This window comes from Osmerus mordax, chromosome 20 (genome assembly GCF_038355195.1).
Source record: "Osmerus mordax isolate fOsmMor3 chromosome 20, fOsmMor3.pri, whole genome shotgun sequence".
NCBI lineage: Eukaryota > Metazoa > Chordata > Actinopteri > Osmeriformes > Osmeridae > Osmerus > Osmerus mordax.
The window spans coordinates 5009124-5153302 of NC_090069.1; the positions used below are offsets into that span (position 1 = coordinate 5009124).

Here is a 144179-nt window from a genome sequence, read left to right on the forward strand (position 1 = left end):
AACCATTGCAGCGGGCAAAGCATTTAGACGCGCGTTGGCTCTCTGAATGAAATGATACAAATGCAAGTAAATCCATATCATACTGCTGATCTCTTGACAAATCTTACGGCGCCGTTTTATTTCTGATGAAGTACATGCATGACAACAGTCCGAGCCTGATCATGTTGCATTCATGCATGCATATTCCCCTGTCGGGTTTCAAGAAAATCGTCTTGTTTACGAAAGCAAACCCATTGACCCAGGTGACCTGCATGCTCAGTCTCCACATGTTAACTTTTAACTGCTTGAGTAGAGGAGCTTGAGTCTAAATAGTTGAGGGAGGTTTTTCTGCTTTATTAGGACATTTCTTCGTGGCCAGTAAGCCTGCGGAGGCCACCAACCATGCCAAAGCATGCTTGAGCTACACGGAGCAAGAAAGAGAGAGTGAGCGAGAAGGAGGGGAGACAGAGAGGGTTAGACATAGGGAGGGAGACAGAGACCTGGAGCTATGCTGACACATAGCTCATCCAGCAGTGAGGCAGCATGTCTTCACTGGCTCTAAAGCCTTGGGGTGAGGCCTCCACTAAGCCAGGCAAGTTGAAGGGTTAGGCCTCAGAATTGTTGGCCTCTCCCTCCCCCTTCACTCCTCCAGCTCCAGGCACAACTTGAGGGAGTCAAGAGAAGAACTGCCATGAAAATGCCCAAATCATGCCTGTTTGGTGGAAGTAACCTCTCTATCTTGGGGGGCTCAAGAGGCCTTTTTTTTGGTTTTCATTGGAAATGTGTTGAGCTAATCATCCTCTCCTTATGAGCTAGTTAAAACCATATGTCTTTGATCTGTCTTCACTCTGTTTGTTTGGGAAAGGATCTTGGTGGACAAAAGGGTTTCTACGGAGATGAGGTCAGACTTGACTGTAATCAATTAAAACACATCGCTAAGAGTGTGTTACAAGATTATATCTGGTGACATACAGGGTTGGTCAAGTCGCCCTTTTCATTTGTTCTCAGTCTGAATTCTATAGAAAGGAGCTTATTGTTTTACATTGAAAAGTACGATTTATTTTGGGGTGGAGAGTGTGGCCACGTAAAATCTAGGTGATAATCAAATTAAAATGTGTTATTCCATCTGTATGGTAATGTTAGACCTTTAGAGGGCAAAATACTACAAATATTAGAACCTCCCTATAGTAAAGGACTCAAGACAATTATGGAGGAATAAAGAGGTTTTCTAGAATGGAATGTGTGTGTTTCCTCGGGAGGAAAATGACTTCATTGAATGTTAATTCAATTTACAAAACTGTATATTTAGAACATTCCTTATAGCGTATGACATTAATAAAAGAGGGGTGAGCTTGAAGATGAGTAAGGCGGAGGATAAATGTTTTTGTCATCTGTCAGAAGAACAAGTTCGGGGAATGAGTGGGATTAGTGAGGAAGGGCCTTGCATGTCAGTTCGACATTAAAGAGAAAAAGTTGAAAACAGTAAGAATGAAACAGGAAATGCAGACTGAAGGAAATATCATAGTTCCAGATCTGGTTTACTTTGTGTCCAATGGGGCTGAAGGGGCCCTGAGTCTTAACTTCCTCATCTTGATCAGTCCATGAAATGTACCTGTCGCTGCATTCACGGTCAAAAGCAATTCCAATTCAATATCACATGTTAATATGTTGTGCAATCCCTCTCTTAATCAAATACGAGACCGCGATGTCCTCTCTTTGTGCACTTGTGTGCACGTTCAGCACAGAGGAGCAGCGCACAAAAAGGTATTGTACCCCCGGCACCTCGTCCCTGACTCTGACGCTGGAAAAACACTGGGGACCGACCCCGGTGCCAGAGTGTTCCAGAGTGTTCCACAGTGTGGGCAGTCGTGGTCGGGTGAATTAACCACCTTTGGCTCTCGAAGAGAAAGCTGAGGGAGCCTTCTGGATGCTTTGCTCTCACGCCGTAGGTTGGATCCAGACCCACGCCCTGGCCCAGATGGACGGCGGGGCGTGAGAACAGCCTGTCCAAAGAAAGCCAACCCCCTCTTTTTGGGTGTACCCTTTTTTTTTATTCACAGAGTGCCAACCGTGTCTGGAGAGTGTGATTCCATCCCTTCGAATGACAACATGGATTTACAGTCGATCCCACAGGTCGTTGATCTCCGTGCGACTCTGGACGGAGAGGTGGGCGACAGTCGATTTGATTTGACCTTTAAAGTATATCACCATAGCAGGTTAGAGGGGGCTGGTGTTTGCCTCAGATATGCCTCACTGTCTGTCTCCTCCTACACACCATCCAACCAGAGCCGAGGTTGAATGCGATGTAGATGTATGCTACTGAGCCGGGAGTCCGGATCGTGGAGAACTGTGGGTTGCCAGGCAGGCTTGCCGTATCGTGAACTCACTGGTACAATGGGAGAAAGCACAGACATCGGCGGAGCTCTGATGGAAGCAGTCTGACCTCACTAAATCTGCCTCTCTCTCCCTCCCTCTCTCTCCCTTTCTCTCTCTCCCTTTCTCTCTCTCCCTTTCTCTCTCTCTCTCTCTCTCTCTCTCTCTCTCCCTTTCTCTCTCTCTCCCTCTCTCTCTCCCTCTCTCTCTCATCTGAAGTCTCCAGTCAGAGTTCATCTGTTAACCACTTGTCCCAGGGCATCCATAGAGCCCAGTAAAAAGGGCTGGTCTGACAGGCCCCAACTGAAAGACAACGTCTGTGCTTGTTTGTGTGTGTGTCTTCCCCCAGTCCGGCTGAGGCAAACAGTGACATACTCTACTCCCTCACACACCAGTATCTACCCCACAGTACGGATCTTTTCTGTTTATCGCAAAACGCCAAGATGAACAAGTCACTTTGCATTTAGAATAAACATGTTGGCAAGGGCCCATAACCTTGAGGGGAAGTGAGAGATCTGAAACAACATGAGGGGCTCGGATTTGACCGTACACTCCGAACATGTATGTCAAGGCCTTGCAGCCGAGACCACTGACATTTAAGCTTGTAAACGCCACTTATCCGATTGAGTTGATATGATTGAAATAGACTTCACGTGATTAGGGGACTAGCAGGAACATGACGGACAAGGCAGGACAGGACAAATGCGGCGCAGGCAAGTGTGACGACACGCAAACAATATCAAAAGCTCTCAAGATTGAATGTACTAAGGAACGAGACACCTGATTGGAGATTTTTTCACAATGCATGTATGAGTACGGCTATGACTGATCCATCTCGTGAGGGCCTCACGTAGGAAGATGCCAATTACTGCTCTCTTTGACGTCGTAAGGCACGTTTGGACCGGAGTCGTTTTCACTGACATGCTGTTGCCGGGTGACTAATTCCCCTTGCCTTCTGATGCAGGGCAAAGCTATGCAAGTTATGTGTCACATACTCATCACTGTAACACACAATATTGTTATTTTTTTACGTTGATGTGCCTTGTGTTTTCTGCTTGTAGCAAAACCGGTATATACAAAATACACATACTCATTTAATACTTCTCGTGAGATCATAGACTGATGCCACTTGTAATATTTCTGTTAGGGGAAAGGGTCACAGGGAAAATAAAGAGGTAGACAAACTGGCAGTACATACCACAAAACCTGATGTGTAAAACTTATCTTACTCATCATTACCCAAGACACATATGGCAAGTATTGGTCTGTAGTGCCACCTGGTGGTCATGGTATGGGAAGTGTTGCAGTACGGCATTCACGAGAGTCATTGTACTTATATTCACAGACACAAAACAAGAAAATAAAATGTATCTAAAACGTAGCAATTATTAAGAAGCTTTACTGGACACTTTCTGAGTTTACCCAGATGGGAAAAAACGTTCTCGGGATTTCAATGGAATTTGGATATCAGAAGGAACTGCAATAGAATAAGTGAAAATACTGTTTAGGCTGCTTAAATCTTAATGGTTTCATTCACAAGAAATACCTACCATCCTAAAGCAACACTACTGCTTCAACCCTTGTGTTATCTTCGGGTCATTCTGACCCATCAGTCATTGTGACCCACCGTCGTATTGCGACAACTTTACCGCATACAAAAACAAAGTGAAGCATTTTCTTTTAACCGTTGGGCTGTCTCAGACCCCCCACATTGCGAAGGTTAAAATACAATTATTTTCATTTTGGTTTTGTATTAGGTAAACACAACGATGGTTCGTTATGAACCTTTGGGTCATGTGACCCGAAGGCAGCACAAGGGTTAATGACATAAGACGATAGGAGCTAATCTGACCTGCCCTTGAAAAGCTAGACAGGTGTGTAGGGTTGAGCCATGATATACAACACTCCCTTCAGATGGGATCATGTCGCTGTGTGGGACTGCGTGGAGCCTACACTAGCATGATCCTTATAGAATCCTCTCCTTATCACGTCACATTCCATAACAATGCTGTAGGAAAAGAAAAAGAACCAATACCGAATTGTATGTAATATCTTCACCTTTACTGTACTTACAATATTCCAGTGATTATTCACAGATTGCATGTTATTACATGTCTTTATATTTTAGAGACAAGGACATCTTTCCTGGAATTTGTCTTCTTTTTTTGTCAGAAGCCCATGTCTGTGCCACATTCTTAATAGGCGAGAGAGAAAAAAACGATTTGGCCCTGTTCCCAAATCACTCAATGTGAATGTAGAACTGTGAGTTGTGGGAAATGGTGAAACCAAAATGGTTGCAATACAAGCCTGCTCACCAGACAACATATTCAACTCAATGCCACATTGCTTGCAGCTTTTAAATGGCTCCTCTGACGGAAGTTCATAGAGGGTTAGGGTGCTGGGCTTGATTTACGATGGACAAGAAGTCTGATCACCTCTGCCATGACATTAACACAAACCGTATGCCTGAGGTTTGGACGTTGAATCTGAAAGAATATCAAGCAGAGAGAAAGCTAAAGAGGGAAGAAGTAAGAACGGGAAGCAAAAGTTAAGGCATCTAAGTAGTTTGGGTCTCACAGAGGCCCAAAACAAGGGTCATAACTAGCAATTTCATTGAGGATTTTTTACCACATTTTGAGGAAATTGTTGTATGGGTGCACAGTTTTGTAAGATCATGAGATATTTGTTATTTGACAAATGTCTTCCTTTTCCTTGTTTAACTACTCAGTAATCAATCCCACAATCGTCAAGAACACATATCAAATGAGATCCTTTAGAACTGACTGGTATTCCTATGAGAGGGATTGTGGTAAGTGCCCTGCTTACAGACTGGTATGTGCAGTCCATTCAGTCCAGTGGTATTGAAGGTACATTTCAGACAAAACAAAGACAATCCGATAACTTACTTCCCTTCTGTACAGACTCCAGTTTCTTCACTTATTACAGGCTATAACTTGACACACTTTAATTAGTATTCTGAACCCATATGAGATCACTCCAGCCAGTGCCATGATAGTAGGCAGCAGGGTAGGATTGAGGCCTAGGTAGTCCTAAAGTCACAGTGTTTTTGCCCATATTCTGAGACTTGGAGCCTTGGTAGTCCTTGATGATCCTTGACCTGATATGAGTTGAGGGGGGAGGGGGGCGTCTGCTCTGGTGTCAGCCGACGAGTCTCTGAGTCACCACCTCCCGGTACATGATCGAGATGTAGATAAAGAGCAGGAGAATGACAAAGAAGTCGTCCATGAAGCCCAGCAGACCAAACAGAGCCTCGGGGATGAAATCCAGCGGAGAGACGAGGTACGTCAGCGCGCCGACCAGACACAGCAGGATACGGATGCGGAACATCCAGAAGAGGCCGCCCATGGAGAACATCTCCCGGAAGGCGTGGCGAAGCAGTGTGGGCACGTCCCTTAGACGCTCCATAATCTGAGGGCAAAAACGATACGAGTATCACGACACCCAGGTCTTGGAGGTCAATTAAAACACAACACAAGCTGTTATGTCTCATGGTGAACAAGATGAAGTAGAAGCCCCGTAATCCTTGTGTGTTAAAAAAAAGAATAAATAAAAAGGAAACAAAAAGGAAAAAAACGAACTGCAGCAGAGATCAAGACTGAGCGTGTAGCCTTGAACATTGGCACTTATTTGCTTTTCCCAATGTATGCTTCATGTTTTGGCTACTCGCCATGTTTTGGGGCTATCCCGTCGTTATGATCGGTGACCTATTTGCTTTTTTAAAGCTCTCTATCTCGGAGGTCGCTTTGGATAAAAGCGTCTGCTAAACGAATACAAGTAAATGTCATGTAAACATGGAGCCTGGAGACTCACGGATCTGGGCTGTCCGGAGAACCTGCGGTTATAGTCGTTGACGTCCTGCATGATAAGGGTGGGCTCTGCCTCCCCATCCTGGACCTGCTGTGGGGAGGCTTGCTCATTGAAGAGAGGGAAAACCAACGTCACCTGTGGAAAGGAGTGTGACCTTAAGTGAAATGAAACCCACGGTGGCTAAGCGGGAACCAAGCCAATTACGTCAGACCAATATAGCAAAATTGATCCAAGTATGTAGGGGACAGTCGTATATATATATAGCGTATTTGGAGCCTTACTATTTGTCTGCAGATGGGACAATGAATTGCCCCCAGCCAAGTCCCATACCTCCAGTATGCAATTATACATGCACCTAAATAAACAACACAACATTGAAATTGAACACAAGGGCTTTCAGTACGTATTTCAATGCCACGCACAGTCAATTTGTGCACGTGTTTTTGCATTTAGTCTTCAATAAGAACTTACCACAGAAGAGGTGACCACAGTTGGTTTCTACAGGCAACACGGCCTGTTGTAAACACACTGGACAGGACATATCAGTGTAGTACTGAGGCCTGGGTTCTGGGGGTGATTCCTGTTGGAGGAAGAAACTATTCAGACCACAATACCAGGCAGAAGCTAGTCTAGCCCTGTAAGACCCCTCCTTGTAAAATGTCAACGTCACTTTTAGCTCTCGAATTGCTTTGTTTTTTTTTTTTAAGACCACATTTATCCAATGGCATTGCAATGAATGACAATAAGACCCATAGGCTATGTAAATGTGGTCTTAAAAAATATTATTTGCAAATGTCTTTTTTGGAGAGCTAAAAGTGATGTTGTAATTTTAAACTGGGTCCTACAGAGCACAGAGTACATTGGGAGCTACTAACACACAACTGTTGAGGTTAAACTCTGGTTAAACTGGTTACAAATAATGTACAACTGACAAACTCATTCATTGGCAAAAGCAATGGACTCATGAGTTGGCTTTGAATCAGTCATTCAATCAAATGGTACATCTGGCACATACACTACCTGCTCGGATTGGAGCTGCTGGCGAACGGCGCGCACATGCTCCTGGTTCTCTGGGTGGATGTTCTGTTGCTCATTTCTATTAAGACAGACGGCCAATGAGATATGTATTCTATCACACTATTGAGATATAACTTTTTGCCTATGCTCAGATGTGACCAGTGTAACAGACAGTTAAGGTTACATGAATATGAAGTGAAACTTGTGTATTACCTGCAAAGCAGTGTCAGAAGACCACACAAAAACGTAACACTTAGAACGACCACAAAGAGCACAGGGTTGCTGACGCCTTCGATGAGTGAACCTTCATCTTGTAAAAGGTAGTTCCCGTCCCCGCACTCGTTTTCATCCATAACACTTACTCATATCCTACAACACTGCATACATTAAAGAATTGGGATAACATAGGGTCATACGTGTCCAATAGAATCTTTAGGAGGTTGCCTCTGCGTCATTCTTAATGTGAGAGCTACAATTAGATTAGATGCAAGAACCTTTTCAATCGGGACATTGTCAAGCCATAGCCAGTGTTGGTTAGGCTGACTTGCTAATTAGCGTTGCCTATGATTGCATTGCACCTTGGATTACAACGCATGGGTTTAAAGCTGTGTTAGTTATATAGTACTAAAAACCCATTCTGATTCTACTGACAAATCAGTCAGTTAACTGGCTAGGGGAAAGTCCCCCAAATACTGCCAGCTAGCTAGCTAGCTAGCACAACTAACGTCGCTGTACTATGATCTATCGCTTTACAAACTAACAAGTAGATTGCGAGTACAAACACCGAAGACAAGTCTAACAAGCTAGCTATGTACATTTCAAGCTGAAAGTCTCACCCTCACGACTGCGAAATTGAAATTAGTGCCACACTTCCGCATTCTCAAAGTGGTCCTACTTCAGACTTTTGTTACGTCATCCTATTGAGTCCACTTTATTGCTTGTAGCAATGTTACTATGCAAATACTGTATAACTAATACATTTGATCACTTATCTGCTGGTGATTATAACGGTTAATGATTATAAAATTGTTCTCTATTAATTTGGAATTATATAGATCCCTCAGGCTCGAGCTGCCTTTCTGGTCCTGCGGGATGGCAACCAAGAGTGTTGCCAGGTTTGATAAAACTTTAAGAGGGATGAATGTTTTGGACAACCTGTTTTAGTCCATGAAAGTCATTGGACTAAATACATGTAATGGACTTAATACAATAGAAGGTCTTGAATGTATTATTGGTCTCAAGCCAAGTCTAAATAAAAAATATACTATACCAGGGGGAAACTAAATAAACTAAAATATGTCCTCATAGAATTAGCTCTTATAGGACATTTCAATTGGTCCTGGTTGATCCCAGTATAAAAGTATGAGTGGTTAATATCTCCCCTAACCTACCCCCGAAACTCCATACACACACTATAACCACGCCCCCGGCTATTCCTGTCGAGAAATTCGAGTGTGAAATTCGGTCTCGGGGTGTAGATACCTTTATAGGGGGATTGTATACACGAAACCTGGCAACCCTTCTGGAAAAACTGGGGTTAGAAGGGAGACAGACCGGTGGCTTTTTGTGTCTCCACGTCTCCGTTTTGTGGAAACAGCTATACGACGCTGTCATTGATTTAGATATATTTATATGTTTAAAACCGTGATTGGACCGCATCTGTCCAGTCAGACACTGATTAGCCGGCGTAATTCTTCATTTTGGTGCCTGGCAAACGCGTTGATCAGACATCGAGGCAGACGTCTTGTTGTTGGATTCTGAACCATTTCTACCGTATTGGGCTAGCTAGCTAGCTGTCCATCTTCGGATAAAGAGCTAGGTATCAGCGTTGATTTGTAACATTACGATGACTACTTTGGAGTCAGTGGACCGAGTTGAATTGTGCGACAGCCTCCTGACATGGGTATGTATGGCATATTCGCTGATACGTTTTTCCTTAAGGCGTTTAGCTTGGTTGCTAACGCGAACAGACTAGACGTTAGCAGCAGTTCATGTACATCGAACATGATTAGCGCAGCCTTACTGTGTAGCATCAATATGACTCATAATCCTTTTGTCTGTGTTTGCTATCCAACCAGTCATACTCACAACTAACGTCACATCTAACGAATGTTCAAGTCATTATTACTAGTCATGTCTGAGTTGGGAATGGGGCACCCATGTTGACCTTTCAGGTTCTCTTTCTCCTTAAATCCGTCTTAAATGTGTTCTGTGCAGGACATTGTCCATTCACAGTTGTCCACAGAGCTGTCACAGGTTCAGTGACTAACCTGAGATTTCATCAACTTTTTATGTTTTTGATGAGATTGTGGAAACGGAATGAGGTTTGGAATTAGCTCCTCTCCAACACATTTATCACATGTACCTGACAGCTATTGCTACCTGGGATTGGGTGCTTGAAAGTTAATAGGATGACAGTGCTTCTTCCTGTGTGTCAGTTGTGTTGACTCTACAGATATAGACGGTTTGCTTACGCAATCTAACTCTACACAGGACCTAAAACAGGACCTAGGTCCTACTCTCTAACTGCACTTATTTCATAAAATCTCAAATGTGTATATTTTAATATAACATCAAGTACAGTAATCTCACTCCATGAGCCAGCGATGCAGTCTCTTCTATCAACACAGCCTTGGTCATGTTTAGCTGGAAGGTTGATTGTTCCCTTTCCCATCTGTTTCCTCACATTCTGACGAGTAGGCAGGCCTATGTGGGTGTGGATTTCCTTTTTCTCCGTCACGATGAACAATGTTGGAAAACTGGAAAACTCTTGTGTGTGTCTCATCGGGGCAGAGAAGTTAGGGAATTAGATTCAACCAATTTCTCATTGAGCCAAGGCTATTTGTTGATGAAGAAACCAAGCTTGAATTGATTATATTTACAACATTCCATACACATTGTGAAATGTTATTGCTACTAATGCATTTCATTCTTCAGCATAAGAGTCCTAGGCAAGGGTCACAAGAGCTTGCCGAATTAAAACCGCCTCAGAATGATTACGGGATTAATTAGGATTTTGATCAGAGTAGCTTGTATTATTACAGAGTGCTGTTGGACCTTGAACCATAGCATATTTATCATTGTACTGCGTCCCAGATCCCCACACTGTTTCCCAAAATAAGCACTTGTTAACATCCTTGCCAGGACACAATGGGCGTTGAGTTGGTGGAATTCAGCACAGCACACCGTTTGGGATCAAGCATGTGATTCGACATCCAGGCAAGCTGAAACGGCTGAAGAATTGTGACGCTGGAATCAAGCAGCTTCCGGCGTTCCAGCTTTTGTTTTCGACGCCGAGGCGAGTTTGCTGAGTGGCCGGGTGTTTGGTCTGCTCAGGTGTCCCTGGCTTCTCTCTGCCAGGACACAGATCACAGTGTCACGGGGTAGGGTTTCCCAACCAGCTGGTCAGCGCTAAACTTAAAGCCCCATCAGAGCAACAAGTCTAGGTGAACAGGGCACGCTGCCCTTCCCTCTGATGTCGACAGTGTCAACATTGTCGTTTTGTGCTGAAACACAATAGGCTAGTCAGATTGAGCTTCGGTCATGAAGCCTAATGATGTATCATGTCATACCTTAAACAAGAATAGAGGCATTGAGGTGCTGAAGTTTAGCAAGTTCTGTGGATTTCTGTCTTTATTATGTTACAGAGACAGAAACTGTTCAGCTTTGTTGCTTAATAAGCTGAAGACGATTCCTTCATTTATGGCCAACAACACACATGTGCATGCGTGCCGCACACGCACACACACCCCCACACACACACACACTCTTGCCCCATCAAAAAGGAACTACATGTTTAATTGGTGTACTGCTGCCCTGTATGGGAGGTTGTGGAAAGAATGGGCCTGTATCTCACACTACCGGCCTTGACGATTATCTGTTCACGATTAGGCCTGGGCTTAGCACAACTCATAAGTAGATCTTCATACTGATGATTCATGCATTAATCGATTTAGTTTTCTTCCAGGAATCACAAAAGCCAACTGGTTTTCTTCCTGTGAAACTTTAGTCAAACCAACAGTGTGAGGGCAGTTTGGAAGAAAACGCATACTTTTTTATCTAACCCACAGAGAGATTGGTTTCCGCTGTATCATACTGTGGGTTAGACTGAACCTGTTCTCTGCAATGTTTCAGCATGCTAAGCATAGCTGACCAAATCCCCCCCCAAAAAACAAATTTCCCTCAGTGTTGTGTTGTCAATGCGCGTCATATCACGAAACGACATCGATCGCAGACAACGCAGGAACAAAACGACAACAGTGCGTCGATTGTTTCCGCATCTTGCGAAGGAAGAAAATGCCTGTGCTCAACTGAGGCAAACAGGAGGCGACTTGGCCTATATTTACTAGATGCCTTCCCACCATCTTGTAACCGCCGTGAAATGGAGCGGACGAAAAAATCACCAAAGGGGTGGATGAAGGGCAGGGAGGACAGATCGTCCCCGCAACGTCAGAGTCTCAGGGGATGACTGCCCGCTTCTGGGGGCGTACGAGCGGCATCGTGCCTTAAAAGCAAGCCCCCCCGGTCAGTCACGGATGCCCGCAGCTTCAATAGCGTTGTCCATGGGCCCCTGTCTGTGGGAAACTGCACATCTGGGGAAGTAGTCTGGGATAATGTAATAACCCCCTGTCGGTAATAACAATGTATTTGATTAGCAGATACTTTACTCGAAAGCGATGCACAGGAGGGGGGGGGGGATTCGAACCGACGACCTCTTGATCTGCAGCGAAAGGCTCGGACCTGCCACTGAGCTCTACCTATCTCTCTCTGTCAATGTAGTGGCTGTTTTGGACAGTCTTATTAGGTCTACTTAAGTGAAGACTGTTATGGTCTTGGGTTCTACCTCTTAAGACAAACACGTGAGTTGGCAGACTAGCTATGGCGACAGCATGATGGACCGCGTGCTGCCTGACATGCCAGTAAAGGTCTGCGTGTTGTAATATGAGCCAACCGGGTCTGGAACCCAACCGGGTTCCAGACCATCCGGAACATTCTGACATTGTCCCTTCGGCCATGTCAGGAGCTGTAAACTGGGTACATCTGCGAGTGTGTGCGCGCGTGCTGTTGTTTTGAGTTGTCTTGTTACCCACTCAGCAGCACTGTATCCGACAAAGCTTTCTCTCACTTCACTCTGTTCTGAACACTTGGCTGGAAGTAAGCCCAAGTGTGTGTGTGTGTGTGTGTGTATTTGAATGTACAGCATACCCCACACCCTCTCCCTTCTAACCGTGGTTACGTAACGGTCTGTATTGTTTTGGTCCAACCTCTTTTGGCTCCGGCCCATGCTGGGGGCTGAATGGCTGGCTTGCCAGTTATGTGGCATAGCTGTCAGATCGGGGACGGAATATTTCTGGCTGTGCAGCAGTTGAACAGCTGTGGGGGGAATGGAATGGCCCGGCGCGTCTGAGGTAGACCGTTCAGACTGAAAGAAGCAGATCTGTTAGGCTACCATTCTCTGTCACCCGTGGTCTTCGCTGTCTGTTTTGGGTACGCCGCCGGCATTATCCTTCACCAATATGTGTTTCATGCCACTTCGACATGTTTATTTTTATTTTGATGTACTCTAAACAACCTTTTAGAATTGCCCTTTAGTCCTTGACAAAGTGCTGGTTAAAGAGGCCCATGGTCTGTGTGTTGTCGACACGCACGGAACTCTCATGTGACCTGGACTGAAGGTGCCTCACAGGCATTTGGTTTTCACAGCGCTGTTCTTCTAAAAACAAAGCCCATTTGGTTGGCCCAATGCTCCATATGGTCCTGGTCTATGCTGGAAGATGTGCAGCTGGTTCCAGAGAGCGCCGTTCTACAGGAAAGCCGTAGAAGGCTAGAGTCCCATCCTGATTGGTCTGCACGGCTGTACACCTGACAGACATGCATCTAATGAGGCCCTAGATAGGATAATAAACGACATCACGCAGTTTACCGGATTATCCCGACCCGAGGAAATGGAGTTATCTGACCTGAGATTGGCCTGAATAAGCCTACTATAGGTCTAGGGTTCTGAACATGGCCGTCGCAGAACAACACCCTGCAGTGGGGAACCCGAATTTGGTTGTGTGTATGTCTTGTCATTATGGAAAGCCTCACTTTTGGCCTTTCGGTAAAGTTGTTATTGTGTGTGTGTCTGTAAGATCCTCCTCATGCAGGCCATATCAGCTCCCCCTATTTACAGTGTTCACTCAAGGGCGGGGGAGGTTTCTGAGGCCTACAAACACACCTGCAGCCAGACTTGACTGAAGTCACGCACTGCACCTCTGTCACACGCCAAGCATTCCTCGGGGTCCTTCAGTTCACACATGCCACTGAAATGTTTTGCGTCAGAACTCGTCAGACCAGCCTACTGCTTCAGGGAGCGGACGGGGTGCTACCCAAACACAGAGAACGGATAGAGAGAGAGGTAGATGGACAGATATAGGTGGAGGAAGGGAGAGGAGAAGAAGGAGCATTGTTAGGGCCTATACATGGGCAGCTGTGGTTTTCATAGCCCAGAACAGGTTGGAAGCTGCAACCATGGTGTGATGCCTTTTCCAGGGACAATATGGGGGGGGAGGTTAAACGGAGGGCATGGTGACATCTAGTTGGACAGCAGAAGCCGCTGGACTTCTGCCAAACACTGTCTTTCACTGAGCATAGCTTGCAAACTATTTGGGTTAAAGTACCAGTGGAAGAAGCTTCCAGACTCCTCAGCTGAAAAAAAATGTCATTGCAACTTTGGCTATGTTCACTGTTCGAAGGTCCTTTGGCAAAAGGACATTGTGGGAATGGATGTTGCGATCCTAAGTCCCGCTTTCATCGCCTTCTCCTCTCCAGGTCCAGACGTTTGGCGTGGAGGCACCATGCAAGACAGTGGACGACCTCACCAGTGGCGTCGTCATGGCCCAAGCCCTACAGAAAATGTGAGTCTCCAACCACAAGTCCCTACGGGCAGAGTTCAGTCCGATGCCTTTTTCAAAATATCCCGCAAGCCTCTTTCAGTAGCAATTCCTCTTTTATTGCCTTTCATATGCTGTATGAAAAACTGGACCACGAAGTAAGGCCTTCCTGTCCAATGTGTGGTGTTGTGTTGTCATTCCTCACCCCCCCCCCCAACCCTAACTCTCGTTTCAGAGACCTGGTGTACTTCAGTGACAGCTGGATCGGTAGGATCAAGCCTGATGTCGGGGATAACTGGAGGTTGAAGGTTTGGGACCCTGTTCTTCACTGTTAACGCTCAAGGTTTTCTAGCGGGATGTTTGGGGAAAACCTTGACTAGGTCTAACCCTCAAATTTCCCCCTTTTTTTTTTCCACACCATTCAGATCAGCAATTTGAAGAAGATACTGAAAGGCATCTTAGACTACAACCAAGAGGTAAAAGAGGATTATTTACAATCTCAGAATCTCAATGGGGCTCCTGGTTTCCCCTCATCTTTTGAGAGTTTGAGCTAACGGCAGCCTTCCTCACGCAGATCCTGGGCCAGCAGATCAATGACTTCACCCTGCCCGACGTCAATCTGATTGGCGAGCACAGCGACGCCGCCGAGCTGGGCCGGATGCTGCAGCTCATCCTCGGCTGTGCCGTCAATTGCGAACAGAAACAAGGTAACGTAGTCCACGTTGTCCGTTTCTAGCAGTCTATAAAATAGGCTGCAGCCACCAGACAAATGCTGGTCAAATATGCAAAAGGCTGGGCGATTTGGCTTCACTTGTTTCTACTGAGGGGCTCTTGTGAATTGATTTGAGAATGAAGTGAATTGAATTCATGGAATGCCATAATGACCTCTCTGCCCTTGCAGAATACATCCAGACCATAATGATGATGGAGGAATCGGTGCAGCACGTCGTCATGACAGCCATTCAAGAGGTAGACTTGCGAACCCCCGAATCCCAAAGTGTTTATATTTTTCTATAGTTCAAATTGGAAGTGCGGAACGTGTTCTGGAAGAGGGTAACCGCGAAACGTTTGTCTGTCTAATGCTAACCATCCCAATTTCTTTTCCCTTAGCTGATGAGCAAAGAGACTCCAGTTATAGGAGGGAACGACTCCTACGTTGAACTGGACAGACAGGTAAGACGTCCCCGGCCCCCCCTCCTCCCCTCCCTTCACAGAGAGCCGTCTCTCTCGGATACATCCCAGATCCCCACCTCTCAGAGTTACCACGGCTGTTCGTGTCTGGCTCTGCCTTTTTTTCCCCATCTTGTTTCATCTTGTGTTCCCAGCTCAAAAAGACCGCGGAGGAGCTCAGCGACGCTCTCTCCACCAAGGAGGAGATAGCCCAGCGATGCCACGAGCTGGACATGCAGGTAGGTGTCGTGTGGTCCTCCTTCGTCTCAGTCCCCCCCGAACCGAACCCAGGCCGAAGACGTCACCGTTATTTCCTGACAATATATTAATATTTAGTTTCGTATCGTATTTTGAGTTGTCTTGTAGTACTCAGCCCACGTGGCTCTCACAGAAGTTAACAAGCTACAAACCGTAGTCCGCATTTGTTTGTTTTCCTGTCCATTTTGATCATTGACCTCTTTTTCCCCCTCCCCGGGACGAGACTGAAACCTCACACTCTTTGCCTTGCTTTGAAGGCGTGCCATGTTCAAGAGGAGCGAGATAGGCTGAGGTTAGAGTATGTTGAACTAGAGGAAAGGGTAAATGGACCTTTTAATTTTCTTTTTCTCTCAGTCCATTGGTGTTTGCTGTGTGAAAGCCCTGGGTTGTTTCTTTTGAGTCTGCTTAACAGCATCTTCTGTCCAATCCAGGCCTCCTTTCACTTTGGCGTGCGTGTGTGTGTGCGTGTGCGCATAAGCTACCCTGTCTACCTTAGTGCTGCGTGTCACAACCACACCCCAGACTAATGCCAACCCCCTACCCGCCCCCATGTTAACCATCCAGTGTGTGTCCCCATGGCGTCCCATGGCAACAGCAGGCAGGCAGTGCTTGACTCTGGGCCCCTGGGCTGCAGCAAGCGAGGCAATCGCCTCTAAGGAGAAGAGCTGTGTAGAAACATCATGGAGCCAGACTCATGACTCGGCACAATAATCCTGTAGTCTGCTTTGGAGTGGAAGACTATAGGGGATGTTTGTGTTTCATGGGTTCATGACACAGAAGGCCTCCCTGGGTCTTCCATTCTAGAAAGGACCACAGGAAAGCTGGTCTTATCTTCTAAACCTCCCTGGGGGTGCTGAGGCTCTGTCGACTCTTTATCCCCAAAAAACAGAGCCTGTTTAAGTATGAGAAACACTCATTTAAGTGTGGGGAGAAACACCATTTAAATGTGGGGAGAAACACTCATTTAAGTGTGGGGAGAAACACCATTTAAGTGTGGGGAGAAACACCATTTAAGTGTAGGGAGAAACACTCATTTAAGTTTGGGGAGAAACACCATTTAAGTGTGGGGAGAAACACCATTTAAGTGTGGGGAGAAACACTCATTTAAGTGTGGGGAGAAACACTCATTTAAGTGTGGGGAGAAACACTCATTTAAGTGTGGGGAGAAACACTCAAGTGTGGGGATAAACACTCATTTAAGTATGGGGGGAAAAAACGCCTTGCGGTTTTGCTGCGAATCGCACGCCGCTCCGCCTTTTCACCACGATAAAAGCCCCACACCTCAGTCAGATATTTGCCAACATGACTGTTTCTCAACTCAAAACACAGTTTCCGCTTCGCTTTTGTGTGGAGTTTGGTCTTACCCCTTCTTGTTGAAAAGGCCACATAAACCGCATGTAGCCCTGTTGGCAATGTAAGGGTTTGTTGGTTTGCCTTTTTCCGTGTGCTTGCCATTTTCCCCGAATGAAATAAATTCAAACCTTTTGTATAAGATGTCTTGGGAGCAAAGTGATGTGTGCTGTGAAGGAAATCATCCTGTTTGGCCCAGTTAAATATTGAAACTGTGTTCAACTAGCCTAAAGTCAATGTCATAATAACAACAAAGAAGGCATTCTTGTCATCAACAGTAAGCTCCAAAACGATATGGATAGTAGAATTTTCGGAAAGTAACTTTGGCCCCATTTCTTATCTCCTCTCCTTGGGGAGTTGCATGACCACATTCACATCCGAGGGCCCCGTAGCAGTACCCGGGGCCCCCCAAGATTCCAGTGTCTCCTAGTTCGTTCCTCATTCTCCCTCCTCTCCCCCACGCCCCAGGTGGCAGCCCTGCAGGAGGAGAAAGGCAGCCTGCTGGCGGAGAACCAGATCCTCATGGAGCGGCTCAACCAGTCCGACTCCATCGAGGACCTGAACAGCCCCGCCGGCCGCCGGCACCTGCAGCTGCAGACCCAGCTGGAGCAACTCCAGGAGGAGACCTTCAGGTGAGCGTGGAGGGGCGTGGGGGGGGGGGACGCCCGTGACGGACCCTTACCCAGCCAGGGTGGACCCTGGATGGGCAAGGGACAAGGGGAGGAGAGGGGTATGGAGCAGGAAGGGGAGGCGAAGCGAGGATTTGTGTGTGTGTGTGTGTGTTTGTTTGTTGGGACCCCGGGGAGGTGATAATGGGATGGACAGTGAGAAACTAACAAGGATTCCCCCCATTAGGCCACAGAGGGCTTGGACCTGCAACTCACTACGCCGTGAACAACAACAGGCTTTCTGTACAGGGGCCAAAAACCAGTCGCCCCCCCCGCTCCCACAGATTGATTACCTCGCTGTGTTGTCCACGCTTGGCCTCTTCTGCTTAGGGACCTGTCTTCAGGTCACATGCGGTCCCAGAGTGTTTAGATACAGATACAGCCATCTCTGGGAGGCTGCCACGGGCACTCGAGTCGCGGCAAAAGAGCGAGCGCCACAACTCACGGTGGAGGGTCGAATCGTTAGAAAGCTATCGATTTCCTCTCCCTGCCGCCGGGCTCACTAAAGGCCTGAATGCTCCACAGATTAAAGGGCTATAAAAACAACCCCGACAGGCCTTTTAATCGCGGCTTGGATGGAGGCCAGGCCAGCTACTGACCAGGCCCCTCCCAGCTGGTACTCCCAGCCCCTCCCAGGCTGGTACTCCCAGCCCCTCTGTCGGGCTGGGAGTACCAGCCTCTGCACTCCACCCTGGCCCTCACCCCCACAGCCTTGCTCCCCCACTCCAGGTAAAGCATGGGGCCTGCTGGTAGGGTCTAGGGCCCCCCTCCCCTCTCGGGATCACCCACTGGTTCTCCTCTGACCCTTCGGGACACAGTCGTATGATCACGGTCGCCAGGCACCGGTATTGGTCACTCACCAGGGGCAAGGTTGTGTGTGTGTGTTCCCTGAGTAGCCAATCCCTGCACCACTTCCTGGAATCCCCCTCCCCTCCACAGATCCCCTTTGGAAGGACTCTGTCTCTGGGGCAGTTTAGTGTCTCAGTCGTTGCCGTGGCGGCGTGGCGCAAGGGGGCTAACGTGTGCGTCTCTTGGCTAACATGTGCGTCTCTTGGATAACGTGTGCGTCTCTTGGCTAACGTGTGCGTCTCTTGGCTAACGTGTGCGTCTCTTGGCTAACGTGTGCGTCTCTTGGCTAACGTGTGCGTCTCTTGGCTAACGTGTGCGTCTCTGGTGCCGGGGGGCAGGTTGGAGGCGGCGAAGGACGACTTCCGCATCCGCTGCGAGGAGCTGGAGAAGGAGCTGACGGAGCTGAGGGGTCAGAACGAGGAGCTGACCGCCCTGGCCGACGAAGCCCAGGCCCTCAAGGACGAGATGGACGTCCTCAGGTCAGACTCGCTTCCCTACACTCTCTCGCTCTCTCTCTCTCACATATTTCTCTCTCTCACATATTTATCTCTCTCTCACATATTTATCTCTCTCACATATGTATCTCTTTCTCTCTCTCTCACTCTCTCATATCTCTCTCTCTCATCCCTCTCTCTCTCTGTTTGTTTATCTAATTTTCCGGCTCCCCCTGATGAATCGAACTACAGTTGCCCTACCTAAGGTGCGTGTGTGTGTGTGTGCGTGTTCCACAGACACTCGTCCGACAAGGTGTCCAAGCTGGAGGGCATGGTGGACTCGTACAAGAAGAAGCTGGAGGACCTGGGCGACCTGAGGCGGCAGGTGAAGCTGCTGGAGGAGAAGAACACGGTGTACATGCAGAACACGGTCAGCCTGGAGGAAGAGGTGCGCAAGGCCGGCGCGGTGCGCAGCCAGCTGGAGACCTACAAGAGACAGGTACGCGCGCGCCAACGCGCACCCACCTGTTATACAGGCTAATGTGGCATCGTTTTTTTTTTTTTTTACGTACCCGGGCTTTTTTCTCCAAAAGGTGGTCGAGCTCCAGAACAAACTGTCTGAGGAATCCAAAAAAGCGGACAAGATGGAGTTTGAGTACAAACGGCTCAAGGAGAAGGTGGACTCGCTCCAGAAAGAAAAAGACGTACGTGCCAAAAGGGGTTCTTTTGTGATTTGATATACCCTTTAGGGTTAGAAACAGAAATAAAAAAGGGAGCATTTCTCCTCTGCTCTGCTACTTCCTGGTGTTGGGTAGTAGAAGTTGTACAAAAGCAGTAATCGGTCTTGAAGAGTCCTGCGCTGAGGAGGATTGAGGCAAATTGTTGTTTACGTGGAAGCGACTGTGTTTGGAGAGCTCAGTTTTTTAGGCCTCTGTCACAACAGAACTTGTTTTTCCACAGAATTACCCACAAATTGGAAACATTCTACTTGGCTGTGACCACATGAAAAAGTGTGTTAGTCCTCTATCTCACCCCCTTCCATCCTTCCTCTCTCCCTCTCTCCTGTAGCGTATGAGGACGGAGAGAGACTCCCTGAAGGAGACTATCGAGGAACTTCGTTGTGTCCAGGCTCAGGAAGGACAGCTTACCTCAGGTGAGACTCATCTCTTGTCTACCCTTGAAGGCAATTTTTTTCCCTCATTTTGGGCGGCTAGGCTACACCACAAGAACACATAACCACTCATACCCTCCTGTGAACCAGTTCATCAAGGTTGCTGGTTATTTAAGGCACAAAAAAACAAAACGACCTCAGGTTGTTTTTGTTCTCGCTGCCTCCTGCTGGCCTAGCGTCTCCGGGGGAGTTGTTTGAACGCGTGCCTCCGGCCTGTGTCGGTAACCAGTGTTTACCTCTAACTGCAACCTCCTGTTTTTTCCCTCAAGGCCTGGTTCCACTTGGAAGTAACGAGGGCTCTGATTCGCTGGCGTCAGAGATCGTCACTCCGGAGATTAGGTAGGACCTCTTAACCCCCCCGTCCAGTTCCCCCAGACATTCCACAGCCGCCAGAGAGCTCCTGCTTTCGCGCCGGTGAAAGTCATGCCTATTTGTGGATAAAGACGAGCACAGCTCAGTGGAGGAGCGTTCGACTGCAGATAAAAACATTGCGGGGTCAAATCCCAAACACATTTTCACATTGTGATTGTTCTTCCCTTCCCACAATTCCCCACAGCGCGTTCACTTTGTGTTCCACCCGGAGCGGCCCACGTTTGACGGCTGGTTGTCGTGTTCTCGCCTGCTGGCGTTCCCGTGGTTCATTCAAGCTCCCTTCTCATGCGTGTTATCACCGTGGCTGGATGTTTGCAAGAGATGAGCTTTGTTTCCTCTTTAAAGACTGATAAGACATCTTAGCCTCCTCAGCCCTCAATCCACCCCCTCCCCGACACACACACACACACTCCGGAGAAGGGCTTTTGTGATGTGTTTATGAAGTGTTCTTCTCAGGGGGACGACGATTGCATCAGCAGCGAGACCAGTTCAAAGCCGCTCTCCCCCGTACGCTGGGCCAATTAGGCTCCTTCTCCCCGGCTCCCTTCTTGCCTCAGCCTGAGGTTTTTTTTTGGGCTTCTCTCCCGGTCGCATACCTCGCAGGCTCTTTCCTGCTGTGGGCCGAGCGGTGCTCCGGCAGTGGAGTCGTAACGTTACGTAACGCCCAGACTCCAGATGCTGGAGTTGCATCAGCCGGCCCGCCGCTCCAGTGGCTTTCCAAGATCGAGTTTGGTGGCTAGCGTAGCTTAGCTTAGCCTTGTCTGGAAACACTTAGAAGAGCCTCGGGCTCGCCTACAGCTGGTGAGCCTCACCCTGTACTGACTGTACTAAACACCTCCTTATAACTGCTCCTCTTAGAGAAGCTGCCAAACAACTTCCTCTCCTGTGAACTGGGCGCTGTAGTTTGCTCCTAAAATGGCTTTATGTGGTGCCGTTTTCGAGCTACCTGGTGGGAGAATGCCTTTCAATACAATGTTACAGAGAAACATGTTTTTACCATGGGGCTTAACCAGTTCAAAACTTGATGTGAACCCGTGACTTTGAACTTCTGACCTCGGGGCATAGCTGTCACGGTAGAGCGCTTATCACCAAGGCGGCTACAAGCTAGCAGGGTCGGACAGGATTAGTCAAGGTCCCGACCAGCCCAGATGGAAGCTAACAGAGACTTAACATCCGCCAACGAGCAAGCTTTGAAGCTAGCATGCTAACGGCCCTCCTCTGTGTTGTCCCAAGGGAGAGACTCATCCGCCTGCAGCATGAAAACAAGATGCTGAAGCTGGCCCAGGAGGGCTCGGACAACGAGAAGATCGCCCTGCTGCAGAGCCTTCTGGAGGACGCCAACAGCAGGAAGAACGAGCTGGAGACGGAGAACAGGTGTGTGCTGGACGCGAGCGCCGGACACTTGCACGCCACACACCGGACGCCGGAGCCGAGCTACATAGGCTGCACACGTCACACGACATCCTAGATCCACGCGCTTCCATCAACACGCTCGAAAAACGAGCGCTACACGCCGTATACATGCGGCCGTACTAGGCCGCCCACGTCACACTCCCGGGCGCCGGGGTTCGACCATCCCCCACACTCCGCACACATCACGCTAGGCTAGTGGGCTAGGGCTTAACATACCTCGCCGAGCTGTGCGACCATGTGACCGAGCCCCCGCGTGTGTTTCAGGCTGGTGAACCAGAGGCTGATGGAGGGCCAGAGCCAGGTGGAGGAGCTGCAGAAGTCCCTCCAGGAACAAGGCTCCAAAGCGGACGACGTGAGTACCGGACCTGGGGGGGGGTAACCACCAGGCTCCCTGTCTGTAGTACCACCGTGTGGAGTGTCTCCTTTCTATAGACTGGGTTGTAGGGTAGTTTTATCTCGAAAACCTCCTCCGGATGAGTGTTTTGACCTCTTCCGGATGAGTGTTTTGACCTCTTCCGGATGAGTGTTTTGACCTCTTCCGGATGAGCATTCGAGCCAGAAATCCTGTAGTTTGTGTTTGGCCCTCCCATCTCCCTCCCATCATACATTGACGACCACCGAACGAATGGCTTCTTGTTGTGTCGTACTAACCCATTCTAACGCTGTCATGTTGTGGCGGTGTGTGTTTTTGTCTTTTTTTTTTTCTTCGTGTTGTTGTTCTTGTGTGTGGTGTCATTTCTGTTTTTAGCTCTGGAGAGGCTGTGCTAGTTCTGCCTGGCCTGTATGGTGGTTACAGGCCATGTGCATAGACATCTCCTGATTGGACAGGGCCTCTCGCGACGACGACCTCAGCAGGAGGGGTGTGTCTGCGCGTGTGTGTCCAAGAGGAAGTGTGTGTGTGTGTGCGATCATGCTACAGGAGTGCCTCTCATCTCCTGCCCCATGTCTCTTGTCCTAATGCATGACACAACTCTCCGATTCTACGCTGCTTGTCTCTGTGTTGGCTGTGGGTTCCTGGTTGTGTTCGTTCATTAAACCCCCTCTTGTTTTCTTTTTAAATTCTGCCTCCCCTCTCAGACTATCGTAAGTATGGCTTGGTGATCCACTCATGGCTTACTTCATTACTGTTCCCCCCCCCCCCCCCCCCCCCCCCCAAGTACCTCTTAAAATGAAATCGTACCTTTTGGGACCCGTTTCCAGCTGATGGTTGTCCTCTTAATAAGTGGCGAATCATTGCTACGAATCGAACATAACGTTTGGTATTGGTGGTGTGGATTCTTGGTGTGTGAAATCTTTCCGGTCGCAGATTATTCTTTCAAAGATTATTCTTCCATTCTAATAAAAAGTGAAATGATCTGGAAATTCGATGAACGAGTAGATTTTTTCATTTTTTGTTCATGTACAGCACGCGACTGAATCGTTACAGAATTATAAATTGGAAAAAACCTCTGGAATGTTTTCCCATGACATTCCGTTATTCAACTGTATATATTTATTCAGAATCACATGGGCTGTATTTGAAACATTCTTTGCTCAGCGATGCCCCCTATTGGATTGTTGAGGAAAGCATGAATATTACAGTTGAAATACTGCTAGTCTAAATTATGTAAGGTGTGTAAGGTGTGGTGATGATGTCTATTCTCCAGCCAACAGAACTGTAGCAAACCTATACTAACAACTGTCACAGCAATCTCTTTTCTAAAAACATTGCTTTTTGCTCTCTTTTTCCCCAGTCGATCATTCTGAAGAAGAACTATGAAGAGCACATGTAAGTCACCTATTCAGATAAGACTCCCAACGTCGCTTCAGCGACATGTTTCCGTTTCGAAGTTCGCACCCGAACCGATAAATAAAATCGCCTTTGGTTTTTGTTTTTTCCGCCAAGGGGGAAACTGAGGGAGGCGAAAGACGAACTGCAGAAGAAGACGGCTTACATCGACGACCTGGAGCCCAAGTACACCTCCAGCTGTGAGTTGCCCGTCGCCCCCGCGTCTCCCGTCGGTCCTCCCTGTCCTCGCTCGCCCACACTGACCTCTGGCTCTTCCCCCCCCCCCCCAGCTCAACGGGTGTACGAATTGGAAGAGGCGCTAAAAAAGAAAGACGAGGACATGAAGCTGATGGAGGAGCGCTACAAGAAGTATCTGGAGAAGGCCAAGAGCGTACGTGTCGAACATGCCCGGGGCTAGTCTTTCGTCGAACCACCTGTGTTCTTCGACGCACCACGTGATTTCTTTTTAGTGTGGGCTCTGTGGGCTAACGTGACGTGGTTCTTGCAGGTCATCCGGACCCTGGATCCCAAACAGAACCAGGGCTCGGCCCCTGAGGTCCAGGCCTTGAAGAACCAGCTGCAGGAGAGGGAGAGGATGCTGCACTCTCTGGAGGTACTGTGCGGAGAAAACCCCGCCTTCCACGACAGGCGGACATGGGAGTTTAACCCCTCGGATGTCTGTCGAGTCCGTTTTTGTGAATGTGAAAGTCTCCCTGCCCGCATGTCTGACGGCTGCTCGTCTCCGTGGCGACATGTGAAGGTTAAGGGTCCCGATGGCGGTGATCGTCATATTCAAGGGCTATTCTGCTGTCTTCTCACAGAAAGAGTTTGACAAGACCAAGACCCAGCGAGACCAGGAGGAGAAGCTGATCGTCTCCGCCTGGTACAACATGGTAAGTGGCCCCCGCTCACTCCGGTTGGGTTCAAGGGTTTCATTGGGTCTGCCCACCAGAGGGTGCTGTACACAAACCGTGGCTCTCAACAGCATCAGAAAACCAGACTCAAAGAAGTTATTGAGAAGACTACAAAGAAGAAAGCCTTTTTATAAGATGAGATATGCATATTCGGTATTAAGATACCACATTTGTTTGAGAACGCTGTCTCTTTATTTTCGCTTGGGTTTAACACCTTTTTAGTTTTTTTAATGACAACATACCATAGGGTACAACTTGTCACACGCTGACTGCTGTGCGTGTGTGTGCGTGTGCAGGGTATGGCCATCCAGAAGAAGGCAGCAGAGGACCGGCTGGCCAGCACAGGCTCCGGACAGTCCTTCCTGGCCCGTCAGAGGCAGGCCACCAGCACCCGGCGCACCTACCCAGGACACGTCCAGCCTGCCACAGCCAGGTAGACGCGGCAGGGCCCACCCCCCTGCCCCCGACCCTTAACCTCCATCCCCCGTCGCCCCTCCGACCTTCCGGCCAGGCACGGCGTCGACGACCTCGCGGTAACGCAGTTCCGACACGAGGGCGTCCGAGGCAGCCAGCTGCTGCTGCTCCTCTCCTGCCTGCCGCTCAAACTTTGCTACCTTGACTTTCCACGCACATTTGTCCGTTTTATTTATATCGGTAAATTATTTTTAATTCACCACTTTTATTCGATTTTTATCAAGCAGCCCCTGCAATTGCCTTTTTGTCTTTTCTTTTCTTTTTTTTTTCTTTTTTTTTTTATAGGATTTTCCTCAAGGATGTAGCCCACTGAGATATGCAGTTCCCCAAAAAGTAGATGGCTGAGTTTTGCTTTTGTTAGTTTATTCTTGTCTTTTTTTTCTTTCCATCCATTGTTTATACAAACTGAGGTTATTTTCATATCTTGATCTGCCCGAGTTTTCCGGAGTGATTTCGAGTTACAGAGTGCTCTGTGTGGTCGGTGCTGTGTGGATCCAGTTTGTCAAGTGTTGAGACAGGTTTGGCCTTGTAGGGGATCTTTAAGTGAAGGGGACTTTTTACCAGTGTAAGATTAAAAAAAAAATATTGATCTACTATATATATTTCTAACCTTCTCCTCTGCCTCCTAACATCAGCGAGTGGTCCTGAGAACTCCTAGTATTTCAGTGTGCTGTCTGTCTGTTCTAGAACGTGTATTATTTAGACTAGTCTAAACATATCTATGCAGTTGCTTTGGGCCAGACTGTGGTATATAATGGCCACAATACCGTTTTATAAAATCACCAACTGTTTTGAGTATAGCTTGGTCATCGTATGGTTAACAGTGAGGATCGAGTCACTTGATTAGCATCGGGGTGGGTTTGTCATAACGATGTTGATCAGGAAGGCTTGAATGAACCACTGGTGCTTTTGGTGGGTGGGCAATAGATGAGTCCTCTGATTGGACGGGCCTCCTCAGAGTAGCAATCAAGAAGTACAGATGGAGGGTTCACCTGTGGCCTAGTGCATGGGTCGTAATGCTGACGACATAATTGTCAAACTATCTGAACACGTACAGGCATGGTCTATCAGGGTATGTTGAAAGTAGGTATAAGTGACTTTACATACAAATAATCTTAAACGGTTTTCCTTCTTGTGTCCTAGTGAGTGTACATATGCACTTTGTGCAATTTTTTTATAATTACACAAACCCGTCGACCAAACCTGCTTCATTTCGACAACATTCTCAACATTCTCCCGTGTTTGTCATTTGAAATGGTTCCATAAGACCTGTGGTGGAGTCACAGTGTGAATCCTACCGGACCCCGCTCAGCTGTAACCAGAGCCAGGCCAACCGGGCCACCGACAGAGGAGGGTCACTCCTGTCATTCTAGAACAATGATTCCCCCCCCCCCCGCTCCTCTGTTCTCATGTCTCTCTCTCTTCCTCTCTCCGCTCGTTTCCACAGCGACCTGATTGCATGACCGCCGCTGACCGGGTAGACCGCTGCATGATCCGCCATTTGCATGACTTTGCGTTGAGCTCAGCCCTGCAGATAACCCACCATCGACATCAACACTAACCTGTAGCAAGGCCCAGGCTGAGCTTACCCCTAACGTGCCCCGTCCCCCGTCCCCTCCCCCACCCCAGGAGGAGGTGAGCCCCCTTCCCACGACGCCTGACAGCCCTCCCTTACACCCCCCTCCCCTCCACCCTTGCTCCTCTCACGGACTTGCTTGCTTGTGCTTCTAAACCTCCGCAAACGCCTCAATTGCTTGGTTCCAGACACGGCGTCAACCGGTGAGTGGAGGGGGGATAATATGGAGCCAGTGTTACTCCATGTCTTGGAAGACTTTGGCAACGATCAAATGACGAGCAATACAGGCCGATATGTACACCCAGTCAGAGTGTTGAGTCCAAAGTTTAAATTGTCTCAATGCTCTGCTGGGCATGACATGAGAACCTTCTGTGTCCTGTGCTTACAGAGGGAAAACAGGAACTAAAGTAGCAGTTTTTTTTTATATTTTTTTTTTTTTTTTTTTTTATTCCTAATCACATTGTATAGAGTTCACCTGTTCACTTTATTTTATTTGATGAAATTGTGTCTCTGAAGACTGTTTTATGCTTCTTGTGTGTCCTTATTTTATAAACCCTGGTGAACAAATTTGGTCTAACAAAATGTGGTCTCATAATGACAAGGTCAGCAGGGGAAGAGGAGGATGGCTGCCTTGTAGCCCGGCTTTCAAATACTAGCTTTATATTCACTTTTTATTTACATATGCAGTATTGATTTTATTAAATGTATTATTAATTTAACTTTCATGGTACTGAACCAGACTGGATAGCCTGTCTCTTACGTGTCTAAAATATGTTGCTTGATTGATAAATTCCTCCAGAACCTTCTTTTTTTTTTTTTTTTTTTTTTCAAAAGAGCTCAGAGCTTACAGGGTAAGATGATGTTCACATATTTGGCTGGTGTCACCAACAGCATGTTGACATGGACTCCTCCCCCCTCCATGTTAATGATGAACATGTTCAAAGTGCTTTTACCTCAAGTGTTAGTCTAAAGGAAATGCAGAGATAGGAGGGTGTCAGGGGACAAGTGGTGTGAAATCACTGCGCCCCCATGCTGCTTCTTGTTCATTTCCGCACCATAACAAGATATGTGTCCATATTATGCAACTGATGAACTTGTGTGTGACTCTTACTTGTGTGTGTGTGTGAAAGACTGGTCATCTTCAGCCATGTGGTGATGCATAGGACACGACATAGGACGAGATGGGGAAATCTGTTCAGATACCCTGGCCTGTCTAGGTCATTTGTAACGTCTCGAAAACAAAAGAGCTTGCTTCGAAAACCACTCGCCATTAAACCTGAGGATGGAGCCGTCGATAGAGATGGAGGCAACCTGGTCTTTTCATTACCGTCCATACAAGGGGGTCGGCTCTCAACTGTCTGTCGCCACAGAAGACAAACGTGCGTTTGAGTGACACGACGAGCAACGGAGGCTGTTAGTTTTGGTTTCATCAGCAGGTTTCATGGTTGCTGTATTTTTTATTCATAGGAATACTTATTTTACATTAACGGAGTAGCAAATAACCTTTCCATTTGCCAAGTTTTATATTGCTTGTATACAATATGTACATACTGTATGTGAGAAACAGTTTAGGAAGTTTGTTCATTTGAAAGACAAAAAATAAGAATAATTTGACCTTCATGGATTTCATAGTATCTGTCCATTTGAAACTTGTTGATAAAATGTGCTTCCTACACTGCAAAAATGTACAGTTGGTAATCAAGTTGTAAATAAAGCTTGTATAAAACTGTTGGTTTCTTAGTGCGTGTGTCCTGTCAGATATTCACAAAAGCCCAGGTAATAGAATATCAAATAAACTGCTGTAAATAAGATCAATAAACATCTGTTAACCTTTTTTTAAGTATATTTTACATTTGACCATTCCATCACTCTGGTTGTCGGGTCAGCCATTCTCTATAAAACATTTCATCTGCAGTACATTTTCTTTGCCGTACTCGATGAGTATTCATGGGAGGAAATGTTCCTCGTTTTGAGATTCAAATTCTTCAATGGATCTTCATCGGGCTCCCATCTTGACAACGGCCTGACCTTGCAGTCCCACACCACGGACGGAGGTTTCTCATTACAACCATAACACGGTGTCCCCCTGTCCTGACTCCGCGCTCTGGGAGGCTCCCAGGCATGGTTGGCCTGGGAGTGGAGAGGAATGCCTTGGCCCTGCTTGCTCTCCGCGGGCTCCTGCCTGCCTGGGAAATGGAACTGGGGACTGGCTGGCTGGAGCCTAGAGGTAGTCAACACAAGCATCCCTCTGTAACATTGTCCTGGGAGTAGAAATGCTCTCTAACCTCCACCCCTGGGAACCGACATTCTCTTATATTACATGACAAGAGCTAGGATCCCACCCTAAAAGGATACTACATCAAAATATAAACATGCCCCTCTTGCTTCACTGTGGACGTTGCTGATCTGTGGGGAATTTGGGTTGTTAAAACAAGCAGGATGATGAAGAAATACTGTCAGTGCAATGTAGTTCTACTCAAATGGCCCTAGATATTGAAAATATATATATGTTGTAAGATTTGAAAGGAACTGTCACCCTAACTGAAATGAGGGATGTAATTGTCAGATGAAAAAATCTGAAGAAAAAATACAGTAGGTCTACAACAGTACAACATACATTATGACATTATCAATTTACATTTCAAACAGGCCTGGGCTGAAAGCAACCATTGATCCCAACATCTGTGGTAGTTTTCTGGCAGAGTTGTGTTGCGTGGTCTAGAAGAGAGCAGTGCAGTTCTCTGACCCAGGAATTTACACTTTTCCTTAAATGAGCCTTGATTCGCCATTTTTACAATATCATTTTTGGCAAGGGTTTAATAAAACACAGGTGAGAGGTGCAACACGTAAACTCAAACCTCATGCTTCTACTGTTTACACAGTAAGACTACGGGGCTCTAGATTGTGTTGACCCCGTGAACAGAGGTTTTGACAGCCAACTCTATAAGGGGTCACAAGCTAAAAACGCTAACGTTTTTACACGGGGCCCCTCATTCCTGTGTAGGACCACAGTCAAAACTCAGCATCGTGTTCGTTTAGGTGAAACAACCAGAGCTTTAGAGTATGTGAAGACATCGCTGACAGCCTGAAATTCCCCTACTGAAAAGCCCGGGGTTATTATGTATCCATTTCAACATGTAGAAATCTATAGCTACTTGTTACTTGTGAGCTAGCCTACTTGTCACTTAGCAAACATTCTTTTAACTCCAAAATGTGAACTATATTTATCTAGCCTAACTACTGCATGCATGTGTTTCCACCATTATCCCAATCTGTGTATTTTGTTCTTTTTTTTTCTTACGCCACGGGTCTGAGTTTCTCGTTATGTCTATGAACAGTATTTGAGATCTCATTAGTTCCAAGTCAAACCACAAGACAGAGACAGACGCAAAAAACAAAACTACTCCAAGTGAGAAGATGCTTTTGAATTATTCGGACAGTGCAAGTCAAAGTGATGCAGTGCACTGTTTGAACAGCTGCGTTGTTTCTCATAGGCTACAACCCGCCTCGGTGGAAAGGATTTCGTGAATAATGTTCTTGTACAAAATAAATTAAGTCACCAAGGCCAGAGAGGAGGACAGGTCATGCCCCCGGCGGCCTTGGAGAGTGGGAGGTAGACAGACCTCGGAAAAGCCGCAACGCAGCATCAACGGATTACTGTCTATTTATTTGTTTAGTAGCCTATATAGGCTACTTCCTAGGACTGGCCCAAAATTAAATTAAACTAAATTGGTCCGGAGCCTAACACTGCCGCTGTCATGCCAAAAATGTCTGACACATCACCTGGCATGTAATTTACGAGATGTTTTTATCACAATTGCCAAACTCTTTAGGCAGATAACGTGTTTCTGCTGGTCAGGTGTACCAATACTGATATTTTACAGGCTACAAAGCTGTAAGGAAAACAATATTTGTACAGTGCTCTGTCCTATTTTTTCCATTACTAGAGTTCATGACTATATAATGAAGCCATATCTTTCCTCCAGGGAATTCCGGAGATCTATTTTGGACTAGACAGGAAATATATTCTGGTTAGAACGGAGCCATAGAATCTCTTGGGCTGATGAACATGTATGGAAACAAGAGTCAAGATCAACATCAGAATGATCAACTTCATCTCAAACGTCCCTTGGTGTGGAACACATCAGAGGAGGTTGCTGGGCTGTAGATGTTAGAGTTAATATATTTGCTTGCTCTGTTAAGACAAAGGGCGACTGTTTTTATTTGATGATATTAAGCGATTTGATGTGAGCGAGTGTAAGTCTTCAAACAATTTAATCATATATGATTAGTTTGGAGTTTTCTTCGACAATTTGACATTGTCATTTAGCGGACGCTCTTATCTTCATCTTAGTTCATCCGGTTACCCTTAATTCTTGCCAAACTTACACATCTCAAATGAGTCGGATAATTAGCAGTAGTACGCTTTTGCTCAAGAACCAGTGGTCCACACCAATCTCCTCATTTTGGCTCTACGCTGTGGAAATCTCACTTAGTTTGGACATCGCACTTACCATTACCAGGGCAAAAAGACACCATTAAAATGCAGACCATACCTAATTTCAGTGCCAGGAACAGTTCTTTTTAATCTGAATGAAATGGTGGGTAAAAGAATCCATTGTTCAGTATGACTGACCATCAGCAAGTTGACTGATTCATGTCCCTGGCAAACTCTTTCCTGGAAGTCTTGTTTCATGTGGTTGTTTTTTGGGATGACACAGCCATGAGGAATTTCTGTGAACAGTCCTCTAGTGAAACACACTCCCACACACAAGCAAACTATTCACCTCTGAACATCACTGTGGTCTTGTATTGCACCATATTATACCCATTTTCTATCTACCCATATCATGTCTCATCTTTGCAGCCTGATTCACAGTTCCTGTTTGGCGATAAGAGAACAGAATTTTTTTTCCAAACAGCCATGTCGTGTCAAAAAATCAGTCAAGTTTAAGAAAACAAACACAACCAAGGTTTACATCGTGTTGAGAGTAACCCAGTCACTTGACATCCCCCACTGCTGTGCCGGCCTCCCGCTCTCCAGCAGAGCCTCTCAACCCCTTCCATCCGAGCCTCCTTTGAAGAGAAAGGCTCCACTTCAGCCATCTCCCTTGGCTCCTCTGGTCCCAAGTCCACGGAGGTTGACTTTGGCTCCGCACAGCTTCATCAGCAGTTGGAATGCCTGACTTGGCTGCCCACATCAAGAGGCTCTCACGGAGCACAAGGTTAAGTGGGAGCATCCTTTCCTTCTCAGAGGAGGACAGGGAGAAACGATGGAATGCTTCTTGGGAGCCACGTTTTGAAATCCCTCTCCTCTCCTCCCTTCTCCTCTTACTCACATCATGAGTTGATGTTTGTTGATGTGGGGATCGAGGTGTTGTTCCAGCAAATTATTCGAAACATGCAGATTTGTTCTTTGACCTATGCATCAATGGGATGGGTACTGATGATCGAACAACACATCTAAATGCAACTGAAGGATGAAGGGAGATGGCTTTGAGGGTCATGCTATAGAAGTATGCTGTGAAACTGTGTTTTACTCTTTTGAACTAATTTGGTAATTAGCATTTTGAATACCTTTTGAAAAACTACGATAGAGGGAACATTCAATGTTTGTTCTATCTAAAGATCAGATGCTCTTTGATAACCTACTTTTATGTGGAAATGATCACATTCAATGTCAACCTTCAAAAAATGTCATACTACTATCACGTTTTAGTTCCAAAACACCTTAAACGCTTGACACATTTTGACGCATGCAATGCACAAGAGCAGACCAACCAACAACAATCGAAAACAAATGAACTGTCCTAATGAACGGTAAAGGTAAACTACACTTCCATGTAGCCCCTTTGACCCACTGCCCCCTCTACAAATCATGCGGAACCCTTCTGGACATTAAAGACGGGTCAGTCGCAGGTGTGTAATACCACCCCCCCCCCCCCCCCCCCCCCGACTCAACCCAGCCCCCAGCACCCCCCCACCCCCTTCCTGTAGAGCGTTGGCCCTGCTTCATCCTGCCTTTGAAGCCACAGCAGCGTTGGTGGCAGCTGCTGCACGGGAGAGAAAACATGACCCGTCCTTCTGGTGGAGGAACATCTAGGCTGAGGCTATGGGGGAGGGGGATGGAGGGAGGTGGGGGAGGGGGGGAGAGTTAGGGCTAGAACATGGACCAAGAAGCAGCAGATCCATAAACAAAGCTGTTCTTCCAGTTCAGGGCAGGCTATTGACATATTGACCTTCAAATAGGTTAGGGACCCTCAGGAAGACACATGGTTTTACCATAGAAATGCTAGTAGTAGAGTAAAAGTACTCCTAGTCAGAGTTTTAGCATATGGTAACATTTGTTCCACGGAGAGACTAGGGCCACACACAAAAACAACACTGCTGTTTTATTGCATTGAACTAAGTAACGGTGAGAACAAACAGGCCGTAAATGTATCAGCACACAATAATCTAGTATTGTCAAGGGCATGTGTTTTGACTGCTGGTAAACGGGTCATAAATCGGAGTTTCCTGGTGTCACTGCTTGTAGTCCTGCGTGATAAATCATTATCGGCCTTTGTATATTTTCACAGCTTCCACTGCAGGCCATCAGATGAACAAAACCAACTAGCAGTGGCTTTACAGATTTCACCCAATACACACTGAATACGCTCCAACCCGACGGCTACTAGGGTGTGCGAACATATCAGCGTCTTCAAACCTGACCCTAGCACCAAGGTATTAACTAGATAAATATATATTTTTTTTCAACAATATAAGCAAAATATTACAATCTCATGCCACAAAAGAGGAGAGAGCTACACAATGATGAAACTAATGTGACTACGTTGTATGACCAGGGTTTAAAGGAGGTACAGGGGAGACAGCCGCGTGGATGAACAGTTACAAGAGAGACATTTATTTAGATGATCTACAACTATATTGTAAAATAAATTAAACACATAATTTCTATGTAAAACATAAAACAATTTTCTCACAGCACAAACAACCCCAAAAAGCCATAGTTAACAATGGTACAATCATGTTTCTACCCCCACACAAATACAATTCCAATCTAGGGGAAACCATTATGGGTTATGGTAGTTAGTATCTGACAGTTTCAAAAATATACTGTAATACTATTTATAAACAACAAACAATTGACATTCAACCATTAATTTTCATATTTCTAAAATGCATCTATAATATGTAGATACAGTATATACAATTTTCCCACAGTATTATGCGATACAAAACCGATTCTTCTAAAAGTGAAGAATAAATAAAGGGTGGACGAGATTTTTTCGTTTTGTAAAGGTAAGAGCTGATTGGGTTCCTAACATAAAAAAAAATACAAAAAAGGATAAACAAACAAAAAACTATCGAACGTAGAGGTTAGACCGAAGGATTTTGCTGGTGTTACAATCGGATCAGGTGACCGTTCCATCCAGTTTCCGAGCAGCGTTTGTGCTCCCGCTCTACTCCAGCAGAGTCCACGCGTGAAGGAACAGCGCTAGCAGCAGGTTGAGGGATGACCACGACGAGGTGGGAGACGAGCCTGATGACGGCCTCCCGTGATTGGCTCTCCCGTGATGGACTCTCTCCGGGGGCTTAACGGTGATGTAGCCATTGATGATGCGCACCAGCAGGGGAGGTGGTGATTGGACCGTGGTGCTGGAACACAGGGAAGGATGCTACGGGTTAGAATTATTCCCAGCAGGAGCTCTGATCGTAACACGCACGACTCTGTGATCGATTAGCATGTCTAGTCCCTTGCCTTACAGAAAAGGTCCGGTCCTATGATGAGACATGAATCAGTTTTGTTGGACTTTCCACAGTTCCAGTAAAAGCAGCCAATTGAATTCTCTAAATGGTGCCAAGAAACTCCAGATCATGTTAGTGTCCACTTCTGAAAATCCTGATTGATCGCACAAAAGTGCTTCAGCATGTTAATTCAACGTTGATAGATTGTAAAGTGAAACATCTTGGAACCAACATTCAGGTCATCCCCCTGTGAAATCCTTCAGTGCCGCCCAAACCACAAGTCACGACGGCCATGATTAAAGACAAAAGAACACAATGGAAATCAGAACGCATCAGAGGAAACAGGGACGACTCCAAGAAAGCCACAACCAATTCACTCGAGTTTTACAAGAGATGCAAGCGATCCGTGGGGAGGCTTGCTCAGGTGCCGACGTGGGGGCCAGCTGGCTGCAGTGTGCCAGACCTAGGACTGGGATGGCAGTGCTCCTGGAGGGCAGTGGGCCATAGCCTATCCAGCTAGAGCCTGGCTATTAAATCGTTTCTGCCGGCCTGTTTGAAGCCAGGCTGCAGGGTTGCTGCCGTTGTGACTGGGTCCCAGCCAGTCAAAACAAACACTGGGTCCTATATAGGACCATTGCCTGAGAGAGAGAGACCTTACCCCTGCTACTTCTCCCAGAAGCAAATAAAATGAAATAAGGACCAGACACTTGAATGTTCTTAATAAGACCATGTTTGGTTGAAGTGGTTGTTTAACAGGTGGGATTAGTGGTAAGCTGAGGAATAATCATGGTGGTGAACATTTTGGGCACATGTGCCCAGAGTTGAAACATACTATTGCGTTTTTAATAAGACTTAAATGCAAATCTTTTCATCCTATGGCATATGCTTGTGGTTAATAATATTTACATTTCATTGATTGGCCTTGGCTACAGTACTTGGATTTAGCCCTGGATTTGTGCTTATTTTAGAAATGTTACGTTCATTTTTTATTGCCTTGAGTTCTGGAACTTTAAGCGGGTTTATTTTAGTTTAACCTGCGTTACAAAGACCTGCCATTGAAATCTGGAGCGTGGAGCGTAATCAAGTCTGACGCTTCAGCATGAGGCCACGCATCAAAAAGACCAGAGAAATGCTGCTTTGTTCTTCAACCGCTCAAAAAAAAAAAGATGACTTGAAAAAATCATTGCTCAAATGTTCCTCAGTGAAAATCTGGAGTATGAATAATAACGTGACCCCGTTTTCAGACATAACATCCACATTTGGAAAGTTTTTCATTTTTTTTCTTGAAGGGAAAACGTGCCCTTCAATCATGTTTCTCTCATTTGGCTCTTGCGAGCTGAGGAACCGCTGAAATCTCCCGTGTATATTGGGACCAGCCACAGTAAACAGGCTTTTTTCTCTCCATAAAGAACAAATAAATAAAATCTGGAGTAGCAGACTCTGACAGACCCTGGACTGACACGCAGGAGGCCAAAACGGAGTCCAAATAAATTCTTCCAGTGTTTGAAATCGTAAATGACATTCACATCCTACATCTGTGTCAACAGTTTCGGAAACAAACAGGGATTGACGCTGCAAGTCAGTTTCCACCACCTCGCAACAACTTGACTAGACGCAACAATCACAAAATACACGTTTCTTGTTCCAATTCAAACAAGTACATGTGTTATTTTGACAACTGGTTTAATCTCCCCCTCAATATTGTTCAAACGTGTCAACAGGAGGTACAGGTACATCAAAAGAAGGACACAGACTCAAACAGTTAAGCAAGATGTATACGGTTACTCTTTACGGTTATACTTAGAACCGATACAAAAACATTTTGGGGCCACAAAGGGCCAAAAGCCTAAGGCTTGGACCGATCGGATGCATGTTTTCCAAGTGAGCGGATACTGCAGACCCGGATCCACCAGCCCAGCGGCAGGACCAGTCTAGACAGATTCCTACCCTGACACGCAGAGCAGGTAGGAGGGCTAGGCGTCGCATAAGGAGCTGGTGATCTGATACGATGGCTGGTTTAGCCTGCAGGCCTGAGAGGGGGAAGTGTCAGTTAGATCCTGTAGACGGGTGTGTGTGTTTGTGTGTGTGTGTAGGGAAGGGGGGGGCGGCTACTGGCCAGACCTGAGCTGGCAACTGATACCCGAGAGATTTGCCACTTCAACAACCAGGACCAACATTTGCCGCAATGCCGGCAGGTTCTGCGCCGACCTAGAAGGCCGGCGGTCCTCCGGCAGCCGGTCTCACCTCTCCTCGATGCGGACCCAGAGGTCGTTAAACGGCAGCCGGTCTCACCTCTCCTCGATGCGGACCCAGAGATCGTTAAACGGCAGCCGGTCTCACCTCTCCTCGATGCGGACCCAGAGGTCGTTGAACTGCCGGTGCCTCTGCTTCTTCTGCTTGTTCCGTCGCTTCTTCTTCAGCTTGCGCTCCACTTTCTCCAGCAGGTCCAGGCTGTCTGGCAGCAGCATGTGGGGCAGCGAGCCGTCCTCCAGGGGGCGCTCCTGGTCCTCGTGGAGCTCGTGGAGGAAGGGCTCCAGGTGTGGGGGCTCGTCCAGGTCCTGACCCAGGGAAAGGCCCGTCTGCTCCGGGTAAAACTTGGACGCTCTCCCGCTGAGAGGAAACGAAGAAAGGGCACGAGATCAGCGTAAAACAAGGAAAAGGACAGGCTAAGCTTATTCCCAAACCTTATGATGAGTGTGATGGCTATGGCAGGTGAGTTTTGCATCTGTTCAATTGCGACATAGGATTAGGAATAATCCAGTTGAGATTAGGAATAATCCAGTTGAGATATCTAAACTGTGTTGATTTGAATACCCCTTCCCTCCTACTCCTAAGATTTAAGAGACATCTGCTTTTGATGAATCATTGGCCATCCCTGATGAGTTCATTCACACACACATACGTGTGGCTTCCAATGATGTTTAAAACATTACAGGAATCCATTACAGCTGGACTGGTGCACATAAAGTGGGAAGCCAAACCCCTTTATCCACTCGGTTGTGCATATTTACGACGGAATGTTCCGATCACCAGGCTTCCTGTGTCTCCTCCAATCTCGGCTCCAATTTATTGAAGAAATATGTGTGTGTGTGTGTGTGCTGTTTGCGGAATATGAAGAGGGAAAAATAGGCCGATCAGACGGAATCAAACAGAGTGCATGGTTCCGTTCAGTGCATGCATGTGCGTGCCTATGTGTGAGAAAGAGACCAGCTGACTTCAGGCCTGGGTTCAGGAGGACATATCTGAGATTCTCCCAGATAACACAGGGATTATTTTTCCTGGGTGAAACCTATCTTCACCATCTTGCTCTCTTCTCCCGGGACTAGCCTCTGGGCTCCTGTCTGTCTGCCTGCCTGCCTGCCTGCCTGCCTGTCTCTGTCTGCCTGTCTGCCTGCCTGTCTGTCTGCCTGTCTGTCTGCCTGCCTGTCTGTCTGTCTGCCTGTCTGTCTGTCTGTCTGTCTGTCTGTCTGTCTGTCTTCCTGTCTGTAGTGGGGGGGGGGGGAATGCAGTGTTAGACAGCAGCAGCCATGACATGGGTCTGATCATGCAGGTGGAGAGAGACAAGGCCAACCAGATTACACACTGATTGGCACACCGAGATAGCCACCCACAGTCACAAAAGGGCTGAGGCTTGCACTATCTAGCACCGCTGCTATGGATAGACATCTCCGTCAGATGGAAGGGAGCTGACAGGTTGATAACCTACAGGGCCAACGAAAAGATGCGACAACCTGATTCCTGACGGGGAAAGGCCTTTTTTCCCCCTACACAACAAGACAAAACATCTTTTTGTTTTTTTTACACACACACATTCGAGTGTCTTCCAAGTCCATGCCTCTGAACAACCGCGTTCGCCCCCCAAAAGTTTGTCGCTACGTTTCACACCCTTAACGATGGCAGCCCCACAATGACATGCAAGTAGCCGCCTTTCAGGCAAACATCTAACACGCCATTGTTCCAGGAGCCCGTCCCCTTCCCCCGGAAACACTTAAGCCGATACACCGGCCCCGTTCCCATGTGCCACCGGCAGACCCTGGGACCCGCGAGAGCCTTTTTCAATTACGGCAGCTTAAGAGCCGTGCAAATCAAAATTCATACTGGCCGTCAGGTCCTGCGAAGCCGAGAGCGCGGCCAACAGAAAGGCCCCATTTGAGTCGGGAGTGAATGTGGATCCCAAGGGGGGGGGGGGGTCGGGGGGGGCTGATGAAGTGGACGGGGGTTATTCAGACCGCTCGGGGGAGCAGCGAGGGGACTCTGGAGGACGGCTCCGGCCGCGAGGAGGCGTTTGGACGCGGCGACGTGAAGAGAGGCCGCTCGCCGCGATGAATTGTTTTCGGGTGAGGGAACGTGGGGGGGGGGGGGGGGCGGGGGCGGGGGCGGGAGAGCTGTGGCCTTCGTTGGGGTGTCCAGGAGGCGACGCTCGCGAGAGGGCGACGCCCTGCCTGACGACGTCAGCACGGTTGCTGCAGCCCTGACCTCGCCATAGCAACACCACCACCCTGACAAGGGGGGCTATTTATGTTCCTTTTCAAATGGCCCAACAGCCACATCAAAAATGCGACTCATTACCTGATTAGCGGATTACGAGCCAGTCCCAGCGAGAAATGTGCAATGGCTGCCTAATGTCCCTCAAGTCAACATCGAGGGGGGGATGTGTAAAGCTAATACTGATTTAACAAAGAGGTGAAGACGCACGCATCTTCAGGAGGAAGCAGCGGATCTTCCTGCAGAGGAGCACGAAAAGGTTTCTCGCTGGTGAGTTCTGCAATTGTTCGAAGATAACACATTTTTCACAACAGCCCGAGCGGAACTCGACATCTGTTTTAGGTCTCTGGGTGAAATTACACCAAGCAGGAGTGTGCTTACTTGGAAAATGATTTCCATTTGAAATTCGGTCAAAAACAAATAAATACCACAAAGGCCTGGGGCAACGGGTACATGGCGAAAAGGCAGACGGCCGTGTAACCATACACCAATTTAAGTGATAAAATATGGTGTGCCAATTTTACAGAGCCCGGTTTTTCGAAGAAATCATAATAAGAAACAAATCTGAGACAGAACAAGATACCCTCTTCTTTTTTGGGACCAAAGGTAGGCCGGTATTCACCACAGGAACGTTGTAAAGGTGGGGTGAGACCTTATGCGGAGCAAACCCGTTTCAAACCCCAGTAGTATACATGTTTATGGTCTAGATGTTCTCAAGCGGTTAAGTTATACAATTTCCCTTCAAACCATGGTAACCTTTAAGTGGTCCACACTGGATTCCAGTAAAGACCAGATCGTTACTGCTAACCGGTGACAAAAAGAGGGATACTACTTAACTGGCTTTGTGGTCTCGACTTGTTTATCGCTTCAACGTTGTGTTCCGAAGCGCAGGCCAAGGGTCTGTGGAGCAGTGCTTCAGTTCCTACACCCCTAACAAGCTTGAGGCTGACGGAAGCCAAGGTCTTCCTCCCTGTCGTTCAGAAGCCAAGGTCTTCCTCCCTGTCGTTCAGAAGCCAAGGTCTTCCTCCCTGTCGTTCAGAAGCCACGTCCTCTGGCCTTAAGGCCATTACAGGTACATGTACATTTTCCTCAAATCAATTAGTTTATACTTTTCTTTTTTCCAATCAATCCACCGTCCATAGGATCCACCATTCTTGAAGCTTACCTGTGTGTGTGTGTGTGTGCGTGCGTGCATGCTTACAACAACTCATTGTCCAAAGTGATCACTTTCAGGTGTCGGCAGACGCTAAGTTCGGGAGAAGTTGAGATAAGGAGCGGTGGGTGGGTGGGTGAGGGGGGTGGGGGGACGGGGGTTAAGGGAGGAGAGGAGGTGTTTTCAGGGGGAGGGGGGGGCGGGACAGCTCTGGGTGTATTATTACCTGTTAATGGTCTGCCCAGCGGGAGTGTGCTCCACTTCGTATCCTTGACTCCTCAGCACATCAATCACCGTGTTGTTGCCCAGGAAGTGACCTGCAATAGAAACAGTTCTCCTTTCAGCCACGGGATCCCGGCGACGACGACCGCTCGTCGCACACTGGAGGGACCGAGCGCTTTGCGGCACGCTGTTACGCCGGCCCTCCCTCCCTCCCTCACTCCCTCCCCACCTGGACCCCACTGAGCGGCGTATGTGACGGACAGACACCAGGACCCTGGGTCCTAGTCCACAAGAAGCTCTGGCTGCATGCATATCATGCCTGTAAAACACACACACACACACAGTGGCCTCCATCCACTTAACAATTGGAGGACAGGATGAATACCAGTGCAAGAATAGTTTGGCGTATTTTATTTGTTATATATATATTGAATTTTTTTGCATTCTCACTCTATATCGACCGTTCAGTATGACAGGCAAGGCAGGGGAGAGAGGGAAGGGAAGCAGGACATGCTGCAGGGCTGGATTCGAACCCAGGACACTGCACGAGGACCAGCCACGAGGGCTGGGTCCCTACAGTGCAGAATGCAGAAGGCACCCCCTTCTGCATTCTCTTCCCTTGTTAATAATTGGTGTGGGACCGACGCCGTGTTTACAGGAGTGTTTAATGAAGACCATCGGCTGAACAGGAGGGGAGGGAGGGGGGGGAGGGAAGGGGGGGTTGCCCTCTGACCTGGACGGAAAGACCTCCACCTCCTCTCCTTTCTCCTCCACCCCTCCTAACAACCCCTCTCTCATCTCCATCCCTTCCCTTTCTCCCTTCCACTCTCTGTCTCTGTCTCCTCCTCCTCCTCTACTCTCGGGCTCCTCCACTCCAAAACCCAACTAGGTGTAGTGAGGCATTGAGGCTTCAGGTTGCCTGCATGTCAAGAGGTCTCCATTCTCCTCTTCACACTCACAATGGGAGTTGGGGGGTGGGGGTGGAGGTGGAGGGTGTGTGTGTGTGTGTGTGGGGGGGGGTTCATTGTGTTCAACTGCTCAGCCATGCACCATAGAAATGGGTAAACAAAGGCCCCGGGTCCTAATCTAGCCCTAATGGAGGGCCGTAACCATCAAGGCACCTTTCTGTAGGGCCGGCCAAGCTACGCTGCCCCTCACACAGGCAGGGGGAGCCCCAGGGAGCCCCAGGGAGCCCCAGGGAGCCCCAGGGAGCCCCAGGAAGCCCCAGGGAGCCCCAGGGATGAGGACTACAGGTGGGCCTCAACTGAAGAGTGCGGTCTTGTTATTAGTTGAAACAAAGAGAAAACCATGCTTTATTTTTTATATAAGGACAGAAGAAGAAGAAAATGGCTGCAACAAGGCTGTGGTGAAAGAAAGATTTCATGCTGGGTGTGTCTGGAATTATTATTATTTATTATTTTCGGAAGATTGACTGGGAGAATGTTTAAGTTGATGGTATTTGCTGTGTTTGTGTGTTCCTTGGAAACGATGCTAAAAAGTACACAACGAAGAGCACTTTGGCGTTTCCATGGGGACCCATCATTACTGAACTCCTTAACTACCACCGGTCACTAATAAGCTACAAATTAGGCAATGAATAACTACCGATGACTCAACAGTGACTTGTACAGAAATGACAGTACCTTGACTTCAGGTCAGAAAATCAGTATTTGCACTTGAACAATCCGTACCATATTTCTGATACAACAATGTTGGAGGGCAATACAATGTGCTTCTTCAGCAAACGCAAAGCGTAGACACAAGTGGAAAAACAACACAGCGAAACACACTAAACCCCACGGAATGTGCCACCCTAGAAACAGATGTACCCTTCTGCTCTAACCCTCTGTGTTGCATCGCTGGTTGGTGGTGGGGTGGTATTGGGTGGGTGGGGCGAGGTTGGGAGGGGGGGGGGGGGGGTTGGGGGGGCCAAAGAGTGGGAGGGAGACGGCAAGAGGGAGAAGGGGGGGGAAGAAGTGGTGGGCCTGCCCGTGCTTGGAAACACAGCTCAACGTGATTTATGAGGGGGGAGGGGGGGGGGTCACTTCACGGGGGGATTACGGTGGGACAAATGGAGAGGCCACCGCGACACAGGGACACTGAGGGGGAGACTTCAAAGGGAAGCCCTCCCGTGCGAACGGACTGAGTGCCACCAATAGTCCCTCAGGCTGGACCTCGCGCGTTAAGCCGTCGATCGGGAGCTGCGCTCCGGGACTGGGGCTACGCGCTGACGGGACTTATACGGGGAGTAGGCGAGGCTGGCTGCGACGGCCAGAAGACATGGAACGTAATCAAATCACAGTACTAACATTCCGATAGAGTGAGTGTGTGTGTGTGTGTGTGTGTGTGTGTGAAGGAATAAACAGTGCTGGGACTTTGGACCCGGCAGACATATCACAGACCGTGCGGTGTGACAAAGCCAGAAGAGCGGCCGAAGGCTGGTTCAGAAGATGGATAATTGCAAACTTATATGAAAACATGAAACTCGAGTCGTTAAAAGGTGATTAACCACTGAAATAACAGTTTACTTAGAGGGCTGGCTACATTGACTCAAATGAGCCCGTTCGCGTATTGATGTTAATGTGGGACTCGGTGCCCGAGCACTTCACATGTACATAAGGGTTTCCCCATTTGAGGCATAACCAAAACCCCTGAGATGGCAGCACAGGTCGGAAACAAATTGGATCCCACAGAGGTGATCCAAGCACTCTCTCAGCAGCATCCCTTCCAATAATAGCTTAGGCCTAATCACGCTCAAATGTTTCTAATCGATTCCTGTCCCATCACGAGGGAATGAAATGCTCAAACAAAAACAGGCATTTCTGATTACAGATGATTGACGTCTTGGCCCGAGAAAGAAAGTGAGAGAGAGAGGGGGATGGAAAGTGAGAGAGAGAGAGAGAGAGAGAGAGAGAAAGTAAGAGAGAAAGTAAAAGAGAGATAGAGATGGAGGGAGAGAGAGAGAAAGTAAAAGAGAGATAGAGATAGAGATAGAGAGAGAGAGAGAGAGAGAGAGAGAGAGAGAGAGAGAGAGAGAGAGAGAGAGAGAGAGAGAGAGAGAGAGAGAGAGAGAGAAGAAACCGAAAATTATGCTTCAACTGTAACACTTTTCCTGCAATTACTCTGTCTTTGCATTGTAGCCTTTGGCAGCCAAAAGGACCTCCAGCTCCAGATCCATCAGGTGATTCCTGACAACCTCTCCCTGCTCACAGTGGGCCTTTGAACCCCACCTGGCATGCGAGCAGAAAGAAAACCCTTCTTCCAAATCAACTGACCACGGGACTAGACCTGGTTTAGAAATGCCAAGCTAGGCCTTTAGAACGTCTGACAAGTCGTCTCTCTGAAAACAAATAGCGACGGGCGAAAGCTCATATCGCAAGACGACACGATACTTCCCTGGGTGTGCCATTTACTCCGAGGCCGGCTAATCTACAGCTACTGTGATACGTTTTGTTTTGTTTTTTTGCGCTGGCTCGCAACGGTTTGTCCCAGAGCGCTACTGGCTTCTGCGAGGGTTCAGATAAAGCAGGCAGCAGGCAACTTGTTAGAACACGAGTCTGTCTGTGACGTTCGGTCTGTCAGCCGGTGGCCTTAGCTCTCAGTCTGACAGAGGGGTGCCTCGAAGGCTTCCTGCGGTTGAGAGTGCACACACAGAGCCATCCTCATCATTACTCATACTGGTCATCCTTTGACCGCCAAGTCAGTCAAAAGGGGAGGGAGGGGTGGAGTTATGGAGAGGGGGGGGGGGGTGGGGGGGCGGTGGGAAGGCAAAGTGCGATCAAACGCTCGTGCTCGAAAAACAAAAGGATCAGAAAGACCAGCGTGAGGACGCAGTTGCAGGAGTCCATCTGAGGTCTCTCTCGCAAACTCACGGAGAGGCATGCGTCGAGGCCAGGAGAGACTGACTTGACACCACGGGGAATATCGACTGTGCTGAATAGTCTTATTGACACCGAGCATGCTTCCTGAGAGGCCTGTTGATGGGCCAAAGTCAACCCCCAACATTCATCGTGGTCACTTCAGGTGGCATACCAAGGCTGCAAAACTCCGCCCCGAGCAAACCTGATGGTGTAGATAAGACCAGTGGCTGGGCTGAAAGCTTCCTTTCAACACTTCCACTACAAGATTAGTTTTTTTTTCCCGTTTTTTTTTCAACTTTAAAGTTACGCGGAATGTACCCATTTCTGTCAGTCTAATGGCCCAATGTCCATTGTCAGTAGTTAAATACTAACAAACCGATCTCTCTCAGTGAAACATTTTGGCTATAAAAGCAGACAGTGCTTCCAATCTTTCTCCGGTAATTAGAACATATGGCAAGCCTTTAAATATAGTTTCTTTCCATACATTGCAATATTTACATTACAACTTGTAACCGGGGCTGAGCGGCAGTTACCAAAACATTACGCATGCTAAGTAAATAAACGTCCAGAACACCATTCAGTGCCATGGAGGCCCATTCTGCTGTTTATGTCCACATCTCTCTCGTAGGCTGCATTCCTGACAGCCAGAAAGCACTGCAGTCTGCTAGAGGCAGAGAGCACTGCAGTCTGTTGGGGGCAGAGAGCACTGCAGTCTGCTAGAGGCAGAGAGCACTGCAGTCTGCTGGGGGCAGAGGCAGAGAGCACTGCAGTCTGTTGGGGGCAGAGAGCACTGCAGTCTGTTGGGGGCAGAGAGCACTGCAGTCTGTTGGGGGCAGAGGCAGAGAGCACTGCAGTCTGTTGGGGGCAGAGGCAGAGAGCACTGCAGTCTGTTGGGGGCAGAGAGCACTGCAGTCTGTTGGGGGCAGAGAGCACTGCAGTCTGTTGGGGGCAGAGAGCACTGCAGTCTGTTGGGGGCAGAGAGCACTGCAGTCTGTTGGGGGCAGAGGCAGAGAGCACTGCAGTCTGCTGCGGGCAGAGGCAGAGAGCATTGCAGTCTGCTGGGGGCAGAGGCAGAAAGCACTGCAGTCTGCTAGAGGCAGAGGCAGAGAGCTCTGCAGTCTGTTGGAGGCAGAGGCGAGAGGGGAAGGAGAAGCGCTGACATGTACAGTAGAGTACATTCGTATCCCTCACAGCAGCCAGGATGACTAGAGCTGTTAAATAACTAGGACCTACTAAAACAGACTGCCAACACGCCCTCCTCTTGTACATGATTACCAAGTGTTACAGTTCTAGAGACCGTAACAACTTCTATTTGACAGGACTTGATGCAATGGTGAAATGTTCTAAAAACCGGCATGCTCTTTTAAGGTAGCTGTAAGGTCGCCTTAATGAGAACCACGCAGGGCTAGTCCACTGAGATATGTCCTGTTTGTGGGGGGAGGGGAAGGGAGGGGGCTAACACTAGGTAAACATGTCAACAAGGACCTGGAGTCCCCCCCTTCCCCCCTCTCCTTCTCCAGCCAAAACAACTGAGTAAACAGCTTTAATAGGGCTTCCAGAGACGCCTGCCATGCCCTGCCCTGGACAGCCTGTTCAGACCTGGAGCCTGAAACCTGGAGCAGGGAACTGGGAGCAGAACGGACCGAGCCTGCGCGTGTCATCTCCCAGTCCAGCGAGGCAGAACGTCCATTCACGCCCCTTTTTAAACACCAGCTACTTAGCACAGGCGAAACATGGGCGAGCGGTTTGTCTGAACGGGCCGGGCCCGTGTCCTCTGACCCGTCTGGGTGGATGAGGAAGTGGTAAATTCCGACGTGTGCTCCGTTTCTGATCATTAAACGTGACTTTGCGCTAATGGATTGAGAAAAAGGCGAGTGGAATGGAAACAAGACAATCCGTAAGGCTGCTACGAAAAGTACATTACGCAAAACAGGACCCGCATGAAGAAGAAGAAGTAAAAACGGTTTAATTGGAAAATAACGGCTTTGCACCGTTCCAGCACAAGCGAAGCCAGTGAGTACTGAACTATGTAACTACTGCCTTCAACAGTCACAAGCCAGTTGCTATGACACAGAAATACAGAAAATAACATTCATTCATTTACTGCCATAATTGCCCCCCCCCCTGACCTTTCAAAACGCCCAATATTCTAATAATGCACACTGTCATTCTAAACATGACAGTCACTGAAATAGTCCAGTTTCTCTGCTGCTGCGGATTGGCTGCAAAGTCAATGTACTAAATCAGAATTTATACAGGCACCAAATCTTCGGCCTTGGGTACCTTGGCTTATTGTATTAATGTAGATCCTATATTAAACCTCGTATATAAGTAAAAGTAGCGATTCGAGCCAAACGAAACCTTGACATGTTGTTTCAGTATTCTACCATGCACTCATTAATAACTTTGCTCCTTTCTGAAGATGAAGTCATCCAATTTCCTTAAAAACGATACATTTCTTGAGTCAATGAGCATTTAAGCAGCTGTACTTTTCCGACAAGCCCCTGGCATCGCAGGACCTGCCGGTTCAGGATTTCAAGACTAGAACACAGTTGGAAAATCTGCGGTCGAAGTGGCTTGGTGTTTAGTATCCTCCATTATGATCTCCAACCTCAGGTACGTATTCAGCAGCTGTGGACACACTCTTTACTGGACCAGAAAGGAACAGCTGAGATACCAGGTAAGATACCAGGTGAGATGCCAGAGACCAAACATGGCTCTATGGAAGTGAAAGACACAGCGACGTACGTAGAACTGAAGCACCACTGAGGCAACAAGCCCGGGGGACAGCTTTCTTTCACCCAGGAGAGAGATGCTATCTCAGCCTTACTTGAACACTTTTGGGGTTCTCTCGGGCATAGAGAGGAGGTGGGCACTCAGGTATGTTCCAGTTCCTCAAAGTGAACTAATCGCCTCTGCTAGTGGAAGAGCGAGAGGGAGAGCCGGGCACAGTAGATAATGGAGGGAGAAGGCGAGGGCGAGATTGAAATCAAGGTGGATGAGGAGAGACTTGACAAACAAACAATGGAGGAATTTTGATTCCAGAGATGCCAGTGTGATAACCAGAGACCGGGAAGGGAAGCCGCGTATGGGATCGGGTTAGAACTTAAACACTTCACTATGACCACATAGACTTTAGCTTGACATGCTGCCCATGTAAAGTCTGCATTTTTGGTGGATACTGACATGAAATCCTACATAATTAGCTTCACTGGGCCAGCATACAATCAGAGGATGATAGACAGGATAACCACACAACTGTCACAGTCAAAATAAGATCAACAATGTCCACCCAGTGAAAAATAAAGGCCTGGCAGCCAAGTCATTTTGCGTCGAGCAGATTTCCAACCTAAATAGGACGTATGGGGTTTGTGTAATGTGATGTGGAAACACATTTATTTTCAACATTTTCTCAATAGCTTCTTGCACCTACAAGAACATTTCAAAGCCCTCACATAAAATAGCCGACATGAATACAGTCATAAGATAGACGGGTCTCTTTTGGCAAAAAAGGATCAAGACTGAACAGGAATGGCTACATCCGGCTTGGATGTAACTTAGACATCAGAAGGAGTTTGAAGGTGGGCATGTGCAGCTGTGCTCGACAGCTACACATATTCTTCTTTGGATTCCCGCTATGAACCATAAAACCCAGGACGTACAGATGAGAAGGGTGTGAAGCCGTTTCTTAAATAAACCAGCTCGAAAAGTGTGTGGTGGCACAGGCTCTTTGGAGCCAGCAAAGGGATTACATATCTCTGGCTCGTTTGTTCATGCCTGAGCCTTGCCAACGAAAGCAAGGGAAATTATGAGAGTTGAACGCCAACAAGCCCCTTTACTATGGGCAATGAAAGACAGATCAAAGTTAGAAATTCCATAAAAGTGAGACGTATCGAAAAATAAACGGCATCTCCAAGTCCAAATCTTTTGCCATGGATTGTCTTTTTATTTATTTTTTATAAATTTCTTATCATCACTGGGACTAAACACATTCTAGATCAAGAAAGAGCAAACCAGGCAGTAATAGGGATTTCAGATGATTTGCGAGAAATCCATGTTTGTAGAGCCTTGCGGATTGTCTTCTAGAAGTGGGGTGTGAGTCAATCTGAAGACCCAACACAGCCTGCAGGCCTGTTCCATCTCAGCTGTTCAACTCATCTACCGTTTCCATCTTTCCCATTCCTTCCAGCTAACCCTCTCCGGAAGGACACAACGGCATGTTTCCCAGAAACCCTGTAAACAATGCAGTAATATAACAAAACAAGACCAGCAGTCCATCTTGGCTCACTAAATACCTATCTGATGTTGTTTTCCATGACCAGAAATCATGTTTTTCTGATTAGAGTTTTTCTGTGGACTTGCATTTCTAGAAATGAAAGACATGTTAAAGCTCGTGATTTCTTTTGTAAGCATTCAATCATGTCCCCATATCCAACGCCAGTAGCACACAAACAGTGCTCAGACCATAATTTGACAGTAGTATAATATGACGTGTAGTCTGACATACAAAATAAGGGTTGAGTGTCACTTAACATTTAAACAAAAGAGAGAGGCTATCCAGGCCTTTGTCGGGACTGAACAGCCAGGCCTCACAAGCACCTATACTAGACGATGGCCTGGATGCAACATTTATATAGCTATATTTGCATTGGTCATGTACTTCCTCAGTGACAACTGTATGCACTACATGCATAGTTGCAACATCATTCCAGTTCAGGAGGACACTCCTCCTCCTCCTCCCCCCGGCACCACCACCACCACCCCAATCCCAACCCCCCCCAAAAAGTAGCTTTTTCAATAACGTGGAAGTCACAAATCATTGGAGTTGTGTTTTCTTATGGCTCTCCCCTCCAGGCACAATTTTGTATGTTTGTAGTCGAAAATGAAAAGGACAGGCTCTCATAACAAGACCTGCCTGGACCACCAATTGCAGAACAAGACCCACAGATATGTAATTTTCTTTCCTTTCATAGTAGGGAGGGCATTTGTGTGCCAAGTAGAAAGTTTGGCCGAGGGCAAAAACATCAAGCTTTCTTCCAGGTGCATCAGCTAACCAGGCAGTGGGTTGCAGGGTCAGGGAGCAGAGTTCAGGGAAGTTCAACTCTTTCAATAAATCAGAGGGGCTGTTGTGACAAGTTCTGAGTGATACTCGAACATCTGAACCACGCAGCAGCCAGAAGCTGCCCTATCAGCCGGAGGAACACAGCAGGAAACGTGACACAAATGGAATCTAACTTTTGCTCAGAACACTAAACCCTTGATAAGTTTGCCTTGACTGAGTTGTCTTCGTGCAGCTTTGGAATGTAACATTTGGCATTTATCCTTCATCTTCAACAATGGATCTTGTATTAAATAAACAATGGAAATGTGATTACATGAGTAAAGACAAATGTGCATTTACAGTATGTACTCAATTTACTCCTAACTGTTCCAATAAAAGGAAATACCAGTTTTCCTTTCTATCTTAATTTAAAAAATATCCTTATTGTGCTTTTCATATTACATCTATAAATCCCAATAAACATAGATAATTGTATTGGATCACAATCTGTGCAATTTTTATATACGTAATTTAGGTTAATATACTAGTCATTTTCTGATTCTTCACATTGGGACATCCCTACTTTAAATATTGGAGACAGACTAGACTAAATGTTATACGTCAGCGGTGGGGTGTGGGGTAGCATTACTCTAGCAAAGAGCCGTGTCTGCAAAGTGTCAACTGTGTGAAGTCTCCTTTTTACTGCTATGTTTGACATCCGTATACTCATGTCAACACCAATAGCTGTAAAACACCAGTTTATGAGACAGAGGAAACAAGAAAATGTTGAACAGATATGAAAGGAGACAACTGGCCCATAGAAGAGAGAGACTTGGTAATGGAGTGAGTATTTCACTGCTAAGGTATGAAGCAAGCCGCACACTGACAAGCATAGATGATTTGTAAATAACGGCTTAAACCCTCCAACAGCTAAGATAACCCAGACATTCACTTAGCCTGTCTTACCCTGCTGAGGTACCAAAGACAAATCTAATTGTCTGTGTAAAGAGTAAAACATTTCAAAGTACGGTAAACACTGAGGCGGTCAACCACGGTTGTAATTACTTACCCGCAAATATTTAAATTTGTGGTTGAACTAAAGAGCATGTGATATGCTGAGCAGCTGTAGAATGAATAGGCTGCCTAACAGCTCACAGGAACTGTACTCGCCTGCAGATATTGAGAGCTCGGCCCTCAACAATATATAAACATATCATTTTATCAAAGACGGAGGGCCAGGGTATGGCAGAAATTATAAGCAACATGGGTACAGATTGTATAGCTGGATTGGGTTACAGTGCTCAAACCCAAAGCAATAATCGTTTCCATATGCTTCTTCAAAATGTACAGTGCTCCGACCGTTATCAGTTACCGTGAGTGATGGCATGAGTATTCCAGTCAAAGGGATGAAAACGGGACGAATTTGAGGATGTAATTAGCTCACAGTTATACGGTCATTACCATTCCTCTAATGAAAAACAACATACAGTGGCAAGTGTACAGAAAGAACATGGATATTCTGGACTTCTAATTACATTGGGCTATAATGCAAACCGTTTGTGTTTTTCTTTGGTGTCCAAATCATTAGTCACGTGATCCTGATTAAACAAATAAAACATCTTTACATTCACAGAGGGCGCCGTGAATTTGTACCAGAGTGTACAAGAACATTTAACAAACCGAGAGCAGAATGGATGCAGAAGAAAACATGTCCTTACATCCATCCAGTTGAAATGCTATGGCAAGGCCTCAAAAGAGCTGTCCATGCAGGTCTGCCAGTAAACTGTTCGGTATACGGGACTGAGACAAAACAGCTCCAGTCCGATGCACAGGACTGACCAACAGTTTCAAATCATTGAGTTCAAGTCAATGCTGCCAAAGCGATTGTCGCCAGTTCCTTTTTCTTCTTCTTTTTTTTTACAGATACAGTAATTAATTAATTAGTATTCATTTTGATTTCACTAAATATATATTTAAAATGTTTTGTTGTTGTTGTGTTTAACCAAATCAGATTCATAGTATATAATACCATGTACCATTTATCTAGGAGCATGTTAAAGAGTTTTGGCCACTGGGCCTTCAAAGGTTTTGCTTCCAAACAAAGTTCCAAGCTCCTCCGTCCCACAAAAGTCAGTGTTTCACATGGAGCACTTGGAACAACATCGATACGGCAAATCCATAACCAGCAAGGCAGCTAAGTAAGACACGGACAGATCTCAGACAGATATCCTGTGATTAAAGCAGTTTGTGTTACAGTCACAACGAGTATCAATCTTTTGACCTCATTACTTCTCCATCTGCCAGCCAGCGTGGAGCCAGTGGCTGGTGATGGACTCTGGCGGCCCGCCACGTGTTAGCAGTGTGTCTGGACTAGGGGTGGGTCAGTCGACTGGTGGCCCCCACAGAGTCCTCAACAGTCCCACACCCCCCCCCCACCCACCCCGGAAATAACATTCTTCAAATACCGATTGCATGCGGGGGAGACCGAGTTATGAGAGGAAAGGACTGGAAGCAAGAGTGTGAGAATTTGGGAGTTTGTATGATGTATGAATGTGTGTGCGCGGGGGGAGGAGGGGGGGGGGGGGGGTGTTGGAGGGACACACAGAAAAAGAAAAATCTGAAAAGGGGGTCAAAATTATAGTTTGGGTTTGGCTCAGTCCATCTGACAACCAGCAGGCTTTGTAACACTGAACGACTTCCAAGATGCAAAGCTCCAAACTCAAGCAACATTGCAGCACATTTCTCACACCACTGGCAGAGATAAACCTAAGCCAGTTTCCATATTATTCACTCTGGCATCAGCACCCCAGCCCGCCTCGTCTGCTCAGCTTTAATGGCTCTTTACTGTGAACACCACAGTATAAACAAGAGAGCTTCAGATTCCATTACACCAAATCACTGACAAGGTCATTTGAATGATTTCCTCATTCTACAAAGAACCGAATAAAAAAGAAAAAGGCTATTTCACCGACACCGACTTTCACTGTCTATTCACCCACCAACTCAAACATAAAAGTGCCTCCAATGTCATGTCACTGTTTTCTACATCTCGTTATTGGACGAAAGTCACCTTAAAGATCTAAAGAAATACCAACATGCCTCTCTGAGCTATTACAATGTAATTTCCCTACACATCTAGTTTCAGATGTTGGTGAACTTCTGTCCCGACCCTGACACACATGCTCCAACCTGCCTTTCCGTCACTCCCGAGTTCAGGACACGACCGGTGGGACAGTGCGAGGACATGAGATGGGGGCCCCCTGATAAGGCCGGCTTCACAGCTGATGTTACAGAGCAGCCAGGGGGGGCCCTCGGATGAAGGGCTCCATTGTGGACGGGGGCCCCGTCTCTCACCTTTCACCCCTCTGGGGAATAATTAAGGACACGTTCCTCCCTCCCCCCCCCCCCCCCCCCCTGTCGCTGCGGTCTGCAGCCAAGCCCTCTTGATAGGGAGCAACCTGGCCTTCCACGTCTGAGGGTGATGCTCCTGGGCGAACGGCCGGATCGGTTTCACTCACCTTATTGGACGAGGCCCCCTTGTTAAATACCCACAGGGACGAGTCATGAAATGTAGGCCCTGTTAGACTTGCAAAAGCCAGGAGTCCGGCAGACCTATTAGGCGGTCTCTGCTTTCACTCCCAGACTTCCTGAAGCCTGGGAGCTCACCAGACTGTGAAGACCCTCTGCTAGCATTTAGAGCTGCCACTGTCCACAGAGGAGCGGACCACTCTCTCAACCCTGGGGTTGGACTGATGAAGAGGATAAACAGCTCAAATGTTCCCGGTCAACATCAGTGTTTAAATCATAGCGTTACTGCTAACAGGCAAGTCAGTACAGGCTTTAGTCCAGCAACCACAGCTTTATCTCTGACGGAGGCCAATATTTGTCTCAACTCCAATCTACACTATTCAGACTATTCAGATTGCATCAACCGTTGCATCAGTGTAGTAATCCGTAAGGTGTCAGCCGTCCAGGTGATAAAGAACCCTCATTCCATCACCAAAGAAGTGCAAATAACCCACGAGCCGTCATGACTTCACGGCTTAAAAAAAAAAAAAAAAAAAGACAAAAGTGTGTTTGCTTTGCTTAGATACACAGCTGCCCAAATCTCGGTGGTTCTTATCAACTACTCCCACTGTTTTGCTTGAAATCCCTTATCAGACGCCCAAGAAACGAGGCAGTGCCGAGTGACCGAAAGAATGCCAACATCTAATCCCACATAAACACTCCTGGTTAATATTATCCACGAATCAAACATGCCCTGTTGCCGACTATGAATGTTTCCTATCGCAGTCTTGAATCAAGACCACTTTTTACAGGGAGGCTCCTGCTCCGATATTTAAAACCACACAAATAGGCAGTTAAAAAAGGTGAATACATTTAATCAGACTCCCCTTCATTTGAACCATCTGTCTGCAGAAACAGCCTATGGGAGGTGAACGATGGCCTGGTCCGACAGCGGCTAGCCCAAGGACTGGGTACCATCTCTCTTCAAGGCTGAACGACTTCATACTTCTCACAGGGGGCACAAAGGCCCGGCGTACTCTTGTAAACCTGCGTTTGGCTGTGAAACGAGGCCAGCACTTTGGCCGTCATTAACTGGAAAGGTGACGTAGTCGCCTCAGAGGGCTTCGATTTCACACCGAAGGGAAGCACAACTTTAAAGTCCAACGCGCTTTTATACGCAGCTGTAACATACGTGATTACAGATGGGGCTGGCGGGAGGAGGGAGGGAGGCCTGGGTAGTAGCATGGCAAAGGGTTCTTGCTCTAGAAAGAGACTTGGCAGGAGAAGTGGGCCTGACTCAGTCGGCCATAGAGCTCCATCTCCATGAACTCTCTAAAAGTTCACGGAGATGTACTCCAACTCCTTCAACATTCTCCGCTTCCAATTTGGGGGTAAATGAAGCAGACGTGGCAACCCTCCTCCTCGCCAATAAAATCGGATAGCACCGCCATACAGACTGCAGAAAAGCCCAGTCAGAGAGGACGACAACGCTGATTAGCGGCCTTCCCATTTGCAAGAGTTGAACTCCCATCTACTTCACTCTAAATGGCCTGAGCTAAGCCCTTTCCATCCCGGACGAGTGGCGTTTCTCACAAAGAAAAGAATTGAAGTCATTTGTTCTAAGTAGCTATAATCAGATTTTCGACTTATTTCATCGAATGCATGACCTAGGTCTCGTCGGCATCCAGATGACCTCTGACTGAACTGAACCGGCTTCATGACTTAATCCGTTCGTGTAAGAACCAAGGAGTAAACGACAGAAGGGAGACCGACCTGCGCCGAAGGCAAAGAAGAAGCTCTTGTCTGGGTGCTCCTCCAGGAGGGCGCGCACTCTCTTGCCCATCCTCTCGTTACGCTTGTAGATGAGCTCCTGCCTGAAGTAGCTGTCGATCTCCTGGGCGGTGATCTGCTCGCTGGGGGGCAAGGTGACGTTGTTGAAGTTGGGCACCTGGAAAGGATCGAGAAAACAAGTTCTGTCAGTCCAGGAAGGCAGCCATTGCTTCAACTCGGGAGTCCTCAAAATTCGGTTTGTTGAAAAGGCCATTCCAAATGATCTGCAATCAGTGGTACTTAACATATGATCTGAAATTGGTCTTGAATGTATTTACAGTCGTAGCTCCAAAAGCTGAAACCCACCTGGGAGCTGTCGTGGTTGAAGATGATGGAGTTCAGGTCTCCACAGTTGTAGTGCTTGATGAGGTCTTCTGTGGTGTAGGGGACCTGCAGGCTGCCTGCCCGAAGAGACTCTTGCTGCAGAAGGGTCTGGTTCAGGGCAAATATCACCTAGTAGAGAACACAACCATTTGAAATGTTAGCCATACTGTCTTCAGTCTTGGCTACTAATGTTCGGTGAGCCACTGGAGTTGGTTAAATGTAACCGGTTTAGTGACCATCCCTTTTACATAACATAATGACGGAAGAGAATCATGACTCCACTAACAGGAACGGACACTCTTCCCAGTATGGGATCATATAAGGAAAGCAGACTACTTTTCTTGGCGTTATAAGTTTGCTGGCTCAATACGCCAGCTCATTCATCAACCAAATGGACTTAATTGGTGAGTAGTTAGTCTTCAGGCCTTGGACCTGTCTAAGCTCCACGATACAAATTTGTGTTCAAGAAATGCATTCGTCAAAGACATGAATGTCTCCCCGACGCACTAGAACAAATATGGTCATTTGTTGCAGTACGGCCTTGTGGATTTGGGATATGCATCACTTTCCACTGCAGGCTGTTCCAGGGTCTAACTAGCTGTATCTGAAGTCTCACGGCATTATGTTTCTTTGTCATACCGTACAATTCAAATAAAAACACATGTACACAAATCATCATATTCTGCACTGCATGAAAAATGTTTCTCTGTTCCTCTCACTCTACATTTATATATAAACACACACATTCACACTTTTTTTTTTTGTCCTCCAAAGAGTAAAGTAAATGCTAAACATCAGGTGAACGGCACAGTAAACATGCATGAACCGTAGTTTTTAATGAGGCTCGCGTTGGGAATCCTTAACATAATGAAGGTTTGCAGCGTTTCTCCAGCAGATTATCTTTCGTTTCCCCTGCTGAACAGCCTACTATTGTCCCACCATGAAATTCTCCAGTGTTTCCTGAGCGGCCAGGGCTATGCCTGCTGCCTCAGATCACCAGCGCACATGAGCACCCCCGAAGCTCTTCATCGACCCTCAATTGATCCTTTAGATGGCTCTCCCCTCACCAAAATAACAAGTTGATTTGTTTCTCGACAGGCAAGGGTCCATCAAGGAGCCCCCCTGTGCTGAGGCTCAGCTATGTGCGAGCGTGGATAAGCCCGGATCCACGTGAAATTTATATTTATATGCACACCCGGACACCGACCGGGTCTCCTTTTTATGTGTTGTTTTCTACAGTGCTCAGATGACACTTTTTCCTTTGGCGGTCATTGTTGAAGCGGTGGTATAGGAGAAGAGGGCAGAGCTCAGCAGATGCCTTCTTGTCATGAACAAAGGCCCCCCCGCCATCCTCTCCACTCCCCATACTTTCATCAGCCTCCGATCAAAGCGCCACTCTGCATATGAAAAGGGGCCGGCTTTATGCTGCTCAAATTAGCCTATCGCCACCCCGCCAGCCTCGGAACTCCTCAACAAAAACTCTCACATCTGTTTTCTCCGAACCTCATCTTCAGGGGCTTTTCTCAGCCCTTAGCTCAGAGCGCCTTTCAGCCCCTTAAATTATGGTTGCGAGGCAGGGAGGGGGGTGGGAGTGAGGGGGGGGGGGGGGGGGGTACGGATCACTCATACAGAAAAAAAAAAAGGAAAAGGAGGAGGGTTTGAGAGAGAAGAAGAGAGAGAAGAAGGAGAGCTGAACGAATTACATTTCTTCCTGTGATCCCCTCTCTGTTGTGGTATTGCTGTGGGTCAGTGGGTGCGTTTTCCCACTCAGTCCTTTCCATTCATGGCCGGCAAACTGTTTCATTTTCAATCGCGGTGTGCACACCTCAAACCACAGCTGGCTCATCACAAAGCCTTGCGACCAATACAAGTCAATAACTGAACTTTGTTATGGACAAGCTACAAGTTGGGATGAAGTGGACATTTTCAGAGAAGAATTGCTTTGCAAAAATTAGCAGCACCTGAACAATTTTCAGTCATCTAAAAGCAAGACAATATAGAACTAGGATAAAGGTAAAAACAGTAGATCTCAAAAAACTATTGTTAACCCTTTCTTTACGGATTTTCAGCTTTAGCCTATGTCTATGCTCTCTAATGACTGCAAAGATCAGGTAGAATCAGCCAATCAACTTGTGTCTAACAGGCATAATAGCCAAATAGACTAACCACCTGATGGCATGGCACTTAATTACAATTACGCCAGCTATGCTGAAGCTTTTTCAGACTCATTTACACACTCCAGTCTAAGGGGTGGTCTCAGTATTTTAGGGCTGACAAGCCTCTAACAATTTTTCCAGCAGCCAAACAGCTGAATAGTCTTGGCAGAATTCCAAGGATGAATGATGTTTTTCTCTGCTTCTTTTTTGTGACTGTCGGGCCTTAATGACGTTATCAAAGAAACCCAAGACTTTGTGGCTAGGCTGTACACGGTTGCCTTTTTCTATCAACAGTGCAAATAAGAGAGACTAGTTGCTGTTATTCAATAAAAACGGAATTGAATTATTTTCGAAAGCGACATTTTGTGGTTGATTAAGTCAGGTTGCAGGTTAGCTCTTACACTGGAATCAAAGAGGCCCTGGAATCGGAGGATTCCTGCTTGTGGTTGCCGACAACATCGCTCTCACTCAAGTCAGTGCAAGGTAGAAGAGGTTGACCACATCGTGTAGTGGTTGGCCCTCCTCAACCTCTAATGACTGCAGCCTTTTCCTCTGGAATCCCAAACATGGTTTTTCACCTCATTTACATCACTTCTCTTTACTTTCTTCAAAATCAATTAAGAACAAAAATAAATGACATTTTAGGCTACACCTTCTCCACGAAAACTTTTGGCTTTGACCTCAAATATATTAAAAGGCCATGACACCATTTCACAACTGTCACAGGTAGCGTAAGGGGTGGTGGAATAGCTTCCAGCAAGTCCACAATTCAGGACCACATTGCAAAGCTAAAACAGCCCCATAGCCCTGCCAGTCAAAGCGAACAAACTTGCGAGTGAGCTTTCTCCCTGTCAGTTAGCTCAACAAGCCCCCCCAATCTCCCTCAAATAAATCCCTCGGCACACACACACACACACACACGGAGAGCTTTCCCTTTCAGGCTGAGAACGCTTGTCACCGTGTCTGTTAGTGAGCGTCTGTTCCGGGGCTCCTCGAGGCTCGTCGGGCAGGAGAGGAGTCCTCGGCAGTGTCGAGGTAAAGCAGAACGAGGTGTGTGCAGTAGAATTCCTGCCAGTTCACGTTATCTCAGCCCGTCGTCTGCACTGCCTCTCCATCCTTCCTTTGATCCTCGAGACCCCTCCACTAGACGGGTCTTGAGATTTGACCCCTGCATTCCTATGGGGTCTAATGACTGCAGAGAGCTAGGGCTCGTCATTATGGATTACTGGAGACGTTTGAGCTCCCACCTAAGCATGCCTTTGAAGATTCTTTATACATTTTTCCATTTATGAAAAAAAATAAGTCTTAAAGGGAACTTCATTCTGGACCCAATCGGTGATGCAGATACAACAGACCGTTCCACCAACCAACTCATTCGATACACCCTCCGATGTTTGGGCCAACTCAGCGGCTGTAGAACTGGGTCTCCTCTCAGAAGTGGCTTTGTCAATTGAGTCCTGAAATCCAAGTTCTATAAATACATCCGAGTATGCACCCGTGAAGAAAACGCAAAAGATGGAGGATTGACCAATGTAAACAACTTCAGAGCGGGAGACTGACCTGTTTATGTGTACGGGAGTGTGGTGGTCTGGCTTTCTGTCATGGTAATGTGGGAGTGAAAATAAACCTGCCCTAGACTATTGCCTGGGGATGGGCACAGCTCACACCGTACATCCACACAGGCTGTATGTACTGGAACTGTGGGGCTGTATGGATGGCGATCGGGGGAAGCTGGGGGTCCAGTAATATTGAGAATGCGTGGAGGGTAAGGTTAGGTAATGTGTGGTGGTGCGGTTACGGGTGGGGCCAAAATGTAAGATGGGACGGGAGGTTGGGGGTGGGGCTAAGGTAACCTAGAGTGAGACAGCAAGATTCCCCAGATCACGACCACACGAGAATCTCGTCAAGCTCAAAGTTATTTGTTTGGGCCCGAACCGCAGTTGTTCAGACCAATCAGCGTCCTATGAGGAACTACTGTTAGAGTACCAGCGTGACAGAAGGTAGCCCGTGATAGACAGGATGCTTCATCCAATCCAATCACCTGCCAAAGTATTTTTTCGAAAGTGCCAGCTCTCCTCCAGTTTCCAAGGACGACTTCCCAGATGGTCATGTGTAACAAACCATATGACGAGTCAGGTTAGGACTGAGGTGGCGGTGAGGAGGGGGGGACACTGAGGTGGAAGTGGTGTTCCCGGGACCCTTCCAATAAGCTGGGGAGCAGCTCAGACAAGGCCGCCCGCGGGGCCAGGTGTGATCCGCGGTCCTCCGCTCCCCGATATCCCAGCCGCCACTTTCAAACAGAGCGAAGCTCCGGCTTCCTCTGAGCCTTCGAGGGGCATGGCTGATATTACATCAAGCCCACCACCCCCTGGTGCACACGCTAAGCAAAAACATTCTTGAGGAGGAGGGGGGGGGGGGGTTGGGGGGCAAGTTTACCTTGGTGCACGGCCGCAGCCAAATATTTGGGCTGTCAAAGTGAATCACCCTCAAAACAAGAGAAGGCGGGGTCCTGCAGTGGCGAGAATGACAGCTTCACTGAGCAACCCCCCGGTCCCCCCTTCCCCGTCGCCCCCCCCCCTTCCAATCACAAGTACAGGGCAGTGGGCCACCTCCCCCGCAGCGACGCCTATCAACACCCCCCCCCCCCCCCCCCCCCCCCGACAGAGAAGGGACAGCAGGAGAGAGGCAGAGGGGTGTGGGTCACAGGGCTCCTCTGTTCACATGCCCCGCACACGCCTTTCAAAACACTCGAAAAGTGGAGCTCCTCAATTCAACAGTCCATTGAGGGGAAAAAAACATGAGAGGCACAGAAAGTAGGAAAAAAAAAAAAAAAGAAAAACCTCCACAGCGGAACCAAAATACGCATCAATCTTATGCTGGATGTTGACGGAACTTGCGTTCGTCTTAGGGACAGCGTGTGTTGAGGCCAACACCAGCAGGGCCACTCTCGTCTCTGGTGTCCGTGTGGACGAGTTGTCAGGATGGCCACGCAAAAAAAGGGAGGTCCTTATTGAAGAAATATCTTTTCCGTTCCGAGATCTTCGTGTTTTAGATCAATTCATCAATGAACCAAAACTCACTTAAGTGCTCTCTTTTAGAGAAGACCATCTGTAGATGGCAATGTTTTTTGGGGTGATGGTTTGACCTTTGCAAAGTCTAAAAGTCACTAATGCACTTCCTAGCTGAACCGCATGTGTATAGAAGGTCAGATAAACATGTTCTTGCTTTATTAATGCTGTCACATCTTACAGAGTTCTGCAATACTGGGTTTTAACTTTTGGCCATGTCCAGTTCCTAGGATCAAACTAGTGATGGGAGAACAGCTTCACGGGGGATGAAAACCAGCTTGAAACGTACTGGCAAAGGGTTCCTTAATGAACCTAAACTGCGGACGGGCCCAACTGGAAAAATGTGTCCATCTCACGGAAAATAGCAGCATGCAGATCCTGTACGTCCAAAACCTCAGAGAGATGAATTTGCCAAAGGGATCGAGTCTGTGGTTTCTGAGAAAACTGCAAAGAGTGGCTAACAGAGACACTGTTAGCATGGCCTTCCTCGCCAACCCACAACCACAGGCTTCTGAACATAATTCAAAATATGAAAAATATTCATCTCCTTATGTTCTGGAGTTCGCTTTGCATTCATTTTCATGGAATAGTGAGATGGACTACTTGACTTGAATACAATATAAGGCAGGACTGGGTATAAAAACCCTGAATTGTTCAAAAACATAATAAGTAAAATTGACTTTTATTCAGTGCTTTATTCCCCTGACAAGGAGAAGGTTTTAATTAATACAAGTGGTCAGGGGCACAGCTGCAGCTGTAGGTCTGCTCACAGAATGAGAGTGAGGGGCTTTTAGAGAGTGAGATAGAGTGAGTGAGTGAGAGAGAGAGAGAGAGAGAGAGAGAGAGAGAGAGAGAGAGTGGGAGAGAGAGAGAGAGAGTGGGAGAGAGAGAGAGAGTGGGAGAGAGAGAGAGAGAGTGGGAGAGAGAGAGAGAGAGTGGGAGAGAGAGAGAGAGAGAGAGAGAGAGAGAGAGAGAGAGAGAGAGAGAGAGAGAGAGAGAGAGAGAGATGCAATTAACTTTGGTCAGACAGGAACAGTGGGCTTCTTGTCAGGCATCCGCAGCTTTTATGATGTCAGCTACCAAATCCAGACAAAGACACGCCATCCCCAAAGACAAACACTCTTTGGGTTTAAATGACCCTGAAAACGCAGGGCCGTTTCATCTGAAGAGTGTGGAATTCTCTCAGAGCAGGGACAAAAAGTAAACAATACATGGGGCTTTGGGGGCTGGTTGGGGGTTGGGGCGTGCCCTTTCACTCTCCCCTGCCCCAATGTGGATCTGAATGCGGGAGACAGATGTAGAAGTTGGGCCATACTCCATTCCAACACTGTAAACATGATTCCCGGGTTGCTACAAAGAACAAAGTCCTGGATTATCTCTATTTTTTAAACGGAGCGCTACTTTGGACGAACATTGCAGGGTTTGGAAACGTCGCCGCCTCCGTTTAGAATTCACAGCTGCGTCGGACTTCATCTGTCAAGTAGTGAGCACAGCTCCCTGTGTGTTCGTATACAGTCATAAACGGATGGTGGCACAGTTTATTCATGTCGTAAACCCGGGAGATTATTCTCAAATGAGCATGGTTCGCATCACCACAGAACGTTTCCACAGAGGAAATGTTCAACTATTGTTGTCACTCAGAAGACAGGCCAGCAAGAAAAGCCTCTAATGAAAGGGTTCATCTTTCTCAATACCGACTACGATTACAGTTCCCGCACAATCCCACTGAAGTCAAGTATCTACCTGAAATAATGTTCAGAAACGCACTGGAAGTATGTCCGTCCACAGCTGCAAGTGCGACTGTTGACATAACCCCTCATATCACTGATGTGTTCCATGTTTGGCAAACACCAGCCTTTGGAAGTCAATCAATTTAACAGGGATTATCTGTTAGCGCAATAAAATGGCAACACACATATCGAGTGTGCCAGCACACATAACACACATACGCATGTGTTCAAAGATGAACGGTGATTTTGTTCTTTTGAGTCAAAGCAACAGACCATCACATTTCCAATTATCCAAAACCATAGCTCTCTGTCAAAATGGTACGCTATCATCTGTTCATTTGTCAAACGGAAGAATGTTCCATTCAGATCCAAATCCTTAGCGCAAGCATGAAAATCTATCCTTCATACCTTTTTAACTGTCATTTTAACACAAGGAGTCCCAAGGTACGACATGCTTCTACGCCAGACTGTCGGATAGTGAGTGCTTTTCTGTATTTACAAACGTCGCCTGGGTGGAAGAGGAGAAGATGAATTCCGTCTGCGTTTTCCACAGCTCCTCTCACCGTGGATATAGGTGTGTTCAACATGGGGAGTCAGGTGGCTGAGCGGTTAGGGAATCGGCCTAGTAATCAGAAGGTTTCCGGATCGATTCCCGGCCATGCAAAATGACGTTGTGTCCTTGGGCAGGACACTTCACCCTACTTGCTTCGGGGGGAATGTCCCTGTACTTACTGTAAGTCGCTCTGGATAAGAGCATCTGCTAAATGACGAAATGAATAAATGAATGTAAATGAACATGCATTAGACAGTCCAGATATTTGCCTGCCAGGTGGCAAGGGCTATAATTGGTCCTGAATGTCTCGGATACATCTGGCCACACTCTCAGGTGGAATTAGTTCCTGAGAAAAGTCGACAAACACGGAAACTGACATGTAGATTCTCGGGGGTTGACGTCTCTAGTTACGGATTTAACATTCGGTATCATTTCCTTTCAGATTCTTTGAGTAGGTTTAACGGATGGTTTAGGCACGATCTAATTCATATAGCAAACGGCTTAACAGTATACGAGTCAGAGCGATGGTCCTCCGATTCAAACAATAGAAATGGAACGTTTTCTACTGGTCTTGATTGTTTTAATTGTCACGGTTACTTATGTGTTAATCCATTCACAATTTATGTGTATCTGCCAATGACGACTCAATACTCCTGTACTTGCTGCTAACTATTACATATGCTAATGGTGATTGACTGTAGGTTGGTGCTAATGAAGGCCTGGGGCAACTGTTCTATTCTCCCAGCAACACAGCCCCGGGACAATACCTTGAATGACAGGGCTTAAAGAAATTGAAATTGAGTGTTAATTACTTACATGTTCCTACACTAGGAGGGCTTAGGATGACAGCAATAGCCCTCAGTATGAGAGTAGGGTTTCGACTTTCACTAAATTATGAAACCTTGGAATACTACACGGAAAACGATTTGATGTGTATTAGACTGTTGAAACGAACTGAGATAGCAATAGGCCTATCTGTAATTACATCTGGACTTGTATTTGGTGCTGGCTTTTTTATTATGCTTCTTTGAGTTACTGCACTTTATTCTGGCAGTAATCATACTCGTGATCATGAACTAACAATATTTAGGTGAACTTCTGTCACACATTGCAGCACCCAAAAAAATGCTACTCTTGATGTGAGGGATGGCGGATTTTATCAAAGTGAAACTTTATTCTCGTGTCAAATTCATTCTAGCTACTACTCACATGACATAACGTCACCGCTTTTGGTGATTTAATGATTACATTTTAAAAACGAATTTGTCTAAACCTTTAGAGATGTCCAAAAGTAGCTAAATTCAGACCTTCTGGAGCTTGTGGCAGGCTCAGGGAAAGATCTAAAACATCACTGGTGCCCTGACATGTAGTGCATTTCCGCTAACTACAAACAGCCAAGCTTGTTCAATCCCCTATCCTTGTGTTTACTACGTCTGACTCTAAGCACTGGTCTCTCAAGTAGGCCCTCCGCCAGGTTCCCTGGCCTCCGCACGTTTTCATGACCTGGTGTTAAAACAGAGACAAGCTATTAAATCCCCATTTGAGCTACACAAGCTTGTGTTACACAACCCAGAAAAGCCTACGGCACTATTCGAGAGCAGCCCATATAACACACATTTTCAAGGTTCAGCCTTGTACCCAGTGACGGAAAAAAACGGCTTTGGCAACTGGGGAACTATTATCAGCTTCCATGTATGCTCCTATTCCAAGTTACGGAGGTAGAAATCAACCCAGAATGCAATGCAACCCACTGCTGTAAATGGGAGAACATTTGAGATGTAAATAGGCCGCAGCTTCATCCTTGGTGTACCCTGACATCCATCTGGACAGAAAACACCTGCGGAATGTGTGACATATAATATCTGGCTGTTTGGTCAACACAACTAAGGAAACCAGGCACCTCCATGTGAAATGTATTCAATTCTGAAGGGGAGCTGTGAAGACATGCTCTTCAGTCCGTAAGGCAATACTGCAGATGTGAATATCAGTACGGTACGATGGGACCGTGTCACTCATCACTCTCCTCTAAGAGTGATACACGGTTCGGTTTTTTTAAATGTACAATCATGAACTAGTTTTAAAATGCACACTGCCTGTGACCATCAGTTCAATTTCTTTCTAAAGCACATCAAACTTCATCCCAAAAAGTACAACCTATATTACAAACAGAAGAAGAGCGCAAACTACCAAGAAAAAAAGAATCCTTTCACCATTTAGGAAAATATTCTGGAATCTTCCTAATCAGGAGGGGGATGGCATGTTCGTCTTTGTTCCATTCTGAGTTGAAACATCGCTCATTAAGATCTAATCTGATTACCAAGTGGTTCAGACAGATTTTCCGCTGTGGGCAAACTCAACAAATCAATGGCAGCTTGCCCAAATAGTGCCCAGCAGGGAAAATAAGGAAATCTATTGTATTCACAAAGCAGTGGAACTTGCATAACTATTACACTTAATTTAACAACAAGTATGCATATAAATAGGTAATACAGAGGTCCTTTCTGAATGACATAGGAAAGAACATTGGTAAGGAGGAGATAATCTGTTTTTTCATGTGGGTTCCCTGTATCAGGTATTACTTTATTCTTCTGATGCTGTAAAATTATCAAAAATTCGCTTGATTAATTCCAAAAGTGCAGCATGTTGAAATTGTTTTTGTGCTACTGCGATCAAATTATTCTACAATCGACAATGGTCGATTGTAGAGTGCCCTTGCTGTGGATAGCGAATATCACAATGAAGCTAAAATCACTGGTGCTATAAAAAGTTGCACACTTGGTTCCATGTAGGCTAATGCAAAGGTATGGTTGGTTTTTGGTCTTTAATAAATAACTTTTCGCAGAACTTAACTCCCTACAGGTAGAGAGAGGCCACCAAATTCTAATTTTCCAAGCACATTTAGACATACTTTTTCATCAAATCAAAATGTATTTGTATAGCCCTTTTTACAAGCAATGTCACCGAGGGCTTCACATATGCCCATAGAACTGCCCCTGTCATCACAAAGGTCTGTTTTGATCATGTGTGGCAGGGCATTCATTTCAAAATGCTATACAATTCATTCAAGAAAAGATCATTAGAAATATAGGTCAGTAAGTTTCCCCCTTCATCTAATATTATTATGTAAAATATGGAGAGGAGTGTGTCAAAAACAGCAAAGTAATAAGTGACGAAGGAGAGGACAAGTCTATGAAACCCATGTCCAGTTTGTTCTTGAACGGCACTGTCTTACCTCGCCTGCCTTCGACTCCCTCACAGATGTACACTGAGACGAGCACTCATCATTTCTCCATGGACCATTACTCCCAGTGACGGGGAAAGAGAAACCATCACTTTCAATAGCAGGCTATTTTGCTGAAGTGTGGAATGTCTATTCAGTTCCAGAGTAGACAGACCGAAAGGACAGTTCTTCATAAGTCCATTGTTGTCTAAAACCAGATCACTTAGCGTAATGTGCCAGCAGGGCTTACTCTTCAGAAGTTCTGAACACGGTGTTAAAGACCAGTCATGCTTACTTAAAAGGCAAGAGCAAACGTGGAAATTAAATGACCTTCGTTGTCAGAAAAAGAGTTGGTTTTGCACTGAGAGGAGATCTCTCACCTCATCATGGTCTACAAAGTAGGCCAGCTGCCACTGAAAATGTCCTATTTCTACTGGCTCTATTAATCCTTTAAAAGTGAAAAACAAATGGCCGTAACATTGTGCATTGGAGTTTATGGACTTCAACTGCGAAGACATGATTTAAAATAACATTGCTTTGGCTTCTGGGTGTTAAGTAAAATTGCCATGTGTAATCCCCTTAGTTCCGAATGAGTATTAGCAGAAATTCCACAATACTCAACATGATTTCATAGCAACTGTGTGCTTTGAAGGACACACATAATTGCAGGGGTCAAATTGGCTGACACACACCCTTGGTTAAACAAGTTTTTTTCATTTTTTTCTGTTGAATTCAGACGAAAACCATTAAGTTGAACTTTTTTCTTAATAACGGAAGACACTCGCACAGCAGACTATTTGTTCAGCTGATCTTAGACCACACCTACCTGAGTGTGGTGAAAGAACCATGGAGCCCTTTCTTTACAGTCAACCATTCTTGGTCTCGAAAAAAAAACTTCAGATTTCCCCCCCTAAGAAGCTTTTTTAAAGGCTAAACTCGAAACGCTTGTAAAGAATAAATAAATAAAAATCGAACTTCACAACTCACCTGAGAGAAGTTAAGTCCGTTCAGAGGATGGCATTGTTCCTCCACCTTCTCCACGGCGCCCGTCCTCTTCCTCATCCGCTCCGCCTCTTGCGCCAGGTACAGGTCTAGAACGGGCACGCCACGCGTCTTGATGTCTGCCTCAGTGAGCGAGTTCACCATCAGCATCACCCACACCGGCCTCTTTCTCTCCCAGTTCCCAGCAATGGCGTTGAACAGGTAGTCTGCGTAAAGGCCCTTCCCTCGCTGGTCAGGGGTCATCCATGACGGCATCATGAGCTTCACATACTCCAGGTGCCTCTTGAGCCGCCGGTAGATGTCCCTGGGCAGCACATCCTGCAGGTTCTCCCCTTGAGGAAGTAGCTGACAGCTGGTTAATGCTGAGATTGTGTATGGGTCTGTCAGGTCCAACTCAAAGTACACAATGCTGCTCTGCTGGAAGGCTTGTTTGGAGTTCTCCGGGATGAAGTCCCAGACTCTTGTGTAGGGAACGTGAATGGTGCCATAGAAGTAGGATGGAGGGTCCCTTTTTATAGTCCATAGGAAGGAGTTTAAATCACTTTGCTGCAAATGAAACAATATAAGTGCAATTGTTTTCAAGTCTGTAGACAAGGTGGGTGATATAATTCCATGCATATTTGTGAGAAATAAAAAGCAGGGTATTATATAATATGCATTGCGTAATTCATCTTATTGATCTTATTGATTCATCTCAAGTCTATGAATATTATACAAGGTAAAGGTAGTCTGTCTTTGACCAAAACACCACACTTCTATTCAGGCAGCTGTTGAGCCGATTAATTCCAGCGCTTAAAGATAATTTAAGATCGCTTAAGATCATTTCTTATTAATAGGGCACTTAAAGATAGGAGACATTGGAGGCAATACACATCTAAATTGCGCGATCTACAGTTTGTGACCAAATTAAAACTTGTTTAGGGAAAAAAAACTCATATTTGTATGATTGATGGGTGAAAGTAACCTAATAATTATTACGCACAATAAAATACATGTTTAAATGTAGGCGAGATAACAGTGGTTCCTTTACATATTCAATTTTAAATGTATGCAGTAGCCTGTCTGTCAAGTATGGATGGTATTTTTATTTTATTTTGGGGGGGTATCTAATACCTTATTAAGTGAATAATGCATACTTACTACAAATACTTACTTTTCTATTTAGCTCACAGATAGAGGATTCCTTGAGGCTCCATTGGTCAGCTTTCACCAGCAATAATAGGAACGCTTGAATTAATGCGCCCCAAGTGACCAGCATCGTAGCAAAAACGTTCACGGTATTTTCACAACGTGTTGCAGGGTACTCAAATCCAAATCCACGGGGACTACGTTATTTGCCTAATTTCCATTCAATGAAATTACTTAAAACACAGCGGCATGTACCCGCCATACTAGTGTACAAAGTCATGTTGGTGCGACGCTGCGTTTAACTTGAAAATGCTGTTTCGCTTGGGTGAATGTGCTGAAAGTTTACTTCGGTAAGAATACAGCAATGTCACATACTCGTCCTTCTGGTGACACTGGACATTTCCCCCTTACAACGTGCTTTCATGACACGTGAGAAGGCACTACATCAACATAAATCCGAATGTTTGAAACTTGTAGAAGATTCTAGATCTTTCAAAAGTTGTAGATGCCCGTGCGGGCAACAGGTTATTCGTGCGTCCACAGAAATGCAGCGGAGAGGTGATCGTGTTTGACTATATTCCCTCTCTTGTCCGCAAATGGAAATATTACCATCGCTGATCGAAATGTAAAATAGGATGCATTATCATCATAAAAAGTAGACCTTGCTCCAAAGATGTCCAAAAACATGTACCAACAATTCCAGATGACGTTTTCTCATCAAGTCCTTTCCGTTTTAACAACTCCGGTAGTAGTTCAGAACTCTCTCACGATGTTGTTTGAGTGCGTGAGCATCTCTGTCAGACAAGCATGGCCACAACCTACATTGGCCCCCTCCACCCCCTCCCCCTGCGCACTCTCACACTGTGCAATAATCTGATTAAGGATCTGCATATCGTCCCCCGTGGATCATAGCGGGTGGAGAACACATTTAGGCTACTTCAACGGGTAGATTTTCCAGAATGAAGTGTTTTTGAGAATATGCGAAATTGAACAGAATCATCAAGCTTGATCGCGTGTATTACGGAGCCATTGGCACTTAGAGGACTACCCAGTGGAAGCATTTGTAATGTTTGTCTGATTTTAGAGAAAATATAAAAAGGTCATTGTTTCAAGCATGTTAATTTAAGGAACAACTATATGGTTAAAGTAAACTAACTCGTTGTTAACATTTTCCGAGGGAAGGTTGAAATTGGATTGTGCCATGGTGGTACAAACTAGCCTATAGTCTACTCAAAATTACCAAGACAATCGAGGCCTATTGTAGTAGATACGTTTCTACCTTAGAGGGTAACGTTCACAGGAGACACCTAAAACAAGTTAATGCATACTCAGACGTCTGTGCAAATAAATTGAGTTGTTTAAATAGTCTGACGGTAAATAAATCGTACACGTCTAAATCAATGGCCCTGATACCCCTTATCAATAGATACGAGGAATTAGAATGGTCAGAAGGAATTATGTTAAGATTGTAGTATATTTTTAAACAATCCTGATAAACGTGTAATTTGAATAGATTACTTGAGGTTGATCTAAATGAACCCATCCACATGAAAATTGCCATGAGCTCGCATTCATACACATAACCTCAGCAGTTTTTTTTGTTGCTACAACACTCCACCACAGCCTACAATTTAAAAGGATCTTTAAAGGATTTAGTTTGGTACAGTAAACTGCAAAAATCCTAAGTGTTTATCTCCCAATTTTCTATAGGAGCACCATCTAGTGGTCGCAAACCCGCCATTAATGTCAATGCATAGTTTGAACAATGTACCTACTTTACTAAATATAAGTATCTCCCACTACGTGATAGTTGGGATCCATTTTTGAATAGTAAACTAGTTTGCTGGCGGAATTATTGTACCATTGAAACTGTGAATGTAAAACGTATCATGTAATCACTTTTTGTTCTGTTGTAATGTGAGAAATATCTTAGTTTTTTGTCATTGTTCCTTGGACAAACGCTGGAGAGATTTGTCTAATTATGTGAACATGAAACTGTCATTCCGATATTAGACATCAGGAAAAGTAGAGTGATTTTTCCATATGTTCCACAGAATACAGTGAAAAAACAAACTTGTTACCAAACTAATAATACAGAAAATACTATACTACAACCTGGTGTAATCCCACATATTTTACATAGAACAAAAAATCCCCAAAGTTTAAGTGCACCTACTTCTCATGCTGTCATGTGTTTATCCAACATTAATGTTCTGTGATAAGAGGCTCTTATAAGTGGATGTGTGGTCTGGCATGCCAGCAACAAGGCTGTTTTTCCATCTGGGTACACTGATCTTAGTAGAAACAAACAGAAAACCAGAGTGAATTCATTTGTTTGTTAGACAGATGCAGTGATGTAGGATAATTTCCAAACAACATAACAAGGTAATAGTAAAAATGTAAGACAGACTTGGAAAGAAAGGGAGGTACATTGTTGTAATGTCTGTCAAGCAGAATTATTTATATTTGATTTGAACATGTTTACACTAGAATGGGAAGAACGATGTTAAAAAGTAAAGCTGAAATGTAATTTAGAAACGTGTTTTGGTTTTTCAATGTAGTTTGTAGAACAAATCAGATAGTAAAATGGGGATGGATCACTCGAGTCTGTGTGTGTGTGTGTGTGTGTTTGTTTGCGTCAATTGCATGATCAATAAAGGTTTCTTCTTTTTTTTCAAGTACAGTAAATACATTTTCTGCTAATTATCTGGAGGATAGTGTGTTGATCAAGGTAACCATGGAATCCATAAACTACAAATCCCCCCCAGAGACATTTGATATTGTATTAATCAAAGTCTTTTCAATCTTTTGACAAAACTGTCTGCAACTAGCATAACTTTAAAGATTGAAGACATTGGGAGGAACTGTGAGAAATGTCAGTGAACAAGATGCAATTGAGATATAGCAGTTCAAGTTTCCTGCTGACAGATTTTAAAGGTATTAAAAGAGACAGAGTGAGAAAAAAAAATGGGTGAGTCTGGGTTTAAACAGAAATAGAGCACTTGTGTATTTTGAGCTGGTGTCAGTGCATGACCTCCTGGGGTGTTCTCAGTCTGGGCATGTGAGATGACCAATCACAGCTTCTCAGCACATGAAGGGTCCTAATTACTTTTCCCTGGCTCCGTGTGTAAAAGAGAACCAGTGTTTGCTAAGGATACCGCACTGTCCCCGACTGCTCTGTTTCTGATTAAAACATCTTATTTAGGATCCCAAGCTGAGTTATAGAATTGAGGATGTTAGGGTTCTTTTTAGGAGGACTGTTTTATGAGTTATGCGTCACTGCTGCGTTTGTAGATGCAAACTGAGACAAAAAAACACAGACACACACACACATACACTCCAATACTGTTTGCTCAAACTGGCAATGAGGTTGCCTGATTGGTCATCTGTCAAACCTAAAATATCTTATGACATGACCATAAGGAAAGCATTGCATTTTTAGTGTCTTATAGTCTAGTTTTTACCTCCTAGACTTATGTCTTGAAATGGTACGATGAAAGTTGAACCAGTATTGTAATTCCTTCATTCCTTTATTCCCAGGACTGACAGAAATCCCAGGTAAAAAATAGACCTAAAACTCTATAAAACATAAGCAAATAGAGAAATCTAAGTCGCATAAAAACATTTAAATTGGGGTAAGATTTCAAATTGTCATGAGCCAGATGGGGCAAACTAAATCTGTTGGAATTGGAAACAGATGTCTTGCATATATAGCTGTTTCCTTAAAGTATAAATATATGTATATAAAAGCATATAAATGGCATTTAACATCAAAAGAGATTGTTCTAATTTTTATGTCTTTAATGCAAACATTCAAGTAGGGCATCATTTCACATACATTCTACTAATACATACTGAAGTCATTATTTAATCTTGTTTATTCCTCCTCTTTCAACAATGACAGTATCATACACATGCTAATAAAGCAAATACTGGGATCGCTGTACAAAATTGTATTAAATCTTATCATCAGATTATCTTATCATCATAAAACCTCTTTTTGTTTTTGTCGAACAGCAATTGCTTGTCTTTTTTGTGGTCATTTCCATGGCGGATTTATTTGAACTGGACGGTTGTGTCATTGAGCATATTATGAGACTAGTCTTTCACCTGCTAGTTAATCTCTTTGTTTGTATTAACATGTTGACCCTGACCAGAGAGCAGGGCCGCTGAGAGGGTTTGATGAAAATACACACAGCCATTACTTACGGCAGAACCAACAAACAAAATGAATAATGTCATGATAATGACTATGATGAAAACCTGCTATATGAGTATATTTGCTTAAGGGCAGGAGTCATGTGATAATGTTAGGTCACATGCTGAATTTCTTGTTTTGGGAAGCTAATTGTACCATCCAATTAGTGTAATAACTAATATCCTTTAGCTGTAGAAATATTGCATAAGTTATGACTTAACAATAAGGGGATGTGAGAAGTCTGGGTGTCATTGTGTCTTGGTTAAGTGCAGTTTGCCCTTCATCCAACAGAGGGAGACACTTTCCCTCAGAAACAAGATCTCTCTGAGCTCAGTATCAGGATTTCTTTTGATAGTGCTTCGTAAAACCCAGATGTAGGTATGCACCTGTTGGAGGAAGACATTCGACAGTAATGTTTCATACTAGGCAGGAATTGTATTCCAATCATGCTATTCTCATATGACTTATTTTCCTTTGTGACGCACAACTCTTATCCAGCACAACTCATATCCAGCCATGTAGGCTTTTTTTTTTATGAGGTTGAACAGAACCTGCTGAATTCCAATGCGATATTCCCCATTCGCCCCTCGTACCATTCCTTGTATTCAGCAGGAGTCCACTCGACCTGACCGTGCTGTCTGAGCATGAAAGCCGTCCAGTGGGAGATGACATGCATTAGCGAGACCACCATTAGCGAGACCACCCAACGCACCCAATGGTTTTCTTTGAGAACCACCCCCCCCCCACCTCCCCCCCCCCCCATGCATCCACAGCAGTTCCCTGAGAGCTCTGACAAGCCTGCCGCGGCCGCTCTTAAACAAACACCTGTGGTCGTACCTCTACATCCCCCCCTTTATCATTTCCCTCCCTCGGCCCCCCGATATTCTCCCAAACGTCTCCTTTCCTTACCCCCTCTATACTAACCCCATGGCATGTCCCACTGAGGGGCCCTGGCTGCCCGCCACAGGCCCCCAGCCCCCCCCCCCCCCCCTCACCAGGCCCGGGCTGCTAAACAGCCGGAAAGGGGCTAATGGTTCTCATGATCCCCACTAGCAACATTTGTACTGCTGTCTGAATCCACAGCCTTGTGTTTAGACCCCGTAGGGGAGCAAAATGGCCACCCATGCATGAGGTAGAACAAAGTCATCTGTATTTTGTTTTTCCGTTGCTCACTTTTGATCAATGGGGAGAAGCATTTTACATGGAGCATTGAGGTTGACCTGACCTGATCTCTCCGTAAGATCTTTGAACCATGGGTGTGTAATTGTTTTAGCTTGGGGGATTTAATGGACGCTGTTGGCTATAACCCTCTGGACCTGTGCTCATCAACAGACTACGAGGTCACCTATACTGTTATGCATAATTCTGTAACTTATCAAGATCGATAAATATATTGGGCACCAATTTCAAAACAGTAGTTTTACTTTAGTACCAAGGGCTAAAACATGGGTGTCCAACCTTTCAGAGACAAACAGATGTGGTTTGTGGCAACATGGTAAACGGAACTATGAGAAACGCCGTTTTCATCAAGTGACCAAGCGGAGAAACGGGTTTTCAGCACCTTCAAAAGAGGATCATGCCATGTCTGTGTATGTAATCCTTACATGTTTAAACAAATATTTCTGCTTGGCTGGAGACTGAGGTGTTCTCAGGTCTAACTCCCTGTGATTGTCAGGTTATAAACAAATGAACCATTTTGCAGCTGGCGCAGTGCCCATAGGGTGTCAGTCATGTTGAAGCAGGTCAATGGATCTTATTCAGCAGAACCATCTTTATTGACAAATGGAAATGTGTACAGTGAGTTTGAACCCTGAGTCATGGCATATGGTTAGAGTATTTGACTGTAGCTGTTTCACAATCCTCTACCGCAAAATTTGTCCAAGATTCCCAAATGTGTCTTTTTAAGGGGAATTTAAACGCAAGCTTTGAGTATCTGCAAACTTTAGTTCTCTATTGAACTCCCAGCGGTTTAAATGGTAAATTACCAAATTTACCATTTAAAATTACATTTAAAATTACAATTACATTACATGGTAAAAATTACATTTTTCAGTACATTATCAGTTCAAATTGCAGTAGCAAATTTCTCATAATAGCTATGCTATATTGCAGGAGGAAAGGTATAACCCAAACTTGATGGCTCCAGAACACAGCAGACAACTATACGAGATCACTTAACACCATTTTTCACAAACAACTGACGACAAACATGGCGAACCAATTATATTGTGTCATGGTATGATGAATTGATACCTCATAGAATATGATAATGGGAAATAGTTCTTGTTTTTAATTAGAATTAGAATATCAATTAATGTGGCAAACAAAAGCCAATCTCAAGATTTGAGTCTCATACCAGTCATTTTCTATAGCATGAAATAAGTTGGCATGGTTATATGGTTTACACCATGTTCATTCTGTCTCATTACAATCAATATGTTATTGGATTAACAATCCACCAGTAAACCTGTGTTTTCCAATATTAACAAGCAAATAGTAAACATGTTGTGCACCAGGGATGTCATTTCCCCCTCGGGTCGGTTCAGACAACAATTTAAATGTGAAAAAACAAAACGTTATTATTACTTTATTGTTTATATAGTCAAAGTCAAAAGGTGTGTCCCGCCTATTAACGCCCCATCAACAACATAAATGGAACCATTTACAGAACCCTATGTAACAGCATCAATTATAACAAGGTTTTATAAATATGGGTTATATGAATAAAATATGTATGAAACTGTTATACTAGCTAATTATTTGCAATCTAATGTAAGGTGGCAATTACTTTGGACTATGTGAAGTTACAGCAACAAACCTCATGTACAATATACTGCAGGTTAATCAAGAACTATCACTGTGGCTAAATGTACTATGCCATTTTCACAGTGATACTTCTTGATTGCCCCGATAATCAAGAAATGATGGCCTTCACGTGAAAAGTTCACGTGTCCTCTTACAACATCCTCATTCTGTTTCCTCTCTTTCCGTGAACTGAAAAAGAAAAACGCAACATATTTGTCTGATGAGGAAGATCGGAACAGAAGGAACAAGCGATCTCCATCCCTGTTCTCCATCCCTGACCAGTTTGCCGACAGAAGCCTCTGCTCAGGCTTTGAGAAGAGAAAAACGATGCATCCGTTTGTCTGCCAAAAATTCGACCCAGATTAGCATTCTGCTGCATCTCCTCCTGGTTCTCCTGTCAGAACCCTCTCCCAGGCCTCACCTCCCTCAACCCCAGCTCTCTCTTTTGCTACTCAGTCAGCCCTCCTCCATGACTCCCCTCTGAATCTTCCCCCATGGCTGCACCAGAGTCACACAAGGACTCAGAGGACCAGAGTGTCTTTGTCAGCGTGTCGGACGGACGGTGAAAGGATCGGAAACGTGAACGGCAAACGGCACAACATCGGCAGCATACGTGGCATTTAAGTAATTTTATCTCAAAAGGGTTTTCCTACTTTTAAAGTTGTTTTCTCTCTTGAACAGAGATCTTATTGGGATTTTTATTTTTGTTTGAATTGTTTATCACTTGTATTATTGTTTTTATTGATTTTATGTAAAGCACCTTGAGCTACAATTCTTGTATGAAATGTGCTATATAAATAAAGTCTTACTTACTTACTTCTTTCCCACAGGCCTGTGGCTGTTGAGAGCCCGCCTACTTCGATGAGGCGCAGACTCCCTGGGGAGGCGTGCCGCCTCGCTCCTGTCGTACCGCGGCGGTTCACTGTGTTAGCTGGCATCTGCATCTGCTGGCATCTGCATTTCAAATGGCATGTTGCGTTCTGGGCCTTTTTCCTTCCCTGTGTTCTTTTCTGCACTATTACCCCCTCACCATTGTACCGGCAGCCCTGTGGCAGCTCAGCCCTTGATTCCCCACAGGCGTGGTGCCACGTTAGGTATTTTCGCTGTTTCCATTGCTATGCAGCATACCGAGTGTACCATGCACTGCGCCATGTTCCGCGGCCTGCCTCGCAGTGAATGAGGAGCACATTTTCTGTCATTAATGGTAGCTCTGCCACAGGTTGCCACACAGGTATCTCATACAGGTTGGTATAGGCAATGCCTGCTGTATAAATGTGATGCTCCGGTGTTAGTTTAGTCTTTCTGCTTTCTGCCATGACATCTTGAGGCGTGAGGAAATCTTGCACCCAGAAGCCTGCTTCCCGCTTCTCATCTTTGAAGGATTTCATCCACACACACTGACCAGTCTCTACTTCAGTGGGACTGGAATTTGTTGGAAAATTTTGTTCTCTCTCTCCCTCTGCAGGTCATTCTCTGCTCTGCATGGTGGCCCAGCTGGGCAAAAACTCCTAGAACTGATCCTTCTCTCCTTCAGAAAGTAATGGCTTGGCTGTGGATCTGTAACTGGTATCAGCCTTCTATGTCCCTCCAGAAATATTGTGTTTGATCTCACATGTGAGGTTATGGAGTGCTGACATATTTCATCCATTTGCTGTACTGGCTGTGGAGTTCAGGTGCACCAGGAATTCCAATAGTCTTTCCTTAGTTTTTCAGCTCCTGCCTCCAGCCAAGTCTGAAGCTGTGTTTCAAGACAGATAGTTCTTTAAATGCCTTTATCTTTGTGTTTGACATTTGTATTCCATCGTCTGCCTAAGCTATCTGGCTTTTGCGCTCAACTCAACACACTTCCTTTACCTGAACACAATAACTGTGAGTGACATGACGGTAAATAATAATATCGAGACTGGCATACCTGGACCAAATCATTTCTGCGAGGCATTCGTAATGGGGTTTAATGCCGTCGTTTGTTGCCTAGGCAACAGAGCTGGAGTGCACATGCCAGGAGTGCGATGGCCGCCACGCCTCAGTGGTTGATTACTTCAAGACTCTTCCACGGTGAATCCCTCAGGTTGAAGTAGAGTAGAATTTAACAGAATAGACTACGATAGTGTGTTCTATGTTATCTCTTCACGTGAAGCGTTTTTTTTTTTATTCAGGAAAAGCGATTGCTGGAGTTTCAAGACCTGGTGTTCCAGAGTGTTCCAGCAGTTATAATGCAGGGCTCTGTCAGTGAAGTGCAGTCAGCACTAGGTGGCATGCCGAGATAGGAGGCCCCTCCTTACAATTGTAAGATATTTTCATTCGGCAGACAGGGTTTTTGGGTCAAACGAAAAAGTCTTGGAGTGGAATATCTTTCAGAATCACGGCAACGTGATGCTTTATTCAGCAATGCAGCAGTTCAGAAAGGAAGACAGAAAAAGCTGGAGACTCCATAATCCTATTTCCAAATATTGCCCCATGAGCTTTCCATAGTTTGTTCCCTTTTTCCGTGATGCGTCACGTGTACGAGCTCCCTATCTCTCTGATGGACGCTCAACCCCCTCTCTATGTTCCCTTTTCTCCTCAAACCCCAGTTCACCCCTTCGACTACGAGAACAAGCCCTCCTCTCTGGCTTCTGTTCTGAGGATTCTTCTTCTGTTTTCAGGTTACTCCTTCTAAACTCTGGCAACACCCCCGATTCTCCCCACTATTCTGTGCCACAGGAATGTGTTCTTTCCAACTTGTGACGCCTTGCTCTGAGACGAGTTATCAACATGATACAGCTGGACAGATCTCAGCTGGACAGATAGTGCAGCCCAGACCTCGGTTTTCTTCACTATTACTGGACATCCCCACATATTAGCCTATATGACCTATATTAAATACATTTCTACGCTACAACACAATCCTCCACAGAGAGGTCCCACGAAACACTTTACACAAAGAAAGATAAAGGGTACAGTTCAATTTGACACGATATCTTGATACAGGACTGGATGCCTGACGGTGAAACAACCACACGGTAAAGCCTGTGTTACGCGATAACCACGATAACCACGATAACCACGACAACCATGATAACCCATGTCTCCAGTGCAGGTGTGGATATCCTCCCAGACATCTACAGATGATGTCCAAGGCTGTTCATGTGGTCTTCAACTCATTTGATAGAACAGCACCAGGCCATTTTCAGCCCAACCAATGTTACATATGGAAATGCCCTATAAAATCATTCTATCACCCCTTTAAACACAGAATGTTCCTTGTCGTTAATGTTGTGGCGAAAATTGATTGACTTTATGTACTGTAGGCTAATATGTAGGCGTGTCCAGGTGTTGGGAAGAAGGCTGAGGTCTGGGTTTCATTATCTGTCTGTTTGTTGGTCGTCCTTAAACTGACCCAGAGAGTGGCGTCCCAAATGAGAGAACAACACATTCCTATGGAACGGAATCGTGGGGAAAAGAGGGGTATGACCAAAGTTTAGAAGGAGAAACCTCCAAACAGGAGCCAAGGAAAGGAGCTAGTTCTCCTTTTTATCCCTTTGGGAGTAACCTTGTCTTCCAACGAAGGAGAAAAAGGGAGCAGAGAGAGCAGGTCGAGCTGAGTTTAGAGAGATCTCGTGCACGGGACAATTCACGGGAAGGGGAACGAACTGTGGAAAGATTGTGGGATAATCTTGGGAAATAGTCGTATGGAGGGAGGGGGAATTTCGACATGTTGACTATGAATATGTTGTATATATGAAAATGCTGTATAAAATGTTGCTTTGCTGAATAAACCATCAAGCTACCTTGATTCTTAAAGATATTCCACTCCGAGTTTTCCCTTGACCCAAAAAACCTTCTGACGAACGAAAATATCCCACATTAACTACAGTAATACGGTTAAACTGTGCACTGCTGGAGTGTTCATTCTGATATGAGAGTATCTGTGTATATGAGAACATATGGGAGTGATGTAGGAAGTTCAACAGTGATAGATTGGGTAAAAGACATGATAGTCAGATCAGTGTAGTCAAAGGCACCCTAGCATCAATTATGTTTTCCTACTGTCTGAAAATGGGACTTACCATCTCTCAGGAGTCATTTCACATTTGGGAAACTCTCTATACAAGTGTAATCAGCTGTGCATACGCACAACACACCCACACACGTGCCGACAAGCACACATCAAACATAACCCACAATATGTCATGGGTCTAACCTTGCTTTGTTTTATTTGTCGCTGCTATGGAATAGTTATGGCTCGCTAGCACAAGCACAAACAACGCCGCCGGTTTGAATGTTTATGACAAAGGAGATCTATAAGGAATGTGTGATATGAACTGAGATTAAATATGTGAGAGGCATCACTCTACGTGTAATGATTCTTCTCACGGTAATATTTTACTATCTGGCTTCAATTCATCACCTCACAATCTGCATCGGCAATTTCCCATCTCCAAAGTGTTCATACACAGGGGTCAGAGTGTACGTGCAGACGTACGCCTTCTCCTATCAAGTTTGCTTTTATATATCCCAACTTTTGATTGGAAAGTGGCATACTGCTCTTTCAGATCCTGTTTTGTGCGTACGCCACGGTTATAATTGAGGCCCCAGACCTTTACTGGAAGCTGTCATCTTACTTCCAGGTCAGATCCACGATGCCGGAAATGTATGAGGTGAGAAAAGTAACAGAACTCTGAAAAGACACAAATTGAAAAGCCGTAATGTCGAAAGAAACAATTGGAAATGAGCAATTAGCGAATTGGTCTGAAAATGCCAGGCTAATGTGTCCCTTGATTGGGGGTTGAAAAATGTGGATACCCGCTTCATATTTCAAGTTACAAGCTTGCAAATATGTATTACAAGCTTGCACCTGTATTTTACAAGGCTTGGAAATAGTTCCTTTAGACATGGGTGTTCAAATGGTGTTTTCGAGCTTTCAGAGTTCTGTCACTGTTCTCACCTCAGAAAAGAAGAGGGGTTACCAGTCATTTTTAGCAGACTCTCTTATCCGGTTATCGTGCACCTTTTATCTACCTAAATAAAGGGACTTTAAATCAACTCTTTATAATTCCATGTCCTCATTTCAATCAACAGAATTGGCCTCTTCAACATACTAGGTTAAGAAGTGTGTGAATATATATGCCATATGCAAAGACTGGATAAACCCATTGAAGCCTGGCATTGATTATTGACATAATGTTTGAGCAATGAGTGTAATGGTGCAATATTGGCTACCTTCATTACGCTTCATTTTTTGTGAAAGGTTCAATTCATTCCAGCAGAGTACCAAAGTTAATATTCATCACACACCTTTCAGACAAGTACATGTTTTGAGGCAAACACTGTTGCTTCGTGATTGAATTGAAGGGTCGCTTTGGGAACTGCCGGTATGATTAGCACAATCTGGAAATCAGGAAATGCATTAGACGCTCAGATACAAACGATCTTTGACATGCAGGGGAGAATGTCTCTGTGAGAGGGTTAGTGATCAGATTTAATGGAGGGATGTGAACGCATCAGGGTCAGGAAGAAGGAGAAAGGTTCATGAGTACTCGCATGCCGGGAGACCAGGAAAGTGTCCGCCGGAGAAAATCTTTCTCAAGCCTCCTGGAGATCCTCCAATGGAAGCCAGTGCCAATGATCAACCACTATAACGGCAACAGGCGGCCAAGTCCACATGCTTATTCATGGCCTAGGCATGAGAGCAATGTGTTCTGCATGTTTACATTGATGTTCTTTTGTGGAGGAAACCCATGTGAGCACAGGATGAACATGCAAACTCCACACAGACAAGTCCAGAAGATGACCCCTCTGAGCATTGAACAGTGCACCAGGTGGGAGTGAAACCCATGACCTTCTTGTTGTAAGGGGACAGTGCAAGGCAGTGCTCTACCATGCAACTAAGCGATACTGGGGAAAAAATACATTTGTCAAATGTCTATCGTTTTTTTTTTTTTAGCCCTTTTGAAATATGAGGTCTAGTCATTCATCAGCATTCAGAGGATTTTATGTGTGCGTGTTTATGCAATTTTGTTATGGGTTTCTCTGCATGTGTATGCATTCCGTTCTGGGAGCTGACACAATCGTGTGTGGAAAAGACTGGCTCTTTTGATTGAGTCGATTTCCACTTTTCCAACACCTTCATTTGGCAACCCTACAGCTCACAGCTGTACTTTTGTACTTGTTCTGGACTATGAAATATTGTAATGAACTCTTTATCCCTGAGTTGGGGCTTTAGAGCTGAAATCGTATGAAAACAGTGTCCAGCAGTAACCATCACGGCGCAGAGTCTGTTCCTTCTAGAATTTCAGAATGAATCGGGAGTTTTCCTTTACATACTGTACATTGGGTCTAGCAGAGTTGCCTCCTGTCACTTTGAAAATGTTTCAGACAGAACCTGTTCTGGTCACTTCGTCCTTAAAATGCACATAAATCTTTATCTTTTCAAGGTCCTTCCACAGTCACCCTAGACCCCCCCCCCCCCCACCCCCCATCTACTTCTTTCTTTTTCTCCTCACTCCATAGCCCTTCTGGTTGCACCAGTCATGTGGTCGTCGGAGGGAGCCATGAATAAATCAGGAGATGCAAAGCAAACACAAGGTTGGCTGTAGGACACAGGAGGAACTGATTAAGGACATGTTATGTCGCCGCCCTCGGACGGTACCTGGCGTCAAGGGCGCCGGGTTAACGAATGGATACGACACTCTCAAGCACGGCACACACCTGTTCCCCCTCCCCTCCGACCCCGGGGAGACATGGAGCCCGGGCCTCTCCTCGCCCTGCTGTCTGTGCCCACTGAGGTCGATCCATCATAACCAGGTCGGCCCCCTGCAACCTAATCATGAGATTGTGGCTGTCCAACGCGCTCAGCCCCTTGAAGTACCTTTGATCTATGTGGATCCCCTCATTGTCCCCGTGTTGAGAATCCGTACATTTCCAGTGTCTCAGATTGAGTTTCGGGAAATGACTTTTTTCTTTGTCTGTCCTTTCCTGTCATCTCCATCTCTCTCTGCCCTCCTCCCCCTATACAACCTCCATTATATAAGGACACTGTATCTGCTTAACATAACATAAGCCCAACGCTGGTCGTCCTATTGTCATACCGCTGATTGATTTCTGCCTCCAGGCATCGGGTCCGGGACATGTCTGAGTGGCGGGGAGAACAGGTCCCTCTGCTCCTCTCGGTGGGTCGTGTCCCCCCCGCCCCCCCCCCCCGTCCCCCTCTGCCCAGTGACAGTCCTCGTCGCTGGGTTTGACGCTCAGAGCCTCTGACAGAGCCCCATTAGGGCGGAGGCTTGACCGCCGGCTGGCCCGCAGGAAGCCCCACAGAGCAAAGTGTGACAGGCCCACCTGCTGGGAGACGAGCCCACGCAGCGACGACGTCTGACACCTCCCTCTCCTCCTCCCTCTCTCTCTCTCTCTCTCTCTCCCTCTCTCTCTCTCTCTCTCTCCCTCTCTCCTCTCCTATCCTCTTCCTCTCTCTCTCTCTCTCTCTCTCTCTCCTCTCTCCTCTCTCTCTCCTTCCTCTCTCCATCTCTCTCTCTCTCCTCTCTCTCTCTCTCTCTCCCTCTCGCTCCCTCCCCTCCCTCCCTCCCTCCCTCCCTCCCTCCCTCCCTCCCTCCCTCCCTCCCCTCCCTCCCTCCCTCCCTCCCTCCCTCCCTCTCCCTCTTTCTCTCTCTCTCTCCCTCTCTCCCTATCCCTCTCTCTCTCTCTCTCTCTCTCTCTCCTCTCTCTCTCTCTCTCTCTCTCTCCCTCCCTCTCCCTCTTTCTCTCTCTCTCTCCCTCTCTCTCTCTCTCTCTCTCTCTCTCTCCCTCCCTCTCTCTCTCTCTCTCTCTCTCTCTCACTCTCTCTCTCTCTCTCTCTCTCTCTCTCTCTCTCTCTCTCACTCTCTCAGTCCTCGCTCTTTTCTCGACAGACAGTGGTGCAGGAGAACCCCCCGGGCACCAAAGGCTTATCTTAATTGAAGTGTAGCGCGGCGTCACGTCCCTCGACGCACGCGCAAGGGGGACGGATACACACACGTACACACGCACGCACTCTCTCGCCAGCACGAAAATATACGTCCAACGCACTAACTTTTCATCCGCTCGCGTACCTGCCCTTTCGGCGTACGCGGTACCGGTCTTATCTGTGTCTTTCGCCGCCGTCGCTGCCACCTTCAAACTCACGAACAAGCAGGTCGCCCATGTGGATATACAGTACCAGTCACACTTTTGACTGGTACTGTATAGAGTGGCCGAATGTGCGACTGCTATGAGTTTGCATTTGCATAATCGTATAAGTGCTGTACTGAATGACCATTATAGAATATAGGCTTTTGTATTGCACGTAAATGTCTCCTTAATCTATTTCCACTGCTCCTTGGCTCTTGTGAAGGTGAACCACTTTGGCTAGCTTTCATGTAAAGATCTCACAGAAGAAGAAAAAAGAAAGGCTCATTAGCATACACGACAACTACAAAGATGATTAAAAATAGCTTAGTGCTCTTCGGGAGAGGCCTTGCTGAGCTCACTCCGGAGCACTCTGCTAATCCTGTGAATGGGTGCAGAAGTTAGAAATGCAATTACGGAGTTATTCTGGCACGGGCCAAGAGGTCGTTCTTCTCAGGGCTCAATTTGAACGCCTGTCGGATGAATTTAGCGTGTGGTCTTTATTCCCAGAATGATTAGCATGAGTGGGGTGATTGTCAGTTTTTTTTTCGCGCATTTGTCGTTCGTTCATTTACTACCCTTCATTGTCTCTTCTACTATCTGTTTCTCTCCGTGTCTGTGTCTCCATGTCTCTCTCTCTCTCCCTCTCTCTCTCTCTCTCTCTCTCTCTCTCTCTCTCTCTCTCTCTGCCCTCTCCCTATCTCTCCCTCTCCCCATTTCTCTCTCTCTCTCTCTCTCTCTCTCTCTCTCTCTCTCTCTCTCTATCTCTCTTTGGTGTCGTCCAAGTATGTTTCTCAACACTCAACCAATCCTCAATTGGAAATGTCCCGTTGCCCAATCTTCTTGCCTTTGTCCTCTTCAGCGTGTTTGTGCACATTAAGAAAAAATCTGTTTGTCGACATCTGGTGATAAACCAAGCATTCACGGGCACACTTTAATTTGATTGATGCACTGTAAACTGTGAACGGGCCTGTTAGGAGATGATGGGTTGCATTCAGATCCTCCCACTTAGAGCCATTTCCTCCACTCAGCCCTGTGTCGCAGAGTGCCAGACACAGAGGTGTTGGCCGCCATTTTGAAACTCATTGGTCTGCATCATTCATGGACACGGAATCCCTCCCCCATCTGCTCAACCCACGACAAGATTCTTGGCTCAACCCCCCACCCTCTCTCATCCTCGTTCTGTACACACATCAACATCAGAGCCATTTTACTCTAAGTACAAGACATATTTGTAGTGTTGATCCAGTTTAGGAATTCACATGATGCGTTTCTGAGATTTTTCTCCCCTCTGCAATAGGTATCGGGCCAGCGTAATTTATGCAGACCTGTAGCCATGCTGGTTTATCAAGCTCATTCACTCACAGCCGTCGAGTGCTCATCTGTCACAGTGAAGTGGTGGGCTAGGTGACTGTCGTTGCTAATTAGATTATTTGCTCCTGCTGTTGTTTATGGTAAATGAAGGATATGAGCTGTGTGTGCTAAAGACGTATAATTTACAGGGATTATGCTGCCGCATCTACATATTTCGAGTTTGGAAACACTGCCGGTGAGATGAATTTGATATTACACACAGACGTGCCAACAGGCTGAATGCGGGTAGACGATGGGAACACTTCTCACTTGGCAGAGACGGCGACGTTTCGATGACGAGCCAAAATTCCGAGAGACATCTGATTTTCATCCGTTTCCCCTGAAGCTGGTCATGCTCGACGGCTCTGTAACCGAGCCCTTCTGTCACATGGTAACCCGTACGGCGGGAAGGCGAGGAGTGAGCACATGTTCTACCCATGCTAAAGACGTGCGCATGCATGTACGCACACGCAGACACGCGCGTGCATGCACGGACACGCACCCATCAGCTAGCAAACGCCAAATGCACTCAGTTAGCCTCTGCCCTCCACACACCTCCACGCACGCCCACACCCTTCATAACCTCAAATGGATACACGTTTAAATGTATTCCTTTGCTGCAATCAACAATGCAGATTAGGATCACGCCATCCACGTGTGGGCGTGTGTATCAACATGAAGCACATTATCTACCTCCGCATCGGAGGTTGCGCCTGGACAGAAGGGTGGAAATCTGTCCTGTTCCGTATAGCTCGATCTCTATCTAACTAATAACACACAGCTTATATTGCTACAATACCATTGCAGGTATTGGGATCATTATTCATTCGAAAGCTGACACAAAGCTCTGGGTGGAAGCATACCGTTATCATTTCGGAATTTCATATGAAATATCACTGAAAATGGAGGTTCACGTCAACAAACGGAATGGTCGCATTTCTGTTCCTGTTTAGTGTGTCTAGCTCGCTGTCTCCTGTGTAATTAGACTCGAGTGAATTCCTTAATATCTGATGACATAGGGTGGTCTTGTGTACCACCCTGGAGCCCTCTCACCCTCCCAGTAAGACATTCCTGACAGCCATCCCTAAAACACAGAAAGTCAAAGCTGTCATCTGCCAAGGACCTAATAGAAAAGAAACCCATAGTATACATAATTTACACCTTGCCCACACAGTAATTGTCTTCTCATAAATGGTACGACTGCTGCATTTCTGCATGGCTTCCCACATCCCCTACTTGATGGCTGGCTGCCCTTGGGAATGGGCCAGGCTTCAGATTGGATCCCCAGCTCACTGAGTCCCTGGAGGGAAGGCGGGGGGAGATGGGGGGTTGGGCTGAGGTTGGGCTGGCCTGATGCTGCTGCTTGTCTGGAACTGGTTGCCCGCCCCCCCCCCCCCCCCCCCCCCCCCCCCCCCCAACGCGTAGCCAGCCTGTGAGGGCTCTCCCCTCTGCCGCACACCGCTGCGTGTCACCGAATGCTCACCGTCGGCGATCGCCCAACGCTATCTGGCCAGATTCGCCGGCTGGCGTGTTGATATAGTGGGGAGATCAGGCAGCCGGCTTTGGGAGCCGGCTGATGTTGCTGCGGACTCATATCAGCAGGGGGTACGTGGGATCAAAACCACTGTCGCCATATTGGGACAATATCTCCATGGAACCCCTACAGTGACTATTATCTCCAGATTACACCATCTATGTTTAATCTCTGCTCTTGCCATAATTGGAAAATCTCGTCAGCTTATGGTATATCATTGTGCATTATGCTAAAGATGATATCTTTGTTTACCGCTGGAAGCATGTCACAGCTTTGGCGGCAGATGACATCGAGTGAGGATTCCAGCCCATTGCGCTATTGATACAATGAGTTGTAGTTATTTTCATCTGGTTTGGTCCACTCCTTCTCGGTAGGGAGGCTGTTTTAGAAAGAAAAGAGGCTGCAAATGTATGTGTTTGTGTGTGTGTGTGTTTCTATGTGTCCCACCATGCTAATGAGAGGCCTGGCTGCATTGACTTCCAGCTCGCGGGAGTGTTGATGGCTGATTTATCACACCTGTCAGACCTGGGATGGCTGGCGGACTAGAGAAGAGTGTACTAATTGATTGTCCTCCTCTGCGTCTTTCACTGAAATTTGTTGCCAGGAATATATCACAAACATATCTGGCACTCAGGACAGGGATGTGTGGATATCTGGGAATGCATGTCTCCTTATGAATAGTGGGGCAGGTTCCTCCGTGTGTGTGTGTGAGAGATTTTGAATGCATGTCTGCATGTGCATGTGTGTTGTGTGCATATCTAAGTATATTTGTGTACAGCACGTGTCTGTGTGTGTTTTTCGAACACGTACGTGTGCATACGTGCCTTCATTTGTGTGTGCGTGTGTGTGTGTGTGCGTGTGTTCTCGCGTCTTTGCACTCGCTGCTGCAGTGCAGAGGACGGTCCGGGATGAGAGACCCCCCACAGCTCCTCTACGGCTCCTCCAAGCCCGACCTCAGAACCAGATGCGCGAATGAGAACTCCAGCACCATCTCTTATCAAATCAGACATTCTTATAGATGTTGTCGAGACCCAGCTGCAGACCAAGATCCAATGAAGAAAAAAGGTCCCTGGTATGAAATTCTTGAGTAGCTCCACTCGCTGTCTCTGTGGATGCAATGCGGGATGTTTATTTAGGCCCGGCTTGGGTATCTTTAAAGCAGCTTATTTGTCAAAATGGCTCCCTCCTCAGCTCAATATTTCATGACCTGATGATTTGATGCTTGCTGATGAAGGGGGGGGGGGGGGGGGAACCTTCTTTCCATCAGGCAAGAACGCTCCCCTATCCATCACCACCGACACGCACAACAAGTCATTAAGAAAAGGGCTACACGTGGCTGTACATGCATCAGGCTTCTCTTTACACGCTGGGCTTGCGGCCTCTGTTCCAGCAGAGCCTCTGGACACAGTGTATCTGGTCGTGTTAGAGGAAGCTTGGTCGGGGCCACGTCAGCCGGCAAGTTCAGTTGGAGGACAGCGGATAGCGACTGACGAAACGGCTCAGCGCGGACAGTCGTCCGTCCCTGTGACGAGACGCAACCTCATTTTCCCGAGCGTTCGGATATTACTGGAAGCCTGCGTGATTCCTGGTGCATGCTTATAAATGTCACCGAAAGAAACATGGCTCTTCCTTGTATTGACTAACAGCGTAATGAGTCCAGGGATTTCCTCCCAATCCTTTTCATCGATCTCCTCTACTGCAGGACGTGTTTCACGGCGAAGCAGCGTCCGTGCGCAAGACTGTGAGTTAGAGGGCCATCTCAATATTTAAATAAATAGAAAAAACGTTTCAAGACCAGATCGGTTTACGGTCTAATAAATCCATTGATTTCTGGAATACCAGAAGGTACTGTTTCAGGATTGTACCACAGAGACCAGTCAATAGCTGGTCTCACGTGTCATCAATTACACAAATGAAGGTAAACTCCCCCAGGGATTTGGCCAATACTGTAGACCTTTGGGGATCCAATCTATACTGATTTGATGACGACAGCTAGTAAAGTGTGCCTACATTATACCTGGGTCTCCGTATACAGTAGTACTATTATCCCTATTCACATTATCTCTGCTAGCCAGCATGTAGAATGGTAGAATGAGGCTGCAATGATTAGATTAGATATGGGCTGTGGAATGGTATAGAAGGTCTGCCTGCAAATGACGAAAGAATCAAAATCAACGTTGTAAATCAACCTCTATTGAGAAGACTTCTCGCCAAGAATATTGACAAAGTTGACAATTATGTTCTCCGAGTGTGAAATATGAAAGAAAAGGCCAATCTGTGCCCACAGGGCTGCGAGGTGTGTGTTGATTGAGAAGTGTTGCTTCGGTCGTGGATCAATGGCATATCTCCTGCTTCCACGGTGACACGTCATGCATGGAAGATAGATTACCTTCGAAGAGCCTCCAAAATTGCAAGGTCAGCATATCGCATAACTATTGCAGTGGCGCAATGTCAGAGAGAAAATGTGTGTGTTCCAAAACGACCGAATAATTGTCAATTAGTCAAAACTAGTGCAGTGCGAGTACCATGTAGGCTGAGGTGACATTGCAGTGGCCGAGTTCAAAACAGACCCTTGGCCCTTTGCTGCCTGTCTTCCCCATGTCTCTCTCCCCCCTTTGCTGTCACACGTAACTCGTAAACCACCCAATACAGCATCGAAAATGCGTAAAAAAATATGTCATTTGTTTTCATATGAATGATACAGTGGCGTGCAGCTAACATAGCAAGCGTGGACACTCCTGTTCCGACTCCTGTGCCTCCATACAGCGCCTATATGTCATAAGTCGTGAATTCACATGACTCCCACCTTTACGGTAACAATCAACACACAGGTTGCTAACGTCGTGTGTTAGACCCGCAAACGTAACAACACCCACCGTAGCAACCACTGCCAACAGTTCACGCCGGGTCAAGCAGTAGTGTGTTGCAAATTGAAAGCGACGACGGGGGGGGGGGACGACGACGACGACGACAAATGGCATTCTTAGAGATTCTCTTCTCTGGAACAGACTTCCTGCTCCAATCAAGGGGGGGCTGGCGCTGTCTTGGTGTTTCGAGCTACATCGGCAACCCTTTTTTTGCATAAATTCATCCTATCATAGGTCCGTAGACTGAGACACAACAATGTTTATTGTTGTCATTCTACTATGGAATGAAAAAATTGTTTTATGACCCAAAACATACTGCTACAAGACACTCTGACATGTCACCTTGGAGTCACTGGGGCCCTCTGCATTTAAATAAGACATGGAGTAGAGTAAGAGTAAGGGGAGTCAGGTGGCTGAGCGGTGAGGGTATTGGGCTAGTAATCTGAAGGTTGCCAGTTCGATTCCCGGCCGTGCCAAATGACGTTGTGTCCTTGGGCAAGGCACTTCACCCTACTTGCCTCGGGGGGAATGTCCCTGGGCTTACTGTAAGTCGCTCTGGATAAGAGTGTCTGCTAAATGACTAAATGTAAGGATGCACACTGGGATGATCAAGAAAATGGCTTCCAGTTTGACACCTTCCCCCCTGTAAGTTCTGCCTTTTGGAGGTCTTCAGCCTCCTAATGAGAATCCTCATGAGAATGAGGATGAGAATCCTAATGAGAATCCTCATTAGCTTCTACAGTGTCCCCCCTGCATCCCTCTCTCCTCTCGGCCATAGCATAAGCATGGGAATGATGGGCAGCACAAACAACTGGTGTTCAGGTATAATGATGCAACCTCCGCATGTGAATGATGGACGCAGTGGAAGCTGGGGTATTAGCATGTCTCAAGGCTTCTGGGTCTCCGGGCGACAACATTCAATACCGCACACACGACGGCTTGTCATGTCAAATCGCGTCGTCGGTCGCCGAAATCCATTCACACGGTTACATTGAAACCAAAACGTAAACCGAAACCCGTGATTAGCTACTTAGCAGCGTGCGCCGGCGATTCAGACTACAAAGGGATTCATTTGTATTCACGCCGCGTCAAACGTGTTGCTCCATGTCTGCGTGGAGTGTTTTCCCGCGCATTGCTGCGTGCGTGTTTAACAGTGAGGCCGATTTGACTGGAGTGCGCCCTCAGTGGCACACTCCAGAGACGGGAGCGATGGAGTGTTTGGCTGCCCACTGGCAGAGATCCTTTACCGCACAGAGCAGCTGCACTTGTCAGACCTACTTTATCTCACACACACACACTCCCTCTTCAATATATGATGAGATGACAAGGGGAGGGAGCTGGCACGGTCATAAAGTGCACTTCAATGTTTTATGATGTGAAATGGAGGTGATGAGTATCGGGTCCAAAGGGGGAGGGGGGGGGGGGGGGGTAGGATAATTGGGGCAAAAAAAGAGAGGGGGGGTGAGTGTTTTTTTGCACCATTTTTGGTGGAAGATGGAATTCATGGCACCCCTTGTACACAGGCGCAAACATACCCACACAATCACAGGCACGCAAAGGAGCGGCGTGCTTCCATGATATACACAATCACAAAGGTGCACACACACACACACGTTATGGTTATGTTTTTGTGTCTTCGGTTGTGCAAGGATGTGTATTCCACTACTTAAGAGTCCTCAAGGCGTATCAAAACAAAGTGTTGTCCTGATGAAATGCAAATCAGCATCAACATATTATGGAAACCTAAGAAAACATCACACTCAAAATCAACCTTTTTAAATATATATATCTAGCTCCATCCTAATAGTTGGTCATATTTTGTGACCAACTATTCATCTCCTGACTTTGGATACAGGTCTAACTTCAATCAATACATTTTGTGGGGAAAATGAAGCTGGATAATCATTTGTCTTCAACATGTAGCTCATGCAATCCTCGAAAGCACTCCATTATATCACCCCACAGACAAAGCCATGAATTCAGAGCTATAATGACTGTGAATGAGAGAATATGTCTTCATTGAAATTCTGCTGCAGCCTCATCATATAACAATTTTTTCCTTATCTCGTGATTTATTGCTTTCTATCTTTAGAGATGGTGTATTTCTATGTAGCCCGAGGTCATTTTTAGCTGAGCTCTGTTGGCACAACCTAATTCCTCCTGACAGTACCCCTAATCCACATTGATTCTAACAGTAGGATCCATGTCGGTATGCATTTAGGCTAGGTATATGTGTAATTACTCTGAAATAAGATGACACGGTTGACTCATTTCATTTGTATAAACTGTCTGCTCTCAAGAGTGTCTTCAGGAGATGGATATTCGATAAGATGACAATATCACCCTTCATTTTTCTTATGATCTATCGTCAAATAATGGTAAAACAAGCCGTTTATTAACGACCTTCATTTGAAGACAGAACCATCCCTGCTCTCCCAAGTTGGCCATTTATAACTCGGCACCATCAAATGACCAATGGCACAATGTCAAAGTATGCACCATGTCCATCTTGGAAGGAGCACTGTTGTTCCTCCACTCCGGTGAGCAGTTCCCCCATGGAGGACCTATCTGGCTGGGCACTGCAGGGAGCTCAGTATTCCACTCGAGTCCCAGCCGCCAGTGCTCATTGATTAGGTATTTACCTGCATGTTCTGATCGAACGCACCGCTGTGGATGGGCTGGCTGTGCGTGGCTGGGATGGCAAACAGCCTCCAAGCAGCTGGCCTGCCTGCCTGTTTGTCTGCCTGCTTGTTTGTCTGTCTGCCTGCCTCCGTGCCTGCTGTCGTACCCCTTCCCCCTACCTTTATTCAGCATGTTTGCAATTGTGGCTAACACCATCACAAATGAGGATAACTGTAGGCAGCAAGCCCAAGTCAGGAGCCTTAAACATGTTTGGTCATATTACCAGTAGCAGACCACTGTTGTGTACCAACATTTCTGAAATAGCATTGTTGTTACAATGCCGTAATTGTAGCGTAAGTTCTTTGAATACACAACTAAACAACAGCCAATTCCTACGACGCCAGGAAGGATGTCTGTTGAGCAAGTAGACATTTTGATACGCTCCCTGTGCAAGAAGAGTACCGACTTGGTACAGTACAGTGCTCGGTGAGAGTGAGAGGATAAATCCTCCTTGGACAGCTGCAGCCAAGGTGTGTTGTGATGGAGAGGTGGCTAATGGCTAGTTTTCTAGCTGCTGCTACGACCTGACCTGCGGGTCAAAGCAATAATGAAAGCGTCCGACCCTTTATCTCCCTGCTCTGCCCTTCAGACCTGGAACTCCCATCTCTGTGCTCTCCCACATTGCTGGTGTTGGTAGAGATGCTGTGGCAGACTGGAAAGGAAATGGTTTAAGCACGCTGAACTGACAAAAGCCTCGCGTCACCCTCAATCTCAGACCTGAGCCCAGACATGGGAAGATGTTGCTGTGTAGTCGAACCGGGAGAGCAAAGAAGCTCACTAAGGTCTTCACAGCCTGTTGAGGACAATCCTGTGTTAGCAGGAACAATCCCCTCCATAATATCCACTTTGAGAAAGGGGCCATTTTATTCAAAACAAGCCCAAAGGAAGTGTGCCGTGCTTGTCAGGTCATTGTTCAACATTACCAACACTGCACCTGAACAAGACAAGGGGCGCAACTGGGGTGTGACAGCTTTTACTGTGCAGGGCGAACACAACCAATTAAATTAGCACAACAAACCCATTAGCGTCCACGCTCTAAGACATTATTCTAAATTACAGCTCGAAAGTATTTATATTTTGTACAAATGTCCTCTGTGAAAGTGGTTACACTAGCATGGTGCTCACACCATGTTATTGCGTCTCCGGGGACAACCTGCTCCACTCCCAATCAGCTGGCTCACACGGCAAGTCTTCACAAGCACCTGCAGCATCAGGTGAGGCGAAAGCAGCCTATCAGGGAAGACGTGGCGCAGGTGGAGCGGTGCATCGTTACACACCTGGGACTCGTCAAGGCCTCCCCAGTGACAGTGACAGAACCCAATCTGAGACCAAACACCGTGTCCTCCTCACAGGTCTGGAAACCATTTTAAGATGCAAATCACAGTGCATGAGTTGTCAGACCTACAATTTCTTTTAAGTCCCGAGATGAAGGCAGCAGTCAACGAATAAACATTCCTGCTAGCAATCTTGTGCCAGTCAGCCACCTACGGTGTGTCTTTCTTGTCGTGTGGATTCACTTTGTAAGAAGGCAGGAAAAGTAACACTTATGCTGGGTACACACCACAGGATAATCGGGCCGATTTCCCCCTTCCGACATCCTAGGTAATGTCCCTTATCTTATCAGATTTTCCCTTGGTGTGAGGTGCGTTAAGAGTGACCGAACCTGCTCGGAAGAAACTCGGAGCCGCCCCGATTGCGAATCGTAAATATTCAACATTGAATATGTTCAATGAAATCCTGATGTGTGGGGGAGCAAAACGGTTAAGTGTAGGATTCTTTTGTCCTCAATGAGTCATGTTCGTGGTCTCTCACATTTTTTAAATCTTAAAAGATACCAAAAATATTTTAGTGTGTACCCAGCATTACTGAAATAATTGGTCAAGAATGAGATAACCTTTATAAGCATGTTACAAAATATGACCAACTATTAGGATGGAGCTAGACAGTGGTGGGGTTTGAATTGGGTGGATATAGGGGAATGGCATGGATACCTGGTATTTGGCATTCATCTCATTGCTACTCATCGCACTCACACAAGCCACTTCATCACACACACATGCACACTACGAAATCTGTCCCATGCAATCACGTCTGGGTTCGTGTGGCTGCCGCTGGTGTTTGCTCCCCGGTGCAGCCCAACAGCAGCGGGTCCTTAGTTGACGTGATGCATCATGGTCCGGGTTCCTATATCCCGGATGCCGTGCTTTGTGAGAACTTCCTGCTAATGCTCAAAGACTTAATACCGTCAGGGACAGCCTGGTGAGAGGATGCTACTGCAGAGGAGCCTTGGCTAGAACAACCAGGATGGAGACACTCGTGGTCAAGAGGATGGACAGTAAACAGTTGACCATGTTTGAGAGCACTTGGTGACTGGGCCATAAAGTCCTGCTATGCTTCCCTCCCCCTGTAGTGTCCCTGAGTGTGGGAGAGATGCTGAAGAGATGGGTTGCAGCCCAGGAGAATTGGTTGGGATTTGATCATCCGGTCACAAGGATCATCGTTGACAGTTCCAACGGAACCAGCGCAGGTTACAAAGCTACCCTTTTTATAGACGAGCAGTCACATCACTGTTTAGCTGCTGAAGGCTTTATCGTTTCGACGATTCATCTGAATCCGATATTTTACATTCCTACCACCGAGACCGAGAGTTGATCTGATAAAAAGGCACTCCCACTGTGTGGGCTTTACGGCCACTTTTTCTTCCTTCTCTATGTCAGCCATACATCTCATCGCATCTCATCCCGTATGATTGCAAGGCTCTCCTTTTTCTCTTCAAAGGCGGTGAGGTTCCTTAATCTGAGAGGATAGATAAAAGCAGTAGCATGACATGTGCACAACGCTTTGGTGTTTCTGTGTTTGATAACACGTAACACTCCTTTAGCATGTCCTCTCCCTCTCCCTCTTTTTGGACACACGGATGCTCATTTGTCGTCGCTGCCTTTAATCTAGAAAGAGAGAGAAAGAAAGGAGGGGGGACGAGAGGAATAGAGAGAAGGGGCCGGAGTGAGGGAATGAGCGAGAGGGAAAGAATTAGGGAGAGAGCATGGCACTTTTCCCCCAATCATCAGGAGTAATGAGAGACTGGATAAAAGAGAAGTGACAGCACAACAGCACAGAAGAGAAGCATACAATTCATCCGGAGAAAAGATTGAATCAAGGCCCAGGATAGTTATCTCCTGTGTATTTCTGTGAAACAGAAATGTGGATTACCTAAGGTTGTTGTTGTCCTTTTTTAGATTCTTAAGGCAATAACTTTTGCAGCCAATAAGCTTTTCGGCTGTAGATGCCTGGAGACAACGGATTTCTCTTAGTCTTAATAACTTAAATCATTCTAATTGGATAAGTGTTTTTCAATCCCCGTACCCGTGAACGCACATTTGATTTCTCCTCTTAAATTAATCGGAAACAAAATGAATCATTATTTAGCTGTCACTTTTGTCTCCAGGGGTAAAGAATTGAATGAACAAGCTGGAAGTTTGGAACAAGGCTATTCATTATTCTTTGCATCCAGAAAGCTCCACTCTGTTTTGCAGAAACCCTGAGATCAGAATCAACAGCGTTTAGTGCACTTACTAGTACTGTTCATAAGGGGGGCCTCACAACAAGATTGGAAGACATGTTTTAAAGGAATGGAACCAGGACATTACATTTTTATACAAAGCGCAAATGTAAGACTTATTCCTGTGCTTTTGGTTTGTTTCATTTCTGCATGTGCAAACAAAAGATACAGCAGATATAATTTGGTTGAGATCAAATTAGATGAACAATTTAATTTAGTACATTGTGATTGCACGTGATATATTTTCTGAACAAATTAGCATGTTTCAGCCACGGTGATAATGACAAAAAAACAAATGAATATAACAAAACATGTCAGTTCATTTAATTACGTGTGACTACAAACAGTACATATGTTATTCCTGTCAAAGTAGCGTTGTTGTTCTAACAAGTTACAACATGAGCCAGTTTCAGTTCAGTTTAAACAAGGATTTCAAACGAAGGTCTCTTTGCTCAGTCTTCGACCCCATGGGAGTAGTGTTCCCTGTGGGCCCAGCGGTATTACAAACCCCTCCACAGGACACTGGCCAGAAAGGCCCTAGGGTACCAAGGGATTGTCCAAGGGATCAGACAGAAAATGTGCAACCATTTGTTAAACTCTTCATATGCTTGGTTGCTATACAGCTTTGTTCATCATGATTAAAATGATCTTGGATGGGTTGTGATTCCCTGCACTAAATTAACAGGTTCGGTAAACAACCGTATGAGGAGCAGGTTTAATTGTCAAAAGAGATGCAGCGGCTCTTCAGTGGCTCTTGAGCAGATTGTCATGAGCATAGACGGTTCGGTCTAAAAGATGCTCTATCATGCTGATGACAGTCATCCCAATCACATTTAGCGGCGATAATACCCCTTGATCAGATTGAGTGTACGGATGGGGGGCAAAACGGGCCTGACTGATGGAAATGAAGTGTAATAACGATGCGTGTCGGGTCTGTCCTTGTGTGTTACGCTGCCTGTGACCCTGTGACAGCGAGGCCCTCTTCACACTCACATCAGGACCATTGCTTCTAATTATTCTGATTACCGAGATGTGAACTGACTGAGAGAATGGACTCGGCCGTGTTGATTAGAGACAGCCATTCAGTGTCTTGGAGCGTCGCCATGGCTACCTGAGTGGTCCAAAGGACTCCGGGGCCGAGTACCCTCTGGCTCTCCATAGCGCCAGCTGTCCGAGGGACAGGAGGCGGGGCAAATCACCGCCATTATAAAGTAAAATGGCATGGCGAGAGTCATTATTTGTGGCCGCAAGACACAGGTGCTCACAAAAGCAGTGGGGCAGATCTTTAAATCATCCCCCGTAGAGGGGGAGAAATAATCAAAGAGGGAAGGAGTACCAGGACTTGCGTGCGGCCTGGCTATTTTCAATAGCGAACCCTCCATTGTGTCGGACACAGACTTGGAGGTTTCATTTTCGTCACCTATTCAGTCTCAGCCTGTATTAATATCCGTTTCCGGATTAACAAAGTGTGCCACCTCGCAGTTAAACCTGCCCTTTCCAAATCATTAGAATTAGCTGGCAATGTTAATATTGTTAAGGCTCCTTCCTTTGAAAGTATTAGCCATGATTAAAATCCACCCAGAATGTATTGGGGGTGGTGTTGGTGGTGGGTTGCAAGGGGTGGGGGTGGGGGGGTGGTTGAAAACAGCTAGCATAGAGTAAGAACTGCAGAATGAGCTGGAGTGTTGAATGTCGGAGCACTGAGCAATAACCTTTGAACGCTGGCTTAGCTCTTCATTCAAAAGGAAAACAGAGCTGTGACAAGGTGGACAAAAGAGATGACAACCCTTCACCTGCCTGGTATTCTCTGGCAATCTCCTTTCTTTGTCCCCATGAATGGCTTTGAAATTCCATATCAACCCCAGCTCAGCCTGGGATTGAATTTTAACAGTCCTGCCACTGTACAGCCACCCGGTCGCAATACTAGTTCTTGTCTCTCATGTCCTACCTACTCATAGCCTACTTTACGTGTTATAATTTGTAACCGTATATGATTAGAATTTGTTTTGTAATTTCATATAGTGGAGTTACACATTCTATTTGTATTGGTGTAAAATGAAACATTTACAGAATAGGCCTACTTACTTTTAATTACATTTAGTCATTTAGCAGACGCTCTTTTCCAGAGCGACTTACAGTAAGTACAGGGACATACTCCCGACGCAAGTACGGTGAAGTGCCTTGCCCAAGGACACAACGTCATTTGCCGGGAATCAAACTGGCAACCTTCAGATTACTAGCCCGATTCCCTAACCGCTCAGCCACCTGACTCTTTATTTAACAGGATTGTACATTCATGGAATAAATGTCGAAATACCCTGAAATAGCAAAGTACCTACATTCATTTAATGTAAATAATTTCATACACTGTGTCCCGAATCTCAACCAAACTGCATGTGACACAATTACACAATGGAGTTGTTCTGGTTGAACTAAATTGCTTCAGTTAAAACCGTCTGGTCTGGCCACCATCATGTCAGCAGAACAGGGGCCACAGTCTCTATTCATTGACTTAATTCACAAAGCCAAGGGAAATGTATGTTATCATCTCTCTTGTAATTCATGATGTATTGAGCATATTCCATTGAGAATGGGCAATGGATTTGTGGGCCACAAGATTGCTCTGTACAACACTGTACCTAATTCGCTGTTTAGTTCACAGTTAATTCAGAGTCTGATAATAACCAATTAGGTAATTCCCTCTTTCGGTTGTGCTATTATCTTGTCCCCTCATCTAACACACGCTGAGACCGATAAGAAAAGGAGGGGTGAGTGCTTGTGTGAATGAGCGGGCTGTGTTATTAATGTGTTGACTTAAGCATTTCGCGGGTGGCTTTGGTTCCCATAATTGTCCTTTTTCTGCACCGCTTTCATCTTAAGAATAATAGAAGCTTGATTGAGACGGAGGGATGGTGGATGTGATTGACATGTCTGAGAAGTACAAAAATAAAACGTACAGCTTGTTCTTACGCCGACGCAAAAACATACAGTAGCATAAGCGTATCCGTTGGGTACAAGTTACAACTATTTAGTGATTTTATGGTGTGCACGAACATGCTGGCCGAGTGCAGCTATTCTCATCTGAACAGGGACTTTTGATGAATATTCAACGATCTCAATTTAGTAGGCATTTACTGTAGCTACAGTTCTCAATGTGGCCAGAGGTGGCAGGCAATGTCAGCTATTCCACACAGCCCTGCGAATCCAGGAGTTTGCGGTTTGATTTAATAGGACCAATTGTTCAATCCGTTCCGTTGGAGTTTCTACCGGTCTTTAGCTCAAACCGCTTTAGATCAATGAATTCGCGTAGCATACCCCACTCCATGCTCACAGTGAGGCGCTGGACAGCTCCCGGTACCAGTGAGGCTGCATGCCCCCTCTCAAGTCATTCTGGGGATTCTAACCAAATTTCTTGGAACACCAAAAAGAGATGGAGGACTGACGATTAGAGTTGTGGCTTCATTTCACTTGGAAAGTATCACAGAGTCTGCATTTTGTTCCTATTGCATTCAGTTTTTGGAAATCGGTTCCATTTGTTCGGCGCTCATGAATTGATCAGTGCGTGGTGTGTTGGACAAGTATTTTTTTTCTAATTGTGGACTGTCGCTTAAAATAACAGTGTGAAGCGCAATCATGGATGGTCCAATTGGATGTATTTGGCTGAAAAGACTATCTGTACTTGCTTGGTTGTGCTTTATTGCGAGAGATGCAACATCATATGGTAAGTCTGGAAATACTAAATTTAAGCTCGACCGTGTTGGTTTATTGCAATGCATGCTCATATAATAATGATATTTTTGATCAAATGCGAGGGTGACAGGGCTTTAAGAGTCCACTGATGAGGGGTCGTCTGGGTAGCAAAGTAGCTCCATAAATGCAGACATGTTACCCAAATTGTCTTACACATTAGGCTACTTAAGATGTGCTTTCTTATTCTTTCACGGAGTCTGGCCATCTACCGAGGATCATTTTTGGCAGAGATGTACCATAGTTCTGTTTTTGCAATCCATTACACACACAAACACACACACACGCACACACACTCACACAAAAGACACGCACACACACACACACACACACACACAGACGCACAATCTCTCCTCATTAGACCTTTGAAATAATTGTCAGGTTGACTAGGCTACACAGTAGGCTACACATTGTATGCGTGGGAAGGGGTCACCTTGTTGAAGTAAATGTATTCAAAAAAATATTTAAACTGTTTAATCAAGATAGTACACACACCCACCCACACAGAAACACACAGTTAGACACACAGAAAATTGTGTGTATCCGTGTGTAGGTGAACGAAAGACACTATAGGTTTAGTGGACAGGTGGTGTGGGCTAGTCCTTTGCTTCAAACTATATGAAGTAAATGTCCTAATGTTGAAACATTTGATGTTTGAGGTCTGTATCATTTGTACATTTGACATCTAGTTGAAGTGCTACTTTTTTGGACTGCACTTGAAGTGCTCCTTTCCACCCCTTGCTTCTCAGCTTGTCTGTGTGATTCGCCCTCCCAAACGGCTGGTACACAGTTTATGTCAGGGTTCTACCACTAGAGGTGCACTGCCACTGGAAATCCTAAGCGCAGTCTCTTCACTGTGAACAGGACTGACTTGTAGTGACTCACTTGGCACGATGTGAGATCTTTGAGATAGTTAGAGCCTCTCAGGGGGTTGTGTTTAATATGCTGCTCACAGCCAACCAATCAGGTTGGTCCAGCACGGGATCAATCCTTTGAATTGAATTTGCTTCATGAACGACCATTGAACACACGCCTTGCCCATTTGTATGGAATAAATCATCTTATTGGTTCTAAAATGCATTGTATAAAATCACACTTCCCTCTATGCACTTGCTTTGGACTACAGCACGTTAAGCATCGTTTGTCATCAGGATTCAGGAACTTGTTTTTATGCATTTCCAGTTTCTTCTGCACTGCCAGTCAGTCACCTGTATGATTATAACTATGTTCATAAACTAAGCTTAAACACCGTCATTGGAAACACATTAATGACAACTGAAATCCTAACAATCAGATAGGCCATATGTCCATACATGGGGACTTTATTTGAATCTCACTGTAGTTAAGAGAAAATACTCCCGTTGAGTATGATCCAAAGATGATGTAGTGTAAGCTGGACTGGACTTTCAGATGGCATATATGCGTTATTTGAGTTTTAACCTCTTAATCTCCTTCACCTCCACCCATGTTGCACCTGGTAGTAGAGCAGTGTAAACAAACTATCAGACGGGCCAGGTTTATGGTTAGACTCAGACTCAGGTTTAGAGTTAGACCAGACTCAGGGTTTGTCATGAATCCCCTCACCCACCCCCCAACATATGCAACTGTCCTGCACGATCATTCCTGATGTTTTACAATGTCTCAGAGAGATTATCCGCCACTTGTTTGAACATGAGCAGATGTGCAGTCAGATGTTTGTCGCAACATAGATTACCTTATTTTTTTACCAGAAAGGAATGCCACAAATATGTCCCCATTAAGACTTCAGAGAACTCTGCTATATAAGCTTCCAAGATTCCCATTCTATTGTTTATTTGTCTGTCCTGATGATAGGTATGGTAATACAAAATGCCGGGAATTTTTTAAGCTTTGAATATCATTTTCAAATTCCAGATAACAATAAGCATTCAGCTACAGCGTGTGTGTTGTTTTCATTATGGATTACATTTGTACTGGTCCACACCACTGCACAAAACAATCAATGTGGCCACAACAGGCAAAGTCGACTCCCAATAGCTATGTGAACCGATGCCTTCACTATTCTGATGCTTGGTATGCTATGAGAGAGGGATCGTGAGTTAGTGTTGCCATGCTAATGCACTTTTGTAGTCTGGGCCTATCTGATGCGGCATAAAAAAACAACATGTTTTTCGCAGCTTTGTTAAATGCTGACACCCGTGTCATATTGACTCTGTAATCCAGGCCCGTAGTTTCAGCATTTTAATGAGTGTCTCTCCCGCGTGCGTTCATCAATGGAGCAGCTCAGCTTGCGCTCTGTGTTTTTCTACGTTGGGAGGGAGCGCCCACCTGTTCTGTGCTCTGCGTGCTACTCCGTATTTAATGAAATATTTAAACAATGTTTTGTTAAAGCAAACCCTTTCAATGGTTTAGATTTTGAGCTGACTGCTGATTTCTTTTTCGATTGGCGTAAGTCCCAACTGAACCACGTTGCTGGGCTGCTAGTTAGTGCATTGTATTACTTATACTGTATTTTTTGACAGCAACATTCACAAATGATTTATACGATATTTCCATCCAGGGCAAATTCTCCCTTCTGACTGTGTTTCCTAAGATGTTACTGATACAGTATTGTCAGCTTTTATAGAATGTCACAGCTGCTCTTAACAATATTGAAAATATTCTACACATGGTAAACTGGGTGTAGTGAAATTGAGTATTGTTACTCACAATCACATTCAGCTCTCTCAATGTTATTAAGTGCACACGTAGAGCCTCTTGTGTGTCTTACGATGTTTGGTGCGATTGTATTTCTTGATGTTTGGGGCGTTGGAGAGGGCTCAGTGATCAAGTCATTTCAGACTTGTCTACCTACTGAGAGCCAGCTAACAGGCCTAACAAATGAACGTGTGATAGCACTAACCTCTGAAGTCAATAACAAGCCCATATCAATGTACTCTCCTTAATTAACAGTGGCTCTGGCTATCGCGATTCATGTTTGAACATGTCTCCAATCCTCCTGCAGAACAAACCCTGCTATTTCGCCCATAATACATCAAGAATGCATGTTTATAAGCCCCAGATGGTATTGGCCTGTAAACAAGGTCTGCTTTGATTTTCCTACACCATGAGCAGTTTGACCCAAATTAAACCCCACATTACCATGCAAACACCATTCGCGTACTGTACATGTAAACCATTTGATTTGCTTTAAGACATTCTCTGCGAGGTCTGGGAGTATAGATCTTCGGAAATGTGGTGGTCGAACAGAAGTGGTGCATGGGGGGGGGATGTGCTTGGTGCATCACTAATCTTTATAAGTGGCTATAAATTTCATAGACACTTTACTGAAGTATGAAGCACAACAAGAGGCTCTGGGGCAGTGCTTTTTGGAGAACATCCATTATGCTGCCTACAGTTAATGCTTTCTTTCAGTCATGTACCCTTTCACTGCTGAAAGGGAACATCAGAAGCCAAGCCAATGCTGTACCTTCTCATGTTGACCATTATGCGTGATACTTACACTTAGTGACATACATCTGAGCACACCAGAAAACTCTGTGACTCATTGTAAACACGTTGCTCGGATTAAATCAAACTTGTGAATAGTTGTTTGTTTTTCCAGAAAGCCGGATGCTCTGACTTGAGAGCGAGCGTGTTTTTTTCTCTTTCTGTTAATGCAGCTAACGTTGTTTGACAGTTGTCATGGTGCGCTTGAGGGTTCGAACGCACATCTGAGTGGCACTTGTAAACAACATTAGTGGTGACATGGCTACAGGCCGGGATGTCCTGACTGAGATTCAATTAGAGGCAGTCTTTTATACTGGACGGAAGTAAACAGACTAACCCAACATGACGTTGGAAGTTTTGCGCACTTGTGGAAAATACTCTTAGGATAGGAGTTTGCTTTTTTGGTCCACTTAGGGATATTATACTTCATGAAACTGACCAGCCCCAACTCTTTCTCTTTTAGATAGACTATTGTTGTTCTTAACAATGATTTTACACATATGGTAATGAATGCGTTAGCAAAATATGGCTAGATGACAAGTGAAGATTCCGTGTTTAGATTTACTGTGAAGATGCAGCATGCATAATCAACCAAACACAATCTTCATTATTTTCTACACACGCTTAGAATATGTTTTGCCCAAGGGGCATGCATAGTAGTTGTTCTCATGAAATAACAAAGAAAGCTTGAAGCTTAACTCTAAAATCCATGTTAAACAAGCCCTTATGGGTTTAAATTGTTGACATTGTGCCTTTAATATGTTTTTCGAGATGCCGTTTGTCATTGAAAACTCTTTGTGCTAAGGAATTGTGTCTATGCTGCTTGTCACAAGGGATGAGGCCTACTTCGGTTCTCAGTTTTCAGTTTCTCAGACTTTGCATGACTGAGACGGCAGAGACTGTTTTGGGGGAGATGCTATGTTTGTAATGTTTGCTCAATAGAGAGAGAAGGAGAGTTGTTTAATCCCAGGATTCTTCTGTGAAATAACTGACATCAATTTATAAAGTCTATCATAACAAACTCAGCAAGCTCTACTGACAGCCATCTGTTTGCAACTTGATTTGTTAAAAGAGCAACATCTGCTTCTGAGGCTGAGTTCCTCAAATGAAGAAAATACATTTTTATATCCGCTTGTATTGTACAGTTAACTCCTACAGGTCTTGTAATTTATTTTTGTCATGTGTCGTTATTAGAAGGACGGTTGAGAGATTTGCTATGAAGCTTTGATGGCCTTTCGGTAATGTAATGCTTCTGGCCATGGAAATTATACAGCGTCATTGATTTCATCAGGGGGAAGCTAGACACTGGGCACCAGAAAGCGTCTTGGCTGTTCAGACAGCCTATGGCTAGATTTCTGTAATTAATGAGCGATGAACACAGTGGCATTAAGCACACTAACCCTCAGCAAAGCTGAAGGTGGTGTAAAATGATCGAGGAGGAAGTCAGGCAGTTTGGAAGAGGACAGGCAGGCAAGGGCATGGCAGATCTCAATTAGCATGCTACAGTAGGCTCTGGCCAGCAACACCACCCATTAAATGCCTTTTTGTCGAGCCACATTTACATCCACCCTCCAAAAGTACGTCACCAAATGGGGGGGGGGGGGGGGGGTGGTGGTGGTAGGGACACACAGCTTGACATGAAAAGACTAGTTAATGGAGAATGAATGTTCTTTTTCATTTCACTGTAAAAATGTCAGAGACTCGTCCACTGCCTTCCCTCAGGGCGTGTCTCGGCACCCAAGACGGAGAGAGGGAGATATTTCTTCTGCGATACACATCTGTGGTAACCGTGTCGAGCGCTAGCATGAGAGGGGGAAACACTGAAGTGCGAGACTCCATCTCTCTCCCTGGCTGAGACACCATCCATCCACAGAGTCACAGCAGCTGCCAGGAGGAAGTGATTGAAACAAACACATGGCTTTCCTCCAGGACATCACCTCGTGAATGTCGGGCCAATATCTCTGTCTCAGACACCAGCATGTGTTTGATTTTCCGCTCAACACAAACACCCCCATGCACACACACGCGCGCGCGCACGCACACAGCATTACGAGTCCATGTAAGATAGACAGTCGATGAGCATTCGAATGCTTCACTGCTCCACTCTTATCTCTCCTCTCTGCTCTTTTATTTAGGCCTGGTAGGCTTCATAGACCACGTCCTATCATCTTCATCTCTTTCGTTCACTTCCATCCTTCCGTTTCTCACCAGGTATTGTACTCCTGTCACAGAGAACCAACCGGACTGAACACAGCTGTCGGCTCTTTGCCTCCTCCTTCTAGTACACCCCACTGGCCATCAATAGGGATCTGACACACGATACTGGGGGGTTTGGGTCTGAGAGAAAACAGGTTAGAGGCAGTATGGGCTGCAGGTTGTGAGAGATGCATTTTGTTTTGCACATCGTTCCCACCGAGTTCTATTTTACGGATCCCGTTAACCCGTTACGGAGTAGCGTCGCACATATGTGATCGTTCGAAAGCAGGCCCCACAGCGTAGCGTCGCACGTGTGATTCTGATCATTCCAACCGACTATTTTCCGATAGACAAAAACTATTTGCCAAACGCTATAGTATGGTTTCAACATTTACAATTAGGAGGCTAACAAATAACACTAGCAGGTAGTAGCATTGCTACGAGTATTATGCTAGGTTGCTAGGTAACGAAAGCTAACTAAAGCTAGCTAGCTTCCGTTTTGGAAAAATAACTCACTCACTTCACTGGAAGCGTCGGAAATATTTAGAACTCACGCATTTAAAGGTTAAGTGTTGGCTTGGTTTTTGGACTGCGTTGGCTCTGATCCAACGGAAAAGATGGACAACGTCAGATGAGCCAAATAGGCCAAGTTTGTCTCTTGGTGCAGGAAATGGGATTGGGTTACTGTTATTGTGACTCAGTGGCTGAAAGGGATTGACTTCTGACCGCCTTGGCAGGCACGGTTGCCCACCCTAAGATCCCTTGGCATTTGACTGCCTGAACCCATGCCAAAAAGCTTATCACCCTAATGCCTCCTGGCTGGGGGGGGGGCACGCTTTGGCTCTTGATATCAGGACTGGATGATTGGCAGTCAAGGAGGGAAATCTAATCTCAGCCCTTGTGGACAGACACCATGGTCGAGCTGTCGCGAGTGTAAGTTCTGTGTCCCCCTCTTATCTATAACTACGCCGCAGATGTTCAGTTTGAGTCATTTTCTGTGTTTCCTGAAGATGTTACTGATACAGGTTTTTCGTTTTTTCGGGGGAATTTACCCACCTGCTCAGATGTACTGATTTACTGTAGGCGTGCGGTGAATTCTGCCAGCACTGGGCCGGCCTGCTTCGAAACCTTTTGTGATCGGCTCTTTGCACTGGTGAGACCCAGAAGGACCGCATTAGCAGAGCGAAGAGAGAGGGGGAAAGGTAGAGGGACAGACAGAGGTAGCGAGGAGAGCAGAGCAAAGGAGAGGAGTGGGGGATTGAATACCAAACAGACCCAGCACATGTGGCACGGCGCAAATAAAGAGAGAGCGTTGAGCCGACGACACGAAACGGTGAAAAGGCCCTGTGTTCAAAGGGTCAGCTCTCATTTCCATGACAATCCCCACTCACTGCCCCATCTGTCCAAGTCTGAGTGGCCGAGAAGCAGAAAGGGGGGGGGGGATGTATGTGCTGATGGGTGTCTGTTTCCCTGATGCTCATATAGCTGCTGTCGCTCCATGATTGCGTCCCTGGGCGAGTTCCGGGCGGTGTGTGTTTGTGTGCCCGAGTGTGTTTTCCATGTGTGTGTCAGGGCCATGGGTGCTCCCTCCATCAGTGTCACGAGAGTTCTCTTCATTAAGTGAAATGCAAATCCCCCCCACCCCCCAGCAAATGATTAACAATAGAGTTCATCCTTGAGGTTAATTTGACAGAGGCTGGAACCTCATGCAGTCAAATGTTGTCGTGAGCACACAGCGGAGAAAGAGCAAGGAAGAATTGCAGACCCGCCGTTGAACCCTTGTTGACATTCGTGGTGTCGGTTGCTGGATACTAAAATGAACAAATTGCTGTCTCGAAAAGGCCTGGGATGCACGACCCCATTCCCTTTCCCTCCCTCTCTAATGCAATTTTCACAGCCAAAGAGTAGGCCTTCCTTACCGCTTTGAACTTATCATGTTGGCCGATTGCACTCATTCATAGCGTTTAAGGCAGACCCCGCAACATAGGCAAGAAGGATGTAATTCCATCATCTCTACCAGTTCATCCTCCTCAGAATATGCAAACAATTCATTACCTAGGCCTCGCGGTAAAGATTTCACAGTACAGCACTATAATTGAAAATGATGACACTGTGAGCTTGTCTGAAACGAAGTGAAGCGTGGGAATTTGTTTGACCTATTATGCAGCGCACACACAATGCATGTGGATTTGTAAAGCGGTATGTATTCAGTCTGTCTCTGTCAGTGGTATCGCGCTCGCCAGGCCTTTAGGGATCTAAAAAATGTCTGCCCGTTTCCTCTCAATATGGCGGTTGCCAGTTAGACGGCAAATCTCGACATATTCCAACGTTTCGAATATTTGTGAAGCCAAATATTTGTGAAAGCAGGTGTGTGATCTAAATTGTAGTATTTATTCAGCCTTTGATTGTTTGGTTAACCTTGCCCTGGTAATAATTCTGAAGTCTCAGGTTTATTGCAGAGGACGAAGACTCCAGCTGTATTGGAAACCTGCTTCCAGAACTGTCATTCATTACCCATCCCACACAGACAGACCTCATGTGGACACAAAAGAAGACAAACTGTGAGCCTTTGATTTCTGAATGGCCCTTTTATCCAGGATTGAGACGTGGGGAATGCTAGTCTGCTTGGCCGAGGCAGTGTCAGGTTGTTAAAGATGAAAGGCTTCTTGGTAATGCGGGTGTATTAGTCTGGTGTTAGCCTAGCCATGCGTTCTTTTCTTTTGTTGGTTCTCTTCGGGGCTGACGTCACAAGGCTCACATCTTGATGTTCCTGCGCAGCCCATTGACTTTGTAGCAACTCCTTCATTAAGCCAGCGACACTCCAGGTCATACCCTTCCAACCACAATTAACAGTCCTCCTAGACAGGGAGACATGTACTAGAACCTCAACCTTACTTTTTATCTTGCCGTCAAGTAATTTCACACGTATTGGAAGGGACTTTATTCATCGTACATTTTTGTTCTGGCAAAAAATGTGTAATCTCCGTCCGTTCTAATCTTTCCATTTGACAACTCAATCTCTGACGACACCCTATTGTTCGCTTATGAAATGTCCTTAGGGCTGCTCTCAGCAGATAGTGTCAAACTAATGAAGTTATTAAGCCTTCCTGCCAATCAGTTCATTTGAGACATTGTTCTCTCCTGGTTCCCGGCCCCTACGTTGTGTTTCCTTTGCCTGCAGGCAGGGGTTGGTGGTGGGCATGAGGGGCAGATGGGTAATGAGGGGGCAGGGGTTGGTGGTGGGGTGACTGGGGGTCAGTGGTCGGTGGTGGGTGATGGGGGAGGCAGGACCAGGCCTGCCGGGAACCCTCTGCGGGCATCTCCAGGGGCAACGTAGCCACCAGAATTGCTCTCTAGGGGCATGGAGGAGAAGGTGGCAGCTGGGGAGGAGACATCTGCCCACGGGTTTGATTTCAAGCGCCACTCCCCTTCTCTTTGTATTATGTGGATGGGCTTTGCGTGTCCTCCCCAGCCTTGCTTCGGTCCACCGAGAGCGGGCTGTCGGTGGGCACGAGCCAGGCTCCCGCGTGGACGTGTCAGAGGAGAACAGTCGGGGTATCATGAGGCGATGGCTCACATGCTCACGATGCCACTTCATCCCCGAGGCTTAGGGAGGGTGTGTGTGTGTGTGTGTGTGTGTGTGGTGGGGGGCAGGTGGGGACACACACACAAAGCCCACAGACACCCCCCCCCCCTCTGGAGAGGGGACTTCATCTGCCAAGGGGGACATCTGCAGCACGATGGAGAGGTCTCTCCTGCTATCCAGAGGAGGTCCCGGTAACTCATTACATTTTTGGGACATTTTCCTTTGTGCGCCAACACGGCCCTTCAACAGGAGAAAGGAAGAAGGACAAAAGAAGGCTTTTAATCAGGGCCAGACCCGGCCCCTCCATTGATTATCTTTGTTTCCACTGCTGCTCTCTATTTAGATGCTATAAGGGCCACTAAAATGTCGCAACAAGGACCTCTCCAGATTTCCAGTGTTGAATATGTCATCTCTTGCCTTTTTGTTTTGATAAGCTTTCTCTCTCTGCATCCACTTATGCCATGATGGCACATGCATGCCCTAAACCGAGTCACCTCAGAGTTATATACACCTCAGTAGTTGCATCAGCTTAGGGAATCCGTGCACACTGTAATGGATAATTAAAAACACACTGGGAAAGGAATTTCCCTGGTACGAGCCTAAGGTTGTGAGAACGTTCAATTCTCCGATTTAATTATTTGGTTGTTACACTTTACTGGGAAATCCAATCCACGCCATCGCAAAAGAGAGAGCAACTTGTTACCGGGACAAAAGAGGAGTTTGTGATTGGGGAAAAGAGCTTGGATGAGCTGAGAAAAGAACTGGACAAAGAGGTCTGCAGAGGGTTGTGTGCAGACCGGGGAGTGTGAGGGTATTTAGTTGATCCTTCGTCCACAAGGCAGTATTAATCTGCTCTCTCCCTGCTCTCCTGATCCATTTCGGTGACAAATTAAAGAGAAACTCAGTTCAGAGCCTGCCGGTGCTTCCCTCTGTTCAATCAGCAGAGCCTTCACCGGGGGGAGGTACTGACCTCTCTTTTGTGCATCCAATTCTTCCTCTCCATCCATTTCCTCCTGGCCTTGAAAATTCATTTCAGGGGCCTTAACCTCCACAATGCCCTAATGAATGGAGGCCGTGTCTGAGCCTGGGCAGCTTATAGGGTCAAATCTTCTGGTGATTTCTGAGGCGAGAAACAGCTTGACACACAAGTGGCCTGTGGACTGGACAGCACAGCAGTCCATAGGCCAGCTCTAACTCCCAATCATTTGTCAGGGATAAGCTGTGAACCAAACAGGCTACGCTATCAGAGGAAAGTCCTTCATATGAGGTTCAGAATCCTTGATCCATGGTTCTGGGATCAAACTCATCACCTTCCCCTTGGCCTGCTGAAAGAAATCCTCTTTTAAAGACCTACAGTTGGGCACTAAGTACAATTTAATAAAAAAAAACTGTGCACTTCTTAGAAAAAAGACAATGGGAGATATTGAGCAAAATGTTGTTGTCTGTGCCTGGTTTAGTACGGTGCTGTTTATTCTCTCTCTCTCTCTCTCTCTCTCTCTCTCTCTCTCTCTCTCTCTCTCTCTCTCTCTCTCTCTCTCTCTCTCTCTCTCTCTCTCTCTCTCTCTCTCTCTCTCTCTCTCTCTCTCTCTCTCTCTCTGTCCCTCACGGTCTCACACGCGCCAGATTTGGACTCATGTGTGCGTCGTGGCCCTGGTGGCAGCTCATGTGCTGCGGGGCAGGCCAAGAGCCCGCGGTAGCCGGGCCGTGCGAGGAGAGAGCAGGGGAGAAGTGAAGAGTGGAGACCGACTCAGGCTCGCTCGTGGCCTGACTTTGGCACAATTAAAAGCAGCCCCTCTATTCCCCGGGCGAAAGCCAGGCAGGCCAGTGTAGTAGTAGGCCAGCTTACTCAAGTGACTCAAGTCTCAATCTCAGAGCGAGTTGCCAGAGGGGACAGTCTCCCCGGGAAGCTGGCTCTGGCTCCGCCTCGGGGCTCGTGAGAGAGGGACACAGACCCACGGCGACATCCACACTCGATTCCAGCCTCTCCTCCCTGTGGTCCTGCAGAGCCGTCAACTCTGCGTTGTCGAGTCGTGAATCGAGTCTCGCACTGTCTCTACTGTACCATGGTTCTGTTCTGAGCACCACACAGGTTCTCCACACCCCCAAGGCAGACATGATATCATATCAGTTGACCTGACTTCAGAGCCATCGCCGGAAACATGCTTTGTGCTCATGATAACCAGAAGGATTCTTTGAAAAAAAAATGTTTTGAATGCTCACAGGAATATCGGCAGTACATGATGAATAGCCAGCGATGGTATTGCGTATGCTCTTCCATGAGAACCTGGATCATTCCCGTCGTCCAGAATTCATTCACACTTCCTTGAATCATTCACACTGTGTACTCATTTGTCTACAAGCTGTAATGGTGTGGATCCTTTGAAGGATGCTTTTTTCGAGTCTAAGTGTGATGCATATATTGCGTGGTGTGTTTATCATTTATTTTGCATCTGGAGGAGGGGGTTATAATTTGGTTGGATCCTGTATCATTTATTTAACTTATAGGAACCATGATGACAAGGTTCTTGTATTGATGAATTGACTATGGAATGAAATATGTCTCCTAACAACAGTTCATAAAGCAATGCTGAGTAAGTGGAGATCTGTAGGGAGAAACATCATTTAGAGCCAAACCGAATTGAATTACGCACAGAGATTTGGAGACTGAACAAGAAAATCTATACTTGACCTCCCAATTACTGGAAGAAGAAAGAAATGTTGTCACATGCAAGCATTGCCGGGCGTGAATTGGTCAACCAAGTACATGCTACATGAAAACAGATCCCTGTGGTGAAGGTAGGGAGACTTTCTGCGTCGCTCGTTTGTGACCGCCTTGAGAACGGTTTCATTTGTATTCCTTCCAATGCTTGTTTTTGCACCATATCTATTTTAAGCGTGGTATCTCAGAGATGTTCGTGCTTTTATCCTCAGCAGTCGTTGACACTTTCTGGTGATAGCAGTGAGGTAAGCACTTTTCTTCCTCCTTAAAGCGCAACTCTCCTCGTTTCTCCAAAATATGACACGACCAGCATCCAGACATTGGCCACTCATCATCATTTGTACCTGGGGCGGTGCCGGTGGCAGAGGAATGCCCGCGTGTTTGCGTGCGCGGCTGTGGCATACTTTCCCAGGATGTGTGCCTAAGGAGCTGTGTGCCCTTTGGCTATGCACTGATTTGCACAATTAGAAAAAAAGAACTCTTCATCCTAGCTAAATCTGTTGATTTGAAAGTGAATCACCGGCAATCAGCTAATGCATGGATCATTATTTGGGTCGTTCGTTGGTGTGTTTGTGTGTGTGTTGGGTACTGAAGAAAGTGGGTAAACATTGGGACACTGAGCTCATCTGTAAACAAAAGTGACAAGAGGCGTCGGCTTAATTTTCTAAACCGTGCCACTTCACAAGGAAATAAGGATAAATGACCATTAGCCCAGATAGCATTAATCCAAGGTGCTGAATGATAAATGGAGACGCTCTCACATTGATTGGTTTCAGTTCCCCAGTATCTGAGAAAAAGGAAGTGGGGGGCCGGTCTGTAGGATCTGAGGGGACTCTAATTTGCATATTTCAACACTCACAGGGTAAAAGCTATCTGTTCCTCAAGGGGGTCATTCATTCATTTTTTTTCCCATTTGGACTTCGTGGAGAGACCTTAAATGGAAGATGAACATGATTTTGTTTTTCTCAAGTAAAAACTAGGAGACTTATGTACTCAGTATGCCTTTCATAGGGTGTATTTCACACTCATAATTGTGTATTTAATCCAAGGATATAATTAGAAGGCAGTCATGTTATGTCATTGTACTAAATTCAATTAAAACACTTTAAATGGAAGACCCTTAAATGGAGCAGGGCTAATTTTGCTGAGGGAAAAAAATGAAGGCTTTGATGGATTTACTACATAGCATGATTGTACTGGCAAACCAAAGTAGATAAGAAAAAGAAGGCCTGTTTGTTTATTAAGATGTTTGTCATCGAGAAGAGAGTGTTTGATAGGTCAGACCCTCGATGTGACATGAATATTGAGTTTCTGGGGCTGACACATCCTTAGCAGTTAATAGACAAGTGCCTATCTGATGGTGGGGAGGGGGGGGGGGGGGGAGGGAGCGAAGCTGAACAAAGTGGAATTGAGATGCAGTCGTGCCTTTGGGGCGTCCTACCCTCCTTAACATGCCCGGGCAGATTGTGATCAACTCTGCTCTGTCAGATGCGGCTCTCCCGAAGACCTTACAAATAACAGGCTGCGCATGTAATAATAATAATAAATCCATTTTCTCCGTGAGGCGTCCTTTCTCTCGCACTCAGAGCGCCGCGTACGTCCCTTACCTGTGCGGCGTGTGCACAGGTACTCAAGCTGTTTACCAGCTGGGCTCCCGGCTCCTCTCTACCCCTCAGTCAGCCAGAGGTTACCGGCCTCGCTGATTCGCAGGCACCAGCCAAACCCGCCGACGCCATCCAGCCATGTATCCGGCATGCACGATTTAAGTGACCCGGAGATTAAACCGTTCCTGAACCCGGATGTTGGATTAGGACTTTATGTGTTTATAGTGTGTACATGAAAAATACGTAACAACCATCTGTGTTCATGGGCTTATTGTCTTTGGTTTCCTCCCCTCAAACACCGGTTCCGAGCGGTCTGAGCAGCACAGAGCAATCCGGCCCTTGCAATCCAGTGAAGAGCTAGAGCTCTGTTGTAACAGCCGGGCCCAGATAAGAGGGGACACCGAGGATGAGGCTGAGCAACGATCGGCGGCTGCTCGCTGCTCTAATTGGTATGCAGTTGCACAGTCTCCTCTGCCGGCACTTACACACACCTCTTTTCTCGACACTCGCGCCCGCTCGGAATCTCAGCTCGAGTCCGAAAAGTATTTAAATGCACGCCAATTGGACGCCCAGAGCGAAACCGTTATATACCGTTTGCTGGGGCGTTTAGGTTGGGATGTGTGGAGGGTCACCAGAGGCTTCAGGCGGGGTGGGGTTGGGGGGGGGTGGAACTCCTTAAGGTGTCGCACACATCAATGACTGTGTCATTCACGAGGACGAATGCCCCTCGAAGTGATCAGCATCCTGTGACAGAGATAATGGCGCGGTCGGAACATCGGCCCCTCCCTGCCGGCGTCCGATTGGTATGCAGTCGCAGGCCCGTGGGTGGCATTCACACCCTGCTAGCCTCAGCCTGCAGCAGCTCTGAGCCTGACATGTGTTAAGAAGGTGGAATGGAGTTGAGCAGCCCCGCGTTTTCAATAAATCCAGCCTGCATACCAATCAGCCTTCGGCAGGGAGCGGGAGGGCCACTCGTCATTGACTTCACAGCCCTGCAGGCTTTTCGACAAACAGTGGACGGCTGTCGGCTGCCTCGCCCTCACCCCCCGCCCTCACCCCCGCTCCGACACAGCCGGCCGCAGTATATATCCAGAACAGCCGGACACTGATGTACCGGCATTTGTTTTGGATTGGGCCGAGGGGGTGTCATCAGTCTCATGGCCCAATTGCTGTGATGGAGTGGCCGGGGCTAAGGTGGTGACGGCCTGCACGTCATGTCCTGTCCTTGTTTGACGGAGGCCTGCTGCAGTGATATCGAGTGGAACTATTGAAGACACTTTGCCCCCTAGAGGGGTATAGTGGTGTGTGCAGCACGGAAACCGAAGGGAGAAAAAAACAAGACTTCATTGTGTTTTGTTTTTCTTCTGCATCCAAGTTAAGCTTTACATCTAGCAGACGCTCTTATCCAGAGCAACTTACAGTAAGTACAGGGACATTCCCCCTGAGGCATGTAGGGTGAAGTGCCTTGCCAAAGGACACAACGATGTGTGGCACGGCCGAGTGTCGACCCGTCAACCTTCTGATTACTAGCCCGATTCCCTAACCGCTCAGCCATTTGACCCCTTTAATATTCAGTGAGCATATCAACTTGTTTCTTGACTCTGGAAACCGATATGACATATGGCAGACGGTGGCAATTAAGTCGGCTCGAAAACAAAGAAATCTCACGTCTCAAGTCGTTTGACATCAAGACATTTCCGACGTTTGCCTCAGGCGAAACCTGTTTGAAGCTCTTATCAGTTGGCCTTGTCTGGCATCATTACTGTAGGGTAAGCTAGGACGGTATGTACAACATACACTCTCATCCTCATTCTAAGCACAGCTGGATTCTATTTGATTCCAGGCAGACATTTCTGATCTCCTGTGACACTTTGGGATCAGGTTGTTTGATCTGGTCTTCTGATGTCTGTAGAACACTATGCCAGCATGGTGGAAGTCCAGAAGGGCACAATCCATTCAACCAACAAACCCCTCCTTCATGCTGAAATGAATACAAATGCAGTCTAATTACACTCCGTAGTCCTTTCTTGTGCAGCATCTTAATAATTGACGACTCTGGAAAGGATAAAACATATCGTTTCCATTTCTGTTATTCCTCGGATCTTCTGAATAGAAGGGCCTAATTTCCAAATACAATCGTCTTACGGCTGGCAACATCAAAATGTGTGCAGTAACTCTCTGAGTGTGACTAAACGTCGACAGCACAGAGTTCTTCATAATAACGCCCTTCTTCCTTAGCGTAACGTTGCTGAACGGCTCCGCAGACACCAAAGAGCATTCGCCGCTGATCAACTGTACTGTGGATTCTATCGTCACGGAGACGCACATGAGCTGGGGGGGGGTTCACCCTCACAGATGGGGCTAGCTTAACCCCATGCTGGCAACGGCTCGACTGTGTGTGTTTTGCTTTTGTGTACATTCTCAGTAAATCCATCTGCAGCTTAGGGCACTACAAAGACCTTCTAGAAGAAGCGAACGTGCACACCTCAGTCAGACACCGGTCCGCCCCGAGCCCAAAGAGATGAATGTCTACTTTGATTCACGTTTGGGGGAAGAACTGCAAACATAAACACATAAAGCACACTGCATCACCCCCGATGACCAAAGATGCAGGGGCGTTACAACTGGTTGGTTCTACTTTCACGGAATGGTGCATTTGTACTGGCTTAACTGGGGTTCTAATCTGTATTAAAAGTGTGTCCTGTGACTCTTTGACCCGCTATATCTCGATGCAAGACGAACGTGAGGAGAGCGGAACCAGACCAGCCTTTTGTGGAAGCTGCTGGGCCAGGCCTGAAGGCAACACGTTTTCAAAGCACAGTTTCTCTCCTTACCGAAGCATGCCATGGAGGAATGTTTCCGTAATGAGTGGATAATATAATACACCAAATATTCGGAAGTAGAGGTCACCATGCTAATGTGGATATACTCATGCCATTAGCTGAACAAAGCAACAACAACATTCTTTTGGCCCTAGCATAATTTTTTGCTTAAGTGTCAAGGCATGTACCGTACCTTATAGCCACTGAATACAAAGTGATCTCGACAAGTATGCAAAAAAGGCTGTGTGTGGGAGAAAAGAATTGCACATTAAAGTAACTATCCTGTACCAACATGGACAAACCTCTTCAAAGGAGACCGTTTTAATGGTGTAACCGCAGCGTAATGCCAACATCCCATCTTCTCAATCCAATTTGAGTTCCATATGACTACTCTTACTGGCTCGCCGTCACCAAACGACATCACAACCTCATGTGCATTACTTTGTGGACAGGAAATGACAGGGATCGATCTGGGTCGAGCACAAAAAGTCCTGTTCAGCATCCACTGCACCTCGTGGAAGGCACCCCGGCCTTACAGACAGACACCTTGCGGATCCCAGTGCTGAAGCACTTCTCATTACATGTTAATTATAGTCATTGGACGCAGTGCTGATTGAATGAAAAGGAGCATGCTCGGCCAAGCGTGCAGACAGACAGACAGACAGACAGACAGACAGGGTGACGGACAGACAGGCAGGCAGGTAAACAGACAGACAGAAACGCAGGCAGGAAGCCAGGCAGGCAGGCAGGCAGGCTGAGAGACATACATGTCAGACAGAGACAGGGAATAGCATCCATCTGTCAGCAGTCCAGTGCTCAACACTTAATGATGAAGTGAAAATTACAAAGTGATTAGTGTTAGATTTCATCTGAAAGTCTTAAAGCACATTATTATTAGCGGCTCATGTCTGTCAATCAGAACAGAAGACCAACTTGCAACGTCAGACTTCTGCCTTGAGTAAATATATCCTTTTTATGATGTTCCATGATTAGTCATGTCTCGAGATTTGAATGGTCTCAAGGCATTTGTGGGACAGTTCCTTTTTCAGACACCACAAAATCAAGCAATGGATCCCGAATGGATTTGTAATGAGATTTTAAAAGCGTTTAAGAGTCAATACCCAAATGACTAAACACGTAGAAAAAAATTCAACATTTTTTTTTTGTATCTACAGGGGAAGAGTTAGTCTCTCTCCCTTGTCACATGACTTTGATCAGATGTGGCCAAAGTCGTTTAGTTCTGTGTGCGTCATGTGAGGCCCGTTTCCATCCAGCTCCTGCTCGTCGCCACCAGGCTGGGTGTCTCTGCCCTGAGACTGGGCTGTGCGACACGGCTGCGGGGTCGTATTGAGATGCAGGCTCCACTCGGCTCTCCCTCTGGCTCGTTCCCCTCTTAGCATTTCGCTGGGAACTGGAATGATGATTGAATATCCCAGATTGTGGAAGCGGGGCTGCCGGCTGGAAGTGGCGCTCTCCGAGGTGTGAAGGTCAATGTTCGGTGGCTGGCGGAAAGGCAGCTCGCTGGCGGAAAGGCAGCTCGCTGCCGTCAACGGGCTTTCCCTCGGCACTGCAGGTGATCCTACAGCACGGTTCTCTGTGGACGAGTCAGTGAGCCAGGGGATTCTCACTGTGCGGTCTGTTTAGCATGACTGTTGCAGGCAGGGGTAGGAACCGAGCACGGTATAGATTGACGCACTGTACTATTACTTGGGTGTTGTAGTCCCAGCAGCTGCAACAGTACTGTGTACAGAGATTCAACAGGGGTAGGCAAAGGTGTTGTGTCTAAACCTATTATTTTTCAGCTGGTTGGACAGGCTTTTAGATGCCAGCAGCAGTGAAATGGAAAGGTCCTGTGTTGCAAGTATTGAGATGTATTGTGGCTTATGTCCTTGTGGAACGTATGTTCATCATGTCAGGAACATCCTATCGTAGTCGTCATGGAGAATACAATTAGAGTTTCAAGAGCGTAAAATGCTAATCTAAATCTGGGGATGGTTTTCTTGAATTATTGTCCACATTTACCATAACCTGAAACTTCTGAATTATGCATGTGTATGTTAATGCAGGCACCAGATTATAATTTTTGTTATAATTAACAAGCATATTGCTGTATTAAATGTCATCTCAAGGAGAAATTAGTTAAATGTATATATCTGTAGATTGAAATACTAAACACTTCTGCTTGTAGGCAAAAAGAAAACTGGGCTTCCTGTTTCCATGGAAACACAAAGGGGTTGTCCCACCCCATTGGAATGAGTAATTTAGGGTAATCCTTTTATATGTGGTCAAAAGTTAAATTATTTTTAGCGTCCTTTCATGATCTGTTGATTGCATGCAACACGCATTGTCTATATTTGGGGTTTGCGTTTTCTTCCTGGGAATTTGCCAGCATCTGTTTTTCCTGTGGGCGTCCCTACACAGATGTTGTCAATGTCACACTGTTTACACAAAGTTTTTTTTATTTTTTTGAGGCTTTGGGAGAAATACCTTTGTTGGAAAGCTTTCCTAAATGAAGATACATTTCTAATTCCAAGTAATATAAACACTGTAGTCAATGCTTTAACTACAACTCAACCATCTGTACATCACCTAAACCTCTCGTACTGTTAAGATAAATTTGCATTCGGAAGTACCCTTCAGAGTTTAGCTTATTGAGATTCTTAGCCATGCCTTTCTAGAGGTGGGGGAGCTAAGATTGTGCCGGGTGCCACAGCTACCACTAATGGAATTTAAAATGGAAGTGGTTTATTGCTACTGCATAGCATTGAAAAACCTATTTTTTATGCCAGCCATGCACAAATAGGATTCTTCACTTGCGACTGTGTTAGCCAATTGATCTAATCAATGGTATTTGCAGCGATGGCCCTGCTGAACCTATTAAACCATCTTGCTGATGGTGAACGCCCCCCCCCCCCCTCCCCCCCTCCTCTCCCGACCGTCAACCTCCATTGTGAGTGTAGACATGGGAGGCAGAGGAACACTGGGATAGACCCTAGAAGGAGCTCTCCAGAATGATGACGCTAGGCCCTCTTACAGAGGAGTCCGGCAAAGGAATTATTGCACACATCCACAAGTAAAGGAGGGGCGGATGGCAATCAATAATCAATCAGACCTGGCCTCACAGACCTCGTCAATCACAGCTGGGGTGGGGCCCTGGTGGAGGACTGGGATAGGGAGACGACCTCATGACTCGGAGGCTGGATGCCGTGTACCGGAAGTATCATTTATGCTATATGTGGTGGCCTTCGATGTGAAGTAATTGTCTGAAATAAGCGACCATATCGTTCGAAATCAACGATATTGTGTGAGCTTGGTTGAAGATGTCTTGGGAGACAATGCCCTTAAATGGGCATCTGGAGGTTGTGAATCACCTCCACTACAGAAGAGTTCCATGGAAGAGAAGAAAAGGGATTCTGTATTCTAGTATTCCCTAGCTAAATTGAGCCAGTAGTACCATGATGTAGTGATGTAGCGCCACCACGCAGCAGGGAATTTATTATCTATTATCAATGCTACAATAATTGTTCTGGCCATTAACCTGCATTAATCAATTTATGCACAGAACAAGGTAAAGAAAGACATCCCGTATTCACTGCAACATCAATATGTACACTGACCCTCATAAGTCTTTATCAGTCCTTTCAGTTCAAGTTGTCAATTCAGTCTCAGGTCGCCAGAAGCATTGTATTTGGTTGGACATTTGTTACACAAGCTTCCATGGTGTTTTTGAGTGCATGTGTTGAGGGGGAGGGAGCCTTCGTTTGTTCAATGAACCCTCCTGCGTTGCCTTTGCTGCCTTGCGGTGGGAGATTCAGACACATTAGCACACAATACCCCAATGGGCTTCAAGCTAGCCACTGTAGGAATACAAATGCACTGGTCTGCCGCTTGTGGCAACACCTTTTTTGTTGTTGTTTTTACTGCGCAACCCTGTCACGTAAAGCACGCCTTGAAAGCCGGTCGTCACTCATGTTCAGGGGCGTGAAAAGTTGAGACAAACAGTTTCGCGTGCGAAAGGCACTGTCATTTTTCCTCCCGCGTCCTCCATCGTTATCTTGCTTTTTCACGTGGGCTGTCTATCATGGTGCGTGCCAGCCCGGCAAATTGGAGATATATTTATCAAGAGCGGGTAGTTTACTTAGTTTGAGCCTAATTCAGGCATGTGTCACTGCTCATTAACACAGAAGAGGAATTACCTAGATACACAGGCATAATGACTTCCGTTTCCTGCTCCAACCATCAAGAGGATTCACTGCACTGCTACAATTTAGAAGACATACAGTATAATGAAACTGTACCTCCATATAGCTGCTATGTGAAAAAAGTGCCCTAATAAAATAATGCCTCCTCTTTTGCGAAATTACACAGCATTGTGTCTTGTGTGCAATCACTGTCTGTCCATTTCTCTTCTAGCCTGTGAACCTTCCCTGTAATTATGGAGTTCTAGTAATCAAAAAGGTTGATACAAATACCAGTTGTAAGAGCTTATTGCTTCATGACTAAACTGCACTATGTCTTGGACATTATGTAATCTTGCTGATTGATATAACACATGACATGCTAGATGAGAGGTTGTTAGCGGTCTACTCCCTGGGAAAATGGAAATCTGTATATAGGGAGATGGAGAGAAGGCAAGAAAGATGGAGAAAACAAGAGAGGGCAGTGTACAGGACAGAAGGAGAGCGCAAAACAAAAAAGGGAGAAAAAAAACCACTTCCTGGAATGCTCGTCTCAAGGTCACGGGATTCGATCCACCACGGTAGGTGTCCCATCTTGAGTCCAGGCCTGTGGTGCTGGCATAGAGTAGAGCCACCTGCTCACTAGGGAAGGCTGCTGATTTTTGCACCAGAGTTGCCAAGAGGACTGACCACCACCACTTTCCTTCAAGTGCAGCCAAATCTCAGATTCCCCCCCCCCCCCCAAAAAAAAAAAAAAACTAACAAACAACCTTTCACCATACGGCTAACGGCCGTGGAAAATGTTCCCCGCCGGCCATTCCAGCCCGCCTTTGTCTTCCCTCCTCCGACAGACTCTGGGCTGTGATCCGAGACAGTGCGTAGACAGATCTGGCAGTCGTCGACACACATGTTGCAGTATATATGTCTCCACATCATGCTTGTTGTGCTGTCCTGTATTCCACTGGTGTTCTGATATCATCTGACCACTCTGCTGGACACAGCTGAGGTCCTTAGCCTGATACCTAGATATCTCAATGATGATGTTATAGACCCAAAGCACAATTTACCATATTACAGTATTCAGTATAACACAACCAAAAAATTGACAAAACAGTTAGGATGTGAAAAGGCTAAACAGTTGACGGCGCGGTCGATTTTTCTGAGTGTTATTGACTATCCACACAAGTAAAATGTTTTGCCTTATCTTAGCAAGCATCACGTCTCCAACATTTGGGCTTAGACTTCACCGTCTCACTGTATTGTCTCTCCTTGTCTAAAGACAGGGAGTTCTTCTCGGTTCTCCTCAAGCCAGGAATGCTATTCCAGTTGGCCTTGCAGCAGCAAAATAAAAGATTACCCTCCAGACACACCATTATTTTCTATGATGGCACTCATACATCAAGTCTGCACTTACTTGTGTTGGACGACGATGGAACAGGGAAACAGAGCAGGGCTTTCTTCAAATCTGAACCACCCTCTGTGAAATTAAGAACTGCTACACTAGACATGGAACTTAGCTTGGGGGTTGGAAAAGGTTGAAACAGAAAGTGTATTCGGCAGATAAATACTTGTTTATGTAAATATCAATAGAAATCTGGTTCATGTGATTGGTGGGGATTTTTCCCATGAAAAGTCTGTGAAATGCTGCACAGTGTTCGATGATGGTGTTGACAAATAGAAAGCCTGTACGTTCCTTTCTTTGAAAACAATGGTACGGAAGGAGAATTGTTTCTCATTCAGATTTGAACCTTTCCATATTGTGAATGCCCCCAAACTGTTGAAAGAATCGGCGACAAATTTACATTTACATTTACATTTATTCATTTAGCAGACGCTTTTATCCAAAGCGACTTCCAAGAGAGAGCTTTACAAAGTGCATAGGTCACTGATCATAACAACAAGATAGCCAAAAAACATCGCGAGTAGCCAAAACATGAAGCACACATTGTGAACAACCAAAGTAAGTGCCAAAGGGAAGAACCATAAGAGCATGTAGTTAAACAAGTCACAACCAAACAACATGAACAGCTATAAGTGCAAGTGTACCTGTGGGAAAAACCAAGCAACAGTAATAAAACAATATATCACAGCGAGAACCAAAAATTTAAATCAGTTACCACTAACCACAAGAGCAACAAGTCTCTAAGCAAGAGTCATTGTGATCCTTGAGGAAACTAACATCGGGTCAAGCGAACCGTTCCTAAGTACCGTTGTACTCCCGGAACAAGTGCGTCTTGAGCCTTTTCTTGAAGGTGGAGAGACAGTCAGTGTCTCTGATGGAGGTGGGGAGTTGATTCCACCACTGGGGGGCCAGACAGGAGAAGAGCTTGTGTTGGGACCGGGCGGTCTTGAGCGGTGGGACCACCAGGCGGTTGTCTGAAGAAGACCGTAGGTGGCGGGTGGGGGTGTAAGGCTGCAGGAGAGACTTGATGTAGACGGGTGCAGTCCCGTTCACTGCTCGGAAGGTCAATACCAGGGTCTTGAATCTGATACGGGCCATGATAGGTAGCCAGTGGAGAGAGATGAGGAGCGGGGTAACATGGGAGCGTCTGGGTAGATTGTAGACCAGGCGGGCCGCCGCGTTCTGAATCCTCTGAAGAGGGCGGGTTGCACATGCTGGGAGACCAGCGAGCAGAGAGTTGCAATAGTCCAACTTGGAGAGGACGAGTGCTTGGACTAGCAGCTGGGTGGAGTGCTCAGACAGGTATCTCCTGATCTTCCGGATGTTGTAGAGGGTGAATCTACACGACCGGGAGACCGCAGCAATGTGGGCCGTGAGGGAGAGCTCGTCGTCCATGGTAACCCCAAGGTTCCTGGCAGAGGATGAAGGGGTCACCGTCGCAGATCCCAGGGTGATTGAGAGATCGTGGGAGATGGAGGGTTTAGCCGGGATGATGAGAAGTTCTGTTTTGGCGAGGTTCAGCTGGAGGTGGTGGAAATGAAAATCAACACCTTCCCACTCTCCCCTGTGTCCATCGGAACGCTCTAGAATACACCTGTTTGCGTTCCTGTCCAGACTTTCTTTAAACAGTGAGATACCGTGTCATTGTTCGTTGTTAGACCTACAGTTGGAGAGAGAGAAGGATAAAGGAAGATGTGTGTTGATCACGGATGAGTTCTTTAACAGCTAAAGGAGAGGTCTCGTCAGAGCCCGGTTGATTGGATCATTATAAACTCTTTGGCTAGATGATTTTTCAGACGAGTGTGCTTTAAATACATTGAGTGGCAGTCAATGGCTTATGATGTTTGGATCCTTCCGGCATTTCTATAAATATAAAAGTATAAAGAACTGCGCTGTGTGAGAAGTGTTCAATCACAAGACTGGTGGACTGGTTAAAAGAAAAAGATGTATTAGACCATCATTCTTTTATTGGTCATCCTTACTGTTTTTCGAGATCTAGACAAACGCTCTGCATTACCGACACCAGATATATTCTATTGACGCTCCCATCACAAAACAAACTCTACATGTTTTTTACAGGTATCTGCTTTTCAGCACTGCTTTTCAGCATGGCCATCCCAATGATAACTCTTTGAAGTAATTGAAAACAAGCAGCCCCAAGGCACAGACGGTTTTGCTGTCGAAGGATCTTGTTATGCCGTCTCTGTTGTAGATGCAGCACATGTTGTTGTATTGATAGTGACAATGTTCTTTAAAAAGCCAATTCATCTTAAATGTATCAGTACTTTAAAACATACCTCAAAGCCTCAAAAAGAAGTTGTCTTTGAACTTAACCTGCAACTCTATTGTACCCAACCGGAATGGTTTGCTACACAATGAAATATAATAGAATGTATTTATTTAGTTTATCACAATGACTCGTATTGAGAGACTTGTTGGTTAGTTGTAACGGTTTCAAATTATTGTACTTGCTGTGAGATATTTTACTGTTGATTGTTTTTCTACAGGTACACTCTTGCACTCTTGTGGGGAGTTTCATGTTGTTCAATTGTAACTTGTTTAACTGCATGCTCTTATGGTTCTTCCCTTTGGCACTTATTTGGTTTTCCACAATGTATGCTTCATGTTTTGGCTGCTCGCAATGTTTGGGGCTATCTCGTTGTAATGATCAGTGACCTATGCTCTTTTGTAAAGCTCTCTCTTGGAAGTCGCTTTGGATAAAGCGTCTGCTAAATGCATAAATGTAAATGTAATGTATTTAGCGAGAAAACAAAAACTTTAAAGGGTGTATGGACAATTAGGTCTGATCTTGCTTTGATTGCTTTTACAGTATTCTGAACTGTGGCTTTGGTTTCTGTCCTTCAGAAACCTCGTATAGCAGGCAGCCCAGCCGCAGTAACTAAGTACGTTTTTAGGGAGGTGTCATTCACGTCGGCAGAAAGGGCGTAGGTTTGCATAGGGTCGATAGGGACTAGTCACGACCAAGTTTGGGAAAGACACAATTGTCCCCACCAATATTTAGGGGGCAGGCAGGCAGGCAGTGTCCCTACCAAAGCTGAGACCAAACCTACGCCCTTGGTCGGCAGATTCTGCTCAGGCATGGCGTTGAGTTGGCTGACCACAGGTCCCAGCTAGCATTGTTAATAATCTGCACCTTGCTTCTTAGACGTCAGTCCTCTGACAGCTCCCCGTAAGGCAGATCACTCAAAGTTAACCCTCCCACCACCTTGCTAGTTCACGCAAATACAGAACTGACACCAATTACCTGGCTCAAACCCACCTCCCTTTACGACATCCACAGACCCACTTAAACCTCTGGCTTTTGATAGGTAAGCCTTTGTTATTTCGGTCTTTCTTAAGGGAGCCATGTCACATGTCTCAACAGTGTCTCACGTCAAATCCAGTCTTGACCGTGTCAGAGAGGAACACTTCTTTCTTTATTAGGGTGACTAGGAAAACGTCGCAATTTGAGAATCCGTGAACACAACGGGATACATTTTTGACACTGTGTGACACTTGGAGACTGGTGACAGGATTCTGTAGACATGATCTTACATGGAGTAATAAATGTAGTCTAGTGAAACCAAACAGGTGGTCGCTCCTCAGGTTGCTACTAGACATATCGAACCACAGTTGGAGTTGAGTTTGAGGGAAAACCTCTTGGGAAATGGCGATATCCATATTGTGTGCCTATTAGTATGGTTTCAGAATTGAAACTCCACTGCAATCCTTTTCTTTGCACACGGCAAGATCCATATTTTATTTTTGTATTGTTGTACAAAAGAATAAGGAGAGAATCATGATACAGATGAACATCTATAATTACATAACTGCATTCTTAGATGTTTGCAACTCCATGTGACAGCTAGCAGATGGGAAGTCAGATCTCCACTAAACTGCACTTGACACACTCTGGTGAATAAGGCACACTATAGCTTTAAAGCCAGGTCTTAAAGCCAGTTCTCATCACAATCTAAGAACACAACGCCAATCAGATTAAGGCTTTATTGTAGTGGCCCTTTCTGACTCCTACAGTATCACAAGTGTGCCGGCAATTCCAGATGAAATACACATGTCCTCATGCAGGTCAGGAACCCAGTTGGTGGCAGTTAGCTGTGTCAGCTGCCCACCTCGAGTGAATGGGTTAAGATCTCATGGCAACCTTGCCACGACCTGTCTATGCTGTGAAGGATCGTTTGTGTGTCAACAGGCATGTCAATACTTCCTCCTGTTGACTTTGCTGCAGTAATCCCAGACACGCCGTCATTTCTCCAGCCAGTAATCACTTCGCGCCACAGGAGATTTTCCAAGATTATAAAGAAGTGAAGTTTACAAGGTACTAAACTGTCGTTCACCTTTTGAAATGATTTGAAAATAACCCTGTGGTTCAGCATCTTGAAGTGGGGGGAAAACAATGTAAGACTGCATATTCTATCCACTCGGTTTCAGTGCTCACAAGTCAAACAAGAACACAGCTCTTTGAAAACCCAACTTGACCAGTTCAGTGTAGCATCTTTAATTGTTATTTCGTATCCATTAATAATACTTCCCTTGGTGTTATCAAGTTACCTGCTGAAAACAACGGTGAATCATACCTCACATCAAACAGCCTGCGGTTCATGGAGAGCCGACTTCACTGCGACGCCCCTCTAATAAGCACAAGGACATGGCTTGATGTATGAAGCGCTGTCATGACCGCAGACGAGCTATTTTGAAAGACACCTCTCTCTCGGAAGGCCATCCATTTAGTTTAGTCACACGTCAACAGGCAACATGCATAATTGCAGATCCAAGCACATTGCTCCATGCCACCAATGTCATCTGGGCCTCATTAAAGAAACATGGGACCCAATTGAGGCGGAAAAAAGTCACGTCGTACAGCGCTATATAATAAAACTCAACACAGAGTGTACGCACTCTGTTCAAACTGTCAACATGCCATTTACATGTACATGGAGGTGGGGTGTGTGTGTGTCTGGGGTGGTGGGGGGAGGATTTGGGGGGGGGTGGGGGGGGGCAGGTCTGATAGCTAAAACCATAGGCCATTTTTCATTAAAGGTGATTGGATTTGCAGCATACTGTGGCGTGATATAAATCAAACGTCTGGTTGCTCGATGGCAGCTGAAGGACAATCAACACTGATTCAAGTGACATTGCTGCCGTTTGCTGAACTGGGAGTACGACTGAACCTGCACAGCAGTGTGCAGTCGGCTTTACTCAACAGGACCGACCAAAGAATCCTAAAGGTTATCACCCCGAAATAAAGGCATGTTGCAGTTTGTCAGTGTCAGAGATGAAGGATGAGTGCACGCAATCCAAAGTAAAAAAAAAAAAGTGGCATTGGCGATTGGCATTCATAAACCCAGGAAAGCTCAGTTTACTCTAAATATCCTATGAGATAATGTTGCTTGTAAGGGATGAGATTCAGGAAAAACAAACAAACTGTACCAATAATGCCAAACTAAGTGTAGAAATTGGGTCTAAAATGGAGATAAGTAGGAGCAATTACAGGATTTTGAAGATATATGGAGATATGTAAAGCTTGTTGTAAGGTTGGATAGAGCTAACAGACTACAGTCCATAAACCAGATGAATAACCCTTGTTATGAATAGGGCGCTAAGGCCCAGCATGACGCAGTGACGTCTTGATGATTCAGGCCACTGAATAGCACTTTTGGGGGTGGATTAAGTAGCATGAAACATGTTGGAATGGAAAGAGAAACATCATGATGATGTTTCCGTTCCAGCTGGCTATAAATAACTTTGGTTGCTGGTCCTATTTCTCCCAATGCTTTGTTTCGTGGTTTTTCATTCCCTGAACTGTTATAAACTAATGTCTTCTTTCCTGGCTGGGTACCTTGTTGTATTCAGCATCAGGGGACTAATCTCATTACATCACAACATTGCTGAAAATCCCACTGGCAGGCACACATTGGCCGGATTACATTTATTAGTGCACGTGGTCTCCACTTTTACCATATATTCTAGAGCTATTTGTGAGTTTGACAAAGTCACATCTTGTAGCTGTTTGGTAAATTTAAAAAGGTTCTACTCTTATTTTAAGAATAGTAGGTAACAACACATTTTTCAATGGATTCAATGCTGAGCAAAGCCAGTCAGTAATGAGATAATGCAGTTGTAGCCAGGCACAGATTGATAAATCAATATTAGTATTGATCATGTTCAGTTATGGTCAGTTTAGACTTTGATGTTACAGTACTGTAATCCAAGACCTTACCTGCCTCTTATATGATATCAACGTTTTCTGTTGGACCATTCTGAGCTTTGTACAACAGCTTCTACAACAAAACCAGCTGGCTCCATAACTAACAGTCTTTTTTGTCTGTAAAAAAAAGAATTCCACGACATGAGGTCTGTGTCCACACATAGACGTGCTGTGTGTGCCCGTGGGTGTGCAAGAGGTATTCGACTTAGTGGCTGTCACCGTGTCTCTATCTATGCTCAAGGTGGACTCTGAGAGTGTGTGTGTGAGTGTTTTATTGGGCTATCGGTGTATTTCTTCCTCTTATTGATTTGCTGGCTATGTTGCAGTAGGATTCACCAATCAGCCTCACGCATCCTTGAGAGCAGAGCTGGTGGTATTTGAGTGGTGTCAGAAGCATGTTCTCCCTTGCAGCTGCTTTGCCTCTGAGGTTTTTCCAATTCAGGCCAGTGAAGATTTTGGAGGTAGGTCACCTCCACCATAATCACTGTAATGAGGTCTGTTCGTTCACGTTTCACCGCAGGAGTTATTGAGGACTTTCACAATCCGTCTGATAGGCCCGGCGTGAACTCCACAGCTATTATCATGCTCGTTACAACGTCCATCAAAACGCAAGCACAGCACACTAGTGTACTTAATTAACTGTACAATATGATGTCCTTTCCCTCGTCAAAACCGACCGTGACCTCGCTGATGCCCGTGGTGGAAAACGACGGATGATTTCCACGGTGGAATAGTTCATCGCTGCTCCGCTTTCACTGCGAAGGCTCAGGGCTTGATGGAGATGCAGTCTAGAGCACGCTGGTTCCTGTGAGCCGCCTCAGAACCCTGCCGCCATGTGTGGGTGAACCGGTTGACGACGCTGACAGAGCTGCCGGCGATGGTGTTGATGCTGTCACGTTGCCGACAGCTACTGCGAAGCACAACCCACAATCCCCCTGGGCTTCCGGGGGTTAGCGGGTTGACCCATGAACGTATGCTAAGCTGGAGGGGAGGAAGAATCATTAATATTCATGTTGACACCCAAGCTCGCAAACGGAAACCTGGCTTTTGCTGCAGTAACCAAGTAACCAAGGGCAACGCCTCCTCCTGCATCATGGTTGACCGGTTCTGGGTCCACAAACCCCCCAACTCGTGCTCAAGGGCCTTGTTACACACACACACCCGCCGCCCCCACATGTACACACACACTCATCAAAAGCACACATGTATGCACACGTTCTGAACAAAATTCAAAGCATGTTTTTTTCCATTGTTAACTGTCTTTTTAAAACCTCCTCAGTGCTCTGGAATTATGTCCCGGTTGTTTGCGCTTTCAATCGTGCGTACAGTAAAGGGTACATCCTCTCTATTACATTAGACATAATTTAAAAAATGATGATGATTTGCTGATTTTTCATTTTTGGTGTGAATGACAGTTGGCCATTCGTTAAGGAAACTATTTAATAGCAGTCTCATTCATTTTAGCATTTTTATTCCCTTGTGTATTCCTCCCCTGGGATAGGTCTCTTCTCTGTGTGTCGTTCTGACACATGGCGCTCACCAAATGCTCAATCACAGGCCGACCCTTGACCCCAATCACCGAGCAGCGAACCCTACAGCCAGCCTTTTCAGAGCAAAGGATAAGTTACAAAGTAGTAATCCCCTCTTCCCATCTGACAATCTACAAATACCCTAATCAAATTAGAAACTGATTCATCCCACCCAGTTCCTTTAGATCCAGGCAACTTTCCTTCAAATCTAGATGAAAGCAGAGTCGCTACGTGGTGTGAAAACAAATTCAGAGCGAGTGGTCGGTCTGGAATTTCAGTAGACGTAACAAGGATAGAGCAACCAATGTTTTATATAGTATCACCTCACATAATCCCATCAACATAGAAGAAAAGTGTCAGTCACAATGTCCCGAGATGGGCTATATATATTATTCATCAGGGCATCTTTTATTAATGAGCAGCTGACAAGAAGCGCACAGTGTTATCGATTCCCCCCAGAACATATTTACTGTGCTAATAAGTCTTTTGCCGTGAACCCTCGCTCCAAAGACTGATGATCCAAGGCACCAGTATGCAGGGGGTGAAAGCCTAAAAAAGTTTGCAATAGGCCCAATATTTCTACTGGGACCTCAGATAACCTTGGTTGTGTTATAGATAATGATTATGCCTTGTAATTGGGGTCTCTAACAAAATGACTTCTAAAAGAGATTCCCCCCCCCCCCCCGCCCCCCTCAGACATATGCGAGCCTGTCAGAGCATTAATGTGGGCCTCTTCTCTACGGTGGGTAATTGCCAAGTCAGACAGAGAATGACCTGTGACCAATCACCTCAGCATCTGTAGGCTCTCCAACTGCTGTTCGGTCGGCAGACAAGAGGCTGGACAATACCCACGACAGACTGGTCCTTTATGGGTCCAAACAGAGTGTAGGGGGGGGGGGAGGACAGAGGGTTCAGTCTGTGAAAAGAGGCATTTTGTTGGTCATCAGTCATCGGTCAGAGCTCCTCCACAGTGTACAACAAGGGTCTCCATCTTTGTAAACACAGGAAATGAACAGGGTTGACAAGAGGCTGGGGTCAACCTGCCTCTTGACCCAGATAGAGAGGGGCCGTTCCCGGGCCAAGCACAGAGAACTTGTAATGGGCCAGTCTGACTTGTTTAGCTGTCACTTAAACAGTTTGGGATCCTAATGGGACTCCCGAGATCATTTGTGTGTGTTTTGTTTAGTTTATTGGCTGTACTGTACTGTAAACACATTTTTCCCTTTGCCCGTGCCTCTCTAAAGCAAAGCTTGTCTTACTCTGTAGCTGTTTTTGCCACCAGTAGTGTTTTTAGTCGAATTAACCATGACATTTCTAGGATATTGGTTTCCCACCAGGCAAACCCTTGTCCAACACTTCTAAATACCGCTGTTTTCTTCTTCTTTTTTGAGAAGCCAGATCCTCTCCAAATATACAGGTGAGCTCCCAAATGTTCAGGCTTCCAACGGTTTTATGAATTGATTTGCCCAGCTAGCGGTCCTCACAATCAAACACACGTTTGCTGATGTTAGGCTTATGAGCAACAGGCCCTCGTCCCCTCACAGGGCTAACTCAGTGACCACACAGTCGAGGACTCCTTCCGCCCCTGTTCAGAAAGATGATGAGGGAGTCAATGACGGATTTCGTGTTGTTTACAATCCCGATAAACGCTTTACTGTTGCTAGACAATGTTGGTAATCGTTCTTCCTCTTGACACCTACCTCTGCTTTTCTCAGGGTGTGTCATATTTCCCTTACCGCTTACCCTTCCCATCACCCCCCAACCACAGTTTCCACTGAGCCACTACTGAAACGACTCTGTCTGGCCATGAAGCCAAATACAGAATAAGCATGGTAATTGAAAAATCAATGTAGCATGTTGGTTTGAAACCAGACGCGGGCATAAAACCGCATATTTTTCACTCTGGCCAGAGGCGGAGATCTTACCCGATGATGCATGAAAGACATGATAGACATGTCCTCGGTGTGGAAGACAAAGGACAGAATGAGGAACATTTACATAACTAATCAGTATTACCGTTGTTCTTTTGTGAGAAAGTAAGATTTTGTTGTTTCTTTTTTACAGCTTTGTGTTGTGCCACCGCTTCGGCTAAGTGGTGAAAGTAGACTTAAAATAGCAAAAACCGGCTGTATGTTCTCAAGAAAACTTTCTGTGGATGTAAGTTTGCACAAGGCAAGGACAAAGTAATTAGGTACAATGAAAGTTTCCAATAAGAGTCTGAAATGGAGTATAATCACGTTGAAAGCAATACTGTAAGGTAAACACCCGCTACATTAACAGTATGCAATTTCCACAGCTTGCTTAGTATGCCAGTTTGCTCTGATGAGCTCTAATCTAAACCAACACATGAAGCAGAAGCACAAAGTCAGAGATGCAGCGTAATGAAACATCTGTGAGGTAAAATGTTGTCATTTTCCTCAACGTATGCAAAACCTTAGGAGGGAACTGACTTTACAGCAAGACTGAGAAAACTTTTTAGAAATGGCTGCAAGACACCATAACTAATGTCCAGTTTAGAATTGACAAATGGGAATTTGAAACTTAAATGAAATGAAGAACAATGATCTAACTGATCGGCTTCATGTAGCTTTCTTTATTCGCTATTGTCCTTGGTATCCTTGATCAACATCAACAATAGTCCCTTGTAAATTGTTCATTACTATATAAAGAAATTCATTAGTGCTCAATAAAGACCAACAATGATTTAGCATGGAGCCTCTTAGGCTATAACACAAAAATCATCTCAAATGCTGTATATCGACTGGCTTTTACTATGTGTGTGGGAAATGTTAGTCAATATAACCTAAGCAACATTGATTGGAGGTCCTTCTTTGATGGGGAAGGTTGAGTATTGAACATGTATTATAGGGTCTTAGCAATCTCTGGAGGGACTAAGCCATGAGCATGGCTTCCAATGTTTGTTTTTTGTGGTTGTTGATAAATATACCTCTCCTCTTATATGATATGACCCTAATGCTTTATCAGCTGAATGGTACTTCAAAGAATATGAGACCAATGACTTTGTCCTCCTCTGTCACTTCTAGTCCGCCTTATGAATCGAATTATGTAGGATGACTGAAAGATTTGAGGGATGGAAACTTAATCCCTGAGGGTGATCAAGTGTTTATATATTTCTTTAAACATTTACTGGGATCATGTTTATTTAAATGTTTTTTTTTCTTGATGGACACGGCAGTCATTTTGGACGCATCATTTGTCAGTATTTCCCTGAAGATGAGAGAAGTGTACAGCTGTGAAGACAGTTTGTTTGGAATGGATGTGGAGCATGCACTGGAGGGGTCCCACTTCCACTTGAATTCACTGAAAGCATGCGCCCTGAAAAGCACAAAGAATTGTTTTTGCTGTTATATTCAATGTTGTCTATTGCGTAGTTATGTCACCCATTCCGCTGTACCCCTGCTAAGTGCCCATCATTTGAGGTAAGGATTTGCATCTCCTGATCAATGAAAGGCACACATTGTCTTAAATCCTTGTCTGAAACTGAAATTCAAGGAGAGCTGTCTGACTGTTAAGTATTACGCCAAAGTTTTTTTTTGTATTGATTGTTGTTTACATTTAAATTTAAATGTAGTCATTTAGCAGAGGCTTTTATCCAAAGCGACTTACAAGAGAGAGCTTTACAAAAAGTGCATAGGTCAATGATCATAAACAATGAGCTAACCCCAAAAACATTGCGGGTAGCCAAAACATGAAGCATACATTGTGAAAAGTAAATAAGTGCCAATGAGTGGAACCAGAAGAGCATGTAGTTAAACAAATTTCAACTAAACAACATGATCCTCGAAAGTGCTACAGTGTACCTGGAGGAAAGCAAGCAACAATAATATAATTCACTGCGAGTACAAGCAGTTAAATCAGTTACACTAACCAACAAGTGCAGCAAGTCCCTCAATAAGTGTAATTGTGTTCCTGGAGGAAATAAACTAACATATGATCCAACAACTCTTAAGTACCGTTGTACTCCCAGAACAAGTGCGTCTTTAGCCTTTTCTTTTTGCTTTCTGAATGAAATTACAGCTGTACCAAAAAATGAACAATCCTACAGTAAATATTAATAATGGTTGTTTAAGATGTCTATATTCGAACAATATTATTCACGCGTACAGCGGGATATCGATTTAGGCTCCCATGGTTGTTCGAGTAATTGTTGCTCGAGAAATTTGGCCATTTTAAGATGGATTTGGCATGTTTCGTGCTTTGCTAAGCTGCTTTGTGACAGTGCTGGGGCTGCAGTGAAACCTGGTGACTGTGACAGACAGTTCCAAGACCTTGTCTGTAAGCACCTCATAATTGTCATCCCATGGGCTGCCTATAATTCTTACTGTCAAATATAAAAGGTCCTTTATAATGATTCCCAGACCCCTGGTTATTGGGGTTAAAACCGATGTAAAACGGCTTTACTACTGTATTCCCTCAACGCTACACGCAAAGCCCTGGAACACCAGCATCCCAGAATCCTTTGTGTGGCCCTGTGTGTGCCTCAAGGGAGGAAGGTGTCAGTGTTGGCTCCCGGAGCGTTCTGACAAGCACAGAATGAGATGCCCCGTAGATTTAATCTCTCCTCTAGTATTTTTTTTCCCTCTCTTTTCATCTACCCCCTTTTTGTCACTGTCCCCAGTAAATGATCCAGAAACCGGCCCTGAACGCACCAGTCGTCGGAGCATTGTCCCTGGTTTGTCAGTCAGGTAATTAATATGTATGTGGGGGCCTTTGTAATTTCCTGCCGTTTGTTTCCTGATGATGGGCATAAATCAAGCTGAGGATTGAAGCCCAGCTCGAGCCTGCTGTCTATTATTCCTCTTTGATAAGGACACATGCTAATTTCTCAACCCTCTCTCCCAGTCAGTGATGGAGATAGATTATTGGGTTGGGATGTCTCTTCCTGCAGACGTTGTGCACCTCATATTCACGTGTGTTGCCGTGGTTTCTTGTCACAAGTGGAGACGATGAACGGTTCTATTATGGCCCGGGCTGCTGTAAGTAGATGCCATCCCCCCCAAGAGACGGAGGGCATGCATGTTGTTCATTTCTGTTCGCCTGTCTCGGGTAAATGGACAGACCGATGCGGTTCAGCACTTGTCGTATTAATTCTGTCGACATTAACTTGAGACTGCTAAAGATACTATTATATTATTCATCTTATGTTATATTTTGAATATTGTGTAGCTTTTTCTATTGAGACAAAGTGTCTTTATTTGAAAATGTGCCCATCATGAGTCAAATGACCTCATGGATGCACTATGTTAGGATGAGATATTCACCCATGGCAGTGCCACATCGAGGGTTTTATCCGTGAAGTTATGAAGCATTTGCTGTCTACCTTTTACTGTCGTGCTGAATAATAATACCAAATGCAGGCTATTAGTAATTCAAAACACAAATTATTGTAGTCATATCGCCGCTCACAGGGTTGTTTTGCTGCAAATAAGTAATTATTCTACATACAATATAAACATACTACAGCTAGCAAGCTGTAATCAAAGTGATGTTTTGGAGAACTTATCAAAGTATTTGTCACAGCGTGATGAAGTTTAGTCGGCTGCTGTCGCTGTTGTTCAAGAATTGCTTAGTGATCCTCAAATCTTTTGTCTGAGAAACCAATTATAAAGATACACTTTTTCTGCGGGGGGATATCGATTTTTCATTGGCGATCAGTCAATTTCCACCCAAAATATAGAAAAGGTAAGCGGTGAAAAAACACAAAGCAACCGAAAATAAAACGCAGATGAATTGGTCTGTGTGGAGAATGGACCAAGCTAATATAAGCGTATTGACGTTTGTTGTCTGTGGATTGCAAGCTTTGATGTTTCCACGCCAGTTAGGTCACGAATGAGACTCATTGTCTGAACGGAGCCACCTCCTGATCCCGTGTCCTGCTGGGGTGACTTTCTTTCACCAGACCGTTTTTGAAACGGGGGGAGGGCGAGGTTGTTTTGGGACCATATGCCTATAACCCGTGACTTATACCTCGTCCCCTCCCCTGCACCCCCCCCCTCCCCTCGCGTCAGGGGCGGCCAGTGTGGGACAGCTGGTGTTGGGGAGGGCCGGCCAGATGGGGACCGCTCCAACCTGAGCCCCTTGCAGTCTCACGGGGGCAGTTACTCAGCCCGACTCCGCTGATTGCCCTAATCAGCTGGGAGTAGAACCAAACATGACTCATACCACATCATTACTGTATGTCCAAGGACGACTCTGAACAGATACATGGAAAATGAATAGTCTACTTCATGATACTGAACTTAGCATTAATCTTGTATTTCCTCCATTATATGCTAACTACGTCCAAAAAATACTACAAAACAATAAAATAAGAACTCATTCATAACAGTAACGCAATACCTGTATATATACCTGCCATATTCTTCGACAGTGTAAGATATCTAAATTGAATAAAGCTAGCCGAGTAGAAACACTTTATTCGTATTCACAGAGAAGAGCCCAGTGGATATTGTCGAGGCACAGAGAAGCAGGCCGAGGTAAAAGGGGTAATTTCATAAAACTAACACAAATCAGGGTTGTGGCATGGTTATCACACAGTAATCTTCAAACATGGCCACCGCTGCCAAAATCCAGGATGGCAGGCTGCCATGAGGCTCCCTGCTACCCACCATGCCTTCCCTGAAAGACAGGACAGACTAAGGGGAAGACTGTTGGCCAGGGGCCAATTCTGTTTCCGTGCTCTTCCCCTGAGGAGAAGCAAGCACGGGGAAGATGTGTGGTAAATATATTTGTTTGTATACATCCCTGCCCTATATATATAGAGAGAGAGTGATAGATAAAGAGAGAGAGAGAGAGAGAGAGAGAGAGAGAGGGAGAGAGAGAAAGAGAGAGAGGAGCAGCTCTGCAGTTTTACACCAACATGCACAGTGTAATCCTTCATATCGCCCAACTTCGCTCCCCTCTCAAAACATCTCGCTCCTTTATCCACACCGACCCACCCTAATTAAGCCTAATGAAGCCCCCCGTCCTATCCCAAACCTTAACTCCTTACCAGTTTTTACCTCTTCACCCAGATCCTAAGCCCTCTGGCCTACTCCGATTCACCAAGGGGCTCCAACGAGCCAGATGATCTCACCCCAGTCTTGCTCATGGTGGAAGGGGGGGGGGGGGCAGAGGGGGTATTTATGTGTGACCACCTGAACAACCCCCCCCCCCCCCTTCCCCCCTTTAACAGAGGGGGATTTTTGAACACAAAGCCCTGGTGCTTTTCCGGGCCATACGGCGTGCCTGTCGGCCATTCTTGTCATAACACCCCCCCCCCCCCCTACACACACACACACACAAAAACTGTTACTTAGAGACAGAGGAGGACAGAGGAAGGTGGAGGCTACAGTGTAATCCACCCAGCAGGAACGCTGCTGCAGGAGAATAGACCTGGACCCATGCAGGCTCCTGCCCTAAACCATGGTGTTGGGCCTCAGGCCAAGGCCACAGCCCCAGGGTCAGAGGTCGCCCTGACTGTGCCTCTTTAATGATGCTTAGCGTAATGCTGTGGACCAGATGCTACCTTCTTCAAAGGCTGCCTGCCCGCCCGCCAGCCTGCAGGGAAGGGAGGCCCACGGGCCGCGTGGCGGGGAGGGGAAAGACTGGCGCACGTGGGCATGGACTCAAAGAAACAGCATGGGGGCACTAAGCCACTACGCAGGCCTCTCTCCAGGTAGCAGGGCCACTATGCAGGCCTCTCTCCAGGTAGGAGGGACACTATGCAGGCCTCTCTCCAGGTAGGAGGGCCACTACGCAGGCCTCTTGACAGGTCCTAGGATATAGGACAGTGCCGAGACAGACCAGCAGCTGTTGTCCTCGGATCAGACGGGGACGCATTGAGAACAGTTTCCTGTCCCCTCCAGAGTAGAAATTAAACCCATAAGAGGATATTCTATACTTTCCTCCTGCACTAAACCCCTTCTGCTCTTTTAGAAAGGGAACAACACTTAGTGCCTCAAAGTTGCTCTTATGTAATTGTTCCAATTAGCTCTTTTTCCCCCCCCCACTTGCTCTACATCCGAATTTGTTCCCTTTTTTCAAGTCAAGTCAAGTTGGTTGTTTTTTGCGTCATCATCACCAATAACATTCGGAGCAGCTTTACTTTATCCTGTGAGGATGCAAACACCTGATTTTGACATTATTCAGAACACATCCTGAACGTAAAACGGTATATTTTATAAAAAACATCAGTTTCAGACTTCGGACATACGTAAGAATATTACGTAAATAAGCATAGGCATTATATACACATATCTTTTACACTGCAGAATGTTTGTTAAATAGACATTCATCTCAATGGATCCCCATTATCAATAAAGCATGCATTTTGAACAAATATTTACAAGACAAATGAATATATTAGATGAAGATATGTCCTGTCATTCCCGGTGAGTGCAGTAAGGAAAGGGAGGCCTGCAGACAGATTGCAGCTGATCAGATACCTGATGGTGACAGCAGCGTGGGAAAAGAGCCAAGGCATTTTTAGACTTCACCAGATGCCGTTAAACATGTTAGAGGTAAACAAGTGCACACGGCTGGCGCACGTCCTGGTGCTCTCCCATCTTAGACTGTTGAGGGGGTTGGCTGGAGAGGCATGCACGTCTCTATTACTGGATTAAGTCAAGAAAAGCTTAAGGAAAAGGAACTTTCCACCCAGTAGGCCGCTTCTGAATGAGGAGATAAGGGGAGAATGTTCCTTTTTTAGTCAGAGTCTATTGACAGGAGATTAGGAGGAATATTGCAAAAATAGATTGCAGGCGGACAGATGCACTCTGGCATCGACAATGTGTGCGAGGGGTTGCAGAGGAACAGGAGCTGAAGGGAGAGAGAGCTGTGGAAGAGATCAGGGCCGAGTCCGATAGAATCGGCCAGCAGGTGGACCACAAGGACACCTGAAAGAGAGAGAGAAATAGAGAGGAAGTAATTAAAAAGTGTGTGTGTGTGTGGCGTGGCGTGTGCGGGCGTGTCAGAGACAGAGATAGCTGGTCAGAAGAGAGAAAGTCAGAGGGAGTCGGCGATGGGGGGGGGGGGGGGGGGGTCGAATGTGAGTGAGCTTTCAGAGATGAAGTTGTCAAGATAACGCTAAGACTGAAGGAAAGGCAGAGGAGGGCGGTTGAAGGGGAATCGATAGCGGCACGGGGAGACCGTCCACCACGCTCGGATGAGACACTGCAGTGAAGAGATATCAGCCACGAGATGATATCTCACACTGCAGATGTAAAAAAAAGCACTGGATTACAGAAGGCACTGTGATCAGCCAAGTCAGAGCTGAGGGCTCTGAAGTCTCTTTGGGGATCAGTTAAAGGCTAGACTACACCATGACTCTTCATTTATATCATCCAGCGTTATATCATCCGCCATGAATCGATGGAGTCGTAAATGCAAGGGTTCAAAGGGATTCCACCTCATGCCTAGTCCGTTTGAAATATTTCAAAGACGCGTATCAAAGTTTAACAGTTTTGTTTTGTGTATCTCGGTCGAAATCACAATTTTCACCATTAAAAACGGCCTATGATATCTCTAGGATTGCATAGTGTTCTGAATATCTCAAGCTAGGTTTTGGGTGATGTAAATGAGCTTTTCAAAGAGAATCCCGTTTCAAACAATGCCTGTTGAAAACCTTTGATAGAGTCATAATTGAACTTATGGTGAGTGGGGTGCGGAGTGGTTGAAAGCCTCTTTATTGACTCGACGGTGAGCCAATAGCCTAGGGTTAGCTGTACCCTTTTAATAAATCATGCCCTTCTACTGTTGCAATTTTTCATGAATACATTCGAAACAGTCGCAAGTATTTCAAGTGAGAGCATCGCCGACTGAATGATTTAATCATACTCTCTCCCCCTGCCACTCCCTAGACACGGAGCCAATGCTTATTTATTTGTTTATTCGGATCATTAGCTTTTACTCTCCTGACTTGTTGGACGGTTATCTTAGGGCAAAATCGAAATAAGAAATTCCTCCAGAAATAGTTTTTCCGTGCTCTCAAAGTGTGGCAAGTTTTGCGTCATAAAATCTCCAGAATCAGTCTCAGGAGCAATAGTCTCTACCTCTATACTCTTGCACATATTTTTGAAACGGCGGGGTGCCACGAGGATAACTCGACATTCAAGGTATAATATAGATGAAGGAAATCTTCTCCGTTTGTAATGTTACATTGTAATAAATAGATCCCGTCTCTCCTCACGGAGGGAGGTTCGAGGTTCGTGTACGAAAAGTGCCCATATTTATGAAGTTACAGGATTGCAATCTTGGAAGCTGCGGCTTTAATGTCCAAGCAGTCGACGACAGCGTCGCGCACAGTGCACCGCAGTAGTCGTGGCTGTGGTTTGGAGCTCTGACAGTCCCGGCAGAAACAGTAGCTGAAGGTGTTGTCTCCACTATCGGCTGGGGTACTGTGTGTTATTTCCCAGTGTCTGAAGGAGTCTTGCTCTCTGTCTGCGGCAGGGCTGTCAGTGGCAGCGCTGTTTGGTATGCAGACCCCCCCTCCCCCCTCCCTCCCCCTCCCGTCCCCCTTCTCTGTCAGCTCATCGCTTTTTTTTTTAAGGCCCCCGCCTCCCACAACCACCACCACCACTTCCTCCTCCCCCCTGTCGCCCAAGGCGAGGGAAGTGGGGAGTTAGACAGGTTTTTTCAATTACACTGCACTCTCTCTCGTGATGGCATGGGCGGACCATCAGAAGAGGCTGATGCCTCCTCTCCCCACCTCCTCTCCCCACCCACCCACTCACCCCCACCACCCCTCTCCCTTTCTGTGTCTTATCTGTGAGAGCCACCCCAACTCCACACCCGGTCCTGGGTCTTTGTTCCAGTTGTAATATTTCAAAGACGTCCGCAGACGAACACGACCCCGCAGTCTGGGAGGTAAAGCCGGAGAGAAACACCATAAAGCAGGAGAGAAACACCATAAAGCAGGAGAGAAACACCAAAGCATTCGTTGAAATTCTCATCAACAGACGAAGGGAATTTCAGACTTCATAGCGTTGATAAACTGGAAAGCCTTTTTTCCGTATAGCTTGTGTTGTACTAAGTGATAAAGTGCAAACACTTGGGCATGACAGAGATGTGCGTATTGAGCTAGAGCTACCTTCCTTTTCTGCTGGTACTCACATTAGCATTAGAATCATCCAGAACCTTCAGGACATTTCTTGTTTTCCAAGCAGAACACAGAATGGAGCTGAAATATCCATACTTTAGAGGAGTGAAAACATAAAAGGCGGCCCTTTAAAGTTTATGTTTTTGATTGAAACTATATCCCAGCGTCGTGTTCTGCTGACAGGGCAAACACAAAGGCAGAATGGGGAAACATGTCCAGGTATGGCTGCCAAAGTATAAATATGGATGAACTGTAGCGCTGGAATGCATGCTGAAACAAAGCAGACATGCAAGAGAGCAGTGTGGCAGACGGACTTCAAATAGCCCCTTCCCTAACCGGCTAGATTCGGTATCTACTGCAATTCAGATGCAATCATCAATACACTCACTCCAAATTATTCAAGAAATTCTCTTGTTGCTTTCATTTAGCAATTTCTCATCCACCTTCAACCTTGGGAACGTGTTTGTTTTGAAATGTGGAAATTCATCTGTTTGGATTTTGCGGTTTAATAGCTTTCAAGAAGATGAGAGTTGCTGGGTGGCTTTTTAAACAGTAGCGTTGTCAAAAAGCTAAACGTGCGATAGCGCGAGGCCCTTGAAGATAGGTCAGTAGGTCAATACTAATGGACCTTTATTCTGAACAGTAGGGACGTACTCTTAGCTCTCAGGATACTTAACCACAAATCATCTTTCTGTCTGACATTACTGGCACCGCATTTGGTATTCTTAAATCCAGCCCTTTACAGTATACAGCAAATTCATTGGTCGACAACTTCACCAATGAATGAACAAGAAGGGACGGCGCACGCCCCCATGAAAAGCGTGAAAAGCGTGAAGGGGTAGCGGCGGTGTCCGTAACGGCCCGGGCCGCAGATCGCGGCGTCGGGTTTTCCCTTCCTTCCTCTTGTCTCCCAGACTAAACCCTCCCTTTCCCCCCCTTCCTCCCTCCCTCCTCCAGGCGCCGAGTCATCGCAGGCTTTCGTGGAGCTCAGCTTCGCCCAGGAGCCCCAGGACACGGTGACGGTCCGGGGCGGAGTCCTGCAGCTGGACTGCCAGGCCCAGTCGGACCAGGGCACCCCGCTCATCAGCTGGAAGAAGGACGGCGTCCTGCTTAGCACACTGGTGGACGAGAGGAGGCAAGAGATGGCCAACGGGTCCCTGCTGGTCCAGAATGTTCTCCACTCACGTCACCATCGGCCGGACGAGGGCTCCTACCAGTGTCTCGCCACGCTGGAGGGTCTTGGGGCCATCATCAGCAGGACGGCCAAGGTCACCGTGTCTGGTAAGCGCTCTTTAGACACCTGCCTGTGTGGAGATATACCTGGACGATTTCTTCAAGGAGAGCTTGAGGCTCTTGTTATCAATGTGCTGCTGCTAAAATCTCTATATATTTCTATATCTCTAATTGTTTATCAGACCCTTGGTTTAGTACCGGACGGACTTATTTTGCTCACATTGATGGAAAAGAGAATTTGATAGGATTGCAAATCGGAGCCTAATCATTGATTTAGTGATCCTTTTAGAAAGGGAGACCCAGACTCACCCAGGAAACTATAAAGGCACTGGTGATTCTGTATAGGCTTCGAATCAGTGTCAAGCGACGTAAGGAAGGTTTGCGAGAGAGCTGTTTCCGAGTCCGCAACAACGCTTTGCCGAAACACAACAGCAACTCCTCGACACTACACACACACACAGGCGACCCGCCGAGCAGCCTTGAGCTCCTCTGATCCCATGTTACACAGGGCTGGAAAGTCTACACAGCGAGGAGGACTATCTCCTCCCCATCTCCTCCTTCTACGAACGGCGGGGGGACTTCAGAATCAGAATCAGAATCAGAATCAGAATGGGATTTATTCGCCATGAAAGTTTGCACAGACAAGGAATTTGCTTTGGCAGGAAGGTGCATACAATACACATATAGGGACCTAAAATTTAAATATGTGGACTATCTATACTAAGGGTACATAAACTAGCAGTACTAAGTGGGATTAGAATCGAATTAAATATACAATAAAATAAAATATAAGTTGTCGTAAATTACAATATAAAAATACAAAAATACAAATATTACAAAAAATACAAATGTACAAGATACAATTTTGTAATGCAGTGCAAAAAGCAGTGTGTTTTAAGCAGGAAGTCATTAGAATCACAGAGGAGGACTCTTGACCCGCGCTAGCGGGAGGCAGAGCAGAGGCACTGGGCCGAGACAAAGCCGCTTAGTTAACCGTCTAATGATGAACAGTGCAGGGGCAAGTGTTGTTTAACTACAACATGCAGGGGTCTAATTACCGGCAATAGAGACCAGGACCGAAGCAGAGCCCTGATGGGCTCTGTTTAATCTGCTATGGATAAGGGGCTTGTCAGGTGTGGAAATCAAGTGGGCTGACAGGGTTGTAAATACAAACGGTATTTCATGCACACTGTAGCTCTGAAAAATCGCGAAAATTCCGTTCGCACGGGTGAAGGACTCATTGAACTCTTCAGCAAAATCTTACCCAGGATGCTTTGAGAGCCGTTTTCGGTTTGCCACGGAAGTCCCAGAAAGCGGTGTCGAGCGGTGGGAGCGGAGAGCCGGCGTCTGCCTTGAAAGGCCTCCAGCATGGAAGGGGTATTGCAAGTTCAGTCACACATGACATACGAGTCCATTCCCCAAACCGCAACTACTCCCTTTCACTTCATGTGTGTGTCCCCGCCACCCGCCACCCCTCCCACATGCATTAAACATAATCAAGATCACTGTAGGACTCGGGGCCCCCCAGCTGTACCCGGGCCTGCCGTAGATCTGCGCGAGCAGACGTGGAGAGGGGGGTACATTTAGATTGCATTCTGCCCGCCCTGCGGGTGTCGAGCCCGGGTCGACCAGAAGGCAACCGAAGCCTTCTCCCTGTGTGTTTAGCCCTGCATCTGGAGATAAACTTCGACCAGCAGGCTTGAACTCGGCAGACTCCCCCTCCTCCAGCCACCCCCTACCCCGATTTCTGGAGTACAAGACCGGACGGGGCGGGGTGTAGGGGGGGGGCATGTGTTCACACTCGACTGATTGGGACTCTGCGGGGGATGTGGCTTCAGCGGCGAGCAGACGGCCGGAGGATTGGCCGATCGGCGGGGCCAGGAAGGGCAGAAGGAGAGAGATGAGTTCCGGGCCTCCTGGACCAAAGGCTAGGACAGACCACGCCGATTTCGTCCGCGTTCCCTCCCAGATGCCGTGTGCGTTGGTCCAGAGAGAAAGGCAACTGTCGGTTAAGAACTCCCTGCCACATGATTTGGGGGAAGCGTCCTCTGACCGCGCCGGAGATATCTGCATGTTATATAGCACGTTTTACCTTCTTAAACTGTTGGGGGAAATTAGGTGTGCCCCCCCGCAACCCCCCTCCCACCAAAAGATTCCCCCCTCTCTCCTGGAGAAACCATGGAAACGGCAGGCAAGCGCAAAGCCCCGACTGAAAGTGACATTGGTGTCTTTAATGTCACGCCAACTGGCAGCCCGAGTCCAGCCATGTTTCTAAACGGATAATCTTGAGTGTAGCATTAATGCCAAATGGAGCCCCTTGGTGAGATTTAAGTGCCAGTCAGACTGATTGGCCATGAAGGCCCCCCCATGCTCTCTCTCAACCCCCCCCCCCCCCAATATGGTGCTCTGGGGCTTGTTGGCAGGCTCCCCTTTGCCTACCGTTCTCCTGCTGGCTGTAAAACTTCTTTCATGTTTCAGCAGCAGGCATACAGTAGGACATCTTCAAGGATGAAAAGAGATTTCCAACGAAATGTCACAAGAGTCCCTTGTAATGCAAATGATTGTGTGCCGTCCTTTGATGCGGGGATATTTATGTGCACAGGCTAAATGTTTGACTTAGGGAAAGTACAGTATACGTAGAGCACAGTGTACTCTGGGGCTTCCCAAGTGATGAATACGGAGTGTGACTGAGTTAGTCATACTAGTGCAGTGCACTCGACTGTGACTAGTTCTTCTAGTTAAACAGACAGAATGTGCGTTCTCTTGTACATTCTCATCAAGTGACAATTTGTTGAATTTTATGTTAGACATAACAAGCTGGCTAATCGGCCTGTTGATGCACTGTAGCTAATGTTAGCCACTATGTGGTAATGGATATAAAGCGAACCCATGCTCTATTGCCTTTTGACGGTGTCTTCATACGACAGGAGGCTATTAGCCTACCTATCCTTGAGACTTTGGACCCCATGTTGACCTCATTTCATGAAGAAATGAAATGTGCGATAGCTACATGGAGCCTGTTGCTCTGTTTGATTCTTGCGAAAGCGCTCCATATGCAGTCGCTATTTGTCCTGCTGAGGCGCTTTCCGCCAACGCTGGTGCACTGGGCTGAGCACTAGGCGACGAACGCTCCTAAAAGTACCAGTATACGTTGAACGCGTTTCTATTTGTTGGTCGCAAACCGCTCACCCTAACAAACTTTGGCGAGGAGACGCACCGCACGTCACCAGACGCATTTCTCAACTTCATCCAAAGCCCCCTTCCTCCAGATAATTGTGACACAGACAGAAAGACAGATTCTTGCTTTGTAGTTGGATTAGATGTGAATGGAGGACAACAAGTGCTCGTGGTCTTCCAGGCGGTCTTGGCTGGGCCTGGCCCTGCCAGGAATACATTACAAGAGTTGCCAGCAGGCCTGTGATTAACTGGCAGAAGATGCGGATGGCAAGTCAGATGGAGAGAGCATAAACATCAGAACTTTCAAGTGACACCCTTACACACACAAGCACTGAACACGAGAAACACAGACCAATGGATAAGGTTTTGGAGAGCCCTGTGTTGATATGCACTCAAAACTAATGAGACTTGTGAGAGGAGTGGCTTGAATCTAGATCCAATTTTGATCTAAAGCTCCTTTTGGAATGGGGCATATTGGACGTGTCAGCTTATATCAAACACTGTTGATAGTCTGTTTTGGAGCCTTTGAGCAATTTAACAACTTCTCTTTCTTGCGACTGAGAT

At 46.1% G+C, this 144179-nt stretch overlaps 4 protein-coding genes across 6 annotated transcripts in view; 2 read left to right on the plus strand and 2 right to left on the minus strand.

Annotated features, from left to right (window-relative positions):
• Positions 1–4969: 4969 nt before the first annotated feature.
• rnf170 (ring finger protein 170) lies at positions 4970–8072 on the minus strand. Of its 2 annotated transcripts, none has more exons than XM_067258652.1 (7): positions 8034–8072; positions 7411–7574; positions 7201–7276; positions 6652–6760; positions 6462–6535; positions 6184–6315; positions 4970–5781 (listed from the first exon to the last, which is right to left on the minus strand). In XM_067258652.1, exons 2-7 carry the CDS (start codon positions 7548–7550, stop codon positions 5512–5514), a joined length of 801 nt encoding a protein of 266 aa, XP_067114753.1. In that variant the 5' UTR covers positions 7551–7574; positions 8034–8072; the 3' UTR covers positions 4970–5511. The 2 variants fall into 2 exon arrangements, with proteins under 2 accessions (XP_067114753.1, XP_067114754.1); XM_067258653.1 differs by lacking the exon at positions 8034–8072 and adding an exon at positions 8013–8027.
• A 711-nt stretch (positions 8073–8783) lies between these two features.
• hook3 (hook microtubule-tethering protein 3) lies at positions 8784–28320 on the plus strand. Of its 2 annotated transcripts, XM_067257996.1 has the most exons (24): positions 8784–9100; positions 14008–14093; positions 14305–14377; positions 14495–14545; positions 14644–14776; positions 14971–15038; positions 15180–15242; positions 15395–15478; positions 15755–15817; positions 17316–17479; positions 18703–18843; positions 19096–19297; positions 19392–19502; positions 19867–19951; positions 20239–20308; positions 21575–21715; positions 22019–22106; positions 23488–23522; positions 23640–23722; positions 23813–23913; positions 24031–24135; positions 24344–24415; positions 24733–24869; positions 26358–28320. In XM_067257996.1, exons 1-24 carry the CDS (start codon positions 9044–9046, stop codon positions 26371–26373), a joined length of 2229 nt encoding a protein of 742 aa, XP_067114097.1. In that variant the 5' UTR covers positions 8784–9043; the 3' UTR covers positions 26374–28320. The 2 variants fall into 2 exon arrangements, with proteins under 2 accessions (XP_067114097.1, XP_067114098.1); XM_067257997.1 differs by lacking the exon at positions 15755–15817.
• A 5042-nt stretch (positions 28321–33362) lies between these two features.
• trabd2a (TraB domain containing 2A) lies at positions 33363–68170 on the minus strand. The gene is made up of 7 exons (XM_067258277.1): positions 67540–68170; positions 66372–66932; positions 54640–54786; positions 54277–54451; positions 40100–40190; positions 36576–36845; positions 33363–34145 (listed from the first exon to the last, which is right to left on the minus strand). The coding sequence occupies exons 1-7, from the start codon at positions 67642–67644 to the stop codon at positions 33950–33952; spliced, it is 1545 nt and encodes a 514-aa protein (XP_067114378.1). The 5' UTR covers positions 67645–68170; the 3' UTR covers positions 33363–33949.
• Positions 68171–98263: 30093 nt separating this feature from the next.
• Positions 98264–144179, plus strand: part of dcc (DCC netrin 1 receptor) — a 129304-nt gene continuing 83388 nt past the window's right edge. The window contains exons 1-2 of the mRNA XM_067258201.1: positions 98264–98351; positions 140163–140486. Coding sequence (XP_067114302.1) covers positions 98264–98351; positions 140163–140486 — 412 coding nt within the window. The remainder of the gene's footprint in view (positions 98352–140162; positions 140487–144179) is intronic.

Coding starts and splice junctions, on each gene's coding strand:
- rnf170 (XM_067258652.1), bottom strand. CDS start 7,550: ATGGATGAAAACGAGTGCGGGGACGGGAACTACCTTTTACAAGATGAA. Junction 7,277..7,410: donor CTTCTGACACTGCTTTGCAG/GTAATACACAAG, acceptor CTGTCTTAATAG/AAATGAGCAACAGAACATCC. Junction 6,316..6,461: donor GTCCCATCTGCAGACAAATA/GTAAGGCTCCAA, acceptor TCCTTTCCACAG/GTGACGTTGGTTTTCCCTCT.
- hook3 (XM_067257996.1), top strand. CDS start 9,044: ATGACTACTTTGGAGTCAGTGGACCGAGTTGAATTGTGCGACAGCCTC. Junction 14,546..14,643: donor TCTTAGACTACAACCAAGAG/GTAAAAGAGGAT, acceptor TTCCTCACGCAG/ATCCTGGGCCAGCAGATCAA. Junction 24,136..24,343: donor GGATGCTGCACTCTCTGGAG/GTACTGTGCGGA, acceptor GTCTTCTCACAG/AAAGAGTTTGACAAGACCAA.
- trabd2a (XM_067258277.1), bottom strand. CDS start 67,644: ATGCTGGTCACTTGGGGCGCATTAATTCAAGCGTTCCTATTATTGCTG. Junction 36,846..40,099: donor GCTGGGCAGACCATTAACAG/GTAATAATACAC, acceptor GTTTCCTCTCAG/CGGGAGAGCGTCCAAGTTTT. Junction 34,146..36,575: donor TGGGTCCGCATCGAGGAGAG/GTGAGACCGGCT, acceptor CCTGTGTTCCAG/CACCACGGTCCAATCACCAC.